This window comes from Bombina bombina, chromosome 7 (genome assembly GCF_027579735.1).
Source record: "Bombina bombina isolate aBomBom1 chromosome 7, aBomBom1.pri, whole genome shotgun sequence".
Lineage (NCBI taxonomy): Eukaryota > Metazoa > Chordata > Amphibia > Anura > Bombinatoridae > Bombina > Bombina bombina.
Window position 1 is genome coordinate 572,941,468 of NC_069505.1, and position 144,179 is coordinate 573,085,646.

Genomic DNA, 144,179 nt, shown 5'->3' on the forward strand with positions numbered 1-144,179 from the left:
CTTCCTAAGGTCAGTGAGATGGGTTCAACAGTTCTCATTTTACATTTTATGTCTTATAGAATGTAGTGTCTCAAGTTAGTGGATGTCTCGTAAGCCTTCATTAGCTAATGTGGCCTACAAGACTAGTAAGTCCTTTGAGTTAGACAAGTGAGATCAATAAAGGAAATGTGTTGAGGGAGGGAGCTCAGCGGGCAAGAGCCGCTCAAATGTGATGTGGGGGTACAGGGGGATAAGGGGGGGGATAAAGGGGGGGGAGGGAGCAGCAGTTAGAATGTGGAGAGTAGTGCTCATGGAGGTGCACTAATTACTGTGTGTTAATGGTGGGCCAAGCGTTTTAGAGGGCTAGAATATTAAAGATAGAAGGGAAAGGAAGAGAGAAGGAATGGGGGGTGTATGGTCCCTAAAGGGAGAGAGGGGGTCTTAGAATCGTGAGACGAGGAGAAGTGAAGATTAGTGGCAGTGTAAAATGTAAAGTATATCATATCATGTAGGGAAGTGCCGAGGAGATAGAAAAACGGTGAAGGGGTCTCTGTCTAAGATTAATAAGCAAAAAATGAATTGAATTAACTAGTGGGGGAAATAATAGTAAGTAAAATATAACAGTTTGTTGTCATAAATATGTAGGTGTCCCTGTAATAGAATTGTACCTTATACATTATACAGCAGATATAATATAAAACCTTACGGCTAGATTTAGAGTTTTGTCGGTAACGACCCGCGTAGCTAACGCTGGCTTTTTCTGGCCGCACCTTTTAAATAACTCTGGTATTAAGAGTCCACAGAATGGCTGCGTTAGGCTCCAAAAAAGGAGCGCAGAGCATATTTAACGCCACTGCAACTCTCGATACCAGAGTTGCTTACGGAAGCGGCCAGCTTCAAAAACGTGCTCGTGCACGATTCCCCCATAGAAAACAATGGGGCTGTTTGAGCTGAAAAAAAACCTAACACCTGCAAAAAAGCCGCGTTCAGCTCCTAACGCAGCCCCATTGTTTGCTATGGGGAAACACTTCCTACGTCTGCACCTAACACTCTAACATGTACCCCGTGTCTAAACACCCCTAACCTTACACTTATTAACCCCTAATCTGCCGCCCTCGCTATCGCTGACCCCTGCATATTATTATTTACCCCTAATCTGCCGCTCCGTAAACCGCCGCTACTTACATTATCCCTATGTACCCCTAATCTGCTGCCCTAACATCGCCGACCCCTATATTATATTTATTAACCCCTAATCTTCCCCCCACAACGTCGCCTCCACCTGCCTACACTTATTAACCCCTAATCTGCCGAGCGGACCGCACCGCTATTATAATAAAGTTATTAACCCCTAATCCGCCTCACTAACCCTATAATAAATAGTATTAACCCCTAATCTGCCCTCCCTAACATCGCCGACACCTAACTTCAAACATTAACCCCTAATCTGCCGACTGGAGCTCACCGCTATTCTAATAAATGTATTAACCCCTAAAGCTAAGTCTAACCCTAACACTAACACCCCCCTAAGTTAAATATAATTTAAATCTAACGAAATTAATTAACTCTTATTAAATAAATTATTCCTATTTAAAGCTAAATCCTTACCTGTAAAATAAATCGTAATATAACTACAATATAAATTATAATTATATTATAGCTATTTTAGGATTTATATTTATTTTACAGGTAACTTTGTATTTATTTTAACCAGGTACAATAGCTATTAAATAGTTAAGAACTATTTAATAGCTAAAATAGTTAAAATAATTACAAATTTACCTGTAAAATAAATCCTAACCTAAGTTACAATTAAACCTAACACTACACTATCAATAAATAAATAAAATACCTACAATTACCTACAATTAAACCTAACACTACACTATCAATAAATGAATTAAATACAATATCTACAAATAAATACAATTAAATAAACTAACTAAAGTACAAAAAATAAAAAAGAACTAAGTTACAAAAAATAAAAAAATATTTACAAACATCAGAAAAATATTACAACAATTTTAAACTAATTACACCTACTCTAAGCCCCCTAATAAAATAACAAAGCCCCCCCAAAATAAAAAAATGCCCTACCCTATTCTAAATTACAAAAGTTCAAAGCTCTTTTACCTTACCAGCCTGGAACAGGGCCCTTTGCGGGGCATGCCCCAAGAAATTCAGCTCTTTTGCCTGTAAAAAAACACATACAATACCCCCCCAACATTACAACCCAACACCCACATACCCCTAATCTAACCCAAACCCCCCTTAAATAAACCTAACACTAAGCCCCTGAAGATCTTCCTACCTTGTCTTCACCTCACCGGGTATCACACCGATCCGTCCTGGCTCCGATATCTTCATCCAACCCAAGAGGGGGCTAGACATCCATCATCCGACGGCTGAAGAAGTCCAGAAGAGGGTCCAAAGTGTTCATCCTATCCGGGAAGAAGAGTAGATCTGGACCGGCAACCATCTTCTTCCAAGCGGCATCTTCTATCTTCATCCGATGAGGACTGGCTCCATCGTGAAGACCTCCAGCGCGGACCCATCTTCTTCCGACGACGTCCAACTGAAGAATGACGGTTCCTTTAAGGGACGTCATCCAAGATAGCGTCCCTCGAATTCCGATTGGCTGATAGGATTCTATCAGCCAATCGGAATTAAGGTAGGAAATTTCTGATTGGCTAATGGAATCAGCCAATCAGAATCAAGTTCAATCCGATTGGCTGATCCGATCAGCCAATCAGATTGAGCTCGCATTATATTGGCTGATCGGAACAGCCAATAGAATGCAAGATCAATCTGATTGGCTGATCGGATCAGCCAATCGGATTGAACTTGATTCTGATTGTCTGATTCCATCAGCCAATCAGAATTTTCCTACCTTAATTCCGATTGGCTGATAGAATCCTATCAGCCAATCGGAATTCGAGGGACGCCATCTTGGATGACGTCCCTTAAAGGAACCGTCATTCTTCAGTTGGACGTCGTCGGAAGAAGATGGGTCCGCGGTGGAGGTCTTCAAGATGGAGCCGGTCCTCATCGGATGAAGATAGAAGATGCCGCTTGGAAGAAGATGTTTGCCGGTCCGGATCTACTCTTCTTCCCGGATAGGATGAAGACTTTGGAGCCTCTTCTGGACTTCTTCAGCCGTCGGATGATGGATGTCTAGCCCCCGCTTGGGCTTAGATGAAGATTTCGGAGCCTGGAACGATCGGTGATACCTGGCATGGTGAAGACAAGGTAGAAAGATCTTCAGGGGCTTAGTGTTAGGTTTATTTAAGGGGGGTTTGGGTTAGATTAGGGGTATGTGGGTGGTGGCTTGTAATGTTGGGGGGGTATTGTATGTTTTTTTTTCCAGGCAAAAGAGCTGAATTCTTTGGGACATGCCCCGCAAAGGGCCCTGTTCAGGGCTGGTAAGGTAAAAGAGCTTTGAACTTTAGTAATTTAGAATAGGGTAGGGCATTTTTTTTATTTTGGGGATCTTTGTTATTTTATTAGGGGGCTTAGAGTAGGTGTAATTAGTTTAAAATTGTTGTAATATTTTTCTGATGTTTGTAAATATTTTTTTATTTTTTGTAACTTAGTTCTTTTTTATTTTTTGTACTTTAGTTTATTTCATTGTATTTATTTGTAGATATTGTATTTAATTAATTTATTGATAGTGTAGTGTTTTCGTTTGGAAGGGCTCTTTTAGGTTTTTATTTTGGAATGAGGCTCTGAGAATCTTTTCTTTAAAGGAGTAGTAATGAAACCTCACTATCACATCTCTAGACAATCCAGAGGGTGAATTTCTTGGACGAAGGGCTCGATGTGCTCTGTCCATGATAGCCTCTTGTGGTTGTACAGAGCCAAGAAGCTCATTAAACAAGTTCATAAGAAATTTTGAAAGGGCAGATGTATCTATTTCTTCTGGGATACCCTGTATCCTAAGATTATTACGGCGTGACCTATCCTCCTGGTCCGCCATTTTAGATTCCAGTTCCGAGATGGTTTCGGCTAGTGTTTGGGTATACGCCAGTAGATTAGAGTGATCGAGATGTAGATCTTCCTGTTTCTTCTCCAGAGTATCTGTTCTGTCTCCTAGAGATGAGATATCTCGTTTCAACTCTGATACTGACATTTTAAGATCATGCTTAAGGGACACATGATGTGAGTCAATTTTTTCTGATAATTCCTTTATGGAGACAAGAATAGAGGCATATGTAGTGGGAGACCTTTCACTAGAGTGTGGCATAGCAATTTGGGTTCCTTTAGTAGATGCTAGTGACTCTCTGGAGTCCTCGTCTGAAATGTCCTGCTCATAGAGAGTTTTACTGGAAAAGTGGTCTGACAGGGTCCTTTTTGGAACCTCAGATTGTCTCTGTTTCTTTCTTTGGGTATTAGACATCTTAGGTAGATTTTGAGTTAGGAACACTGCTAGTGCTTCAGTATAAATAAGTTGTGAAAACCCCTATAGTGTTGAGCAGATGAAAATGAGCAACTCGGCACTCCCCAGCTGGTGTGTTTACAACTCCATTAAGCAAGAGGTAACAACATATAGGAGAAAGGGGTTATTGTGTGTAAAGAAGGTTTGTGACAGTGGCTAGGTGCTCACATGAATTTTTATAGAGCTGTCTCTCCCCGGGGAATTTGCTCCATTCTGGGCGGCTAGGGAAAAAGGTGCTAGGGATATGACCCGTGGGCAATAAGGGCCGACGGGAAAGGGAGGGGAGAGAGAGCAATAAAATATCACTCAGGCTGTGGAGCTTTAACTGTCTTTTCAATATCCACCTCACTGAGTATGTTTCCTCACTCAGGTTCTGTATATTGTATATGCTGATGTGTGACAGTATATAAGTAGAATAGGTCACTAGGCTCTTTGCTTTAATCCAGTAATGGCTGGCAATATTTTCTAGAGCCCTGTATGCTTCCCCAATGTGCAGAAGTAGCTTAGACAGCCCACACGTAGGTAGAAAGTTATGAGAGGCCCTCTGTTACTGAGGTTCAATACAGTGAACATATTAAGAAGTTTGGGCTTACTAAGCTATAAATCTTTATCTGCAGTTGGCCGAGAGTATCGTTATATATCCAAAGTTCTCTTAACATGTGGGTATACAATGTCTCTGCTCTGTGATTAGGAGCTCATAGTATTTATTATAGGCCAGGAAAGTAATAGGCCTTGGGGCCAGTGAGGTCGAGTGTGGCCGGAATGGTAACTGCTCACCTTAAATGAAGTGCCTCCATTGCCGGTCTCGTTCAGAACAGCTGTCTACAATTAACAGAGTGCGGTGTGTACCGCTGCAGAGGAGTTCAGGACAAGTACCCCGCCTGTGTAGAGATGTCTCCTGCCGGGTAAGTGGTATGGAGCAGTGTGCGTGTCGAGTAGCTGATGAGATGCCGACAGTGCAATGTCGCACTTTCAGTGTCCTCACCTCGCTCCGGTGGAATGCAGCCTCTAACTCCCTCATATTCAACAGTTCTCAGTCTCCAGTACGGTGTGAGGCAATACAGGCGGCCAAGAATCAGGTGCTAAGTGTACTTAGGCAAAGAGGAGCGATCCGATAGCTGGCGATCCAAGTTGGCACCAGAGACGATCCGACATGAAGCCGGAAGTAGTTTCCCGCTGCCAAGAGTTATTTTCTTATTTCTAGCCCACACAACTCCGTTAACAAATAATCTTATAAGTCCTGGTGTGAAAGTAAATGGGGGATGTAATAGGAGATAGTAAAAATTTGAAGAATAGAGGATATATATATATGATTGTTTACGCTTGGTCCACGGAGCTCTGTTAGAGTGCAGCGATCCTGTATCGTGGCTAGCTCCGCCCCCCCATAGATTACTTTTTAATATCGCCATTGGTCAATAATAGCATTACTGACCTGGGAATTTCACAGGTGGTAGTCTCAGACCATGCTCCGGTATGGATGACACTAGACACAGGTAGGGACAAACCAATTACTGCCACCTGGAGATTTCCAAGTCACCTTGCACATAACACAGCTTTCAAACAACATATACAGACAAACTTAAGGGAATAATCAGATCTGAATGAATCAAGCAGACAAAATGTAGATCTGTTTTGGCATGCTTCTAAAGCGGTCATGAGGGGAGAAATCACCTTTCGTGGAATATAATTGGCAAAAAAACAAACTTTCTGACCACATGGCAAATCAAGTACTTAAGGCATATAATGATTACTTAACACACCCTTCTAGACAAACCAGGGAAACAGATCACTCTCGTAAGAAAGAAAGGGATTCAGATCTACCCATAAATGATGAAAAACAGTTGGTGGCCACACAGGGGTAATACTATCATTTTGGAAACAAAACCAGAAAACTTTTAGCAAATATGACTAAATTACACTTCCCCAAATCCTAAATAACTGCCCTCAAATTAGGAAATAATAGGAGATTAAATACCAAAGACATCATAGAGGGATTCAGGAACTATTACCAAAAAATCTACCAAAGCCAAACCCCCAACTTACAGAAGCAAAGGAAATTTTGGGAACAAGTAGCTCTACCAAGAATAACTACAGATCAAAAAGAGCAATAAAATGCCCCTATATCGATAACTGAATTCCTAATAGCCTTAAAAAAATCTACCGGTGGGCAAAGCAGCGGGCCCCGATGGATTGCCTGCCGGATACTATAAACTTTTAGTCCCAGAAATAGCTCCGACTTTATCGGACCTCTTTAACTCATACTTAAAAACAGATGCTAGACCAGCTAACATATTCACAGATGCAAATATCTGTATTTTATCAAAGCCAGGTAGAGATCCCAAGGCTCCTGGTTCATACCGGCCAATTTCACTTTTAAACAGCGACTATAAATTACTAACTAAAGTCCTTGCAGACAGATTGGAAAAGGTACTACCAGCTATTATTCATGAGGACCAGAAAGGGTTTATCAAAAATAGGTCATCGGTAACAAACATCAGGAAGGCGCTACTGGTAATCTCCCATTACTGGCACAAAACAGGGGGCAGAGACTGGGGGGGGGGTCTGTCGGATGCCTGTCTCCTAGCGTTAAACACGGTGAAGGTGTTCAACAGAATTGATTGGCCACATATTTTCCACACACTAGATATATTTGGCTTGCAGGGAGACTTCCCTAACCTAATAGACAAACAATATCATCAGCCTAAAGTCTCATTACTAATAAACGGTCAGATCTCAACCTCATTTCCCTTGGCTAGAGGTACCCGTCAAAGATGCCCTCTGTCCTCTTTGCTCTTTGACATGGCAATCAAACCTTTAGCTCAGCATTTTGTCCTTTGAAAAATACAAAATAAATTTGATATTCCAATAAGTCAATATTTTGCATATTTCCAAATCCGGCATTATGTGAATCAAGTAATACATCAGGATGCCTTCTACTGGGGTACATCAGATTGGGACTTATTGTCATCCCTGTTTAAACAAGGTTCATGATCAATCTCCCCGATATATAAACTTTTAAAAGAAGCTAGAGCAGACAGCTTGTTAACACAGGTAGCTGGCAAATGGGTAAACGGAGAATGCTCGGAATTAACAGTGGAATCTATAACACAGAGTTTCGTCAGAGCAAGGACTGTTACCCTGTCGTCAGTCTTGAGAGAAACGCACAACAAATTAATTAATAGAGCATACATCACGCCAAACCAATTAACTAAATGGGCACTATCACCTAATTTAATGTGCAAGAAATGCAGAGACCCTTGTTCCTCACTAATACATCTCATGTGGGAATGTCTTACAATCCGAAAAGTTTGGGGAATGATTGGCTGTCAAGACACTTGTGTTACTAATGGATAGAGAAACAAAATTGAGGGGCAAATGGGGAGATAACGTGGAATTGAGTAGAATGGAGAATAATGTAGGGCTTTGAGGGCAGATGAATGTGGGACCACAATGCAGGGCATTTCTTCACTCTAATTGTTAAGTGGGGGACTGGGGAGATGAGACGCAATATATTTGAAGTTATTTTGTTATAATGGTTATGTTGTTATATATGTTTTATAATAAGGAAAACAGAAAAATGGAGGCTTTAATGTGATATCCTCTGCTTCCTTAATAAATAAAGTATTAAAAAAAAAGTGGTCTTTAATCAAAACGCATTCTACAGATTTTCAAAAGATTTGGGCCTAAGATGATCAAGATATTCAGGCCCATTTATCAAAGGGCTTGCGGACCTGATCCGACACTGCGGATCAGGTCCGCAAGACCTCGCTAAATGCGGAGAGCAATACGCTCTCCGCATTTAACATTGCACCAGCAGCTTACAAGAGCTGCTGGTGCAACGCCGCCCCCTGCTGACTCGCGGCCAATCGGCCGCCAGCAGGGAGCTGTCAATCAACCCGATCGTATTCGATCGGGTTGATGTCTGGCGATTCCTGTCCGCCTGTTCAGAGCAGGCGGACAGGGTTATGGAGCAGCGGTCTTTAGACCGCTGCTTCATAAGTTGTGTTTCTGGCGAGTCTGAAGACTCGCCAGAAACACGGCCCTTCAAGCTCCATACGGAGCTTGATAAGTGGGCCTGCAATTGTTTGTCCAATGAGTTTATTTCATCCTTTCCCAAATCTCAAAAGTTTAATTTGTATAACCAAGAATAAGTTCCAGGTTAAAGGGACATGAAACCCAAAATGTTTAATTCACGATTAAGATAGAGCCTGCAACATTAAACATCTTTCCCTTTACTTCTAGCTTAGTTCCCTTAATACATCTTGACTATTTTCTTTTTTGTTTATAAAATCAATAAAACATTTGAAGAGCAAGAGATTGAACCACACATTTAAGGAAAACATGATTAATTGCTTTAAAAACATATAATCAGCTGCAATTAAATTCTCAGACTTATATGTTTTTCGCAAGAAGTGAACCATGTTTTTACTACAATGTATATACACTCCATCTGTTAAGAGAAGGCTGTGTGACAGCCACCAGCAATCTTAGATGCTGTAAACGCCCAGAATGCCAAATTTAGCATTTCAATATAATTACTATAAAAGGGATATTAAACAGTGCTCCTTTAGTAAAACAAATATGCTAAATTAAACAAAAAGAAACAGTTTGTGTAAAAAACAGCAAACAAATTACTTGTTTTCACAATGAGCACTTAGAAAATATCAGTGTAGCCATGTCCCTCAGGGAAATGAGGGAGATGACATGTTAACCTAAGATGCATTCTGTCTTCTTTTGAGCATGAGCAAAACAGGATGTATCTTTCAATGCATAATACAAGCTAAAATGTAAAAAATTGAAAATAGAATCTAATTCTGTAGCAAAACATTTTCACGTATGTCCCTTTATTTTCTTGCAGCACTATATTTTTTCTAATAGTTAAGCCCTCTTTTACACAACAAACACACTGTGCCAAAAATATGCTGAGAAAATTATATATATGGATTCCAAGATATAACTAGTGCCTATAATCAATTCAAATACTTTACAAATGGGTCAATTTGTTTTTGAACAGACTACTATAAATGTAATATTCATTCAAAAGCATGTAAACATTGAAATCTTTAGTAGTTTTTTATATAAAAAGAAAAACACATTAAAGATCCAACCCCTTTAAAAAGTTAATTACCAACAAGGTTATGATCTGAAGGCAAGGTTAATGCCCCATTATATTTAACATTTATAAGGAAAAATGAACGAACCATGTGAATGTTTTGCTGTAAAAGTTTACAAACCAAACATGTTTTATCTCCTATTATGGTTTCTTTTTTTTTTTTTTTTTTGCACGAAAACTTTAGCAAAATTCAAACATAACAAAAGACATTTGTCTTCAATATTCTTAGAAAACTGACAAATAATACTGAAAATGTATTATTATTTTTCAACCAAATGCTAGCTTTCTTATGCAGCAGCATTTTGTATACACTTTATCCTATTAAAACATTCTTGAGCCAGATCAGATTCTACTGTAAAGTTTCTTCACTCCTGAATATGCATGCACAAATTTACACTTAAAAATTAATTATTTAAAATGTAAGTATTGAGTATAGATATTAGAACATCACTGTCAACTAAACTCATAACTGTTGATACATATAGAATCACCTGGAATTAAGTATCAAATTTTACTTACAGGTAAGGCATGGGTTTTTAATTTGTGAGTTATTTTTATTATAGACATTAGATACACACATTTAAAATAAAAAAGTGAATATGTTTATGAGAGCAAAACGAGGGGACATTTTCTCTTAAAGAACAGCTTTAAAAATCCTAAAACCCTGGGATGTTATGATTTTACAGCTCCAAATTTTTGGATTGTTGTACATTTATGTAAATTAAATTAAATATCTGGTTCTTATAAAATATGAAGTTGACTCAATATTTAGGCTTGTTTGATATAAATTTGACACCCTTGTTCTAAAATGAAGCAGTGACCAAATCAACAACATTAAACCCCACAGAAATGATCAAAACATGCAACCAACCCCCCCAACCAACGCAAACCATATATATGTCACTTAAATGCCATGAATTAAGCCATTTGATGGGAGCTTACCTGTACGTAGAATAAAATAAATGAGTACAAGTATCAAAGACATGAAGAGGACTGAAGGATGGGGTTGCATTCTTATAGATGGACAGCCAAGTATGAGCTGTATATGCACCAGATACCTTGCACCTCTCAGCAACTTCGCATGCCTCTCTCTGAACCCACAACCTTCTGCCCTCCCCCTTCTTTTCAACTATTAGCGCTTAATACGTCATGGAAAATGTGGTCAACATACCTAACTGACCATCAAAGAAATGACTTACGGTAACTGGAAATAAGTATGCACATTCTTGAAATGCAGATTTGAAGATAAAGCAGATTGTAATTAATTTACTTTGCAGATCAGAAAAATTTGATTTATCTCCACAGCGTATTTACACTTTCCAAAGCCTCTTCAAACAGAACCTGAATACCTACCTTCTCGAGACAGTATATGGTCAATCCTAACACAGATCACTCCTATTAAATACATGTGCGCTATGCTGCATCTAAATACATTTTTAAATGCTGTATCTAACTACCTTATTAATCTATTTATTTGACTAGGTTAATAACCCTATCCAGGAGCCATACAGGAGAAATTTAGTGTGCATTTGAAAAGCTGTGAAAAATACTAGAGACAGCATTGGCGCTATATGACACTGAAAGGAAGCCGTGTTGTTTTTTTTTAAAAAAAGCTTAAACTAGGTTTGCCAGCCTTTTATAGATGTTTTTCCATTGTAACACTATAAAGTTACCAGACAAGAAGCCTCATTTTTAGATCCAAATGTTTAATATTTAAAATGATAGTAAAGTCCAAATTAAACTTTCATGATTCAGATAGGGCGTGCAATTTTAAACAACTTTCTAATTAACTTTTATCATCAAATTTGCTTTATTCTCTTGGTATTCTTAGTTGAAAACTAAACCTAGGTAGGCTCATATGCCAATTTCTAAGCCCTTGAAGGCCGCCTCTCATCTGAATGCATTTGACAGTTTTTCACAGCTAGAGGGCGTTAGTTTATGTGTTTCATATAGATAACATTGTGCTCATTCATGTGAAGTTATTTAAGAGTCTGCACCAATTGCCTGAAGTGCAAGTCTGTCAAAAGATCTGAGATAAGGAGGCAGTCTGCAGAACCTTAGATACAAGGTAATTACAGAGGTAAAAAGTATATTTCTATAACAGTGCTAGTTAGGGAAAACTGTGAAATGGTAAATAGAGGGATTATCTATTTTTTAAACAATAACATTTTTGGTGTTTACTATCCCTTTAATAATTATTGTTCATAAATAATAAAGAACAAAAATCAGATAAGACCATTAGCTGTGCAGTCTCTCCAAGACATGGGGGCGAATTTATCAATGTCTGTCCGACATGATACACTGTAGCATTTAACATTGCACAAGCAGTTCACCAGAACTGCTTGTGCAATGCTGCCCCCTGCAGATTCGTGGCCAATAGGCTGCTAGCAGGGGGTGTCAATCAGCCCAATCGTATAAGATTGGGCGGATTGCAGACCGCAGCCTCAGAGGCGGCGGAACAGTTATGAAGCAGCTGTCTTAAGACCCCTGCTTCATAACTGTTGTTTCCATGAGCGGAAACAGGGGCATCAAGCTCCATTCGGAGCTTGATAATTCGGCCCCATGTAGTCACATTATATCAGGATATATACAGCTATACAAATAAATAAACTGTGAAATTTAGGGGTTAGCTATGCTTAAAGGGACAGTAAACACCACAAGATTATAATATAAAATGTTTACATAGAAACATAGAATTTGATGGTAGATAAGAACCAAAAAGGCCTATCAAGTCTACCCATATTACATTTTACTTTTTCCTAGGATAGCCTTATGCATGTCCCAGGCAAGACTGCAGAAAAACATAAATTATGCTTACCTGATCATTTTCTTTTCTTCTGTACGGGGAGAGTCCACAGCTGCATTCATTACTTTTGGGAAATAAGAACCTTGCCACCAGGAGGAGGCAAAGACACCCCAGCCAAAGGCTTAAATACCTCTCCCACTTCCCTCATCCCCCAGTCATTCTGCCGAGGAACAAGGAACAGTAGAAGAAACATCAGGGTGATAAGGTGCCAGAAGAATAAAAAACAGACGCCCCACAGAAAAAATATGGGTGGGGAGCTGAAGAAAAGAAAATGATCAGGTAAGCATAATTTATGTTTTTCTTCATAAATGAAAAGAGTCCACAGCTGCATTCATTACTTTTGGGAAAACAATACCCAAGCTATAGAGGACACTGAATGCTAAAATGGGAGGGTACAAAAGGTGGCCCCTTCTGAAGACACCAGGCCTGAAACCCCTACCCAGCAACAAATCCGCTTCATCCGAAGCCGAGAAAACCTTGAAAAAGTACACTGACCCACAGAAGTTCACAAGCCTTGCTAGAGACCGCAGAAATAGACTCAACTGAGCGAACACGCCTCCGGGAGACACCATCGCCCAGCAGTCGGTCCCCCAAAACACATCCCTTACGAGAGAAAGGGATCAACTACCGTAAACTCCCAAAAGGAAGAGAACAGATAAACCAGACAAGGATACCCAGAAAACCCTAATTAGGGTACAAGTGCCAAATAAAAAAAAGAAAAAACTCCAGAACCAAGTCAAGCGCATAGAGACCAGAAACCAGTCCTGAGAAACAAGGGGAGGCAACGGCCAGACCCCAAGAGTACAGAAACCACCAGATTAGGACCGGGATCCGAAAACTGAAGAAAACTGAAGACAAAGTCCTCAAGTCACAAGGAACTTAGAATATCAAGATATTCAGAAGCCAAAATACGTGCCACAAACCCAGATAGAAAAATACCTGCATCAAGCACATGCAATAGTCATACCAGGATGACTTGTAAACAAAAGAGCAGCTGAAGTAGATTTGATAAAAATACACCTCCCAGTAATGGGAATTAAACCTGAGTTGTCAAAAGACCTAACCTGTTGCTCTAACCATCATAACAGATGAGAGCACCAACACCACCTTCAAACTGCAAAACATCCACTGAGCAGTGAACACATCCCAGGCTATCCAAAGCTACTCGCGTAACTTGACCATGGAGAAGCACCGAAACCTCAAAAAGCCTCACTGTACCTCAAACCCCGAGGACTAATCCCAGCAGATTCTGCACCCAACACCGGACCTACCCAGCGACAGGCAGATCTGACAAGCAGGGGAACAAAAAGACCCCAATCTCCGACCCAGAGAAAGGGCAGAATGGAACGGACCTAGCCACCCCAATATAGTTCGGGTGCCAACCCAAATAGGTCCCCCAAGTAGGAACTTGCAAGAGAACCTCATAGAGATGAACGGAGAAATGCAGTAGATCGCCATAAGAAGGAGGATACTATAACAGTCAACACGGAGACTTCAATCTCCACAGATGGCACAGAACAACCCACTATAGGGTAAAATAACGATTTCAATCATCTGCCCACAAGACAGGGCAGCCAACCTTTCGAGAGAGGAAAGTCCACCTCCAAAAGGAGAACAAAACTACCCCCCCCCCCCTCAAGGGGGAGAACACAGAAAACAACAGCGCACAAGCCCCATACAGGAAGCCGTAGCCTGATGAACACAAAAGCTGAATGAAAATCATCCAGACACCACGAAACACAGAAGAACTCCCAATGAACGCACAGATCCTGGCCAAGCTGCAAGCAGCTCAACTAACTAGACCATAAGTCATAGCCAATGTTCCCTGGAAAAACTGGAAAGCACTGAACTAGCCACAGGATCATAAGGTTCCGGACATCAGGAAAGATCCAAGACAAAAACGATAGGCCCGAGCCCAGAAATGAGTGGAACCAACCACACCCCAGGGAACACAGACCTCACAGGGGAATAACCGGACTAATCCAGAAAAACAGAAAACAAGAGTCACTCGAAAATTCTCAACTCAAAGGAAGAGAACAGCCCTTGTCGGAGTCCAGCACTCCAAGAGGAGCTAGAGCACAACAGAGTCGCTACAAGACTCCAGAGCCCAAAAGGCGTGCAGAACACCACCAAGAAATCCAAGACCAAGGGAAAACACAGAGGACCAAGTCGTCCGAAAAGGGAGTAGAACAAGGCTAGAGCAAACCACGAGGCCACACCAGTGTCCCCCTAAACGTCTCCATAAACACCTCAGAGTACGTAACCAGAGAAACCCACCTAAGGAAAACGAATGCAAAGCATCCCAACCCCAGTAGAAAAAAACCCTAAGCAAAGCTTGGAGAAGGAGACAACACAGTCTATTGTCCCTGATAGGGAAAAAAAATAACTCGGAAAAGGCCACAAGCCCTCCCCGAAGGCGGCTTAACCCCTAAGGTTAACAAGTCCAGAAGTCCCTAAAGAAGAGAACGACAAAAGGAACAAGTCCAAAAAGCCTCTAAAAGGCAAGACCACCAGGAACCGGCAGCAAGGAGGCCCAAAATCCTACACACCTTCACCCACGCGGGAAGGAACACTCTAAGTCCCGACAGATATCGGAAACAACTGAGTGTGTTGCAGTGGAACTCCACCGAATCCCAGACGACCAGCTAAAAAGGCTAATGAGGACTGAACCAATCCTCCACGCCACACAAATCTTCAGGTCCTTTCAGAATGCTCAGCAGAACTTGTAATTTAAAAAAATAATACTAATAATAATGTAAAGCACTTGGCGCCTTAACCGGATCAGCCAGGCAGAACCGGCGCCTCAAGTCTGAAAGATCTGAACCCAAGCAGTACTAGCCTGCAACCAAGGGCCCGAGGCCTCATATATTCACCCCTAGAGGGAGAATAAATGGCAGATAAACATATGATAAAACACATCCTCTAGAACAAACTTCCGTAGAAGTAAACAGTGCGATCAAAAGGTTGCAAGTATTTATTCCAAATATATAAAATTCCCGAAGGAAAAATAAAACATGAGCTGTAATCAATAAACAATCATCCTGACCGGAGTAAAAAAAAGAAGGCAACCCGTAGGTTATCGCCCAATAAGAACAGACCCACCTGTAGGATAGCCCAACAGGGGCCCTGTTCTTCCAAGCTCAGAACTGGAAAAGGATACTCAACAAACAAGCCAATAAGAAGAATACTTTGTCCCCTTATATCTAATTCTGAAAGCTATTTGAAGAAGACTGAGAATCCTCAGATCCATTAAGGATGGGATCTTCCGACGCCAAAGCATGCCTCAATAGAACATGAAGGCGCGCCAGTCTATACCGAAAAGCACAGCTACCCCCGCTGGAACAAAAGACGACTCCGGCCCCGAAGGTAGACCCCCTGAAGTCTCAGGGACAGTCGTTCCCCCAGAGAGCTGAACAGGCCATCCCATGCCTGAGGACCCCCGGATAACGGAAAACAAACAATATCTGAAGCAACTTTCTGGAAGTTGCAGATTCACCTGCGCCAAAATTATGGACATGCGACAACGTGCCAAAACCCCCGGAGGGAACAAGCCACCTTCCCGAGAAGGATAAGCAAAGTCTGGGTTACCTGCATGCGTAGTAAGAGATGGTGGAAGGGAACTCGCCACTCGGAGGACAGAAGCCCCAGAGGCGGATGGCTCAGCGGCCCCTTGATTCCCCGATCCTGAGGAATTGAGCACTCTAATACAGCCTTCAGAACATAACTGATAGGCTTGTATCATTCGGGGCAATACGCATTCTGCGCAAGGAGTAGACTCTGAAGCAGAGACGTCCGTCTCCACAATATCAGACTCCTCCATAACTAGGATATGGAATACAAAAGAGTGGACTAAAAAAATCTAAACAGCACCTGAGACCCACAATGGCTGGGGCACTTACCACCTCCTATGAACCAGACACTAGCAGACCAGAATTTCTCTGTCGCCACACGGTCAGGAATGCGCAAATGGAGCCCAAAAAAACTTGACCACATTCGGTCACCAGGTGAACCGTATAGTCTAAAAAAGTGCACCTAACTGCAAGGTTGCGTCACTTTCCAAAAGCTGTTATGTTCCACAAGCCATGAGCAGAAATAACACTACACATAAGCAGGTTGAATCATATAACAAACATGGTTAAAAAAAACCCTGTTCAATAACCCCCCTCAGGAGATATTAACCCTTGATTCCAAGATACTAAAGGAGCTTCACTGAGACCCTGTGTTATAAGTTAATCCCGAGAGGTGGTAGCCCCTCGGAAAAAATATGTAATACAGTACATTTCATGAAGAAAGTAAAATAAAACGATCTTACCGGAATCTACGCCGTGGAACAGGAACACAGCCCTTCAAGTGTGACAGATAGTAGCATCACTTCTGCCATGGACTTGAGAGAAGAAAGCAGGCAACGAAATATGTCAACGCTGATTGCTTGTGGAGCTGTTAATATGAGTCGGGATGGTTTTGCAGAAAGACTCTCCCTGCATCTCCAGACTCTAACTTTCATCCATGCTTTCACTGAAAGGCTGACAGGACTACTTAAAACTCCAGTCCCATGCCGAAGAGTACTACCCTCCATAAGAAACTAATCTAAAACTTCTGACACGTCTCTGCCAACCTCCTGGGACAAAAGGCAAAGAATGACTGGGGGATGAGGTAAGTGGGAGGGCTACTTAAAGGGACATTATACACTCAAAAAAATATGGGGTATTCAAATACAGAATTTAAAAAAAATAAAGTTTGTAATTGACATGTTTTAGCATTTTTTCTGCTAAAGCTTCTAAAATTGATGATAAAGTGTCACTACATAAGAATACGTTCGTAGGACACACTAGCTACAAAGCAAGGAGTTTTTCCTCGCTCCCTAGCTAGTGTCCTTTTAGCCAGCCCCCATGCTGGAGCTGCTAATACATGTCAATTACAATCCCCTCCCTGACTGTTCAGCTGTGCAGGGGAATAGGGAATCTCACTCACTGGGCCCCGTGCCAAGCACCCTGTTCCCCCTTCTAATTCGTTACTTGCCTGACAGCTGTCCCCATCCATTTTCAGACTGAGCCCCGCAAGAGTAAAGTTCTGCAGGAGTGAGGACAGTGGGAGCGTTACATTGAATACCTTGGGGGACAAGTGGAGTGGGACATCAGGCATCACACACGGGCAGCACTCACAAGGCTTTACAGGCTGTTATTATGTGTTGCAGCATTGTGGGCTGTGCGTGATTATCAGTTACACAATAACCTGTAACAGCTGTGCAACCTTTTTGTTTTCTAGTGTCTGTGTTAATAAGATTATACAGGCTTATATATATTTACATAAGTATAGGCTACACTATTAGACAGTATGACACACAATCTGGGGTCTGTTCTCCAGGTCATGGATAATCAGTGATCGCATTGTCAAATTCCAGAAGCGCTATCATTACAAGCCTTTCCATGTTATTACTTTGTAGCAATGTACTAGCTGTTATTATGTGTTGTTAGAAAGCATGATCATACTCACGCTGTGCGGGAGTATGATCATGCTTTCTAACATAGCTGTAATGCCCATATTCAATGCTCATACTCACGCACAGCCCACAATGCTGCAACACATAACAGCTTGTACATTGCTACAAAGTAATAACACGGAATGGCTTGTAATTATTGCGCTTCTGGAAATAGCACATCCTGATGCAGTGGCTGCTGTCTGAGTTTACCTATCGGTCATATCGGTAAACTCACACAGCAGCCACTGCATCAGGATGTGCTATTTCCAGAAGCGCAATCATTACAAGCCATTCCGTGTTATTACTTTGTAGCAATGTACAAGCTGTTATGTGTTGCAGCATATTTTGTAACTCTCTGGCCAAAAACAAATCCTCCTTTCTAGAATGTGTTTTATCCTGACCATAACATATTGGGGGTTGGGTATTTTTTTATTATAATATTCACTCATACACATTCAGAAAGGGATAGGTTTGAAGGCCAAGTGTTTCTACGTCTTTCACTAGGTTGGGAGCACTCCTGCTTACAAATCCTTTTTTGTACTGTATTGGACTAACCCATATGGCCTGTTTTTTAAGACATTACTGGAAAAATATTGTCTGCATTATGGGATTATATTTATTATAATGCGTGTGGTGTAGACTGTCCGTTCTCCTATGGTCCCTAAACAGAAGCTGTGTGTTGACATTTCTGAATTGTGTAAGAATGCCCATATTCAATATTCATATTCATCTTCTGTTTAGGGACCATAGGAGAACGGACAGTCCTCAGATGCCACGCATAGAATCTACACCACACGCATTATAATAAATATAATATGACTGATAGGTAAACTCACACAGCAGCCACACAGGGCCCAGTGAGTGAGATTCCCTATTCCCCTGCACAGTTGAACAGTCAGGGAGGGGATTGTAATTGACATGTTTTAGCAGCTCCAGCATGGGGGCTGGCTATAAGGACGCTAGCTAGGGAGCGAGGAAAAACTCCTTGCTTTGTAGCTAGTGTGTCCTACGAACGTATTCTTATGTAGTGACACTTTATCATCAATTTTAGAAGATTTAGCAGAAAAATTGCTAAAACATGTCAATTACAAACTTTATTTTTTTTAATTCTTTATTTGAATACCCCATATTTTTTTGAGTGTATAATGTCCCTTTAAGCCTTTAGCTGGGGTGTCTTTGGCTCCTCTTGGTGGCCAGGTTCTGAATTCCCAAAAGTAATGAATGCAGCTGTGGACTCTTTCCATTTATGAAGAAAAATCTTGTTTTTACAAGGTGTTTTCTGTCCCTTAAATTAATTTTTATATATTTTGTTGTTGTTTTATAAATAAATAAATAAAAATGTATGGGACATAAAAGTCCAAATAAAACTTTCATGATTCAGATAGGGTATGCCATTTTAAACAACTTTCCAATTTATTTGCTTTGTTCTCTTGGTATTCTTTGTTGAGAGCTAAACCTAGGTATGCTCATATGCTAATTTCTAAGCCATTGAAGGCCGCCTCTAATCTCAGTGCATGTTGGGTTTTTTTTACAGCTAGACAGCAGTAGTTCATGTGTACCATTTAGATAACATTGTGCTCACTCCCATGGAGTTACCTAGGAATAATCACTGATTGGCTAAAATGCAAGTCTGACAAAAGAACTGAAATAAGAGGGCAGTCTGCAGAGGCTTAGATACAAGGTAATTACAGAAGCAAAAAGTATATTAATCTAACTGTGTTGGTTATGCAAAATTGGGGAATGTGTAATAAAGGGATTATCTTTTTAAACAAATAAAAATTTACAAGTAGACAGTCCCTTTAAGAGACTTCAACTTTCTAAGGCTCTACTGACAGCTAGCTGGTGATTGGTCACTACATACATACGTCTCCTGGCATTGGGTCACCAGATGTGTTTAGCTAGATCTGTTTGCTGCTTCGGGCTGACTTTAAAGGGATATTAAACAGTAAATAAATGCTAGATACAATTACAGTATGTATTCAAAGAATAACCTGAGAATATACTGATGTATTTTTTTTAAATGTTTGTTGCATAAATATTGAAGAAATTTGTAAATGTTTTGTTTTTATAAAGTAATGAAATCCACCATGTTGGAAACTAGGCTTCCCCTTATCTCTCTCTTCTGCTAAGGACAATTAGGGTCAGGTATAAAACAGGCAATAAAGTGTCCAACCATGGAATTGTGGAAACCATTACGGTGTGGAATATGATAGTCAGCCATTGTTTGCACAGTTCAATGCTGGGGCACTTAAAGGGCCATTATACACTCATTTTTTCTTTGCATAAATGTTTTGTAGATTATCTATTTATAAAGCCTATAAAGTTTTTTTTGTTTTTTTTAAATGTATAACTTTGCTTATTTTTAAATAACATTGCTCTGATTTTCAGACTCCTAACCAAGCCCCAAAGTTATATTTGAATACCGTCAGCTACCTACTCCAGCTTGCTCCTATTTGTGTAAAGAGTCTTTTCATATGCAAAAGAAGGGGAAGTGGGGGAGTGTCTTATTTCCCACTTGCAGTGGGCTTTCCAGCTACCTTTTCAAGAGCTAAACTGAAAGCTTCTAAGTACGTTTTTAAACCATTTTATACTGGATTGTTATATCAGTATCTGTGCATCTTATTCTTTATAGTAGTGTCTATTACATGCAATTATATGAAAATGAGTGTATACTGTCCAATTAATTACCTGTTATATCTTTCCCTAGTATGTGTCGGCAAAAGAGAGAGATAAAGGGGAAACCTAGGCTCCAACATGGCAGTCACCAGTATGTTATAGAAACTAACTGGAGTCAGAAATACCACAATTCTCAGAATTAAATTGCAGCAAAATGGGACAAAATAAATAATCAAAAGGATTTTGCAACTTTGTTTTTTTTACTACAACTAAAGAAACATTGTATATTACAATCTCATACTGTTTCATCTTTATTTGACTATGTGTTTTAATTATAGAATACACAAATCTATTAGTTCATTTTCTCTCTAATATGAAGTAGCCGGATGGAGACAGTGTAATACTTTGCAATTTTATAAGTTTCTGTTATTTATGTTACATAAGCTATCCAAAGCACAAATTAATTGCATAATTGAACCCCTTAACGACCAGCGCCGTACCCTGTGCCTCTCTCTGCCGAGATCTCGCTAAAAGTAGCAAGATTGCGCTATTTCTGCATGCCCCACGAGTTGCCTCTCTGCATCGGTGGTGCCAATCGTTGGTGGCGTGGGAGGGTAAGGAGGGAGGTGGGTGGCCCATCCCTGGAGGGGGCGGGACCGCTACGCTACAGAAAAAAACACCTCTCAGAACGGCAGGGAGAGGAAAGGAGGGAGAAGGGGATCATACAGTGTAGGTGGGATTAGAGGGTTGGAAAGCAATCTTGGAGGGGGAAATGAGGTGGAGGCAGCTACACTACAGAAAGAATGTGATTTTTTTTTTAAATAAATATAAATTGCCAAATTTTGGAAGACTGGGTACTGGTAGACAGTTGCCAGTACCTAAGATGGTGGTAACTAGTTAAAGGGGGAGGATTAGAAAGCTTTTTTTTCGAGGGATCAGGGAGTTGGGAAGGTAAGGAGGTAATCCTACACCAAGGACAATAATAAACAAAAAGGTGTAAAACTGCATACTAGCAGACTGTCTGCCAGTACTTAAGATGGGGGTAACCATTGGGGATTGGGGGAGGGAAGAGAGCTGTTGAGAGGGATCAGGGGGAGAGAAGTGTCAGGTGGGAGGCTGATCGCTACAGAAAAGCTAAAAGTAGTAAATTAGAAAGTTGCTTAAAATTGCATGCTCTATCTGAATCTCAAAAGAAAAAAAATTGAGTCCAGTGTTACTTTAAACCCTTCACTGCTGGGAATAATAAAAGTGTGGTGCGCAGCTGCATTTAGCGGCCTTCTAATTACCAAAAAGCAATGGCAAAGCCATATAAGTCTGCTATTTCTGAACAAAGGAGATCCCAGAGAAGCTTTTACAACCATTTGTGCCATGATTGCACAAGCTGTTTGTAAATAATTTCAGTGAGGAACCTAAAGTTTGTGAAAAAGTTAATGATTTTTTTTTTTTATTTGATCCCATTTGGCGGTGAAATGGTGGCATGAAATATACCAAAATGGGCCAAGAGCAATACTTTGCGTTGTCTACAAAAAAATATAGTTTTGATAGGTAAATAAAAAAAACAAAGGGGTCCATTTATTAATGTGCAGACGGACATGATCCAATATAGCGGATCATGTCCGCCGCACATCGATAAATGCCGACAGCATGCGCTGTCGGCATTTATCAATGCACCAGCAGTTCTTGTGAACTGCTGGTGCAATACCACCACCCCCTGCAGATTAGCGTCCAATCGGCCGCTAGCAGGGGGTGTATTTATTGTACTCTGGGTACAACATATGCAGAATATGGTCGCAGGAAGAAGCATTGAGCCCTTTTCAAAGCCGGATTTCTTCTCATGAAAATGCAACACACAAAGATCTGGATTTGCACAGATTTTGTTGACCTTTCAAACAAAGAAATCAGCTTCCAAAATACCCAAATGCCGCTGCTTGTGGCCATATTTGGAATTCATTGTGCACAGAATACAATAATGCACGTCTAGTAGTTGAAAAATAAATTCTATATAAATGTTTATGTGTAGTAAAAAAACATGCACTTTATTTTCATATGTAGTTTTCCCAGTTCCAATGTAATTTGCCTCAGAAAAATTGCGGTTTTCCATCTCCCCCACAGAAGCTGGAGTATATTTTGATCCTGAAACTTGGTCACAACATTCTACACCATGATTGTTTAATCTGTGCAGGAGATCATTTTAATCTGTCCCTATTTTTTGGCCACAGCACAGATAATAAGAAAATCATACTAAAAAGACTTTTCAAATGATATGTTCATGTTCTCAAAAAACAGTTATAAATCCTTTAAAAAGTCATGTATTGTGTATGTAGACCCTTTTCCTTCACTGTGTTCGACTGAGGCTACATACTTTTAATATATTTTAAAAAAAATATTTTCTTTTGCAAAAATTAGACCTAATTATTTGTTATCAACATGTCCGTTTTAGCAGGTAAAGTCCTTCTCAGAAAACACAAGCATTGGATAAATGAGCCAGTGAGACAATCTGAAAGGACAGCCTCGCAACCCAATCATTGTCAGTTTCCAGCTTGGAAGTTGCAATATGTAATCTTTATTTTGTGTGGATGTCTACAGTAAAATGGAACAGTGAGCAGAAGAATTTGAGGTTAGACTATAGGTCAATATTCATGTAAGTCCTTAAATCACGCTCCCAGTCCCTTTGCTTTGCCTCCTTCCTCCTCTCCTCCTTCCTACTGACAGTGGCAACTCGTTGTGTCCTCTTAGACTTGGTGTCTGGTCTTTCCACTGCTAGAGTGTCATTGGGGCTAAAGTGGGTCACTTTTGGCTTTTGGGTGGTCTGAAAACCAAGGCCCTTCTGGTCTCTTTTGAGGACAGTTTGGATTGGAAACTTTCTTCCTGTTCCTGTAGGTCCCAACCCTGATTCTTTGTCCCAGCCTTCTTTCAGCATCATCTTAAAGCCGACGTTGTTTTCTGGAATGGCATAATATGTAGGAGGAAGCCTCTTCTGATTGCTAAAGATATGAACGGTGGAACGCTCATGAGTCTCCACAGTGTCTTCTTGGTAATGAGTCCTACAAGTTTCGCAGTATTTCTTCTCTAGAGATGTTCTCCTAGAAATAAATACATATTACAAAATTAACTCCACAGTAATAGTTATTCACTGGTTCTCTCTAAGACCCTTATTTCTACTAGTCTGTACTACGTTCCTCTGTGTGCCTATAAAACACAATCTATAAGAGTATAATTTATATTCCCATTTCTATAATTTTAAAGTAGTATAATAATTGTTTATAGTAGATAATTTCCACTTATGCGCTCAAACGTCTTACTAAAAAACATATGTTTCTTTCTGTGAATTTCTTCAGCATGTATTTCTATAAAAACTGTATATAATAGCACGTATCCCTATCAACCTTAAAGTGAATGTAAATTTTGATGCTAAACTGCCCGGTTTTTAAAAATTTGATTAAAAACAGGGGCACTTTAATTCATCAATATTTTCATTTCACTCCTGTTGTGAAAATAAACTTACTTTTTAATCTTCACAGCAGCTCCAGCTTCCTCCACCCATTTCAAAGCCTCCTCCTGGGTCTAAAATGAGGTATCTGGCTTCCTCCAATCACAGCAGTGAATCAGACACTGAATCCCCCGGGGGGGAATCTGTGATTGGAGGATGACCTATCAATCATTTCTGACATCAGAAATGGCTTGTGAGACCGGAGGAAGCAGCAGCTGCTGTGAAGATTAAAAGGTAAGTTTTTTGTCACAACAGGAGTGAAATGTAAATTTTGATGAATTAAAGTGCCCCTGTTTTTAATCAAAGTTTTAAAAACCGGGCACTTAAACATCAAAATTTACATTCACTTTAAACTCATATTAAGGGCAATTAAGTAAAATTTTAAATCGAAAGTATAAATAGCACAAGCATTATTTTTTTCAAAGAATAACTGTGGTTAATAAAAGTTATGAATTTGTGTTTTCTAGATACAGTTATCTATATAAATATTTGCTACACTATGGCCTAGATGGTTTTATCATCTACCCTTACACACTTTACCCAACACATTTTTATATCTCATCTATATTCAATTCTTCTCACCAATGGTCTTTGAAAACCAGATTTTAACTGAGCGTGGTTAATTTTAATTATTTGGTCATATACAAGTGAGTATAGTCATAACTGGCTTACATATGTTACAGTATTGGGTGTTACTGGCAGCCACAGTATTTAAAACCACATTTCTGAATGTTACGGTCACCAAAGAGATTATATAACTGTCCTTGTATTGAAGAAAAAAAACATAATTTATGCTTACCTGATAAATTCCTTTCTTCTGTTGTGTGATCAGTCCACGGGTCATCATTACTTCTGGATATAACTCCTCCCCAACAGGAAATGCAAGAGGATTCACCCAGCAGAGCTGCATATAGCTCCTCCCCTCTACGTCAGTCCCAGTCATTCGACCAAGAAACAACGAGAAAGGAGTAACCAAGGGTGAAGTGGTGACTGGAGTATAATTTAAAAGATATTTACCTGCCTTAAAACAGGGCGGGCCGTGGACTGATCACACAACAGAAGAAAGGAATTTATCAGGTAAGCATAAATTATGTTTTCTTCTGTTATGTGTGATCAGTCCACGGGTCATCATTACTTCTGGGATACCAATACCAAAGCAAAAGTACACGGATGACGGGAGGGATAGGCAGGCTCATTATACAGAAGGAACCACTGCCTGAAGAACCTTTCTCCCAAAAATAGCCTCCGAAGAAGCAAAAGTGTCAAATTTGTAAAATTTGGAAAAAGTATGAAGCGAAGACCAAGTTGCAGCCTTGCAAATCTGTTCAACAGAGGCCTCATTCTTAAAGGCCCAAGTGGAAGCCACAGCTCTAGTGGAGTGAGCTGTAATTCTTTCAGGAGGCTGCTGTCCAGCAGTCTCATAAGCTAAACGTATTATGCTACGAAGCCAAAAAGAGAGAGAGGTAGCGGAAGCTTTTTGACCTCTCCTCTGTCCAGAATAAACGACAAACAGGGAAGAAGTTTGGCGAAAATCTTTAGTTGCCTGCAAGTAGAACTTGAGGGCACGAACTACATCTAGATTGTGTAGAAGACGTTCCTTCTTTGAAGAAGGATTTGGGCACAAGGATGGAACAACAATCTCTTGATTGATATTCCTGTTAGTGACTACCTTAGGTAAGAACCCAGGTTTAGTACGCAGAACCACCTTGTCTGAGTGAAAAATCAGATAAGGAGAATCACAATGTAAGGCTGATAACTCAGAGACTCTTCGAGCCGAGGAAATAGCCATTAAAAACAGAACTTTCCAAGATAACAATTTTATATCAATGGAATGAAGGGGTTCAAACGGAACACCCTGTAAAACGTTAAGAACTAAGTTTAAACTCCATGGCGGAGCAACCGCTTTAAACACAGGCTTGATCCTAGCTAAAGCCTGACAAAAGGACTGGACGTCTGGATTTTCTGACAGACGCCTGTGTAACAAGATGGACAGAGCTGAAATCTGTCCCTTTAATGAACTAGCTGATAAACCCTTTTCTAACCCTTCTTGTAGAAAAGACAATATCCTAGGGATCCTAACCTTACTCCAGGAGTAACGTTTGGATTCGCACCAGTATAGGTATTTACGCCATATTTTATGGTAAATCTTTCTGGTAACAGGCTTTCTAGCCTGTATCAGGGTATCAATAACTGACTCAGAAAAACCACGTTTTGATAAAATCAAGCGTTCAATTTCCAAGCAGTCAGCTTCAGAGAAGTTAGATTTTGATGTTTGAATGGACCCTGTATCAGAAGGTCCTGTCTTAGAGGTAGAGACCAAGGCGGACAGGATGACATGTCCACTAGATCTGCATACCAAGTCCTGCGTGGCCATGCAGGCGCTATTAGAATCACTGATGCTCTCTCCTGTTTGATTCTGGCAATCAATCGAGGAAGCATCGGGAAGGGTGGAAACACATAAGCCATCCCGAATTTCCAAGGTGCTGTCAAAGCATCTATCAGAACCGCTCCCGGATCCCTGGATCTGGACCCGTAGCGAGGAAGTTTGGCGTTCTGGCGAGACGCCATGAGATCTATCTCTGGTTTGCCCCAACGTCGAAGTATTTGGGCAAAGACCTCCGGATGAAGTTCCCACTCCCCCGGATGAAAAGTCTGGCGACTCAAGAAATCCGCCTCCCAGTTCTCCACTCCCGGGATGTGGATTGCTGACAGGTGGCAAGAGTGTGACTCTGCCCAGCGAATTATCTTTGATACTTCCACCATTGCTAGGGAGCTTCTTGTCCCTCCCTGATGGTTGATGTAAGCTACAGTCGTGATGTTGTCCGACTGAAACCTGATGAACCCCCGAGTTGTTAATTGGGGCCAAGCCAGAAGGGCATTGAGAACTGCTCTCAATTCCAGAATGTTTATTGGAAGGAGACTCTCCTCCTGATTCCATAGTCCCTGAGCCTTCAGAGAATTCCAGACAGCGCCCCAACCTAGTAGGCTGGCGTCTGTTGTTACGATTGTCCAGTCTGGCCTGCTGAATGGCATCCCCCTGGACAGGTGTGGCTGATGAAGCCACCATAGAAGAGAATTTCTGGTCTCTTGATTCAGATTCAGAGTAGGGGACAAATCTGAGTAATCCCCATTCCACTGACTTAGCATGCATAATTGCAGAGGTCTGAGGTGTAGGCGTGCAAAAGGTACTATGTCCATTGCCGCTACCATTAAGCCGATCACCTCCATACATTGAGCTACTGACGGGTGTTGAATGGAATGAAGGGCACGGCATGCATTTTGAAGCTTTGTTAACCTGTCCTCTGTCAGGTAAATCTTCATTTCTACAGAATCTATAAGAGTCCCCAAGAATGGAACTCTTGTGAGAGGAAAAAGAGAACTCTTCTTTTCGTTCACTTTCCATCCATGCGACCTTAGAAATGCCAGAACTAACTCTGTATGAGACTTGGCAGTTTGAAAGCTTGAAGCTTGTATTAGAATGTCGTCTAGGTATGGAGCTACCGAAATCCCTCGCGGCCTTAGTACCGCCAGAAGGGCACCCAGAACCTTTGTGAAGATTCTTGGAGCCGTAGCCAATCCGAATGGAAGAGCTACAAACTGGTAGTGCCTGTCTAAGAAGGCAAACCTTAGATACCGGTGATGATCCTTGTGGATCGGTATGTGAAGGTAAGCATCCTTTAAATCCACTGTGGTCATGTACTGACCCTCTTGGATCATGGGAAGGATTGTCCGAATAGTTTCCATTTTGAACGATGGAACTCTTAGGAATTTGTTTAGAATCTTTAAATCTAAGATTGGCCTGAAAGTTCCCTCTTTTTTGGGAACCACGAACAGGTTTGAGTAGAACCCTTGTCCTAGTTCCGACCGCGGAACCGGATGGATCACTCCCATTGTTAACAGATCTTGTACGCAGCGTAGAAACGCTTCTTTCTTTATCTGGTTTGTTGACAACCTTGACAGATGAAATCTCCCTCTTGGGGGAGATAATTTGAAGTCTAGAAGGTATCCCTGAGATATGATCTCTAGTGCCCAGGGATCCTGAACATCTCTTGCCCAGACCTGGGCGAAGAGAGAGAGTCTGCCCCCCACTAGATCCGGTCCCGGATCGGGGGCTCTCGGTTCATGCTGTCTTTGGGGCAGCAGCAGGTTTCCTGGCCTGCTTGCTCTTGTTCCAGGACTGGTTAGGCTTCCAGCCTTGCCTGTAACGAGCAACAGCTCCTTCCTGTTTTGGTGCAGTGGAGGTTGATGCTGCTCCTGTTTTGAAATTCCGAAAGGGACGAAAATTAGACTGTCTAGCCTTAGCTTTGGCCTTGTCCTGAGGTAGGGCGTGGCCCTTACCTCCCGTAATGTCAGCGATAATTTCTTTCAAACCGGGCCCGAATAAGGACTGCCCCTTGAAAGGTATATTAAGTAATTTGGACTTAGAAGTAACATCAGCTGACCAGGATTTTAGCCACAGCGCCCTGCGTGCCTGTATGGCGAATCCTGAGTTCTTAGCCGTAAGTTTGGTTAAATGTATTACGGCCTCCGAAATGAAAGAATTAGCTAGTTTAAGGACTCTAAGCCTGTCCGTAATGTCGTCTAGCGTAGAGGAACTAAGGTTCTCTTCAAGCGACTCAATCCAAAATGCTGCCGCAGCCGTAATCGGCGCGATACATGCAAGGGGTTGTAATATAAAACCTTGTTGAACAAACATTTTCTTAAGGTAACCCTCTAATTTCTTATCCATTGGATCTGAGAAAGCACAGCTATCCTCCACCGGGATAGTGGTACGCTTAGCTAAAGTAGAAACTGCTCCCTCCACCTTGGGGACCGTTTGCCATAAGTCCCGAGTGGTGGCGTCTATTGGAAACATCTTTCTAAATATAGGAGGGGGTGAGAACGGCACACCGGGTCTATCCCACTCCTTAGTAACAATTTCAGTTAGTCTCTTAGGTATAGGAAAAACGTCAGTACTCGCCGGTACCGCAAAGTATTTATCCAACCTACACAGCTTCTCTGGTATTGCAACGGTGTTACAATCGTTGAGAGCTGCTAAGACCTCCCCTAGTAGTACACGGAGGTTCTCCAATTTAAATTTAAAATTTGAAATATCTGAGTCCAATCTGTTTGGATCAGAACCGTCACCCACAGAATGAAGCTCTCCGTCCTCATGCTCTGCGAGCTGTGACGCAGTATCAGACATGGCCCTAGCATTGTCAGCGCACTCTGTTCTCACCCCAGAGTGATCACGCTTGCCTCTTAGTTCTGGTAATTTAGACAAAACTTCAGTCATAACAGTAGCCATATCTTGTAATGTTATCTGTAATGGCCGCCCAGATGTACTAGGCGCCAAAATATCACGCACCTCCCGGGCGGGAGATGCAGGTACTGCCGCGTGAGGCGAGTTAGTCGGCATAACTCTCCCCTCGCTGTTTGGTGAAATTTGTTCACATTGTACAGATTGACTTTTATTTAAAGTAGCATCAATACAGTTAGTACATAAATTTCTATTGGGCTCCACCTTGGCATTGGAACAAATGACACAGATATCTTCCTCTGAGTCAGACATGTTTAACACACTAGCAAAAAACTTACAACTTGGTTATAATCTTTTTTAGCAAAAAAAAAAAACGCACTGTGCCTCAAAGAGGTACTAACGATTAAATGACAGTTGAAATAATGAACTGAAAAACAGTTATAGCATCAAGCTTTAAAACAACACAACTTTTAGCAAAGGTTTGTTCCCATTAGTAAAAACAACACTAATTAAATTTGTACATAAGAAATAAAACAACGTTTTTATTCACAGTCACTATAAGGATTCTCACAGCTCTGCTGAGAGAATTTACCTCCCTTCAAAGAAGTTTGAAGACCCCTGAGATCTGTCAGAGATGAACCGGATCATGCAGGAAATATAAAAGTAACTGACTGGAATTTTTGATGCGTAGCAAAGAGCGCCAAAAACGGCCCCTCCCTCTCCCACACAGCAGTGAAGAGAAACGAAACTGTCACAATTAAAGCAAAAAACTGCCAAGTGGAAAATAATGCCCAAATATTTATTCACACAGTACCTCAGCAATGTAAACGATTCTACATTCCAGCAAAAACGTTTAACATGAGAATAGTTATTAAAAGGATTAGTGACCTTTAACAGAGTAGTTCCGGTGAAATACCATCCCCAGAATACTGAAGTGTATACATACATGTCATTTTAACGGTATGGCAGGCTTTTCTCATCAATTCCATTCAGAAAATAAAAACTGCCACATACCTCAATGCAGATTCATCTGCCCGCTGTCCCCTGATCTGAAGCCTTTACCTCCCTCAGATGGTCGAGAACAGCAATATGATCTTAACGACTCCGGTTAAAATCATAGTAAAAATCTCTGTCAGATTCTTCCTCAAACTCTGTCAGAGAAGTAATAACACGCTCCGGTGCTATTTTAAAATAACAAACTTTTGATTGAAGTCATAAAAACTAAGTATAATCACCATAGTCCTCTCACACATCCTATCTAGTCGTTGGGTGCAAGAGAATGACTGGGACTGACGTAGAGGGGAGGAGCTATATGCAGCTCTGCTGGGTGAATCCTCTTGCATTTCCTGTTGGGGAGGAGTTATATCCAGAAGTAATGATGACCCGTGGACTGATCACACATAACAGAAGAAATATTATGTATATTAAATAGCACGATGATGTTTGTGCACAACTGATATCAAGGGAGAGACTGCTTACTGACTGACATGGAAAACTCCCACAGTTAAGAGTTACTTTCTTTGATGCGCTGTAAAGAAGACACATTTAACTTTGGTTTTAAAGGGATGGCGTGTGATGAAACAGTAATATGGAAGCTGAAAATAGGATTGTACTGTCAACTAATAAATTACAATTTAAGTGATTTTGATCCGTGTGTTCTTTTTTGTTTTTTAATATCTGGGGACACCGTTTATGCTTTCACTGAGAAAAATACCGCACCTAAATTTGTCCAGCTTTTGTTAGTTCCTACTTTCTAGTGATTATTAGTAAAAACTGTAAATTTGTTATTTTTTTGTCATTTACAGAATTTTTTTAGTCTTCCTCAATCTTCTGATCATTTAAACACCAAGAGGCTTTCACCTTTCTGTGCGCTGCTCAGTACGACTACACAGCGATTCTTGTAAGAGCTGAACCACATCTTCATGTCCTGCTTCCTGAGCCAAGTCCAATGCGTCCCTTCCTTGGGTTTCACATACCCCAACCCAAGCTGCTCCACTCTTTAACAAGTATCCAACAACTTCCTTCCTACCCTCATATGCTGCACACATTATTGCTGTCCAATAGTAAATATCACGAAAATTAAGATCACATTTTTCTTTCTCGATTAAACGCTTTAAACCCTTTAGGTTTCCTTCTTGGGAGCATCTGAGCAACTGGTGGCCTATACGTTGATTTGCAGCTTCCTGGACTGGCAATGAGGTAGATGGGCTACTTTGAGAAGAAGCTGCACTAGGTTCTGTTCTTGATATAGATCTAACTGCTTTACGTTTTCGAGAAGGGTTAGAACACACTGATTGCTCTCGTACAGTCTCCAGAAGGCTCTCGTAAAACTTTCTAGCTTCCTGCCCTGTGGTTTCATTTTCAGGTAACTTAGAGCTTCTTTTTTTACTGTATTCTCCATTTTCCCAGAATTCAGATTTCTCCCGGGCTTTGGTAAATGTAATAAGCTGTGGGCGGTTCATCTTTAAGTTGTTAGAATACGGTCATCCTAAAAGAAAGAAAAAATAGAACTTTTATTGTTACCATTTTGAAGTATACAGCCCATATTTCGACTTATTCTCGCCCCTACCCTTTTATCTTTAGAATCAAATTATAAAATATTTATATATGCAAATTTTCATACAATGTATTGATGCCTACTCACCTGGACTTGCCACTTATTACAGAATGTGAAATTTCTTTCAAATCTAACCTAAAATTGTTCATAGTTAGGATTTGAAATGGCTGAGAGCTTCTTACAAGATATGTTATTTGCTTACCTAGATTCTTAGCTGCTGATAATTATCAAGTTTGGATGATTCAAGGCAAAGCATCTATTTGAATAAAGGGACACTCAAGTCAAAAGTAAACTTTCATGATTCAGATAGAGCAGTAATTTTAAGCAAACTTTCTAATTTACTCCTATTATCAATTTTTCTTCCTTCTCTTTGTATCTTTATTTGAAAAAGCAAGAATGTAAACTTAGGAGCCGGCCTATTTTAGGTTCAGCATCTGGGTAGAACTTGCTGATTGGTGGCTACATTTAGACACCAATCAGCAAGCATTATCAAGGTGCTGAACCAAAAATGGGCTTGCTCCTAAGCTTATATTCTTGCTTTTTCAAATAAAGATTCCAAGAGAGCAAAGAAAAATTGATAATAGGAGTAACTTAGAAAGTTGCTTAAAATTGCTGCTCTATCTGAATCATGAAAGTTTAATTTTGACTAAACTATTCCTTTAAACAACTTTCAAATTTCTTTCAATTAACAAAATGTGCACAGTCTTTTTATATTTACACTTTTTGATTTGGCAGCAGATCTCTGATTGCAAATGTTCATAGCTTTAGGATAGATCGTCAAACAGAATTAGGTTTTCCTGTATATCCTGTGTTTAATCACACACAGCTGCAGCTTTCAGGTGCCTTTATTCAGTGGTACAGCCTCTAGGTATAAATTACAACCCAAGAAATACAGCTGAGTGCAACAATGAGTGGTGACCAAACTACACATTTTAAGGGACAGCATAGTCAAAATTAAACTGTCATAATTCAGATAGGACATGCAATTTTAAATAACTTTCCAATTTAGTTTTAGCATCAAATTTGCGTTCTTTTTGTATTCTTTGTTGAAAGCTAAACCTAGGTAGGCTCATATGCTAATTTCTAAGCCCTTGAAGGCTGCCTCTTATCTCAGTGTATTTGGACAGTTTTTCACATTTAGACAGCACTAGTTCATGTGTGCATAAGAGAAACATTGTGCTCATTCCTTTGGAGTTACCTGAGTCAGCACTGTTTTTCTAAAATACAAGTCTGTCAAAAGAACTGAAATAAGGGGGCAGTCTGCTGAGGTTTAGATATAAGGTAATCACAGAGGTAAAAAGTGTATTTATATAACTGTGTTGGTTGTGCAAAACTAGGGAATACGTAATAAAGGGATTAACTATCTTTTTAAACAATAATAATTCTGAAGTAGACTGTCCCTTTACCTGCAAAACAGTTGCCCTCAAAGGCTTATAAATCTAATAAGAAACCTTTATTAGTATGTTTCGGAAAAAAACATAAAAAAATCTATATGTATGGTAGTCTTGTGTGTTTTACGCACATCTAGTTGTTAATAATATATTAGTTACAAAAGGCTCAAGACTACCAAATATCTTTTTGTTTTTTGTATTTTCTTTCTTTCTTTTTCATTTTTACTAAACATTTTGTTGTTTTTTTTATTGGACTATCCAGAATTTTATTCTTGGCTAAAATAGCTCAAAGCGCTAAAAAACTAAACAAAAAAAAACTGTGTTGTTTCTGTATACATAGGAAGAAAGACTGCTTGCCTTCTATTTCCTGGCTTTTAGAATTTCACTATCTGCATATGACTCTTCACTCTAACAGACTTCCTAAGAGGGCACAAGGACATTTAAAGGCTCATTTAAACGGACAGTAAACACATTAATGTTTTTATATAAAATGTTTAGTAATGCATAATGAAACAACTTTGCAATATATTTTCATTATTTATTATGCTTCCTTTTATATAATTTAGCTCTCAAAATATAGAGCAATTTCTAACTCTTAGACCTTGAAATGTACCCTTTTGACTCCTCAAGGCTATAACCCTGCTACATATATGTCCATAATTGGGGCTAACTGATAATTACAAAGTGTTTACTGTGCCTTTACAATAGTAATATGTAAAAACAGTAACATTTAATATATAGCCAAATTTATTTATGTAGATTACACTAATGCCAAAAATGGTTTACATCCCTCTAATGCTTTTATTCTTAATAAATAAGTTTAGAGACATACTGACAATACGTCATACTGATAATACGCTGTGGCCGACCATATTTCCAGCAATTTTTCAGTTCAGCTGGGAGCACAGATAGTATTTGAAAGAAACATTGAAACCGCTATGACACTATAGGTTGTCACAATTTATAGCCAAGGATATCATAGGGTTTTGGTATTGTGATAAAGTCTGAATTGTAGATTTGAATATATTTAAAGGTACATTAAACACTTTGAGATGGTAATATAAAATGATAAATTGTATATAATAAAACAACTCTGCAATATACTTTCATTATTTATTTTGTCCTCTTTCCCTGTAATTCCATTCTGAAATTGTGAGCTTTTCAGTTCGTTAGAAATGGAAGTGCAGAACACTATTAAATCCAGCACAACCATTGGCTGCACACTCTAGTGACCTATTTATAACTGACCCTAATTGGCCACAGCAGAGAAGGTAACACAAGTTACAACATGGCAGCTCCCAGTGTTTTATAGACACTAAAACTTTACACTTATTTTGTCACTTTTTAAACAACTAATGAAACTTTAAAAAATACATCTACATGTTAGTCATGGACTAATCATTTCTTTGAATGCATCATTCTATCTAGCATGTATTTAGTGTTTAATGTCCCTTTAAGGGTGCATTATAAAAGAAGGGTAGATTAAAAAAAAAAAAAAAGATAGCTTAAACAATAAGGGTCAAAAATCTCCATAGACTTAAATGGTGAATATATTACAGCCCAAAATGGAACGTACCAGCCTAATTATATAAATTGAGATAATATAAACATGTAAGTTTTAATTAAAAGTTCTTTAATTATCTTTTAAAAGCTCTTGTATTACGGGTTAAAATCTTGGGATACTCTATATGCTTCTAAATGAATAGTTTAGGGTAATCTTTTTATCTACTCAATATGTCGGAAATTTAAATGTGCGCCAATTGAGGAAGCCTATTGAAATGTTGCCATAACTGAAAAAAAAAAGTAGCAAAAGCTGCAATCGAAATATTGTGTTGTCATAAGGACAACAAAGGAATGCCATTGGTGTTATATTTCATCCATTGTAAAAGACTAGGGGTGTGCATGACTAATATTTTTAGAATCGACTAGTCGAAAGCACTCCCTCTTGCCAGAAAATAGGTATTAAATGCGAAATATTTTTAATGTAATTGTAAAATGTTCTTTTTTTAATTTATTTTTAAAACCTAGTCAACACAACAACCTCAATACGTGAACAAAAAACAAAATTTGCAAAGCGCATCCATACAAGTTTATATTTAACAAAAACATCAACTATTTGGCAATGTCCATATTAATTTCATTATATTAATTGTTCTTGTTAAGAAAAATTAGCATGTCCACATGCTCCGGGAGTAGACAATTACGTAGTCTGTTGACTATCATGTAGTTATTCAAAATATTTCCAAGCAGGACGTTTTGTTGAAGATGCCATTTTTTGCAAAATGTGTTTCGTCTGCTACGAGTACAAAATAACGTCATCATAACTGTTGCCAAGTGAGACAATCTGCAATCGGTAGTAGACTTAGGCTAAGGGCTGGTAGGCTGGCTACGGGCTGTTTTTGACTATCAAAATATAGCGAAATTAATATATCAGTAATCGACTAATGCCATACTAGTCAAACAATGAGAGACCGATCGACTAATCGATTAGTCGACTATTCTAACTTAGCCCTATAAAAGACATGATTATTACTATCAGAAATGTTGAACAGGAGATTTTCTGTCTCCAAATAATTTTATAATAACTAACTCAATTACAACAGGGGAAATCAAAACATTTTTCTTATATTGCTATAATACCAACAAGAATTGGTATGATTGATGAGCTGACTCTAAAAAGTTCTATTCTACCTATTATTCCATTACAAAAAAGCATAAAATATTAGTCTGCATCTATGAACTTGCATAATGCATAAACAGGGAAAACCCTAATACTATAATTTTCAGGTCTATGGGGCATAAGATAACATAGGCACAAAACCAACGTACAAAGAACATGACCTATTGGGAAAAAGAAGAGGAAATAAAAAAATAGAATAAAGAAAAGTAGGAAATTATTAAAATTGTTTGATCTCTGCTTTAGTTTCCATCTGGACCAATTAGATTAATTCCAAGACTATTTATTTCAGTTTGGATTGGCCAAATTTACACAGTCACTGTTCTACTATGTAATGATGCAACTCTCATTTGGAATCCTTGCCTCACTTACACAATGTGACTCCTATCATTTTGGCCAAGAGGACAGAAACATTTCCCATGTGTCATAGCTTTAGCATGTTTAGATATCTTTTGTTTGATCTGGAAATCTGCTGCATACATATACATGTCACACATATCTAGTACATTCATTATTTTCCCTAGTAATTCTGTTGTTTGTTTGTTATTTTCCTTTGGCTTATGTGGCATCTAACATAACAGGTACAGTGTCCTGCACAGAAATTGTTGCCAGATGAGTGGCTTCATGAAGTAGCAAGGGGGAGTGCTTTGCGATATCATAACTTTTGCTGTTTTTTGCTATGGGGGAACTCGAAGCTAGAACTGCATTCCAATTAACATTTTCTGACAAATAATGTATATTTACATGTATACCTCTGGGAAGCTTGAGGCAAGTAATTATTGGTCTTGTTTTAATTCTCATTGCCAGTTATATTCTATGTTTTGTTTTCTAACTGCTAATTCCAACAATTATATAGTAATAAGAAATATAAATAAAATGTTGAATGATATCTACATTTACTTCTTAAGTGACGTAAAGGTTAAATAAAAAGTGCTCTGCAAAGGAAGTGCATTTCATTTTTTCACTAGCCAGTCAGTTTATTTTGTAATAGGGTGGATAAAAATAAATGTATTTATTTTTTTATTTAAATCGGATTTTTTCGCCTTTAATTAACCATTCCCCAGTTTTGCATAACCAACACGGTTCTATGAATACACTTTATACCGCTGTGATTATCTTATATCTAAGGCACTGCAGACTGCCTCCTTATCTCAGTTCTTTTGTCAGACTTGCATTTTTGATAATCAGGGCACACATGAACTAACGCCCCATCTACCTGTGAAAAACTGTCAAATGCATTCAGATAAGAGGCGGCCTTAGAAATTAGTAAATGAGCCTACCTAGGTTTAGCTTTTAACAAAGAATACCACAAGAACAAAGCAAATATGATGATAAAAGTAAATTGCAAAGTTGTTTAAAACGGCATGCCCTATCTGAATCATGAAAGTTTAATTTTGACTAGACTGTCCCTTTAAGATATATTATAATCCAAATGTTATTCATCCTGAAAAAAGGATTCCTTCTTAAAGGGATCCTAAACCCACAATTTTAAGCAACTTTTTAATTTACTCCTATTATCAATTTTTCTTGTTCTCTTGCTATCTTTATTTGAAAAAGAAGGCATCTACGCTAAGGAGCCAGACGTTTTTTGGTTCAGACCCTTGAGAGCACTTATATATATATATATATACACACACACACACACGTCATGCGGTGTTAAGCCCATCGTACTGCATAAAGTATATATACACACACACGTCGCAGCTCCAGTGGTCTCAGCTGTAAAATGATAGTCAAGACTGCTGTTCCTGAGCTGCAGGCAATCTGTCCTCATATGGTAACAGCATGATCAGTGCTCCATTACCAAATGAGTGCAGATTGCCAAATCGTTACAATGACACGATCTGTGTCGCTGTCTTTAATGATCTTCAGTGCCGGTAGGAGGTGCAGGAGGGAGAGGGGTGGGTAGCACAGGGGCGGAGGGAGTGGCCCTATACTGCAGAAATAAAGTTTGGAAGGGAGGGAAAGGACGCTACACTACAAAAAAAAAATAAAAAAAAAATAGGGTGGGGTGGACCCTACAATCGCAACTAGGTGGGGGACTGCTACACTACAAAAAATTTTTTTTACTATCTATGGGTACTGGCAGACAGCTGACATCATTAGTAGGGGGAGGGTTACAGAGCTGTTTGGAAGGGATCAGGGAGAATCTTACACTGTATACACTGCAGAAAATAAATAAAATTAATTTATAAAAAAAAAAAGCCTTAAAACATAATACTGGTAGATGGTCTTCCAGTACCTAAGATGGTAGTGAGGAGTGTGGAAAGAGCTATTTGTGAGAGATCAGGGAGCTGGAGAGTAATCGTTACATTAGAATCACTGCCAGGAATTTCAGGAGTTGCATCTGCAATTAGCGTCCTTCTAATGACCAAAAAGCAATGTTCCCCTTCTGAACAAAGGGGACCTAAGATAAGCTTTAACATCAATATGTGTTATAACACAAGCAGTATGTAAATAGTTTCAGTGAGAAATGTGATGCATTTGGCGGAAAAACAGTGGCATGAAATATACCAGTATACCACATACCTACCTATATAGTTTTGATAGGTAGATAAAAAAAAATCTATATTTCTGTTTAAATGGAGTGATAGCAAAAATGCTAATAATTCTTCTGTTTTTTGGTCAAGTTTTTCTCTGGAATTCCCGGTAGTGAAGGGGGTTACGCTAAAGATTATTTTTCTTCCACTAAAGTACAGCTTAAAAGTTGATCAAATAAGAACGAGAACTCTATTAAACTGGAGATAGTTCACTACCCAAATTCATAATTTTCTATGTATTTTTGATAGTATATAACTAATCTGGAAATGTATTATTTTTTTAAAATGGAAAACATTATGTAAAAAACCATGATGTAAAACAATGTGAAAAAGAATAGTTGTAAGATAACATAATTAAACTGAACTTCCGATAAATAGGAATGACATTAAATGAACATAACTAAAAAAAAATTTATTGCAAAAAATGTTTTTTTGGTCAATGGATTCAATATAAAATAAATGTACAATAATAAAGAAAAGCATTTGTACTAAACATATATGCACTCAATATTTGATTTTGTAAATACATTTTACATGCATAACATTAATAAACTAATAAAAAAAATTAGTGAGATATCTGGCATCGGCTATGCTCACACAAGCTGTCAATGTCTGCTTGCACACTTGATGTAGATATACGGATTATTGCAGATAGATGTCGACCTGTCAGGAGTGATTTTGTTTTGAGATTTTTTATTCTTGAATAGAGCTTTTTGCAGCAATATGTACTGCCAAACAAGGATATAAATCGTAGGGCATGACGTGATAAGTTTGGATACATTTCTGGAGAAATATATTTGCTATAAAATGTTAGAAGGTCATGCTCTACAAAAGCCCTCTTTAAGTTACTGTCATTTTGGATCCCAATTAGTTCAAGTTGAAACTTATCATGAGCAGTAAAGGCATCAGTTGCAAATGGATCGGAAAACACTGAAAGATCCTCGGAGTGTGTTATAATATTTGCAAATCTGTGCTGAAATTCATCCTTCAGGTAGCCGATCAGTACAAAATACCTTTCATAATTCACAGTCTCAGCACGCCTTGTAGATAGCGTTGGAAAATAGACGACTTTCTTCATAACCAATTGTTTTTGTATTAGTTCTAACTTTTGAATAAAAGCTTGAACATGTTCATACAGTTTATTAACAAGCTGGTCTTGTTCTTGTAATTTCATGTTCAATTCTGCAAGATATTTGGTCATATCAACAAAGAATGCCAAGTCGTTCAACCATTCAAGGTCATCGATAAAGCTTACATCTTTTCCTTTGTTGGCCATGAAGGATTTTATTTCGCCAAGCAGTGACCAGAATTTGACTAGTGTGTCTGGTCTACTGAGCCAGGGAACTTGGCTGAAGTAAATCACATCATCATGATCTGATCCTATTTCAGTAAGAAAAGACTGGAATGGTGGGTGATGTTGCCCCTTGGACCTTATGAATTTGACAGTAGAGACAACTTTTTCCATCATGTTTTTCATCTCAAGGGTATTTGTACAAAGTTGCTCCTGGTGAATGATACAATGATGTACAAGGATTTCATTAGGCAATGATTCAAACATTAAATTCACAAATCCATTGAAATCACAAGTCATTTCATATGACCCATCAGTTACTATACCACTAAGTTTGTCCTCTGGAAGTTTAAATTTTCCCAAGACACCTTTTATGTCTTCAAAAATGTCTTGTCCTGTCCTCATGCTTTTCAATGGACAAATATCAAGCATTTCCTCAACAATTTCAAACGCTTTGCTGACTCCTCTTACAAAGATCACCAGACGAGCTGTATCACTTACATCTGTACTTTCATCTAGAGCTAAACTGTAAAATTCACACTCATGGAGTCTATTGACTAGAGAGGTTTGTATGTTACATGATAAGTCATCTACTCTTCTAGCAATAGTCTGGTGTGAAAGGCTGATTTTCTCAACCATTGATCTTTTTTCAGGGCAGGCCACAGATGCAAATATTCCCAAGCATTCTTTCACAAATTCCCCATCGGAAAACAGTTTGCCGCTCTTTGCTATTGCTTCGGCAATCAAAAAACTGATCTTAGTTGGTGAATCAGAGTCATCTTTCTCAGCTTTTACTGGACTTTTTATTAATTTTCCAACACTTTGTTTCAGCAAATTCACTCGATCAATTCTATCCTGACCCGTGAGACTGTCAAATGTGCTTGAGTGTTTTGTAGAATAATGTCTTTTTATATTATATTCCTTGAAAACAGCTAATGTCTCATTACATATCAGACACAAAACTACTCCTTTATCTGCAACTACAAAAAAATCATTTGTCCAAGAAGGTTTGAAGGCCCGACATTCAGCATCAACCTTTCTTTTTTTGGTTGTAATGACAACAGTTTCCATCTTTATATCATATGATTCAAAGCTCAAAAAAAAAATCTCAGTATTTTGCTATAATTAACCATTCAACAAAGCTGTCCAAATGGTCCCAGAGCAATTTACTGTATCCAGATGCGTCATTTACTGTATCCCGTCTTCTTTAGAAGATAGCGGCCTCTCCACATACCAGTTCTACCTCAAAAAGAAAAATGAAACATCAAGTGTAAGCATGAAGGTGATTTGGGCTGAACCAGAAGGTATGTGTCAAAACATGTGTGCTGAAACAGCACTAACTTTTATCATTGCAGATAAAGGTAAATGCATGAAAGACAACATTTAAATAACCATACAGACAAAAATAAACCAAACTCACAAACCAGCAACATTTTTTTAGGGGCCATGGGGAACTATGAGGAGTCTGGGAAAAGGAGGATGGGTATTAAGCAGAGATACATGTTTCTCAAAGCAGAGCCAGAAGTAAAATTTTTGTGTTTTACTATCCACTATTTTGGAATACAGTATATAAATCATTAAAGGGACATTAAACCCAAATTTTTTCTTTCACGGTTAAGATAGAGAATGCAATTTTAAATAAAACATTCAAATGTACTTCTATTATCCAATTTGCTTCATTCGTTAGATATTATTTGTTAAAGAAATAGCAATGTTTAGTCACCAATCAGCAGCTACTGAGCCTATCTAGATATGCTTTTTAGCAAAGGATATCAAGATAATGAAGCAAATTAGATAATAGAAGTCAATTATAAAACTGTTTAAAATTGCATTCTCAATCTGAATCATGAAAGAAAAAAATGTGGGTTTCATGTCCATTTAAAAGATGTCTTCTATCACAGACCAATGCTTTTTACTCATCCTAGTTTTGTGCAAGGAACTAACTCAAAAGCTGATTGGATTCAAGCCCCTTCACTACATTAAATTATGTATATTTATAAATGATGTTAGCAGGTAATATCAGTGATAATAATAGAATTTTTAGTTTTTAAAGTTGTGCGGTTTAGAAATTTTTGCAGTTGATAAAGGGACACAAAATTTAATTTTTCTTTTTTCATGATTCAGATAGAGCATGCCATTTTAAGCAACTTTCTAATTTACTCCTATTATAAATTTTTCTACATTCTCTTGCTATCTTTATTTGAAAAAGCAGGAATGTAGCATAGGAGTTGGCCCATTTTTGGTGCTGATTGGTGGCTCAATGTAGTTTAACACTAGTACAGTACCTGTAAAATAGTGACAATTATTGTAGTAAAATTTACTAGACTATGACCCTGAGACAGAGTGCACTGTAATGCTGTAAACCGACCAAATAACAAAATGGTGCCAGTCGCCTTTCTCGCAATTTCTAAAAAAAAGCAAAAAAACTTACATACTCAGATTGCACAAATATATATATATATATATGTCTCTACAGCATTTTTTATATGTATTTGTATAACTACAACCTCAACACCTGAAAAAGTTTGAACAGTATGGAAAAAAAAAACTAACAAAAAGAGTCACTTGAAAATTCAATTTATTCTGTACTATATTGAAAATACATTAACACATTGATGTTTACTTTCTGAATTGAATGTATTTTTGAAAATATACACTTCATTTCAAATCTGATGACTGCAACACACTCCAAAAAAGTTGGGACAGTCGACTGTTTACCACTGTGTAGCATCACCTTTTCTTTTAATAACACTTATTAAGCATTTGGGCACTGAAGACACCAGTTGGTTAAGTTTAGCAAGTAGAATTTCCCCCCATTCATCCATTATGCATGTCTTCAGCTGCACAACTGTACGGGGCCTTCATTGACTTATTGTGCACTTCATAATGTGCCACAAATTCTCAATCAGACAGGTCAGGACTGCAGCCAGACCATGCTAGCACCCACACTCTCTGCTACGCAAGCATGTGTTCGTAATCCAGGCAGAATGTGGTTTGGCGTTGTCCTGCTGGAAAATGCAGGGACGTCCCTGGAAAAGACAACACCTGGATGGCAGCATATGTTGCCCTAAAATGTATACATATCTTTCTGCATTAATGATGTCCTCACAGATTTACGATGAATGGTGTTGACTGAGAAAGGTTTACCAAAGTATTCCCGAGCCTATGCCAGGATATCCATTACAGACTCATGATGGTTTTTGAGACAGTGACGTCTAGGGCTGCAACTAACGATTATTTTCATAATCGATTAATCGGCCGATAATTTTTTTGATTAATCGACTAATCGGATAAAAGGAGAATCAATAATAGTTTCCTATGTTTTAAATAAAATCCAAATAATGAGTGTTACAAATATAAACTTCAGACTAAAACTTTACATTAACACAACCGTTTCTTCAATTTTTAAGCAGCAGAGCACAGTTTTATAATTAAACAAAAACAATCCACAAACTGTTTGAAAAGAGGTAGAACTAGAAAGTAAAACTATCACTGTTAATAACATTCTGTTATTCACTCTTTCAGAAACTTTGCATTGAAAAGCAAAAATCTCAACATGTCCACATGCTTCTGGCTAAGGCTGGTTCTCTGTTTGCAGCTATATTTCCTGCAGCAGAGAAAAGGCTGTTGAGGTGTATAAGTAGGGTTTTGCCAATTTCACCAAAGTGGGATATTTATCTTTGTTAGCTCTTCACCAAAGTGTTTTCTACCTTGGCAAGGGGCCTCTGAATAAAGTAACCCTTGACTTCATTCTAACATAAAAATATCTTGAATATCTATATGCAATGGTAAATAACCAGCTATAAGGTTAGGGGAAATATCTAGTCCGCTCTAAAAATAACGAATATATACTTTTAAAGGTTGAATCTGGTACATATTATCACAATGTATTAAAAAAATAAAAAACAAAATCAAAAGTGCTAAGGTCTGTATATCAATAACAGGACAAAGGCTTACACATTTATTTATACAGTACATATAATCAGCAATAGCAAGCAATACGCTAATAATTGTGCAAACAGATAATAGTGCACATCAGTTTAAATAACTCCCATCAATCTAGGGGCAAGGTGTAAATAACAAGCTCAGCACTATATCATGCAAAGCATAGTTCCAAATCACCAGATTTAATATAAACAATCCAAATGATGACTATTATATCTGGGTTGCACATAAGCCAGGGGTAGTTGTAAACGTAAACTGTCCTGAAAAAGTGAAAACCATAAAACACAATCATATATGGAGTTCATTGGAGTGAAGCATCTGGTGTTGTGCACAGACCAACTAATTGCAAACCGATTAATCGATTATGAGATTCGTTGACAACTATTTTCATAATCGATTATTATCGATTATGACGATTAGTTGTTGCAGCTCTAGTGACGTCTGAGTGATCAAAAATCATGTGCATTCAGAAGTGGTTTTCGGCCTTGCCCTTTACGCACCGATATTTGACCTTGATTCCTTGAATCGTTTAATTATATTCTGCACTGTAGATGGTGAAATGCCCAAAATCCTACTGATTTGTCTATGGGGAATGTTGTTCTCAAAGTATTGGATAATTCGCTGACGCATTTCTTGGCAGATTGGTGAGCCTCAACCCATCCTTGTTCATGAAGGACTAGGCCACGATTGCCTCACCTGTTTCACATCACCTTATTTCAACTTGTCACATCGCTATTAGTCTTAAATTCCCCCTGTCCCAACATTTTTAGAACATGTTGCAGTCATCAGATTTGAAATAAGTGTATATTTTCAAAAATACATTAAAGTGAAAGTCAATCCTAGCATTGTACAAATGCTAGGATTGACTATTGAAACAAATAAAGGGGACTTTCATTCATGAAGTATAAGATACTTCATGTAGAAAGCTCCTTAATTTGTTTTTAAAAGATGTAAGCTTTATCGATGACCTTAATTATAAGCTGCTTCGCGCCCATGAAGTATCTTATACTCTGTGAATGAAAGTGCCCTTTATTTGTTTCAATAGTCAATCCTAGCATTTGTACAATGCTAGGATTGACTTTCACTTTAAATTCACAAAGTAAAACATCAAATAATGTGTTAATAATGTGTTTTCAAACTTTTCAATATAGTACAGGGCGAGTTGAATTTTCAAATGACTTTTTTTGTTTGCTTTTTTGCATTTTCCATACTGTCCCAATTTTTTCGGAATTGAGGTTGTACATTAAACTGTTATCCAACGGACATTTGTGCGATAGATACAAATCTGAAAAATGTCCGTCGGATAACAGTCCAGCCACAGCCAAATGTGTCCGATTCTACTCATGCTCCACTCCGCATGGACCCATTAAAGCCCCACTCTAATGTCATGACGTATAGTGAATCTTTATTTAAAATATTACAAAAAGCACAATAATAAAACAATTAAATTAGCTTATATATTTTTTTCAAAAAAATATAACATTAATTTACATCTTATTTTTTATAATATATTAACTTATCATTATATTTATAGGAAAGGTAATAAGATATGTATGGGGAGGGAAATGTGTTAATAGCACATTGTGGGGGGTGGGACCCATGGTTAGGTTCCCAGAGACGGTTGCGACGCCCAAAGCACTGATTATAACAGAACACTCTGGAGCGTATCTGCCATCGGACGAATGTTCTTGTATAATGAGGCTTACCATCTGATAGTGAGTAGCTACGTGGGCCCGTGAATTAAGAGAAATAAACATCAGCCAATTGTGACTGTCTGTCATTTCTCCACTCTGAATAAAAGTCACTAGTTTACTAGTCAAGGAAATAGGTTACTAGCCCATTCCATACTAATTGAAATTTTCAGTATGTATATTGTTTTATATAAATAAATACAAACTATTATTTGCATTTTAGAACACAAAACTCAAACCAAAAAGACACAGGCAGAAAAGATTCTGATTTGCAAGCTGGGGGGGGGGGGAGTAATTTGTTATTATCTTTTTTTAAAATTATTAATTCAAAAGTTTGGATTTCCTAATAAATTTGGATTACGGAATTCTTCATTTGGGGATTTTTACAGATAGACGTTAAAGATATAGTCATAGACAAAGATAAGTGAGCACCCTGAAACATCTCTAAATAAAATCACTGCTTGTTAAAGGGACATTGTACACTAGATTTTTCTTTGCATAAATGTTTTGTAGATGATCCATTTATATAGCCCATCTGATAGTGTTTTTATAAAAATGACTCCTAGCCAAGCCCCACAGTGCCAGAAGTATACATGAGTGTATAGATTCCTGCAGGCTCCTGTTTATATTATCTGTCTTTTCATATGCAGGGAAGGGGGGATTGTCTGCTATTTTTGTTTACCCAGCCCCATTCAGTGGGTGTCCCAGCCTAACCTCATCAACAGTGCTAAACTATGAGCTTTTAAGTAAGTTTTTAAAAATAGTTTATACTGGATTTGTTTTAGATCAGTATCTGTGCATATTATTCTTTATAGTAGTGTCTATTACATGCAGTTATATGAAATTTGGTGTATACTATACCTTTAAATTAGGATATATATATATAGATATAACACACACAATGTTAAAACCAAAATGTACTACTAATAATAAAGCAGTAAAACAAAATGCCTACAAATGAAGAAGTGAGATGTCCTGGTTTTAAAGAAAAGCATAGCAACATAAGCTATTTATTTGTAATTTCCAACAACTGCAGAATCATGTCATTGTCCTATACACAGGGGGTTGCAATAGAGTATAACTTATATACGGTGAAGCTAGTAGAATGAATATAAAGGTGTGAGCTAGAAATAGCACAAAATGTCTTTACAAAATGTATGCATATTTAGTGGCTCCGCTTATGCTCGGTCATCAGACAGTCACATATGATGCCTACGTCGCATAGAAGCCATAAGACACACCGCTTATTGTGAGGTGACTTCCGTAGTCACATAAACCCTCAGTAATATTTACCTCAGCTCGCTGGTCGCTGCATACACACGACCACAAAATGGCGCCCGGCTTCAGGATGTAGGCGTGGTCAAAATGGCGGCGCAAAATACCAAGGAGGCGGTACGAAATCCGCAAGGCAGCCAATGAGTTGATAGAAAGGTAAAGAAATCTGAAGAGGCGCTATTTGATTGGCTGACTTGCGGTATCGGTTACCTAGCAACATTATGAAGATCAATAAAAAGTCTGTTTACGTGGATTTGTATGTATGTTCACAACATACTCCTTCCTTACAGGCATACATTACTCACATCTTTACAACTGTAACCTCTTTATAATATATAATCATTAAGTAATATTACCAGTTTAGAAGCAAGTGAAACAAAAGCTACTTACCAAAAGCTGTGTATTTTTTTAAAATTGTTTGCTAATTAAAAATATGCCCTTTTAAATGGACTGGTCCTGCAGAAACAGCAGACCTTCCTATGTTATCTTTTTTTGTACACAGAATATAATAATTAGGTATTTAAAATGCTAATTGAGGCTGGGGTATTCAATGAGTAAAACCAGCTATTTCAGATACACAAATATCTCTCTTTTTAAGATGTATCTCTTGTTTGAAAAGTTTTTCTACAGAGCATATATATAAACATTTATTTTTCCATTTTAAGTGCTGGGTTAAACAGACAAAATCGACCATTTCAAATATTAAAATAAAGCAAAGGATTATCTAAACAATTGAATACACTCCAGCTGGTAAAACTGATAATTGGAAACATATTAAAGGAGAGAAGATTTTAAAGTGCAATGCCCCTTTAATACACATTTGTATACCTGAACGTAAATTATAACTAGCTCCCAGGCTACAGAAACACAAAGAACCTTTTTTTCTTTATAGACGTGCACAGATTTTGATTAAAGTACACATTCCAACATTCCCTTTATGTATCGTTGACTTTAGTAGTTTTAAAAAAGAAGAATCATTAGAGATACACAGTATTATCCTGACTATTAGAAAACACAATAGATTTCATACCAGAAATTCAACCCCTTATCGTCAGACATCCAGCCATCTCGATAAGGGAAGGTAAATCTATTTAGAGGCTGACCCTAACTGTGTTCATTCACTTGCATGCATGCATGTGTGTATGTATATGTGTATATATATATATATATATATATATATATATATATATATATATATATATATATATATATATATATATGTGGGCTGTGGTTCAGATCAAACCAATGTGATGTGTAACAATAAACAATATATCAACTTTCAAATAAACATTAAAATCTCAGCACATGATGGTGTAAAAACATTCGTTCAAACTTCAATACAAAATTCAAAAAATAATGCAATAATCAAAGGCGTGTGAGATCCGTTACCGGACCAAGTGGAGGAGGGTCTGTGAAAGAACGTGACGTTGATGCAAGAAGTAGGTGTTTAACCCCAGAGAAATGTGAATCCACACTAGCGCTAGTGAAAAAAAATTCAAAAAGAAAAAAATATATAAAAAATATATATAAAAATAAAGAAATATAGAAAAATATATATATAGTTCAATGTAGATCAATCTTGAACAGATGAAAATAATGTGTATCTTCAAAAATAAATGAATAATCCCCTTGAAAAATAAAACAAAATTATCCGCAATCCAAAAGTGTAAAATTACGTAAAACAAATATAAATTTTGATGGGCAAAAGTCTTAATTGGCAGAGATTCTATATAGGTGCTCCTAAACACAGAGCCGCTTCAGCACCCTAGGTGCCAGATCCGGAGGTGGTAGTTACCAACTGGTAAGTTATATTGTTAGTGTCTATGATGGAAGTCCATATAGTATATATAGAAATGTTGTTCATAAAGTCAATATCACAAAAATGTAAAAATATAAAAAGATGAAAAGCCTGAAAGAGAAAAAAAAAGAAACAATAGTGCAACACTGTATATAAGGGACAATAGTGGTATAAGAATCAAGCTCACCAGTATGTCTGTCAACGCATTTCGGCCACGATTTGGCCTTTCTCAAGACTATACTGAATTTGTGTGGACTGGGAGCTTATAAAGCCTAGATGTGGGATTGTTTGTGGGCAAACAATCCCACATCTAGGCTTTATAAGCTCCCAGTCCACACAAATTCAGTATAGTCTTGAGAAAGGCCAAATCGTGGCCGAAACGCGTTGACAGACATACTGGTGAGCTTGATTCTTATACCACTATTGTCCCTTATATACAGTGTTGCACTATTGTTTCTTTTTTTTTCTCTTTCAGGCTTTTCATCTTTTTATATTTTTAAATTTTTGTGATATTGACTTTATGAACAACATTTCTATATATACTATATGGACTTCCATCATAGACACTAACAATATCACTTACCAGTTGGTAACTACCACCTCCGGATCTGGCACCTAGGGTGCTGAAGCGGCTCTGTGTTTAGGAGCACCTATATAGAATCTCTGCCAATTAAGACTTTTGCCCATCAAAATTTATATTTGTTTTACGTAATTTTACACTTTTGGATTGCGGATAATTTTGTTTTATTTTTCAAGGGGATTATTCATTTATTTTTGAAGATACACATTATTTTCATCTGTTCAATATTGATCTACATTGAACTATATATATATTTTTCTATATTTCTTTATTTTTATATATATATTTTATATATTTTTTTCTTTTTGAATTTTTTTTCACTAGCGCTAGTGTGGATTCACATTTCTCTGGGGTTAAACACCTACTTCTTGCATCAACGTCACGTTCTTTCACAGCCCCTCCTCCACTTGGTCCGGTAACGGATCTCACACGCCTTTGATTATTGCATTATTTTTTGAATTTTGTATTGAAGTTTGAACGAATGTTTTTACACCATCATGTGCTGAGATTTTAATGTTTATTTGAAAGTTGATATATTGTTTATTGTTACACATCACATTGGTTTGATCTGAACCACAGCCCACACATTTTTTTCATCCACTGACAATAGAACCATATCTAGAACGCCAAAGTCAGGTAACCGACTTATTAATCTATCCTAAACACACATAAGAACTTTGGAGATAGCTACATTCAAGGTTTTGTATAACTAAAGTAGCCAGGTACAAAACTCCTGGAATATTTCATGGATCCATGAACAGAATTTTACTGTATTTATATATGAACATTGTGTTTTAACATTTTATCTGTGATTTTAATTTGAATGTATATGGAATAAATTATTCGCCAGAATTTAGTTTCCAGCCTTTTAAGCTATTCAGCGCTTACTATCGCCCCCTATTCTGTTACCTACTATTTAGCCTGCTAGGAGGCTAATCTGTTAGTAAGCTTAAGGCCTTTTTATAAACTTTAGCGCTCGGTACACATACCTAAATATATATATATATATATATATATATATATAAACACACATTCACACACCTTGCACATATGTACACCCTTGCCCAGCTGCACACATTCTCTGAGGTAGGTATATAACTGAGAGAGACTGGATGACCCTGGGCCTGATCTGAAGTCTGATATATATGGCTGAGAAAAGCTTCAAGGTTATGTGTCTTGTCTTTTATACTATGGGTATATAACTGACAAGCGCTGCACAGATGGAGTGTGATCTAATATAATGTCCCAAGTCATTGGCTATTGAATCCACACTATTTATAATTATTCATACAAAGTGGGTCACTTTCATTCGTAAAAATATTTTTTTGTCTTTTGATTTTTCTCTTTGATGAAGAATTTGGCATCAGCTAATCGTTGCGTGCCCCCTTTGTTTCCAGCTAGTGGGGTACACAACGATTGACTGAAGCCGGATACGTCATCAAACACAAAATTAAAGTATGAGATGTGGGCAGAGGAACGGCGCAATGTTTACGATCACTAAATGGTAATTATTTTATGAATGAGGTGTCTTTAAATATTTTTATGACTTAGTTTCCCTCTTTTTATGAAGAATTATAGATCGTGTAGGATTCAATAGCCAAAGTTTACAATCACTTTAACTCTTTTTTTTTTCAGGAGATTAGAAGATATACGGTACATAATAACAATTGTAATTATAACTGTTCAGGTCAAACATCAACATTACATTAACAAAATAAATAAGGAACAAAGTGAAATAAAAAAAGTTAGTATGCAACTTTAGAATAAAGAATATAAGAGAGTAAAAATAGGTATGAATGTTCCCCATTTAAAAACTGCTTACATGGCTCACATCATATTACATATTGATTTGTTAGACTGACACACCAATCATCAATTCTGGTTAAATAAGTCTAGGTAAGCCCCCTCATTTTACCAAAAAATAGGGATAAAAGCTACCTCTATAATGAAAAATTAAATAGAAGCAGTATAATATGGTAGGATGAATTGGCCCTCTTTTTACACAGGCTGTATGATCAATGAGAATATCAAAGAAGCAGAGAAAGGCACAATGGTGTGATATTTTAACAACAAGGGGCAGATAATAAATGGAAAGTACTCAAAAGATATATAATAGTGATCAAACCTTTATTTAATCTTCCATCCATAGACAAACAGCATCAAAGATTAAAAACTCACCATTTAAGTGAGATAAAAATATATTTTTTAAATATCAGAGTGAAAACAGCTTTACACTGTTGAAATGCTCAACGCGTTTTAGCAATAATCATTGCCTTTTTTTAAGAGCAAGTATATGTTAAAAAAGAGCTACTATGATCCACATTTATTTATTTATTTATTTATAAAATATTTTACCAGGAAGGATACATTGAGATTTCTCTCGTTTTCAAGTATGTCCTGGGATTTTCAAGTATGTCCTGGGATCCAATCATTTTATCACATGAAGACATATCTACTGTATTTTGGTTGGTCAGCAACTGACTAGCTATCATTGGTTTGTCAACTTCAGCCAATAGATCATCCATAGTGCGGTCTAGACTAGGAGACAGGATGGTATTGGCTGATACTTTATGAGAAGTGATATAAAAGATCTATTATAGGGCTCAGTTTTTATTATGGCAGTAGAAAGGCTACATTGATCTTTCTGAGGACACTGGTGCGTCTGTGATATCTGTAGATTTTCAATATAAAATGTTTTACAAAAGGCTGTTTTAGAATTATTTTTTTAAAATCCAAAATAAGCAAATTTTGCTGCTTGTTAGTGCCAAAGCTGGTGTTAAACACTGTACAATCTCAGTATACTAGTTATTTATTTTTAAGTCCAAATAACACAGCAGCAAAATATATTTATTAGTGCTGTCATATGATTGTGTCCTTAAAGTGAATGTCAATTTTGATGCTAAAGTGCCCGGTTTTTAAAAATTCGATTAAAAACAGGGACAATTTAATTCATCAAAATTTACATTTCACTCCTGTTGTGAAAAAAAACGTACCTTTTAACCTTCACAGCAGCTCCAGCTTCCCCCGGTCATTGCAAGCCATTTCTGACGTCAGAAATGATGGATAGGTCATCCTCCAATCACGGCTTCCCCCCCGGGGGAATCAGTGTCTGATTCAACGCCGTGATTGGAGGAAGCTGGATTCCTCATTTTAGACCCAGGAAGAGGCTTTGCGACGGGTGGAAAAAATGTCCAATTTACTTCTATGATCAAATTTGCTTTGTTCCCATGATATTGTGTGGTGAAGAGATACCTAGGTAGCCACCTGGAGCACTACATGAGAGGAAATAGTGCTCTTGCAAAGGGATAACATTCTTACAAAACTGCTACCATATAGTGCTCCACAAATGGGCTCCTTATGCATACACCCCTGCTTTTTAACAAAAGATACCAAGAGAATTAGGGAAAAAAATGACAATAGAATTAGTTGTTTCTGAGTCATGAAAGAAAAATGGGTTAATTTACCTCAAGCTATGGGTATTTTGGGGTTTTCATCTGGTTAATATCTGGTAGCTTCATGTAGAACAGTTTCAATTATTTTAAGGAAATATGTTAGTTGCAACAGTATTTTTTTTTACTAATAAATGGTGCCATGTCTGGTTTACAAATTTTATTTTTTTAAAAAGTCACAATTATTTTTGTAAACAACATTTTGTAGAGTTTGTAAATAATTAAATATAAGTTTGGTTTTTGGAGCTAATTAAATAATATGCATAACTAGCCATTAATTGTAATTATGTTACATAAATGTTTATTTACTGCAGTAAGAATTTGTCTCTCATTGCTACCCGTAGTTTTAGGACTACATTTCCCAGCACAACTTGCGGCTATAGCGTTTCATTTGACTCCGCCTTTTCCTTTCCCGCATTGCGCCTGCGCAGTGACTATCAGACGCCGGGCCTCTTGTGTGTAATACGGTGGCGGTACTTGATCGGGGTGGGAAGGCCGCCATATTTTCAGAAACCGACCGGACTCATCAGGTCTGAGAACAGGGGCGCAAAGAGTTACCCGCGGCAACCCATATACACTATATTCATAACATTTTCCCTTTAGTGCCCTATCAGCTTTTCCTAATTGGCCTTTTGCTACTGCACCATAGGAGCCTCAATGTCTCATACTTTACACAGTGTAGTATTTATTTACCTGTGGTCAGCCTTGGTTACCATACTATAAATTGTTTATCTACCCATGAATGGCCCCTGTATCCTTGTGTAACCCTCAGTGACACCTCATGTTACCTTTCTACCTAGCACGTCAGTGTGTTTGGGTAAGAGGTTGTTTCCAGGGACGTTAGCAATGGGTTAAATTGTACTATGTTCTCTGTCCCGCCCCCCCCATCCCATAACTTTACTCTTTTTAACTACAATTTAATTGTTGCCCCCAACATATATTTATTTACCCCAGCTGTTTAAACCCTTTAGTGGAAAATGACAGCATGTAATTTTACCACTATGACCCTGCAACTTTGTGTCTAACACACCACAAAGGGGTTAAAATACTGCTGGCCCCAAGCAGAAACTGCCAGTGAGACAATCAGCCAATTTTAATATTCCTTAGTGAAATCTGATCAGATAGATATAAACCCAAATAGTGCACTATAGTGATATTTTCCACTCCTGTATACACACACATTAGTATATATATATCTTAAAGGGGATGTGTGTACATTTTATGAGTCACACTGAGTTTTATTTTAGTAGCCAGTCAGGGCATTATATTCTTATAGGTACATTTATACAGTCATTTTAAATTTGGTCTGTCCCCCCCCCCTTTTTCTCCAACTCTAAATATTTCTAATGCTATTTTGAAGGATATATATATATTCTCCTTTTAAATTCTGTTGGTACATGTCTTATCTGGGTGCCAAAGTCTCTTATTGACACTTACATTCCTAACCCTTATAACTTTGGACCCTTGGTACCAGAAAACAACTTCCTTTTTTTTTCTCTCCAAGTATGACAGCTATTTTGTTTACATCACAGATAGGAAGATGAGCAGCTCGGAGGAAGTATCATGGATCAGCTGGTTTTGCGGCTTGAGGGGCAACGAGTTCTTCTGTGAGGTGAGCAGCATGTCCTTGGAGGTGTTCGCCACCAACTTTTTAAATATGAGACAAAAATGTCATCCTGACAGTGTCTACCTCTTTCCTGTGTTATTTCTAATGTTCAGTGTTTAAAGACACGGCCAACTGACCCAGGTACTCATAATGCTGATTTCAAGTGTATTAAAGGGACACTAAACCCCCAAAAATGTCTTTCATAATTCAGGCAGAGAATACAATTTTAAACAACATTCCAATTTACTTCTATTATCTAATTTGCTTCATTATTTAGATATTCTTTGTGGAAGAAACAGCAATGCACATGGGTGAGCCAATCGCACAAAGCATCTATGTGCAGCAACCAATAAGCAGTTACTGAGCCTATCTAGATATGCTTTTCAGCAAAGGATATCAAGAGAATGAAGCAAATTAGATAGTAGAAGTAAATTAGAAAGTTGTTTAAAACTGCATGCTCTTTCTAAATCATGAAAGACAAAATGTGGGTTTCATGTCCCTTTAAACTTAATAACTGCAGTGTATAATGGAAAGGATCCCTTAGGGTTGCTTGTTCAGTTATTGTTCTCAGTACACTTAGGTGTAACAATTCTGTTTGTTGTTGAGAAACTTATATGAAGTAAATAGCTCATTGAGCAAGTCCTTTTAACCGTTTCCTGACAGGCTGAATTTGTCTACATCGGAACAAAGTTTAAATGTAAAGAAATTTAAATTACACGATCGTGCATGCAATCGCGAGTTTTCAATGATGGGATTGGGTCAGGGGGGAGTGCCTATGACGCTAGGCACTCATTCCAGGCTGCGATCCCATTGAGGAAGCGCCGTTGACTTCAGTACAGCCAAATCGCTAGAACATTCCATGCCGTCTTAACAGCGATAAACCCCATCGCAGTTAGGATGGCATGGAATGTCCTAATGGCGGGAAGAGTTTAGTAAACCGTTGCCGCTACACCGTATATGTACCATGCGGGCAGAGTGGCCCTTCAACTTGAGGTGTTTTGCTGCACTTTTCACATGTCAAGTTTTAACCAAATACTTTAGCAATTACAAGTCTTTGGTAAAAAATGAACTTTGTAAAACTTAGCTTTTGTTATGTTTAGAAAGAGCCAAACATTAGAGGAGACTTTTTTTTTTTTTTTTGAGAGACATTTGAAGATCTGCTAAACAGACATGAAACGTTTCATTTTGTGTCCTAATATCTGGAGTGCCCATGTTTTTTTTATAAAATAAGTTAAATAAAAGCCAAATTTTACTAAACATAATATTTTCTACCTGCACATCATTTTAGCAATAGAGATCATACAATCTCTGTTGTAGGTCTGTTTTGTACCAGTAGAAAGTTATAAAAATACTTCACTCATTCCCACCTGATGGTAGAAATACTATGCTCCTCTTTCACTTTTTGTGCCTGTGCACGTGTTTTTACTTTTACTCTCAAGTGCTGGTATGTTGTTCCGTCTCACCAACTTTCTAGTGTCAGTGCCGGTAGATGTGTAGCAATTTCTGTAATTTGTCATGCCAGTAAACGCTTTGCTCTGACAGTACTCCATCTTGTTCTGATAGAAGCGTTATTTACCGACTATAATTACCTTCCAGTACGTTTAGAGCTTGGCTATTCTTGGGTATAGTATAATTCAATGCCCCACCTGCTCTTGTGCTATATTTCACATCTAGGTAAATGTTAAGGTTTTAAAAATTACTCTTTCTAAATCATGTCCGTTTGATTGTGTCCTTTTCTGCTATATTTTACACCAGGGCTCGACAAACCTGGGAGCCACTGGCTACTAGAATTTTACTCCTGGCTCCTACATTTTTGGGTTATTATATATATATATATATATATATATATATATATATATATATATATATATATATATATATATATATATATATATATATATTCGTCCAATGTACTGTGTCACCCTCCTAGGGACATCTACCTGGGTGCAGAGATGAAATAAATACTCCTTGCAGAACAAATGCACTCACAGGACTTTTTAAAGGTGAAAAACAAAGCTTTCTGTAATGTAACGTTTTCAGGGATTTCTGCAGCATGAAGGGGAAGAAATCCCTTAAACCGTTACATTACAGAAAACTTTGTTTTTATATATATATACATACACACACACCATTTTTTTAAGACCGATACTCTTTAAAAAATACTCGCCGATACCAATTACCGATACTTTTTTAATGTCATGTGACAGTGTCCCAAGCACAATACAGACTAATGATTTAAGATAGCTTCTTTATAATTATGAAGAACTGTAACTCAAAAGATATATTATTAAATAATAAAACAGTTTTATTTGCTTGTTGTCACAAAGTTGTAAAAACTCGAAGAAATTTCACAGAACACGTTTATAAATAAAAATATTACATTCAAATATATTCATAACAACAATAAATAACAAATGTAATATCACAACCAACCAAAAGTGCAATGCAGTAAAAAAATATACCAGTGCACTGTTTAAACATAGGGAACAACACTACGGGCTAGATTACATTTGACTGGTAAGCTTTACCAATGCTCATTGCATGTGCAACTCCATTAAAGTCTATTGCGTTGGAAATGTGAACAGAGCATTGGTAAAGCTTACATATCAAATGTAATCTAAATCTAGTTCTATTATTGTAAGATGTGTGTTCATATGATTTAACTTAATTTTTTCTATGAACACTCTTCCTGCAATTATATAAGCTAAGGATGTTCCTCAGAGTACAGTATGTTCTGAGCATAATTGTGCAAGCGAAGAACTAGCAGTATAACAGGCAATCTAGCAATTATAATATTTTTTGAAAAGTTAGTAGCAAGTTCTTTTTAAGGAACAGAAGCATCTCGGTATGTTCAGCTATACGTCTGTTTCTGCTATCAGTAATGTTTAATGCTAAGCTGAACAGTCTCACTTTCAGCACTACTGCATGGGGCAGAAAGATCATTTTGGACCATTTTAGCCAGAGCTGGAAATCTCAGTTTATTAACTACCCAGTACTTCAGGGGTTTGTCTGAACAAGGTACAGTGATCTCTCTTACAATAATACAATACAACAGCAATTTGTATTGGAAGAACAGAAGATAACCATTTTTAGTGGAGTCTCCACTACAGCTTAAAATGAAATGGGAACATGCAGTTTGAAAAATCTCCACAAGATAGAGTATGGGTAGGAAGTGCAGGTATCGGTGCATTTGCATGAGTGTAAGTACTCATGCAAATACTTGGTATCGGTACCGATACTAGTATCGGTGCAACCCTAATATACACACACACACCCCCACCACTGGCTGGCTCCTGAATTTTAAACAGATTTGTCGACCCCTGTTTTTTACACTCTTCATTAGGGGATGCTTCCTTTTTAATGTCCCTGTACACAAAATGTTAAATCTTCTGAAAGTAAATGTTCAAATGTCTTTACATTGTTTATTATGGAGTTGAGGTGCAATTCTATTTTTATTTGTTACTACTATTCTGGGAAAAGATGTCAGTCTTTTAGATATACCAAACATTCTTCGCATCTCCTTACTCACATCAGCGTAGCGAAGACCATTTAAAGTGAATGTAAATTTTGATGCTAAAGTGCCCGGTTTTTAAAAATTTGATTAAAAACAGGGGCACTTTAATTCATAAAAATTTACATTTCACTTGTTGTGAAGAAATACTTACATTTTAAACTTGATAGCTGCTCCAGCTTCCCCCGGTCGTCCCAAGCCATTTCTGACATCAGAAATGATGGCTCGGTCATCCTCCAATCATGGTTCCCCCCGGGGGAATCGGTGTCTGATTCAACGCTGTGATTGGAGGAAGCCGGATTCCTCATTTTAGAACCAGGAAGAGGCTTTGCGACTGGCGGAGGAAGCTGGAGCGGCTGTCAAGATTAAAAGCTAAGTATTTTTTTACAACATGAGTGAAATGTAAATTTTGATGAATTAAAGTGCCCCTGTTTTTAATCAAATTTTAAAAACCGGGCACTTCAGCATCAAAATTTACATTCACTTTAATTGCTTTGTACTGATTTACCAATTAGGTGGCATAAAAACTGCACTTTCCCACATTTGTGCCTGTGTGAGCAGTTCTTTACATTCACCAAACATGCTGTACTGCTTTAAAAGGACCGTAAACTCTAAATTAAACTTTTATGATTCAGACAGAGCGTGCAATTTTGTTTTGCTTCTGTTATCTAATGTGCTTCATTCTCTTGGTATCTTTTGTTGAAAACCATACCTAGCTAGACTCAGGAGCTGAAATGCCTTACTGGGACTTAGCTGCTTAAAGGGGGTTGCACATATGTGTCATGTCATTGGTTTACCCAGTGTGGTCAGATAGCTCCCAGTAGCATATTGCTGCTCCTTTAACAAAGGATACCAAGAGAATGAAGCAACTATAACCAAAGCACTTTGAAAAGTTGTTTACAGTTGTAAGTTCTATCTGAATCATGAGACAACTTTTGGGTTCCATGTCCCTTTAACTTTTTGTCGGGTTCCCTTTCTTTGCTTGTCAGGCGTATAGGTCAATAGATGTCCTTTATCTTGCTTCCCCCTAGTCTTTTATACGTGTGAACATATTGTAATCTGTCACTTCCTTGTGCATAGCTCTGCTTTGCCTATAGAAATATAAAGGGCAACTTTGGCTCCGGGTAAATATACCTATCGAATTAGGACTCGCTTAAATGATTCCGATGGGTTTTGTTGTTCCTTCTCTTGCTGATGTCTGTACTTCATAATAAAAATACCAGTGCTTGCAAGCTTGTCCGTAGATGCGTCATGTATTGTAATGCTGTTGGAGGTACCATGTTAAGCAATAACTTTTTTGTAATGTTTGAGCTACTGTATGACTGCATGGGACTTGACAAACCCAGGTGCCACGTTGCTAGTGGCACCTAGGAAATGGTCCTTCCTGATTAAGTGTGTTTGCCCTGCTGTTTGGAAGGAGAGAGGTGCAGAGCTGACAGCTGCACCTCTCCCCAACCCTTCTCATCAGGTGTGCTTCAGACCTAATTGTATGTCACTTCTTCACTTATGGTTGGCAGCTGGCCTCCCCTTTTACTGAGAATGTTGTCCCTATAGACTTGCTATACTATTTGTCTTTTACTGGTAAATGTACCACCAACCTTGCCCTAGTCTTATGTTGGTTTTGTGTTGCATTCTTCCCTTTAACGTCTACTTTACCAGGCTTTATCTACTATGTTCAGCACTCTGACCCCATATGTTGTGCCAGCTGGTGCATTCTTCTTTGCCAGCAGTAACACATTAAACATACTTTTTTTGTTTTTTTGTTTTTAATAAACTTTACAAAGTCGCATAAACTTACCATGCATACAGTAGTTATCTACACTATTTTGGGTGTTAGTCTGATGAAACGCATCAGGCCAGCGGTATGTTGGCTACTACCATGTTATACTAACAATGTTGTCACTTGCTGCTGAATAAACTTCAAGTATTTTGCTTACCCGGAAGTGGAGTTTTGTTTCTGTTGCTAACTTGTCTAACATTATACAATCCAGACCCATATGCCCGTAAAGTGCCAGGCTTTGCCTTTATCTCTAGGGTGGGCTTGCAACATCTCCCTTTTTGTACTCTTCATCATACCATGTCTATTTAACCAGGCTGACAATCTAAACTATACCTCAGTTAAATTCTGCTCAAATGATGTCTGTTACAGCTCATCTATACTGGTTCACATTTTTTTTTTTTCTTTAAATGTAGGTTGATGAAGATTACATCCAAGACAAATTTAACTTGACAGGACTCAACGAACAGGTCCCTCATTACCGACAGGCTCTGGACATGATTTTGGACTTAGAACCAGGTATGAGCGACGTGTATAATTCGCCTGCCTTATCTTTGTCCTCTATACCAGTGTTTCTCAACCGCGATCCTCAAGTGTCCCCTACAGGTCAGATTTTCATTATAGCTGAACTAGAGCACAGGGGAAATTAGCTGGTTAAGTGAGAGCAGGTTAGTAGTAACCATGGTTACTGATCAGCTGATTATTTCACCTATGCTCTGCTTCAGCTATAATAAAAACCTGGCCTGTTGGGGGTACTTGAGGACCGATGTTGAGAAATGCTGCCCTTTCTACCTATATTGTCTTACTCTGTTTTTCAAGATCGACCTGCTGGAGTATAAAAGTGCTGCGTTAGTAAAAAAAAAAAAAAAAAGTTGTGGTGGAGTCACAGATGAGATATTGTATGGGAAACCGTATCTAAAACTGAAGAACAAAATGCAAGAGAATGGGATCATATAGAACCTATAATTTAGTAAGGTTGGGATATGAGTGGCCTTTGTGAAGATTCTTGTAGTAAATGTGATGCATCACTGTGTTCCGGCAATATACAGTTTATGGTACAAATAATACATATACTGGGTGAGGACAATCTTTTACTTGAGGAAAAGTGTGTAGGCAAGGAACAAGCTTGTGTGGTAGAGCCAATGATGTGTATAAGATACTGCTAAGAGGGAATGTTGTTAGTCAGGTTTTTGAAAATAAGGTGTTTCTCCATGTTCAATACTCCTCTGCCCACCTCCACCTCCTACTACAACTTCTCTCTCAGCTCAAGATTTTGCCAGCTACTTCAATAACAAAATAGACTCCATCAGAAATGAAATCGGCTATCAACATACTACCAGTCTGAAACCCCCTCAAAACCTCACTATCATCCAAAACCCACATAGCCATAAATGTATCTTTTACCCCTGTTACAGAGGATGAAGTTTCAGCACTTATACCGTCCTCTCACCTCACTACCTATCCCCTCGACCCCATCCCCTCACAGCTACTCCCCTCTCCTTTTCTACCCTAACCCATATACTCACACACATCTTCAACCTCTCCCTCAGCACTGGTATATTTCCCTCCTCTCTTAAACACGCACTGGTCACACCTATCTTTAAAAAACCTTCTCTCGACCCAACCTCCCCATCCAACTACCACCTTATTTACCTATTCCCTCTTGCCTCAAATCTTCTCGAAAAGCTAGTATATGTACGTCGATCCCATTTCCTACATTAAACTACCTCCTTGACCCATTGCAATCTGGCAACGACCTACTTACAGCAAAATCCAAAGGCCACTTCTCTCTGCTTATCCTCCCTGATCTGTCTGCAGCCCTTGATACTGTCGACCACCCTCTTTTGCTCCAAACCCTCCAATCCTTCGGCATTTGCGACACAGCTCTCTCATGTTTCTCTTCCTATCTGTCTAACCGTACCTTTAGTGCAGCCTTCTCTGGGGCATCCTCTGCCCCGTTACCACTTTCTGTTGGGGCACCGCAAGGCTCTGTCCTTGGTCCCCTTTTCTCAATTTACACATCTTTAGGTTCCTTAATAAAGTCCCATGGGTTTCAATACCATTTGTATGCCGATGACACCCAGACCTATCTTCTTCCTTGCAAACCCTTGTCACTGTCTTTCTCATATCTCATCTTGGATGTCCTCTCACTACCTTAAGCTAAATCTCTCCAAAACTGAGCTCCTTATTTCCCCCCCCCCTTCTTCAAAAATCTCCACCCCCAACTTCTCTGTTTAACTCTATTGTTACCCCTTCCCCACATGCTCAATGTCTTGGAGTAACACTTGGCTCAGATCTTTCTTTCACTCCTCACATTCAGTCCTTGGCTAAAGTCTGCCGCTTTCACCTTTAAAAACATCTCTAAAATTAGACATTTCCTTACACAAGATTTTAATCCACTCTGTCATCCTTTCCCGCCTCAATTACTGCAACTCCATCCTCTCTGGTCTCCCTAGCTGCCGCCTAGCTCCTTTTACAATCCATAATGAATGCCTCTGCCAGGCTCATCTTCCTTACACGTTGCTCTTCATCTGCTGCACCTCTCTGCCAATCCCTTCACTGGCTTCCTCTTGCCTCCAGGCTTAAATACTAAATTCTCACTCTGAAATGCAAAGTCTTAACTGCACTGCTCCCCCCCCTATATCTCAGACCTTGTCTCCAGATACTCCCCCTCATGTCCTTTTCGCTCTACTCATGATCTCCTACTCTCCTCCTCTCTTGTTACCTCCTCACATTCCCGTTTACAAGACTTCTTTAGACTGGCTCCCATCTTGTGGAACTCTCTGCCTTGCTCCACAAGACTCTCCCCTAGTTTTGAAAGCTTAAAGCGCTCCCTAAAGACTCTACTGTTCAGGGATGCATACAACCTACACTTACCTTTCCTTACTCCACTGTTGTCCCCTCGAACCCCTTAGCCTATGAGCCCAGCTGTTTGTAGATCACCCGCAAGATCGCCAATTACAACAGTGCAACTCTTGGCAGGGACCTCTACCCATATGACCCCCTATAAATGTTACCTTGTATACCGCCTATGTTTATAGCACTGCGGAATCAGTTGGCGCTCTGCAAATACCTGATGATATTATTATTATTATTATTATTATTATTATTATTATTATTATTATGTAAATGGGACAAGCAGAATGTTAGTGTGAACACAGGTGGGGGTAAACTGGTTTCAGTACTACATTTCAACACGTCCATAATGTTGCAGATGCGCTGTCACTGGGGATCTAGCGATGAGGTACATAATGTTGCCCGCATATCAGTGTCATGGGTGACCTTGCTTTTGTAGAAGCAAACTCCAGTTAGAGGTATGATACCCACAATTTCTTTCATGATTCCGTCAGAGCATGAGATTTTTAAACAACTTTCTAATTTACTTCTATTATCATTTATTTTTTTCTTTTGGTATCTTTTGTTGAAAATCAGGGACATATGCTTAGGAGCCGACCCATTTCTAGAGCACTATATGGCAGCAGTTTTGTAGGAATGTTATGTATTTGCAAGATCACTATTTCCTGCCATGTAGTGCTTCAGGTACCTACCTAGGTATCCAACACAGAATATCATGGGAACAAAGCAAATTTTATAATAAAAGTAAATTGGAATTATTTTTTTTTTTTTTAAATGTTATGCTCTGTCTGAATTACAAAAGAAAATGTTTGGGTTTCATATCAGTTTAACCCTTTGGATGCTTTGCACTGTAGCAGCCTTCTTTGGTATCCACCTCTTAAAGGAACACAAACATTTTCAAATAGTGTAAAAACTTTACATTTTACTTGGTAGTGTGTACACAAGTGGAGCAATATATGGTAATATATTACCAGATACCAAAGAAGAAAGTTATTTTTTTATAATAAAAGGGACATTAAAGGGACATTAAACACTAAATACATGCTAGATAGAATGATGCATTCAAACAAAAGATTAGTCCATGACTAACATGTAGATGTAATTTTTATAGTTTCATTAGTTGTTTAAAAAGTGACAAAATAAGTGTAAAGTTTTAGTGTCTATAAAACACTGGGAGCTGCCATGTTGTAACTTAGGTTACCTTCTCTGCTGTGGCCAATTAGGGACAGTTATACATAGGTCACTAGAGTGTGCAGCCAATGGTTGTGCTGGATTTAACAGTGTTCTGCACTTCCATTTCTAAGAGGAACTGAAAAGCTCACAATTTCAGAATGGAATTACAGACAAAGAGGACAAAGTAAATAATAAAAGTATATTGCAGAGCTGTTTTATATATACAATTTATCATTTTATATTACCATCTCAAAGTGTTTAATGTCCCTTTAAACTCCTTCACGTAATATAACATGTTTGTATAATAATGAAAATATATTGCAAAGGGTATTTATCTTCACCTCTTTTCCTCTCATTTAATTCTGAATATTGAAGACTTCCAATTCCTTTTAGAAGTGAGAGTGCAGAATCCAGACGTAACCATATTCCACACAGATATTGGTTGCTCACTCAAAGGAAACCTAGGTGACAACATGGCAGTGTCCATTGCTTTAATATTTAACTTTTTAAAATAGCTCTGTATATTATATCATTATCAGGCTAACCCTTGATTTGACTAAATCATTTTTTCTTTCATGTAATTAGCAAGAGTCCATGAGCTAGTGACGTATGGGATATACATTCCTACCAGGAGGGGCAAAGTTTCCCAAACCTCAAAATGCCTACAAATACACCCCTCACCACACCCACAAATCAGTTTTACAAACTTTGCCTCCTATGGAGGTGGTGAAGTAAGTTTGTGCTAGATTCTACGTTGATATGCGCTCCGCAACAGGTTGGAGCCCGGTTTTCCTCTCAGCGTGCAGTGAATGTCAGAGGGATGTGAGGAGAGTATTGCCTATTTGAATGCAATGATCTCCTTCTACGGGGTCTATTTCATAGGTTCTCTGTTATCGGTCGTAGAGATTCATCTCTTACCTCCCTTTTCAGATCGACGATATACTCTTATATATATACCATTACCTCTGCTGATTTTCGTTTCAGTACTGGTTTGGCTTTCTACAAACATGTAGATGAGTGTCCTGGGGTAAGTAAGTCTTATTTTCTGTGACACTCTTAGCTATGGTTGGGCACTTTTTTAATAAAGTTCTAAATATATGTATTCAAACATTTATTTGCCTTGACTCAGGATGTTCAACATTTCCTTATTTTCAGACAGTCAGTTTCATATTTGGGATAATGCATTTGAATCAATCATTTTTCTTACCTTAAAATTTTTTTCCCTGTGGGCTGTTAGGCTCGCGGGGGCTGAAAATGCTTCATTTTATTGCGTCATTCTTGGCGCAGACTTTTTTGGCGCAAAAAATCTTTTCTGTTTCCGGCGTCATACGTGTCGCCGGAAGTTGCGTCATTTTTGACGTTCTTTTGCGCCAAAAATGTCGGCGTTCCGGACGTGGCGTCATTTTTGGCGCCAAAAGCATTTAGGCGCCAAATAATGTGGGCGTCTTATTTAGCGCTAAAAAAATATGGGCGTCGCTTTTGTCTCCACATTATTTAAGTCTCATTTCTCCTGTTAAGTGTAGTCAGTCCACGGGTCATCCATTACTTATGGGATTATATCTCCTCCCTAACAGGAAGTGCAAGAGGATCACCCAAGCAGAGCTGCTATATAGCTCCTCCCCTCTACGTCATACCCAGTCATTCTCTTGCACCTAACTAATAGATAGGACGTGTGAGAGGACTGTGGTTGTTAAACTTAGTTTTTATTTCTTCAATCAAAAGTTTGTTATTTTAAACAGCACCGGAGTGTGTTGTTTTTTCTCAGGCAGCATTAGAAGAAGAATCTACCTGAGTTTGTGTATGATCTTAGCGGTCGTAACTAAGATCCACTTGCTGTTCTCGGCCATTCTGAGGAGTGAGGTAACTTCAGAACAGGGGACAGCAGGCAGGGTTCACCTGCAAGGAGGTATGTTGCAGTATATTATTTTCTAAGGAATGGAATTGACTGAGAAAATACTGCTAATACCGATGTAATGTAAGTGCAGCCTTAAATGCAGTAGTAGGGACTGGTATCAGGCTGATATGTATGTATGTTTACACTGAGGTATTTCTGGGGAATGGAACTTCACTAAGAAAATACTGTATACATTTAAGTTATATTTGAGCCTCCACTGCAGTGAAAGCGACTAGCAGCAGGCTTATTAATAACATTTCATAATTTTATTTTTAAAACGTTTACTGGCATGTTAATCGTTTTTTTCTGAGGTACTTGGTGATAAAACTTTATGGGCATGATTTTTACCACATGGCTGTCGTTTGTTTCTGAATAAAATCAGTTTACTGAGCTTCCCCACTGTTGTATTATGAGTGGGAGGGGCCTATTTTAGCGCTTTATTGCGCAGTAAAAATTCAGTCACAGTCTTCCTATTTCTTCCTCCATGATCCAGGACGTCTCTACAGAGCCCAGGGGTCTCCAAAACTAGTTTTGAGGGAGGTAATCACTCACAGCAGACCTGTGAGAGTGTTTTGACTGTGATAAAAACGTTTATATTAAATTGTTATCCGTTTTTGGGTACTAAGGGGTTAATCATCCATTTGCTGGTGGGTGCAATCCTTTGCTAACTTAATGTATTTACTGTAAAAATTTGGTTGCTATAACTAATTTGTTTCATTGTTATTTCAACTGTGACAGTTTTTTGTGCTTCTTAAAGGCACAGTAACGTTTTTTATATTGCTTGTAAATTTATTTGAAAAATATTTTCCAAGCTTGCTAGTCTCATTGCTAGTTTGTTTAAACATGTCTGACACAGATGAATCTCTTTGTTCAATATGTTTAAAGGCCAATGTGGAGCCCAATAGAAATTTGTGTACTAATTGCATTGATGCTACTTTAAATAAAAGCCAATCTGTACATGTAAAGAAAATTTCACCAGACAACGAGGGGGAAGTTATGCTGACTAACTCTCCTCACGTGTCAGTACCTTCGCCTCCCGCTCAGGAGGTGCGTGATATTGTGGCGCCAAGTACATCAGGGCGGCCCTTACAAATCACTTTGCAAGACATGGCTAATGTTATGACTGAAGTACTATCTAAATTGCCAGAATTTAGGGGTAAACGCGATCACTCTGGGGTAAGAACAGAGTGCGTTGATAATAATAGAGCCATGTCTGATTCTGCGTCACAATTTGCAGAACATGAGGACGGAGAGCTTCATTCTGTGGGTGACGGATCTGATCCAAGTAAACTGGACTCAGACATTTCAAATTTTAAATTTAAGCTTGAGAACCTCCGTGTATTACTAGGGGAGGTATTAGCGGCTCTGAATGATTGTAACACGGTTGCAATTCCAGAGAAATTATGTAGGCTGGATAGATACTATGCGGTACCGGTGTGTACTGACGTTTTTCCTATACCTAAGAGGCTTACAGAGATTATTACCAAGGAGTGGGATAGGCCCGGTGTGCCCTTTCCCCCCCCTCCTATATTTAGAAAAATGTTTCCAATAGACGCCACCACACGGGACTTATGGCAGACGGTCCCTAAGGTGGAGGGAGCAGTTTCTACTCTGGCTAAGCGCACCACTATCCCGGTGGAGGATAGCTGTGCTTTTTCAGATCCAATGGATAAAAAGTTAGAGGGTTACCTTAAGAAAATGTTTGTTCAACAAGGTTTTATATTACAACCCCTTGCATGCATTGCGCCTGTCACGGCTGCGGCGGCGTTCTGGTTTGAGTCTCTGGAAGAGACCATTAGCTCAGCTCCATTGGATGAGATTATAGACAAGCTTAAAGTCCTTTAGCTAGCTAATTCATTTATTTCTGATGCCGTAGTACACTTAACTAAGCTTACGGCTAAGAACTCCGGATTCGCCATTCAAGCGCGTAGAGCGCTGTGGCTTAAATCCTGGTCAGCCGATGTGACTTCTAAATCTAAATTGCTTAACATACCTTTCAAAGGGCAGACATTATTCGGGCCCGGTTTGAAAGAAATTATCGCTGACATTACTGGAGGTAAGGGCCATGCCCTGCCTCAAGACAGGGCCAAACCAAGGGCTAAACAGTCTAATTTTCGTGCCTTTCGTAACTTCAAGGCAGGAGCAGCATCAACTTCCTCCGCTCCAAGACAGGAAGGAACTGTGTCTCGCTACAGACAGGGCTGGAAACCTAACCAGTCCTGGAACAAGGGCAAGCAGGCCAGAAAACCTGCTGCTGCCCCTAAGACAGCATGAAGTGAGGGCCCCCAATCCGGAAACGGATCTAGTGGGGGGCAGACTTTCTCTCTTCGCCCAGGCTTGGGCAAGAGATGTCCAGGATCCCTGGGCGTTAGAGATCATATCTCAGGGATATCTTCTGGACTTCAAAGCTTCTCCTCCAAAAGGGAGATTTCATCTTTCAAGGTTGTCAGCAAACCAGATAAAGAAAGAGGCGTTTCTACGCTGTGTACAAGACCTTTTACTAATGGGAGTGATCCACCCAGTTCCGCGGTCGGAACACGGACAAGGGTTTTACTCAAATCTGTTTGTGGTTCCCAAAAAAGAGGGAACCTTCAGACCAATCTTGGACTTAAAGATCCTAAACAAATTCCTAAGAGTTCCATCGTTCAAAATGGAAACTATTCGGACCATCTTACCTATGATCCAAGAGGGTCAGTACATGACCACAGTGGATTTAAAGGATGCCTACCTTCACATACCAATTCACAAGGATCATTACCGGTATCTAAGGTTTGCCTTCCTAAACAGGCATTACCAGTTTGTAGCTCTTCCCTTCGGGTTAGCTACAGCTCCAAGAATCTTTACAAAGGTTCTGGGCTCTCTTCTGGCGGTACTAAGACCGCGAGGAATAGCGGTAGCTCCGTACCTAGACGACATTCTGATACAAGCGTCAAGTTTCCAAACTGCCAAGTCTCATACAGAGTTAGTTCTGGCATTTCTAAGGTCGCATGGGTGGAAGGTGAACGTAGAAAAGAGTTCTCTATTGCCACTCACAAGAGTTCCCTTCTTGGGGACTCTTATAGATTCTGTAGAAATGAAAATTTACCTGACAGAGGACAGGTTATCAAAACTTCTAAATGCTTGCCGTGTCCTTCATTCCATTCAACACCCGTCAGTGGCTCAATGCATGGAGGTAATCGGCTTAATGGTAGCGGCAATGGACATTGTACCTTTTGCACGCCTGCATCTCAGACCGCTGCAATTGTGCATGCTAAGTCAGTGGAATGGGGATTACTCAGATTTGTCCCCTATGCTAAATCTGGATCAAGAGACAAGAGATTCTCTTCTATGGTGGCTTTCTCGGCCACATCTGTCCAGGGGGATGCCCTTCAGCAGGCCAGATTGGACGATTGTAACAACAGACGCCAGCCTGCTAGGTTGGGGCGCTGTCTGGAATTCCCTGAAGGCTCAGGGATCATGGACTCAGGAGGAAAGACTCCTTCCAATAAACATTCTGGAATTAAGACCAGTTTTCAATGCCCTTCTGGCTTGGCCTCAGTTAGCAACTCTGAGGTTCATCAGGTTTCAGTCGGACAACATCACGACTGTGGCTTACATCAACCATCAGGGAGGGACAAGGAGTTCCCTAGCGATAATGGAAGTCTCAAAGATAATTCGCTGGGCAGAGTCTCACTCTTGCCACCTGTCAGCGATCCACATCCCAGGCGTGGAGAACTGGGAGGCGGATTTCCTAAGTCGCCAGACTTTTCATCCGGGGGAGTGGGAACTTCATCCCGAGGTGTTTGCCCAACTGCTTCAGCATTGGGGCAAACCAGATCTGGATCTCATGGCGTCTCGCCAGAACGCCAAGCTTCCTTGTTACGGATCCAGGTCCAGGGACCCGGGAGCGGTACTGATAGATGCTCTGACAGCACCTTGGGTTTTCAACATGGCTTATGTGTTTCCACCCTTCCCGATGCTTCCTCGATTGATTGCCAGGATCAAACAGGAGAGAGCATCGATAATTCTAATAGCGCCTGCGTGGCCACGCAGGACCTGGTATGCAGATCTAGTGGACATGTCGTCCTGTCCACCTTGGTCTCTGCCTCTGAGACAGGACCTTCTGATTCAGGGTCCTTTCAAACATCCAAATCTAATTTCTCTGAGGCTGACTGCATGAAGATTGAACGCTTGATTCTATCAAAGCGGGGATTCTCGGAGTCAGTGATTGATACCTTTAATACAGGCTAGGAAACCTGTTACCAGGAAAATTTACCATAAAATATGGCGTAAATACTTACATTGGTGCGAATCCAAGAGTTACTCATGGAGTAAGGTTAGGATTCCTAGGATATTGTCTTTTCTACAAGAAGGTTTAGAAAAGGGTTTATCTGCTAGTTCGTTAAAGGGACAGATCTCAGCTCTGTCTATCCTTTTACACAAACGTCTGTCAGAAGTTCCAGACGTTCAGGCTTTTTGTCAGGCTTTGGCTAGGATTAAGCCTGTGTTTAAGACTGTTGCTCCGCCGTGGAGCTTAAACTTAGTTCTTAACGTTCTGCAAGGTGTTCCGTTTGAACCCCTTCATTCCATTGATATCAAGCTGTTATCTTGGAAAGTTCTGTTTTTAATGGCTATTTCCTCGGCTCGAAGAGTCTCTGAGTTATCGGCCTTACATTGTGATTCTCCTTATCTGATTTTTCATTCAGACAAGGTAGTTCTGCGTACTAAACCTGGGTTCTTACCTAAGGTAGTCACTAACAGGAATATCAAGAGATTGTTGTTCCATCATTGTGCCCTAACCCTTCTTCAAAGAAGGAACGACTTCTGCACAATCTAGACGTCGTCCCTGCCCTGAAATTTTATTTGCAGGCAACTAAGGATTTTCGTCAAACTTCTTCCCTGTTTGTCGTTTATTCTGGACAAAGGAGAGGTCAAAAAGCTTCGGCTACCTCTCTCTCTTTTTGGCTTCGTAGCATAATACGTTTAGCATATGAGACTGCTGGACAGCAGCCTCCTGAAAGGATTACAGCTCACTCTACTAGAGCTGTGGCTTCCACTTGGGCCTTTAAGAATGAGGCCTCTGTTGAACAGATTTGCAAGGCTGCAACTTGGTCTTCACTTCATACTTTTTCAAAATTTTACAAATTTGACACTTTTGCTTCTTCGGAGGCTGTTTTTGGGAGAAAGGTTCTACAGGCAGTGGTTCCTTCTGTGTAAAGATCCTGCCTTTCCCTCCCGTCATCCGTGTACTTTTAGCTTTGGTATTGGTATCCCATAAGTAATGGATGACCCGTGGACTGACTACACTTAACAGGAGAAAACATAATTTATGCTTACCTGATAAATTCCTTTCTCCTGTAGTGTAGTCAGTCCACGGCCCGCCCTGTTGTTTACGGCAGGTCTAAAATTTTTCATCTTAAACTCCAGTCACCACTGCACCCTATAGTTTCTCCTTTCTCGTTTGGTTTCGGTCGAATGACTGGGTATGACGTAGAGGGGAGGAGCTATATAGCAGCTCTACTTGGGTGATCCTCTTGCACTTCCTGTTAGGGAGGCGATATAATCCCATAAGTAATGGATGACCCGTGGACTGACTACACTGCAGGAGAAAGGAATTTATCAGGTAAGCATAAATTATGTTTTTTCTTTTGCTTCTGGTTGCTAGAAGCTTGTTCCTTGGCATTTTTTCCCATTCCTGAAACTGTCATTTAAGGAATTTGATCAATTTTGCTTTATATGTTGTTTTTTCTCTTACATATTGCAAGATGTCTCGCGTTGCATCTGAGTCAGAAGATACTTCAGGAAAATCGCTGTCTGGTGCTGGAACTACCAAAGCTAAGTGTATCTGCTGTAAACTTTTGGTAGCTGTTCCTCCAGCTGTTGCTTGTATTAATTGTCATGACAAACTTGTTAATGCAGATATTTCCTTTAGTAATGTACCATTACCTGTTGCAGTTCCATCAACATCTAATGTTCAGAGTGTACCTGATAACATAAGAGATTTTGTTTCTGAATCCATCAAGAAGGCTATGTCTGTTATTCCTCCTTCTAGTAAACATAAAAAATCTTTTAAAACTTCTCTTTATACAGATGAATTTTTAAATGAACATCATTCTGATTCTAATGACTCTTCTGGTTCAGAGGATTCTGTCTCAGAGGTTGATGCTGATAAATCTTCATATTTATTTAAAATGGAATTTATTCGTTCTTTACTTAAAGAAGTACTAATTGCTTTAGAAATTGAGGATTCTGGTCCTCTTGATACTAAATCTAAACATTTAGATAAGGTCTTTAAATCTCCTGTGGTTATTCCAGAAGTTTTTCTTGTTCCTGGTGCTATTTCTGAAGTAATTTCCAGAGAATGGAATAATTTGGGTAATTCATTTACTCCTTCTAAACGTTTTAAGCAATTATATCCTGTGCCGTCTGACAGATTAGAATTTTGGGACAAAATCCCTAAAGTTGATGGGGCTATTTCTACCCTTGCTAAACGTACTACTATTCCTACGTCAGATGGTACTTCGTTTAAGGATCCTTTAGATAGGAAAATTTAATCCTTTCTAAGAAAAGCTTATCTGTGTTCAGGTAATCTTCTTAGACCTGCTATATCATTGGCTGATGTTGCTGCAGCTTCAACTTTTTGGTTGGAAACTTTAGCGCAACAAGTAACAGATCATGATTCTCATAATATTATTATTCTTCTTCAACATGCTAATAATTTTATCTGTGATGCCATTTTTGATATCAGAGTTTATGTCAGGTTTATGTCTCTAGCTATTTTAGCTAGAAGAGCTTTATGGCTTAAAACTTGGAATGCTGATATGTCTTCTAAATCGACTATACTTTCCATTTCTTTCCAGGGTAACAAATTATTTGGTTCTCAGTTGGATTCTATTATCTCAACTGTTACTGGTGGGAAAGGAACTTTTTTACCACAGGATAAAAAAATCTAAGGGTAAAAACAGGGCTAATAATCGTTTTCGTTCCTTTCATTTCAACAAAGAACAAAAGCCTGATCCTTCATCCTCAGGAGCAGTTTCAGTTTGGAAACCATCTCCAGTCTGGAATAAATCCAAGCCTTCTAGAAAAGCAAAGCCGGCTTCTAAGTCCACATGAAGGTGCGGCCCTCATTCCAGCTCAGCTGGTAGGGGGCAGGTTACGTTTTTTCAAAGAAATTTGGATCAATTCTGTTCACAATCTTTGGATTCAGAACATTGTTTCAAAAGGGTACAGAATTGGTTTCAAGATAAGACCTCCTGCAAAGAGATTTTTTCTTTCCCGTGTCCCAGTAAATCCAGTGAAAGCTCAAGCATTTCTGAAATGTGTTTCAGATCTAGAGTTGGCTGGAGTAATTATGCCAGTTCCAGTTCTGGAACAGGGGCTGGGGTTTTATTCGAATCTCTTCATTGTACCAAAGAAGGAGAATTCCTTCAGACTAGTTCTGGATCTAAAAATATTGAATCGTTATGTAAGGATACCAACGTTCAAAATGGTAACTGTAAGGACTATCTTGCCTTTTGTTCAGCAAGGGCATTATATGTCCACAAATAGATTTACAGGATGCATATCTGCATATTCCGATTCATCCAGATCATTATCAGTTCCTGAGATTCTCTTTCCTGGACAAGCATTACCAGTTTGTGGCTCTGCCGTTTGGCCTAGCTACAGCTCCAAGAATTTTTACAAAGGTTCTCAATGCCCTTCTGTCTGTAATCAGAGAACAGGGTATTGTGGTATTTCCTTATTTGGACGATATGTTGGTACTTGCTCAGTCTTCACATTTAGCAGAATCTCATATGAATCGACTTGTGTTGTTTCTTAAAGATCATGGTTGGAGGATCAATTCACTAAAAAGTTCTTTGATTCCTCAGACAAGGGTAACCTTTCTGGGTTTCCAGATAGATTCAGTGTCCATGACTCTGTCTTTGACGGACAAGAGACGTTTAAAATTGATTTCAGCTTGTCGAAACCTTCAGTCACAATCATTCCCTTCAGTAGCCTTATGCATGGAAATTCTAGGTCTTATGACTGCTGCATCGGGCGCGATCCCCTTTGCTCGTTTTCACATGCAACCTCTTCAGCTCTGTATGTTGAATCAATGGTGCAGGGATTACACAAAGATATCTCAATATCTTTAAAACCGATTGTACGACACTCTCTAACGTGGTGGACAGATCACCATCTTTTAATTCAGGGGGCTTCTTTTGTTCTTCCGACCTGGACTGTAATTTCAACAGATGCAAGTCTTACAGGTTGGGGAGCTGTGTGGGGATCTCTGACGGCACAAGGAGTTTGGGAATCTCAGGAGGTGAGATTACCGATCAATATTTTGGAACTCCGTGCAATTTTTAGAGCTCTTCAGTCTTGGCCTCTTCTGAAGAGAGAATCGTTCATTTGTTTTCAGACAGACAATGTCACAACTGTGGCATACATCAATCATCAAGGAGGGACTCACAGTCCTCTGGCTATGAAAGAAGTATCTCGAATTCTGGTTTGGGCGGAATCCAGCTCCTGTCTAATCTCTGCGGTTCATATCCCAGGTATAGACAATTGGGAAGCGGATTATCTCAGTCGCCAAACGTTGCATCCGGGCGAATGGTCTCTTCACCCAGAGATATTTCTTCAGATTGTTCAAATGTGGGAACTTCCAGAAATAGATCTGATGGCGTCTCATCTAAACAAGAAACTTCCCAGGTATCTGTCCAGATCCCGGGATCCTCAGGCGGAGGCAGTGGATGCATTATCACTTCCTTGGAAGTATCATCCTGCCTATATCTTTCCGCCTCTAGTTCTTCTTCCAAGAGTAATCTCCAAGATTCTGAAGGAATGCTCGTTTGTTCTGCTGGTAGCTCCGGCATGGCCTCACAGGTTTTGGTATGCGGATCTTGTCCGGATGGCCTTTTGCCGTTAAGACCAGACCTTCTGTCGCAAGGTCCTTTTTTCCATCAGGATCTCAAATCCTTAAATTTAAAGGTATGGAGATTGAACGCTTGATTCTTGGTCAAAGAGGTTTCTCTGACTCTGTGATTAATACTATGTTACAGGCTCGTAAATCTGTATCTAGAGAGATATATTATAGAGTCTGGAAGACTTATATTTCTTGGTGTCTTTCTCATAATTTTTCTTGGCATTCTTTTAGAGTTTCGATACTTTTACAGTTTCTTCAGGATGGTTTAGATAAAGGTTTGTCCGCAAGTTCTTTGAAAGGACAAATCTCTGCTCTTTCTGTTCTTTTTCACAGAAAGATTGCTAATCTTCCTGATATTCATTTTTTTGTACAAGCTTTGGTTCGTATAAAACCTGTCATTAAGTCAATTTCTCCTCGGAGTTTGAATTTGGTTCTGGGGCTCTTCAAGCTCCTCCTTTTTGAACCCATGCATTCATTGGACATTAAATTACTTTCTTGGAAAGTTTTGTTCCTTTTGGCGATCTTTTCTGCCAGAAGAGTCTCTGAATTATCTGCTCTTTCTTGTGAGTCTCCTTTTCTGATTTTTTCATCAGGATAAGGCGGTGTTGCGAACTTCTTTTGGATTTTTACCTAAGGTTGTGAATTCCAACAACATTAGTAGAGAAATTGTGGTTCCCTCATTATGTCCTAATCCTAAGAATTCTAAGGAGAAATCGTTGCATTCTTTGGATGTTGTTAGAGCTTTGAAATATTATGTTGAAGCTACTAAGTCTTTCCGAAAGACTTCTAGTCTATTTGTTATCTTTTCCGGTTCTAGAAAAGGCCAGAAAGCTTCTGCCATTTCTTTAGCATCTTGGTTGAAATCTTTAATTCATCATGCCTATGTCGAGTCGGGTAAAACTCCGCCTCAAAGGATTACAGCTCATTCTACTAGGTCAGTTTCTACTTCCTGGGCGTTTAGGAATGAAGCTTCGGTTGATCAGATTTGCAAAGCAGCAACTTGGTCCTCTTTGCATACTTTTACTAAATTCTACCATTTTGATGTATTTTCTTCTTCTGAAGCAGTTTTTGTACTTCAGGCAGCGGTTTCAGTTTGAATCTTCTGTTTATGTTTTTCCTTAAACTTTATTTTGGGTGTGGATTATTTTCAGCAGGAATTGGCTGTCTTTATTTTATCCCTCCCTCTCTAGTGACTCTTGCGTGGAAAGATCCACATCTTGGGTATTCATTATCCCATACGTCACTAGCTCATGGACTCTTGCTAATTACATGAAAGAAAACATAATTTATGTAAGAACTTACCTGATAAATTCATTTCTTTCATATTAGCAAGAGTCCATGAGGCCCACCCTTTTTTGTGGTGGTTATGATTTTTTTGTATAAAGCACAATTATTCCAATTCCTTATTTTATATGCTTTCGCACTTTTTTCTTATACTTCTTGGCTATTCGTTAAACTGATTTGTGGGTGTGGTGAGGGGTGTATTTGTAGGCATTTTGAGGTTTGGGAAACTTTGCCCCTCCTGGTAGGAATGTATATCCCATACGTCACTAGCTCATGGACTCTTGCTAATATGAAAGAAATGAATTTATCAGGTAAGTTCTTACATAAATTATGTTATTTAGGATTAAGTGTTTTAATTTTCCTTTAAAATCTGCTTAGGCGCATTGGAAATTAGTGAAAAGATCTATAAAGAGATGGGTCAAGAAAGGAATTTTGCACACCCATTCCATTGGTTATTATATAGTAATAGAATTTCTTTCATGTAATTAGCAAGAGTCCATGAGCTAGTGACGTATGGGATATACATTCCTACCAGGAGGGGCAAAGTTTCCCAAACCTTAAAATGCCTATAAATACACCCCTCACCACACCCACAATTCAGTTTTACAAACTTTGCCTCCGATGGAGGTGGTGAAGTAAGTTTGTGCTAGATTCTACGTTGATATGAGCTCCGCAGCAGGTTGGAGCCCGGTTTTCCTCTCAGCGTGCAGTGAATGTCAGAGGGATGTGAGGAGAGTATTGCCTATTTGAATGCAGTGATCTCCTTCTACGGGGTCTATTTCATAGGTTCTCTGTTATCGGTCGTAGAGATTCATCTCTTACCTCCCTTTTCAGATCGACGATATACTCTTATATATACCATTACCTCTGCTGATTCTCGTTTCAGTACTGGTTTGGCTTTCTACAAACATGTAGATGAGTGTCCCGGGGTAAGTAAATCTTATTTTCTGTGACACTCTAAGCTATGGTTGGGCACTTTGTTTATAAAGTTCTAAATATATGTATTCAAACATTTATTTGCCTTGACTCAGAATGTTCAAGTTTCCTTATTTTTCAGACAGTCAGTTTCATATTTGGGATAATGCATTTGAATTATTCATTTTTTCTTACCTTCAATTTGATTCTTTTTTCCCTGTGGGCTGTTAGGCTCGCGGGGGCTGAAAATGCTTCATTTTATTGCGTCATTCTTGGCGCGGACTTTTTTGGCGCAAAAAATTCTTTTCCGTTTCCGGCGTCATACGTGTCGCCGGAAGTTGCGTCATTTTTTGATGTTATTTTGCGCCAAAAATGTCGGCGTTCCGGATGTGGCGTCATTTTTGGCGCCAAAAGCATTTAGGCGCCAAATAATGTGGGCGTCTTATTTGGCGCTAAAAAATAAGGGCGTCGCTTTTGTCTCCACATTATTTAAGTCTTATTTTTTCTTTGCTTCTGGTTGCTAGAAGCTTGTTCTTTGGCATTTTTTCCCATTCCTGAAACTGTCATTTAAGTTTGCAAGATGTCTCACGTTGCATCTGAGTCAGAAGATACTACAGGAAAATCGCTGTCTAGTGCTGGAGCTACCAAGCTAAGTGTATCTGCTATATTTTTTGGTATCTGTTTCTCCAGCTGTTGTTTGTATTGCATGTCATGACAAACTTATTAATGCAGATAAAATTTCCTTTAGTACTGTTACATTACCTGTTGCTGTTCCGTCAACATCTAATTTTCAGAGTGTTCCTGATAAACATAAGAGATTTTATTTTTTAAATCCATTAAGAAGGCTATGTCTGTTATTTCTCCTTCTAGTTTACATAAAAGTCTTTTAAAACTTCTCTTTTTTCAGATGAATTTTTAAATGAACATCATCATTCTGATACTGATAATGGTTCTTCTGGTTCAGAGGTTTCTGTCTCAGAGGTTGATGCTGATAAATCTTTGTATTTGTTCAAGATGGAATTTATTCGTTCTTTATTTAAAGAAGTATTAATTGCATTAGAAATAGAGGATTCTGGTCCTCTTGATACTAAATCTAAACGTTTGAATAAGGTTTTTAAATCTCCTGTAGTTATTCCAGAAGTGTTTAATCTCCCTGATGCTATTTCTGAAGTAATTTCCAGGGAATGGAATAATTTGGGTAATTCTTTTACTCCTTCTAAACGTTTAAGCAATTATATCCTGTGCCATCTGACAGATTAGAGTTTTTTTGGGGACAAAATCCCTAAGGTTATGGGGCTGTCTCTACTCCTGCTAAATGTGCTACTATTCCTACGGCAGATAGTACTTCATTTAAGGATCCTTTAGATAGGAAAATTGAATCCTTTCTAAGAAAAGCTTACTTATGTTCAGGTAATCTTCTTAGACCTGCTATATTTTTAGCGGATGTTGCTGCAGCCTCAACTTTTTGGTTAGAAGCTTTAGCGCAACAAGTAACAGATCATAATTTTATAGCATTATTATTATTCTATAACATGCTAATAATTTTATTGGTGATACCATCTTTTGATATCATTAGAGTTGATGTCAGGTATATGTCTCTAGCTATTTTAGCTAGAAAAGCTTTATGGATTAAACTTGGAATGCTGATATGTCTTCTAAGTCAACTTTTCTTTCCAGGGTAATAAATTATTATCTCAACTGTTTCTGGAAGGAAGGGAACTTTTTTACCAAAGGATAAAAAATCTAAGGTAAATTTAGGTCTAATAATCATTTTCGTTCCTTTCCTCATAAGGAACAAAAGCCTGATCCTTCATCCTCAGGAAAGGTATCAGTTTGGAAACTATTTCCAGTTTGGAGTATATCCAAGCCTTATAGAAAACCTATAGCCAGCTCCTAAGTACCCATGAAGGTGCGGACCTTATTCCAGCTCAGCTGGTATGGGGCAGATTACATTTTCTTCAAAGTTATTTGGATCAATTCCGTTCTCAATCTCTGGTTTCAGAACATTGTTTCAGAAAGGTACAGAATTGGCTTCAGTTAAGGCCTCCTGCTAAGAGATTTTTTTCTTTCCCGTGTCCCAGTTAACACAGCAAAGGCTCAGCATTTCTGAAATGTGTTTCAGATCTAGAGTTGGCTGGAGTAATTATGCCAGTTCCAGTTCTGGAACAGGGGCTGGGGTTTTATTTTATCTCTTCATTGTACCAAAGAAGGTCAATTCCTTCAGACCAGTTCCGGATCTATCAATATTGAATCGTTATGTAAAGATACCAACATTCAAGATGGTTACTGTAGGACTATCCTGCCTTCTGTTTAGCAAGGGCATTATTTGTCTACAATAGATTTACAGGATGTGTATCTGCATATTCCGATTCATCCAGATCACTTTTAGTGTCTGAGATTCTCTTTTTAGACAAGCATTACCAGTTTTGTGGCTCTACCGTTTGGCCTAGCCTCAGTTCCAAGAATTTTTTGGTTCTCGGTGCCCTGCTTTCTGTAATCAGAGAACAGGGTTTTGGTATTTCCTTATTGGACGATATCTGGGTACTTGCTCAGTCTTCTCATTTTCGAAGAATCTCATACGAATCGACTTGTGTTGTTTCTTCAAGTTCATGGTTGGAGGATCAATTTACCAATCAGTTCATTGATTCCTCAGACAAGGGTAACCTTTTTAGGTTTCTAGATAGATTCAGTGTCTATGACTCTGTCCTTGTCAGACAAGAGAAGTTTAACATTGATATCAGCTTGTCAAAACCTTCAGTCACAATCATTCCCTTTGGTAGCCTTATGCATGGAAATTTTAGGTCTTAGGACTGCCGCATCAGATGCGATCTCCTTTGCTCATTTTCACATGCGACCTCTTCAGCTCTGTATGCTGAACCAATGGTGCAGGGATTACTCAAAGATATCTCAATTAATATCTTTAAACCGATTATACGACACTCTCTGACTTGGTGGACAGATCACCATCGTTTAGTTCAGGGGGCTTCTTGTTCTTCCGACCTGGACTATAATCTTAACAGATACAAGTCTTACAGGTTGGGGAGCTGTGTGGGGGTATCTGACGGCACAAGGGGTTTGGGAATCTCAGGAGGTGAGATTTCCGATCAATATTTTGGAACTCCGTGCAATTTTCAGAGCTCTTCAGTTTTGGCCTCTTCTGAAGAGAGAGTTGTTCATTTGTTTTCAGATAAACAATGTCACAACTGTTGCATACATCAATCGTCAAGGAGGGACTCACAGTCCTCTGGCTATGAAAGAAGTATCTCGAATTTTGGTTTGGGCGGAATCCAGCTCCTGTCTAATCTCTGCGGTTCATATCCCAGGTATGGACAATTGGAAAGCGGATTATCTCAGTCGCCAAACGTTGCACCTGGGCGAATGGTCTTCACCCAGAGGTATTTCCTCAGATTGTTCAAATGTGGGAACTTCCAGAAATAGATCTGATGGCTTCTCATCTAAACAAGAAACTTCCCTGGTATCTGTCCGGATCCCGGGATCCTCGGGCGGAGGCAGTGGATGCATTATCTCTTCCTTACAAGTGTCATCCTGCCTATATCTTTCCGCCTCTAGTTCTTCTTCCAAGGGTATTCTCCAATGTTCTAAGGAATGCTCGTTTGTCCTGCTGGTAGCTCCAGCATGGCCTCACAGGTTTTGGTATGCGGATCTTGTCCGGATGGCCTCTTGCCGGCTGTGGACTCTTCCGTTAAGACCAGTCTTTCTGTCTCAAGGTTCTTTTTTCCATCAGGATCTCAAAACCTTAGTTTTAAGGTGTGGAGTTTGAACGCTTGATTGTTGGTCAAAGAGGTTTCTCTGACTCTGTGATTGATACTATGTGACAGGTTCGTAAATCTGTATCTAGAGAGATATATTATAGAGTCTGGAAGACTTATATTTCTTCAGGATGGTTTAGATAAAGGTTTGTCCGCAAGTTTCTTGTAAGACAAATCTCTGCTCTTTCTGTTCTTTTTCACAGAAGGATTGCTAATCTTCCTGATATTCATTGTTTTGTACAACCTTTGGTTCGTATAAAACTTGTCATTAAGTCAATTTCTCCTCCTTGGAGTTTGAATTTGGTTCTGGGGGCTCTTCAAGCTCCTCCTTTTGAACCCATGCATTCTTTGGTCGTTATATAACTTTCTTGGAAAGTTTTGTTTCTTTTGGCCATCTCTTCTGCCAGAAGAGTCTCTGAATTATCTACTATTTTTTGTGAGTCTCCTTTTCTGATTTTGCATCAGGATAAGGCGGTGCTGCGAACTTCTTTTGAATTTTTTACCTAAGGTTGTGAATTCTAACAACATTAGTAGAGAAATTGTGGTTCCTTCATTATGTCCTAATCCTATGAATTCTAAGGAGAAATTATTGCATTCTTTGGATGCTGTTAGAGCTTTGTAATAGTATGTTGAAGCTACTAAGTCTTTCCGAAAGACTTCTAGTCTATTTGTCATCTTTTCCGGTTCTAGAAAAGACCAGAAAGCTTCTGCCATTTCTTTGGCATCTTGGTTGAAATCTTTATTTCATCATGCCTATGTTGAGTCGGGTAACACTCCGCCTCAAAGGATTACAGCTCATTCTACTAGGTCAGTTTCTACTTCCTGGGCGTTTAAGAATGAAGCTTCGGTTGATCAGATTTGCAAAACAGCAACTTGGTCCTCTTTGCATACTTTTACTAAATTCTACCATTTTGATGTGTTTTCTTCTTCTGAAGCAGTTTTTGGTAGAAACGTACTTCAGGCAGTGGTTTCAGTTTGAATCTTCTGCTTATGTTTTTTCATTAAATTTTATTCTGGGTGTGGATTATTTTCAGCAGGAATTGGCTGTCTTTATTTTATCCCTCCCTCTCTAGTGACTCTTGTGTGGAAAGATCCACATCTTGGGTAATCATTATCCCATACGTCACTAGCTCATGGACTCTTGCTAATTACATGAAAGAAAACATAATTTATGTAAGAACTTACCTGATAAATTAATTTCTTTCATATTAGCAAGAGTCCATGAGGCCCGCCCTTTTTTGTGGTGGTTTTGATTTTTTTGTATAAAGCACAATTATTCCAATTCCTTATTTTATATGCTTTCGCACTTTTTTCTTATCACCCCACTTCTTGGCTATTCGTTAAACTGAATTGTGGGTGTGGTGAGGGGTGTATTTATAGGCATTTTAAGGTTTGGGAAACTTTGCCCCTCCTGGTAGGAATGTATATCCCATACGTCACTAGCTCATGGACTCTTGCTAATATGAAAGAAATGAATTTATCAGGTAAGTTCTTACATAAATTATGTTATAAAACATAAAAACATGACCTGCATATGTTGTTCTGCAGAGGAAATGACCCACTCTCTGCATTTGCAACTTCCTGTTGTCCCTTCCTGTGTGATTTGTGTTTATTAGGGTTGCACCAATGTCATTTTTTTTAAAGACCAAGTACAAGTACCGATACTTTTTTTTTTCAAATACTCAGATACCAATTACTGATACTTTATTTATGTCATGACAGTTTACCAAGCACAATACAGACTAATGATTTAAGATTCTTCTTTATAATTATGAACTGTATCTCAAGACATTTTGAAATAATAAAACAGTTTTATGTGCTGGTTGTCACAAAGTTCACAACATGTTTAAAAATAAAAAATATTACAATAAAATATATTAATAACAACAATAAATAACAGCTGCATCAGCTGGGGCTGGAAAACTACAATTTAAAGGGGCGATTACTGGATGCAATTGGGTTGTAGGGTGCCTATATAATTTATCAATCTGACATTTGTGCTTAATACAAAGTAATTTAATTCTGAAAATAATATTGGGGAAGGAGTATCCCAGTAATAACCTTTGAGAAAAATGGGGCATTTGTATTCCACTGACTCAACGGAAAATAGAGCTGCTCTTCATATTTTTCCAGGGCTGCTTTTTATTCCCAGTCCATCCCTGGATGGACAGGCAATCTAGCAATTAGAATAATTTCTTTTACAAGATATGACGAGTCCACGGATTTCATGGGATATCGCCTCCTGGTCAGCAGGAGGAGGCAAAGAGCTCCACAGCAGAGCTGCATATATAGCTCCTCCCTTCCCTCCCACACCAGTCATTCTCTTTGCCTGTGTTAGTAATAGGAAGAGGTAAAGTGAGGTGTTAGTTTAGATTCTTCAATCAAGAGTTTTTTATTTTCAAACGGTACCGATGTGTGCTGTTTTTATTACAGAGCAGCTTCTGAATAGTCTTATAGACTATGGGAACTGGGGGATTTCTGTATCCACTGTGCCTCCCATATTTGTGCTGCATTTTCTGTCTATGGTCTGGGGAGCTTGTAACCATGACCCTGCTATTTCACAGGACCTTATTAGGAAGATTGGTCCTCTTGATACTGTGAAGTTATCGTGCTGTACCTTCAGCACAGAGGTAAGTGCAGTTTTTATTCTGGGACATACTTATACTCAGACTAACTGTACTGACTTAATATACTGGGAGAGATCTCCTTTTATGCTTTCCCCAGACATTAGGGCAGTTTGCATAATCTAATAGCACTGGGGTGTGTATACATAGTGATATATTTTATGTTGGCCAGATATTCTAAGGGTGCAGACCGGATTAACTTGGAGATACTGGATATTGTTTATAAGGGGTATATGCTATTACCAGACACTCTAGTACACATAAGGGATCTAGAAGAGCTGGGAAGTGCTTGTGTATACTGTCATTACGGGCGGGCTGACGCTGGGGATGTATGTGTAATTTTATTGTCACGGTTCTTGGCGGACTTTTGAGTTTGACGGCTACGCCCACGAAGGTCCGCTTGTGGGAATTTACAAGCGACTTAGGTGTTCAGTGTGTCAGTGTTTTTCTTTAATCAGGAGGCAGGTAGGAGCCGCAGTTTGCAAAAGTAAATCGGTAAACCTTATAAGCAAATGTGAAATTGCCATATTGTGCAAATGTGAAATTGTCCTCTGTCTTAATCAGTAGAACACTTATAACATTGTGCAGAGAGAGTCACTCTGCCTTGGTTTTAAACTTTATCCCGGATTGCCAGTGTTGCAGTTAAATCCTTTATACAATATTTTATTATTAAAGTGTCTGTTTTAAAGACGCAGTACAACAGATTCTTTCTGTGATTTGAACAAGTTGGTATTTTGTTTAAGTTATCATTATGGATGACCTCGAACAAACTACCTGTCCTATGTGTTTGGATGCCATTGTGGAACCCCCTGTTACCCTATGTGTCTCTTATATAGAAAGAGCCTTACAATGTAAAGAGAAAATATTTACTAATAAAGATATGTCTGGAGAATGTTCTCAGACCAATGAGTTTCAGGGTATGCCGCTACTTTCTCCCCAAGCGTCACAGCCTTTAACGCCCACGCAAACGACGCCATGTTCCTCAACGGCGTCTACTTCTTTCACTTTGCAGGATATGGCTGCGGTTATGTCATCCACTCTCACAGAAGTCTTATTTAAGTTGCCAGTGTTACAGGGCAAACGCAGCAGGACAGAGACCCATGTGGTCCCTGAAACTTCTGACGCCTTGATGGCTATCTCCGATGTACCCTCCCAGGGATAGGGAACTTCATGTCCTTCAGATTTAAGCTTGAACACCTCTGCCTGTTACTTCGGGAGGTTTTAGCGACTCTGGATGACTGTGACACTCTAGTGGTACCACCAGAGAAATTGTGTAAGATGGACAAATACTTAGAGGTTCTTGCTTATTCTGATGTGTTTCCGGTTCCTAAGAGAATTTCGGAAATTATTACGCGGGAATGGGAAAGACCGGGTATCCCGTTCTCACCTTCTCCTAATTTTAAGAAAATGTATCCTATAGCTGACACTGTTCGGGATTCTTGGCAAACAGTCCCTAAGGTGGAGAGAGCTAAATCTACCCTGGCTAAGCGTACAACTATTCCTATTGAGGACAGTTGTGCTTTCAAAGATCCTATGGATAAAAAATGGGAGGGTCTTCTAAAAAAGCTATTTATTCACCAGGGGTTTCTATTACAACCAGTTACAACTGCGGCTGCCTTTTGGTTTGACGCCTTAGAGGAGTCTCTTAAGACTGAGACTCCTTTTAGAGTAATTCTAGATAGAATTAAGGCCCTTAAGCTGGCTAATTCTTTTATTACAGATGCCGCCTTTTCAGATCGCAAAGTTGGCGGCTAAGAATGCAGCATTTGCCATTTTAGCGCATAGAGCTTTATGGTTAAAATCTTGGTCTGCTGATGTATCCTCTAAATCAAAGCTTTTGGCTATTCCTTTCAAAGGAAAGACCCTATTCGGGCCTGACTTAAAAGAAATCATTTCTGACATTACGGGAGGTAAGGGTCATCTCATACCTCAGGATAAAGCAGCTAAACAAAGGGGTAAACTGAATAATTTTCGTTCCTTTCGGAATTTCAAGGGAGTCCCCTCTTCTTCTTCTTCTGCTAAACAGGAAGGGAACTTTGCACAAGCCAAGTCCATCTTGAGACCCAACCAGGCTTGGAACAAGGGTAAACATCCAAAGAACCTATGACTAAGTGCCAACAGGTACGAAACGCGTAAGGAGTTCTTGTATTTTGTCCTTCTGATTTTGGAATGTTATTTTAACTGGTTTCAATAAATAATGTGGATTATTATTAATAAATTATTGTGGTATTCTTAAACAACCCAAGAAGCCGGCTGCTGCTCCCAAGACAGCATGAGGGGGCGGCCCCGATCCGGGACCGGATCTAGTAGGGGGCAGACTTTCTCTCTTTGTCCAGGCTTGGGTAAGAGACGTTCAGGATACCTGGACACTGGAAATCGTGTCCAAAGGGTATCGACTGGAATTCAAAAATTCTCTGCCAAGGGGGAGGTTTCTTCTTTCACGATTGTCTGTAGACCAGATAAAGAGAGGCCTTCTTACATTGTGTAAAAGACCTCTCTACTATGGGAGTAATTCGTCCCGTTCCAATACAGGGGCATTGGTTTTACTCAAATCTTTTCATGGTTCCCAAAAAAGAGGGAATGTTCCCACCCATTTTAGACCTCAAGAGTCTAAACAAATTTCTCAAAGTTCCATCCTTCAAGATGGAGACTATTCGGACAATTCTTCCATTGATCCAGGAGGGTCAATATATGACTACCATGGACTTAAAGTATGCATATCTTCATATTCCTATCCACAAGGATCATCACCAGCTTCTAAGGTTTGCCTTCCTGGACAAACATTTTCAGTGCCGGGTTGGCCACGGCACCCAGGATCATCACAAAGGTTCTAGGGTCTTTGCTAGCGGTTCTCAGACCGCGGGGCATTGCAGTGGCGCCTTATCTGGACGATATTCTAATCCAGGCGTCGTCTTACCATCTGACAGTCTCATACCGACATGGTTCTGTCCTTTCTAAGGACTCATGGGTGGAAGGTGAATCTAGAAAAGAGTTCACTAATTCCACAGACAAGGGTTCCCTTTCTAGGAACTCTGATAGATTCCGTATCCATGAAAATTTTCTTGACGGAAGTCAGAAAGTTAAAGATTCTGAATACATGCCAAACCCTTCAGTCCAATCCTCGGCCTTCAGTGGCTCAGTGCAAGGAGGTAATTGGTTTAATGGTGGCGGCAATGGACATCATTCAGTTTGCTCGGTTTCATCTCAGACCTCTACAACTGAGCATGCTCAGACAGTGGAATGGAGATTATGCAGATTTGTCTCCTCAGATAGATCTGGATCAGGAGACAAGGGACGTGTTTCCGCAGACCTTCATGGGTGATAGTGAGAACGGACGCCAGTCTACTAGGATGGGGTGCAGTCTGGAATTCTCTGAAGGCTCAGGGTGTGTGGACTCGGTCGGAGTCTCTACTTCCCATCAGTATTCTGGAATTGAGAGCAATATTCAATGCGCTTCAAGCTTGGCCTCAGTTGGCGTCGGCCAAATTTATCCGATTTCAGTCGGACAACATCACGACTGTGGCTTACATCAATCATCAGGGAGGAACAAGGAGTTCCTTAGCGATGACAGAAGTATCCAAGATAATTTGGTGGGCGGAGGCTCACTCTTATCTGTCAGCAATCTACATCCCAGGAGTGGACAACTGGGAGGCGGATTTTTTGAGCAGACAAACGTTTCATACGGGGTAATGGGAACTCCATCCAGAGGTCTTTTCCACCCTGATTCTCAGGTGGGGCAGACCGGAATTAGATCTGATGGCGTCTCGTCAGGATGCCAAGCTCCCGAGATACGGATCTAGGTCCAGGGACCCTCAGGCCGAACTGATGGATGCCTTGGCAGTGCCTTGTTCGCTCAACCTAGCTTATGTTTCCACCGTTTGCTCTCCTTCCCCGGGTGATTGCACGGATCAAACAGGAGAGGGCTTCAGTGATTCTAATCACTCTGGCGTGGCCTCGCAAGACTTGGTATGCCGATCTGGTGGACATGTCCTCTCTGCCGCCGTGGAAGCTTCCATTGAGGCAGGACCTTCTCATTCAGGGGCCCTTCCATCATCCAAATCTAATTTCTCTGCAGCTGACTGCTTGGAGATTGAAGCTTGATTTTATCTAAGCGAGGGTTCTTTGATTCGGTCATTGATACCTTGATCCAGGCACGGAAGCCTGTTACTAGAAAGATTTACCATAAGATATGGCGTAAATATCTTTATTGGTGCGAATCCAAGGGCTACTCATGGAGTAAGATTAGGATTCCTAGGATTTTGTCCTTTCTCCAAGAAGGATTGGAGAAAGGGTTATCAGCAAGTTCCTTAAAGGGACAGATTTCTGCTTTATCTATCTTGCTACACAAACGTCTGGCAGATATTCAATCTTTTTGTCAGGCTCTGACTAGAATCAAGCCTGTGTTTAGACCAATTGCTCCTCTTTGGAGTTTGAATTTAGTTCTTAATGTTCTTCAAGGAGTTCCATTTGAACCTATGCATTCCATAGATATTAAGTTATTATCTTGGAAAGTTTTATTTTTGGTTGCTATTTCTTCTGCTCGCAGAGTTTCTGAGATTTCAGCTTTACAATGGGATTCTCCTTATCTTATTTTCCATTCTGATAAGGTGGTGTTACGTACCAAACCTGGTTTCTTTCCTAAGGTTGTCTCTAATAAGAATATTAATCAGGAAATTGTTCCTTCCTTGTCCCAATTCTTCTAATAATGAGTGTCTGTTACATAACTTGGACGTGGTCCGTGCTCTGAAGTTTTATTTGCAGGCGACTAAAGAGTTTCGTCTTCATTGTTTGTTCTTTCTGGAAGACGTAGGGGTCAGAAAGCTGCGGCGACCTCTTTCCTTTTGGCTGAGGAGTATCATCCGTGTTGTATATCAGACTGCTGGACAGCAGCCTCCAGAACGTATTATGGCTCACTCTACTAGGGCTGTGGCTTCCTCATGGACATTAAAAAATGATGCTTCTGTTGAACAGATTTGCAAGGCTGCAACTTGGTTGTCTCTTCACACTTTTTCCAAATTTTAAAAATTTTATACTTTTGCCTTGTCCGAGGCTGTTTTTTGGAGAAAGGTTCTTCAAGCAGTGGTGCCTTCCGTTTAGGTTCCTGTGTTGTCCCTCCCTTTCATCCGTGTCCTATAGCTTCCCATAAGAAAGGATGAAATCAGTGGACTTATCATATCTTGTAAAAGAAAAGGAAATTTTATGCTTACCTGATAATTTTTTTCTTTTACGATATGACAAGTCCACGGCCCACCCTGTCTTTTTTTTTTCTAGGACAGGTATTTATTTTTGTTAAACTTCAGTCACCTCTGCTCCTTGGCTTTTCCTTTCTCTTCCTAACTTTGGTCGAATGACTGGAGTGGGAGGGAAGGGAGGAGTTATATATGCAGCTCTGCTTTGCCTCCTCCTGCTGACCAGGAGGCAATATCCCATAAGTAAGGATGAAATCCGTGGACTCGTCATATCGTAAAAGAAATACATTTATCGGGTAAGCATAAATTTCCTTTTTTCAAAAGTTAGTGGCAAGTTCTTAAGTTCCTTTATCAGTAAGGACGATTGACGCTAAACTGAACAGTCTTTCACTTTCACACTACTGCATGGGTCAGAAAGATATATATTTCTCCAACATAGGTGTGTCCGGTCCACGGCGTCATCCTTACTTGTGGGATATTCTCTTCCCCAACAGGAAATGGCAAAGAGCCCAGCAAAGCTGGTCACATGATCCCTCCTAGGCTCCGCCTACCCCAGTCATTCTCTTTGCCGTTGCACAGGCAACATCTCCACGGAGATGGCTAAGAGTTTTTTTAGTGTTTAAATGTAGGTTTATTCTTCAATCAAGAGTTTGTTATTTTAAAATAGTGCTGGTATGTACTATTTACTCTGAAGCAGAAAAGAGATGAAGATTTCTGTTTGTAAGAGGAAAATGATTTTAGCAACCGTTACTAAAATCGATGGCTGTTTCCACACAGGACTGTTGAGATGAATTAACTTCAGTTGGGGGAAACAGTGAGCAGACTTTTGCTGCTTGAGGTATGACACATTTCTAACAAGACTTGGTAATGCTGGAAGCTGTCATTTTCCCTATGGGAACCGGTAAGCCATTTTCTTAGTTTAGTATAAGAATAAAGGGCTTCACAAGGGCTTTAAAGACTGGTAGACATTTTTCTGGGCTAAAACGATTACATTATAAGTATATTTAATGGATGTTAACTATAAATAGTTCTTTTAATCTTGGGGATGTATTAAAAAAACGGCAGGCACTGTATTGGACACCTTTTTCACTGGGGGCCTTTTCTAGTCATAGGCAGAGCCTCATTTTCGCGCCACTAATGCGCAGTTGTTTTTGGAAAGCAAGGCATGCAGATGCATGTGTGAGGAGCTAAGAACCACTGAAAAAGCTTATAGAAGGCGTCATTTGGTATCGTATTCCCCTCTGGGCTTGGTTGGGTCTCAGCAAAGCTGATACCAGGGACTGTATAGGGGTTAAATGTAAAAACGGCTCCGGTTCCGTTATTTTAAGAGTTAAAGCTTTCAAATTTGGTGTGCAATACTTTTAAGGCTTTAAGACACTGGTGAAATTTTGGTGAATTTTGAACAATTCCTTCATACTTTTTCGCATATTCAGTAATAAAGTGTGTTCAGTTTAAAATTTAAAGTGACAGTAACGGTTTTATTTTAAAACGTTTTTTGTGCTTTGTTATCAAGTTTATGCCTGTTAACATGTCTGAACCATCAGATAGACGATGTTCTGTATGTTTGGAAGCCAAGGTTCCTCCCCATTTAAATATATGTGATGAATGTGACTTAGTGTCCAGACAAAGTAGGGACAATGATGCCACTGATAATGATGTTGCCCAAAATGATTCCTCAAGCGAGGGGAGTAAGCATGGTACTGCATCATCCCCTTCTGTGTCTACACCAGTCTTGCCCACACAAGAGGCCCCTAGTACATCTAGTGCGCCAATCCTTCTTACTATGCAACAATTAACGGCTGTAATGGATAATTCTATTAAAAACATTTTGTCCAAAATGCCTACTTATCAGAGAAAGCGCGATTGCTCTGTTTTAGATACTGAAGAGCATGAGGACGCTGATGATAATGGTTCTGACGTACCCTCACGCCAATCTGAAGGGGCCAGCAGGGAGGTTTTGTCTGAGGGAGAAATTTCAGATTCAGGAAAAATTTCTCAACAAGCTGAACCTGTTATTATTTTTAAATTTAAATTGGAACATCTCCGCGCTCTGCTTAAGGAGGTGTTATCTACTCTGGATGATTGTGACAATTTGGTCATTCCAGAGAAATTATGTAAGATGGACAAGTTCCTAGAGGTCCCGGTGCCCCCCGATGCTTTTCCTATACCCAAGCGGGTGGCGGACATTGTAAATAAGGAATGGGAAAGGCCCGGCATACCTTTTGTTCCTCCCCCTATATTTAAAAAGTTATTTCCTATGGTCGACCCCAGAAAGGACTTATGGCAGACAGTCCCCAAGGTCGAGGGGGCGGTTTCTACTCTAAACAAATGCACTACTATCCCTATAGAAGATAGTTGTGCTTTCAAAGATCCTATGGATAAAAAATTAGAGGGTTTGCTTAAAAAGATGTTTGTTCAGCAAGGTTTCCTTCTACAACCAATTTCATGCATTGTTCCTGTCACTACAGCAGCGTGTTTCTGGTTAGAAGAACTAGAAAAGTCGCTCAATAAAGACTCTTCATATGAGGAGGTTATGGACAGAGTTCAAGCACTTAAGTTGGCTAACTCTTTTATCTTAGACGCCACTTTGCAATTAGCTAGATTAGCGGCGAAAAATTCAGGTTTTGCAATTGTGGCGCGCAGAGCGCTTTGGCTAAAGTCTTGGTCAGCGGATGTGTCCTCCAAGAACAAATTGCTTAAAATCCCTTTCAAAGGTAAAACGCTATTTGGCCCTGACTTGAAAGAGATTATTTCAGACATCACTGGGGGAAAGGGCCACGCCCTTCCTCAGGATAGGTCTTTTAAGGCTAAAAATAAGCCAAATTTTCGTCCCTTTCGCAGAAACGGACCAGCCTCAAATTCTACACCCTCTAAGCAAGAGGGTAATAGTTCTCAAACCAAACCAGCCTGGAGACCAATGCAAGGCTGGAACAAGGGTAAGCAGGCCAAGAAACCTGCCACTGCTACTAAAACAGCATGAAGTGTTGGCCACCGATCCGGGACCGGATCTGGTGGGGGGCAGACTCTCTCTCTTTGCTCAGGCTTGGGCAAGAGATGTTCAGGATCCTTGGGCGCTAGAAATAGTTTCTCAAGGTTATCTCCTGGAATTCAAGGAACTACCCCCAAGGGGAAGGTTCCACAGGTCTCAATTGTCTTCAGACCAAATAAAAAGACAGGCATTCTTACATTGTGTAGAAGACCTGTTAAGAATGGGAGTGATTCATCCTGTTCCATTAGGAGAACAAGGGATGGGGTTTTACTCCAATCTGTTCATAGTTCCCAAAAAAGAGGGAACATTCAGACCAATTTTAGATCTCAAGATTCTAAACAAATTTCTCAGGGTTCTATCGTTCAAAATGGAAACCATTCGAACAATTCTTCCTACCATCCAGGAAGGTCAATTCATGACCACGGTGGATTTAAAGGATGCGTATCTACATATTCCTATCCACAAGGAACATCATCGGTTCCTAAGGTTTGCCTTTCTGGACAAGCATTACCAGTTTGTGGCACTTCCATTCGGATTAGCCACTGCTCCAAGGATTTTCACAAAGGTACTAGGGTCCCTTCTAGCGGTGCTAAGACCAAGGGGCATTGCAGTAGTACCTTACTTGGACGACATACTGATTCAAGCGTCGTCTCTGTCAAAAGCAAAGGCTCATACGGACATTGTCCTAGCCTTTCTCAGATCTCACGGGTGGAAGGTGAACATAGAAAAAAGTTCTCTGTCCCCGTCAACAAGAGTTCCCTTCTTGGGAACAATAATAGACTCCTTAGAAATGAAGATTTTTCTGACAGAGGCCAGAAAATCAAAACTTCTAAGCTCTTGTCAAGTACTTCATTCTGTTCTTCTTCCTTCCATAGCGCAGTGCATGGAAGTAATAGGTTTGATGGTTGCGGCAATGGACATAGTTCCTTTTGCACAAATTCATCTAAGACCATTACAACTGTGCATGCTCAGACAGTGGAATGGGGATTATACAGACTTGTCTCCGACGATCCAAGTAGATCAGGGAACCAGAGATTCACTCCGTTGGTGGCTGACCCTGAACAACCTGTCACAGGGAATGAGCTTCCGCAGACCAGAGTGGGTCATTGTCACGACCGACGCCAGTCTGGTGGGCTGGGGCGCGGTCTGGGAACCCCTGAAAGCACAGGGTCTATGGTTTCGGGAAGAATCTCTTCTCCCGATAAACATTCTGGAACTGAGAGCGATATTCAATGCTCTCAAAGCTTGGCCTCAACTAGCAAAGGCCAAATTCATAAGGTTTCAATCAGACAACATGACGACTGTTGCATATATCAACCATCAGGGGGGAACAAGGAGTTCCCTGGCGATGGAAGAAGTGAACAAAATAATTCAATGGGCGGAGAATCACTCCTGCCACTTGTCTGCAATCCACATCCCAGGAGTGGAAAATTGGGAAGCGGATTTTCTGAGTCGTCAGACTTTCCATCCGGGGGAGTGGGAACTCCATCCGGAAATCTTTGCCCAAATAACTCAATTATGGGGCATTCCAGACATGGATCTGATGGCGTCTCGTCAGAACTTCAAGGTTCCTTGCTACGGGTCCAGATCCAGGGATCCCAAGGCGACTCTAGTAGATGCACTAGTAGCACCTTGGACCTTCAACCTAGCCTATGTATTCCCACCGTTTCCTCTCATTCCCAGGCTGGTAGCCAGGATCAATCAGGAGAGGGCTTCGGTGAACTTGATAGCTCCTGCGTGGCCACGCAGGACTTGGTATGCAGACCTGGTGAATATGTCATCGGCTCCACCATGGAAGCTACCTTTGAGACAGGACCTTCTTGTTCAAGGTCCATTCGAACATCCGAATCTGGCTTCACTCCAACTGACTGCTTGGAGATTGAACGCTTGATTTTATCAAAGCGTGGTTTTTCAGATTCTGTCATTGATACTCTTATTCAGGCTAGAAAGCCTGTAACTAGGAAAATTTACCATAAAATATGGAAAAAATATATCTGTTGGTGTGAATCTAAAGGATTCCCATGGAACACGATAAAAATTCCTAAGATTCTATCCTTTCTACAAGAGGGTTTGGAGAAAGGATTATCTGCAAGTTCTTTGAAGGGACAGATTTCTGCTTTATCTGTCTTACTTCACAAAAAGCTGGCGGCTGTGCCAGATGTTCAAGCTTTTGTTCAGGCTCTGGTTAGAATCAAGCCTGTTTACAAACCTTTGACTCCTCCTTGGAGTCTCAATTTAGTTCTTTCAGTTCTTCAAGGGGTTCCGTTTGAACCCTTACATTCCGTAGATATTAAGTTACTATCTTGGAAAGTTTTGTTTTTGGTTGCAATTTCTTCTGCTAGAAGAGTTTCAGAGTTATCTGCTCTGCAGTGTTCTCCTCCTTATCTGGTGTTCCATGCAGATAGGGTGGTTTTGCGTACTAAACCTGGTTTTCTTCCGAAAGTTGTTTCTAACAAAAATATTAACCAGGAGATAGTTGTGCCTTCTTTGTGTCCGAATCCAGTTTCAAAGAAGGAACGTTTGTTACACAATTTGGATGTAGTTCGTGCTCTAAAATTCTATTTAGAGGCTACAAAGGATTTCAGACAAACATCATCTTTGTTTGTTGTTTATTCCGGTAAAAGGAGAGGTCAAAAAGCAACTTCTACCTCTCTCTCTTTTTGGCTTAAAAGCATCATCCGATTGGCTTATGAGACTGCCGGACGGCAGCCTCCTGAAAGAATCACAGCTCACTCCACTAGGGCTGTGGCTTCCACATGGGCCTTCAAGAACGAGGCTTCTGTTGACCAGATATGTAAGGCAGCGACTTGGTCTTCACTGCACACTTTTGCCAAATTTTACAAATTTGATACTTTTGCTTCTTCGGAGGCTATTTTTGGGAGAAAGTTTTTGCAAGCCGTGGTGCCTTCCATTTAGGTGACCTGATTTGCTCCCTCCCTTCATCCGTGTCCTAAAGCTTTGGTATTGGTTCCCACAAGTAAGGATGACGCCGTGGACCGGACACACCTATGTTGGAGAAAACAGAATTTATGCTTACCTGATAAATTACTTTCTCCAAAGGTGTGTCCGGTCCACGGCCCGCCCTGGTTTTTTTAATCAGGTCTGATGAATTATTTTCTCTAACTACAGTCACCACGGTATCATATGATTTCTCCTATGCATATTCCTCCTTTACGTCGGTCGAATGACTGGGGTAGGCGGAGCCTAGGAGGGATCATGTGACCAGCTTTGCTGGGCTCTTTGCCATTTCCTGTTGGGGAAGAGAATATCCCACAAGTAAGGATGACGCCGTGGACCGGAAACACAGTTGGAGAAAGTAATTTATCAGGTAAGCATAAATTCTGTTTTTTGGGCCATTAAATCTGTTTATTAACTTCCCAGTACCCAGGTAGGCTTCCAGCTGTAAAGTAGCAGCTTTTGGAGCACGGCTCTGACGTACAATAATACAAATAAGAGCAATTTCTATTGGCAGAACAGAAGTGAACAATTTTTAGTTAAGTCTCCACTCCAGCTTAAAATGAAATGGGAACATGCAGTATGAAAAACGCCACAAGATGGTGTATGGGTAGGAATTGGAGGTATCGGTGCATTTGTACAAGTACTCATGCAAATACTTGAAATCGGCACTGATACTAGTATCGGTATCGGTGCAACCCTAATGTTTACTATTGAGGTTCCAGATGGTGTTGTTATATATACTGTATAATATATATATATATATCTCCCTTTAAAACCTGAAAATGGTGGAAGGGTTATGAAATTATGCTGATACCCTTCCTAAAGGGCCACTAAACTCAAAATTAAACTTTTGTGGTTCAGATAACATATACTTCCTCTATCAAAACATGCACGTTCTTTTTATATGCACACTTTGAGCTACACCTCCTACTGAGCATGTGCAAGAGTTCCGTGTATGCATTTTGTGATTGACTGATGGCTCTCACATGATACGGGGAGGAGGGAAAATTGGATGAACTTGAAATTTTGATAGAAAATGTTGTACTGCTTATTTCAAATGTAAACAAAGTGCTGTTGCATTGTCTTGTGCATTTGTCAGTTATTCAATTCCACTTTTTAGCGATCCTCTAAGTTTATATGGGTGTATAGTACTATCCTAGGGGGCAATGAGTACCCCCTCACCTTTGTCCACATCTTGTTTTAAATTCCCTAACCCACAATTATCGTTACTATTCTCTTGCAGATGAAGAGTTGGAGGATAACCCTAATCAGAGCGACCTCATTGAGCAGGCAGCAGAAATGTTATACGGACTGATCCACGCACGCTATATTCTGACCAACAGAGGCATTGCACAGATGGTGAGACTGCACTAAGCGTGGTTTATTGCTTTTGTATTGAAGGGATAAAAAGGTTAAAATGCAGTTTATTTCAATTTGAAAGTAAGCATTTTTGCAGTATACTTCCATTAGCAAAAACGTTATTACTGTTTTTCTACAGCATACGCACATATGCTGTAAGGGGCCCATGGATCTGTAATCAAACGGCACACCTTAGAGAGCTGGCAGTGATGTGAATTGCTTCTGAAGACTTAATTTGTGTCCTACAACTCACTGCTTACTTTCTGAGAAGGTGTGTGGTATTGAATACTATTGCATAGGCCCTCACAGTACGTGCACACATTCACAGGTGTCATTTCAAGCTACTTTGAGTATGGCTTGTTGATGTGTAGTTTTTGACCTTTTTTGTATATTCCTAAACTCATCTACCTTAAAGATCTAAAGGGTTAGATCCCTTTGTGCATTATATATGAATTAAAAGAAGCGTCTAATATTTTTTACATTTTCTGATTCATGCAAGTTTAATTTTGACTTTTTTATTTTTTTCTAATTTAAAAAAACAAACAAACTTTTTTGGTATAAAAGCTTCTTTTTGTCTTTATCAACCAGTGAGCAAGCTGCCTTTAGGGGGCAACTTCTGCATAAACACACTCTTTCTTAGTTAGCCTCGGTATAATTTAAAATCGCTTTATCGAAACATGTTAAATAGTTTTGGATAAAAATGTTCTTGTATGTGCCTAATTGTTTTGTGTGCTTTAACACAAATTATGATAGCACCCCACTTATCAGTTTTATGAGCCACCTGTTGCTAAATGAAGTGGTTCCCGATAACATGGTGTAGTTTTCCGTTTGTTCACATATTTAGCATTTGAAGTGAAATGAAGTAGCGTTAAATTGTAAGATGTTCTGTTTACAGAAAGTGATGATAATCCCACCTTTTTGTTTTGTGATATTGAAACCATACAATTAATATATATATATATATATATATATATATATATATATATATTTTTTTTTTTAAACATGTTAAACTATTAAAACTGTTAGGAAGTGCTTGGGTTTATGTCCATTCTACAAAAAATAAACTACTTTGTTAGTCACTTTTAATTTCTATTTGTCCTAATCACCTACTAAATGGTTAAACCAGTAGGCACATAGTGACCAGCATGCTCTTATGTTATCCCCAATAAAATATACTTCTAGATAAGCCAATCAGAGGGACCTTCTACAGGCACTGACACCCCATGTATCCTTTTGTTGGCATAACACAGTAGCAAGGATGTGCTATAGGGTTAAACATGGGATATAAGTGGATTCATAAAAAAAAGCTTATTTAAGCAGTACAGTTTGTATTGTTACTTTTTGGAAAGGAGATTTTAGTCACAATTTCTGTCACATTTTTATGTAGTAATGTTCTATTGCTTAGTTTAAATGTTCATTTTTCTATTAGTGTGTCTTGCTTTACTATGTGCTTAAAGGGGTTAAAAAAAATAAATTATGAAAAGGATTGCGGGTCCTGAGCAGGACCTGTGAGCCAATCAGGAGCTTCATTTGCATGTGGACACCAGTCTTTGGGGCCTACTCAGCAGCTACAGTGTGATAAGAGGAGTTTAGCTACTAAACCCCCCAGCATGATAAACCAAAAATTTCAATTACATTTTGTTTCATCATCTTTTCTTAATGGCCCAGGGAAGCCTTTTTTTTTCTTATTTTGCTATCTTAGCAATGACTTTCGGACTATTACTTGACTGTTACTTGACCTGTCAAATCTGCATCTTGAAGTGTTCTCTTCACAGTTGAAAGTGAGACTCTTACTTTGACCAGTGTTAAGCTGTGCTTGAGCCGCATATCACGCAAGGTGTTGATTCTCAGAAACTTGTTATCTGACTCTGGACAGGAAGAAGTCTGACAGACCCAAAGCCACAACAAAGTATCCTCCATTTTCTAAGTGCCTTTTGATGGTGTAGGAAACTACTCGCTTTCACCTTGGCTTTTTTTGCAATTTCTCTGAAGGAAATGCAGACACACTTTAGGGTTATAAACATCTACATACATTATTTTTCAGTTTTTGGTATCCTAAACCTACTACTTTATCCTCTGGCAGTTTACCGCTTACCTTTGTAACATCACATTATTTACTGGGCTTGAAGTGTATAAATTTCAACAAAAACTGAAAAAAATGTAAATGTTCTAAAACTGTTGACTGGTAGTGTCTGTGTGTTTTAAGGAACATAACTTAAGGCTGGTGTCCACTGAGAGGTTGATTTTAGCTCCTGCCTCTTGGTTTATATAGCTTTTCTATAGCTGGTACTGCAGTATCAATATTTTCAGTATAGGTTTGTCAGTATATGGCCGGATTATAATACAATATATTTAGTAATTATTCTTTAAAATAAAACCCCAATAAAATGCATATACGAAACAATAAAATTAATGTAAATTCCTAAATACTTTATATTAGTTAAAATTTATAGACACATTGAAATATATTTGTAGAAAGCTAGACCTGAATCAATTCTATACACGTTTAAACTATTATAATATGCTATGCAAAGATCATAAACGTTGCCTTATTCACAATAGTCTCTCAAATCAGAGTTGCATTTAAAATACCACAATGAGATACCAGAATCTGAGTCACTAACATTCAGGCAGTACAATCCGCTATATAGCCACAATTTATCTTATATCATTCCAATTTAAAACATCAGAAATTGTATATATATTATTTGTGCAAGCAACCAATTCCAATGCCAAATTATCTAAGCTGAAATAAATCCTTAATTACTTACAATTAAGACCAATTCTAATAAAAATATATATATATTTGCAAAGATAAATTACTTAGCACTAAGGATTAGTTTTAAAATACACAGGCTATGAAATACAAGTTTTAAAATACAAATATGCTCTTTAAATCTATTAACTGCAGTTTAGTTATAGTTACTAAATACCTTTTGATTTCAATATTATATATATATCAATCGCGTATACTTCACCCAAAATGACCAAATCAATAGTTCAGCTTCAAAACTTGTTTCACCTCATATGAAAATAAGGATATTTGCAATGTGGATAAGAAAAGGTAGCACAATTTGCTTAAAGTAACTGTATTCCAACGCAGCCAATTATTCAGTTACTAGTCCTCCAGCAAAAGTCAGCCCCTTTTCTCCTTTTGCATTCAGCTTATATTAATATCTTATATATTATATATCTTAATTTCTTATATATTATATATCTTAATCATTGATGAAACAATATGGGAGGCCCTTCGGAGCTGAACATCTCATTGGTCACCTCTGAGGTGCCTCTCTGAGCTGTAATTCCGTCTCTGATCTATAGGTGGCAGCAGACACCCAGAAATGCATATCAAACATTGTTAACAATTTAATACATTCTTATAAAGTGATTATTTATCATACTATAACTTTTTGCATTAATAAAACTCTTTTCAGTATCTATATTTCATTTAGCATAACAAAAAATGTACCAAACATTATTTTATCAATTTCTATGTTAAAATAGAAAATATCCACATATGTCTGTTTATGACTACTATTCATGGAACATCTTTTCTGAAAAACAAGGGACAGATATTATTTTGAAATTAGTCTATCATTTATACATTTATTATATAGATACTTATTTAGAGATCTCATCTCCACATCAGTTCCTCCTGTAGTTTTCACTAGATTTCTGGAAAACAGAGAAAAATGTGTTTATCTTGAATTCAATGGGTCAGTATTTTATATATACTAATGTAGTTATTCATTTAATTTATTACAATTTGAATTGCATTTCCCCAGATCCCTATGTAGACATGTAATACAGTATTTAAAAAATATATATTATGGCTAAATGTTTTAGAGCCAGAAGAAAGGGTCAGTGACAATCTGATAGGGATTTAGCTTCACACCATAGCAGGAAGTGTTTCTTTTGAAGTGGCCTTTCTAAGATTACTTTGAAAACCATTCCTTTGAGGAATGGGATACAGGCCTATGATTCATCCTGTGTAATCAAAAGAAGTGTGGGCTAAATTACACACTGTGACATTTTGGAGTTTTACCAATTAAATGAAATATTTGGTGTACACAGCCATATTATTAATACTCAGATACCTTGACAGGTTGTGATTTCAACAGGCAAAATAGATGATTGGAAACACATTAAAGTGGAGAATTATTTTACAGTATAATGTCCCTTTAAAAGGACAGTGCAGTGTAATTTCTCACTTTTAATGTGTTCCCAATGACCTGTTTTACCTATTTGAGTAAATTAAATTGTTTACAAATGGCTCCTTCACCTTTTTATTTTCTCATTTGAAATAGCAGATTTAGCTTGTTGTATCCCACCTATACTGATCATTTCTGTACTTTTAAGATCTGGTTACAAAAAAAATGTAAGCAAGAAGGTTTATTTAAATTTCATATCTAGATTAAAAAGTAACTTATACCGCATCTTCATTACAACTGATAAAATAAACTCCATTTAAAATATCATTCCAGATCTGTTTTTATAAGGAGGAAGGGTTTACCATTACTTAAATATTAGCTAGAATTTTAGGCAGGTGGTCAGTAGAAGCAGCTATGTGGTGTGCCCATTAAATAGGTCCTAAGGAGAAGACTGATACGTAAATTAATAAGGAATTCTAAGTTTATAAAAATTAATTTGTTGAATTTTTAACAGTAACAGATAATTTGTTTAGTCATATTAGTTCATATTATTGTCAAATTTGCTTACATATCTGAGGCTGCTAACCTGGAAAGACTGATATTTGCAGATATTCCCATTATATTGTAGAGGTGAACACTGTTGAGATTACACACTATGTTTCTTTCTTTGCAGCTGGAGAAATATCAGCAGGGAGATTTTGGCTACTGTCCACGCGTTTACTGTGAGAATCAGCCAATGCTGCCTATTGGTAAGAGCCTTTGAGCCTTTTGTGTGCCTCCCTGTCCTTAGTCTGTTGTGGTGGATTCTCTGTTTCTTCAATTTTTCTGTTTTTCTATATTTGTCTTCCCCGTTGGAACTACAGCTCAATAATCCCTGCGCACCAGTCTGACCCCTGCTTAATAATAATTATTTTCCACCCTAACCTCACGTTTATATTTTAAAGTGCTTCTAATGTTGCATACACCTTTATCTCTTAAATCAACCTTCCCCCATCACCTAGGTCTCTCTGATATTCCTGGTGAAGCTATGGTTAAACTCTATTGCCCAAAATGTATGGACGTTTACACACCTAAGTCCTCACGCCACCACCACACAGACGGAGCATACTTTGGTACTGGATTCCCTCACATGTTGTTCATGGTTCACCCTGAGTATCGGCCCAAGAGACCAGCCAATCAGTTTGTTCCTAGGTGAGTAGCAATGTTCACTGCATAAAATTATGGGATGAATGAAAGGTGCATGGATAATTAAATAAATTGGAAGCATAGAGGTGTATCTTGGTGATGAAGTGAACTTGTATAGTATGGAGAGAAAGCATGTAGAACATAGGTTACTATGATGGGAGTGGAGGAGATTAGATTAATGTGCAAGGTGTGATAGAGGGATGTTAATAAACGATGAACAAGTCAGGGGTGGTTATTATGGAGAGAGGGTGGAGAACAAAATACATTTAGATGGTTATGATTAGGGGACGATGCTAGATGGATGTCAAGGACGTGACAGGGAGACGGCAGTGGAGAGCAGTGATTTGCTGATGGTGGGAGAAGAGATTGTCATAGGAGAGTTGAAGGTGGTCTTGATTTTGAGCCCTGGTGGAAAACTGGAAGATTCCTTTGGGGGTGGTAAAATTGTGAGGATAGACAGTTGACAGTTATGGTGAAATGTGTGTTAGGGTAGGTAAGACTGAGGCATCCAATACGGGTGGGTGGGGGGGGGGTGAGCAGATTGTGTCCTGGTTGGAAACGGTGTAATAGGAAAGACTGTAAAATGACAGCAATCGGTCAGAACATATTGAGGAAAGACAGGCAGCAACTGTGATGGGAAGGGCATGATGTTAGAGGAGGAGATTAAGTTGACCATGATGGGGGTGTGTGATTTTGGAAGACATCAGACAATTGGTAGGGAGTGAAATTGGAAGGTAGATAATGTGGCAATGATAGAGAGTGTGAAATGTGGAAGATACAGCTGCAATTATTGAGATGGCATGATAAGGGGGCATACAGAGGGGCCATTATGGAGAGGATGTTTTGCTAGAGAAAAGATTGATATGAGAGAGACAAGGTAGCCATGATGTTTATAGTGTAATAAGCCAGAGAGAGAGGCAGCCATGGGTAAGGGGAACATGGTAATGTCGTGTGTGCAAATAGAGACCTTGAGAAGAAGTGTTGTGATAGGTATAGCAGACCATAATGGTAGGGGGTGGGGCAAGAATGATGGGAAAGGTACGCAAGTGATTATATATCTGTTCTTACAAGTGTTTCTTTTCTCCCTAAGGTTATACGGTTTCAAGATTCACCCCATGGCATACCAGCTTCAGCTACAAGCAGCAAGCAATTTCAAAAGTCCAGTAAAAACCTTGCGCTGAAACCCAATCTGGGTCTGCTGATGGAATGTCATCCCCCAGAGACCTTTACAAACTCCGTACCTTGTTAGAGTGCAAGTACACTATATCAGTGTAAAATTTCCCCAAGCCCCCCTTCTTTTGGTTTTATTCCCATTATAGTGTACTTTTACAGCTGTGGTTAAATAAAATTATATCGAGTTGTTGGCTGTGTGGTTCTTACAAGGGGAATTTTAATTGGTTAGTCTTTTTAAAGAGGTGCAAATGGGATTGACTATGTCATGACTTTACCACGGCAATGAGTTGATCTTATAAAAAATGGTGGTATTTCCAACCGTGTACGAGCCTGGGGCATATTATAGCTCTTATATATGTGGATATTTAAATGGACATGAAAATGTTTTCATAATTCGGAGATAACTTTCCAGTTTACTTTGATTATAAAACTTGCTTTTGTTCTCTTGGTATCTTTTATTTAGATTTGAAATCATTTTTTATTAAACATTTTAACATTACAAATTGCATTTCGTTCTACAGTAAGTTTAGCCAAAGCAGCCTGTTTGAACAATGTTCGGATCAAAGTGAGTGTTCACTATTTCACAGATGCAACCCCTCAAGCATATATAGACCATTGGTAAGTTCTGCAAGAACATCCAAACCTGGACTTACGTTAGATCTTGCTCATTGGCTGGTCTTCTCAAACTTCCTTGACAAAGGTTCATCCAGAGTAGCGAGAACATGAAGAAAGTTCAACATAGAATTCAACAAGGCACAAAACCAATAAAAATAACTATTAATAGAAACAACAAATTGTCATGACCTGTATCATTTTCCATCTAAAAAAGTTTTATTACACTTAGTTGAAATATGAAGATGTATTAATATTAAACCTCAGGACTTAAGGATTATGACCACCAAATAGGAGTTAAAACATAAGTTGAATTATCAGATTCCCCACTCACTGTTAATTGAGTTTGCAACCTGTCTTTATGGAGTAACCAGTAGTACCACACCTTGCAGAAAGAGTCTGTGGTATTCTGGATATGTGCTGCTGTTTCGTACATAGAATATATATATTCAATTTTGTTTGATTTCCCCGCATGAAGGGACTTCAGACTTCCAGTACTTCGCTATATTTATTCTCACAGTGGTACAGATAATTCTTATGAAGGTATTTATATGGGAGTCAAACATAGTAAACCTTTCATTCAGTAAGGCCTGTGAAATGTTAAGTGAGATATGTTCATCTAATATAATACTCAACAGTTTGAAAGTGTCTCTCCATATTTTATGGACATTGGGACAATCCCACCACAAATGTAAGTTGGTTTCCACTGTGTTGCAGCCTCTAGAGCAATTTCTAGTACCCCCTTTTATTATATGTACTGTTTTCATAGGAGGGAGGTACCACCTAAACAAGGTTTTGATACAATTCTTTCATATCCGCAAGGGTTGTTTAGCTCTGTCAGTAGTAGATTGTATGGCAACATATATATTTGAAATCATATGTTTGGGTCTGATTTGTTGGATACGTATTTGTTCAAGTCTGCTCAGCGCAAATGATCCCATGTTTGCAATGAATTTACGAATTGCAATAATTTTTAAGTAGAGGAACCAATGTACCGGTAGAGGGTCTATTTTTTTTGTTTAAGTTGGTTGTAGGTCATGGGGGTGTTGTGAATAAGTATGTCTGCCCCCCTGTACAGTCCTTTATTTTCCCATTTTTGTATTAGGGGTCTATAGTCCTTATGTATTAAGTATTTCAGTGGAGTTAACAAGGATTGGATAGGCATGAGGGCCGTCTTTCCAGTAAAAGATTTCCATTGTTGTATGAAAAGTTTAGTAATTGAGAAGCGTATGTCATGTCCTACCAGTCCCTCAACTTTATTCCACAGTACGTCTTCTGGAGAACCAAGATCTTCCATATAGGCTTTTAAAGTAGGCCATATCACATCTTTGTTTTTCCTACCAAACATGGTAATTTGGGCAATTCTAGAGGCTTGGTAATATGACGAGTTAGTGTGAAATGGGATTCTAGCATTTTTTTTGCCTCTAAGAAAGCCATGGAGTACTGATTGGATTGAATCTAAATCCTGTTTTGGAACTTTAATTGGTAGTGCTCTAAATAAATATAGAATTCTTGTCAGAATGTTCATTTTAATAATGGAGAGCTTTCCATACCAAGATAATTTGAGTTTCTGCCATCTGAGAATATCTGATCTAATTGTTTTATATAAGGGAAAGAAATTTGTTTGATAGAGCTGTGGAGTTAACTTTATTCTCAGATATTGGATGCCAACTTTTGCCCATTTAATATCAAAATTAACCTCAATGAGTTTGATAGTGTGTTTTGGCATGGCTATTGGGAGGGCTTCACATGTATCTAAGTTTATTTTATAGCTTGAGATTGAAGAAAAAATATTTATGATGTCATATACGTTGGGTAAAGAAATCAGTGGCCTAGTAATAAGTAAGTAGGATATCATCCGCAAATAATGTTATTTTGTGGTTAAAGTGAAGGTCAATTTTCATGTGAAAGTGCCCGGTTTTTAAAAAAATACTATTAAAAACAAGGGCACTTTCATTCATGAAAATTGACATTTCAGCCGTTTTCTTTAAATATTACCTTTTCTTCTTAAAGTTGCTCCAGTGCTTTACTAGCCCGTCGCAAGTCTCTTCATACGTCAGCAATGACGATTCAGACATCCTCCAATCACGGCTTCCCCCCTGGGGTAATCATTGCCTGAGTGAATGCTGTGATTGGAGGAAGCCGGTTTCGTCATTTCTGGATAAGTAAACCAGGAAGAAGCAGGCGGGGCATTGTTTCAGAACGGTGATCTGGAGTTTCACAAGAACAAGGTAAGTATTTTTTAAAATACGGTGCTATGTCAATTTTCATGAATGAAAGTGACCCTGTTTTTAATAGTTTTTTTTTTTAGAAACCGGGGACTTTCACATGAAAATTGACCTTCACTTTAATTGACCCAATTTGCACACCTGTAATGTCTGGTGAATTTCTGATTGAAGTCGCCAGGGGCTCTATGCAGATAGCAAAGAGTAGGGGGGAAAGTAAATAAAATAAAAAAGTGCTGTCCAGAGTTCTGAACAAAAAAAGCTTAGATGCCTTTTTCAATTAAAGATAGAAAGAGAACGAAGAAAAATTGATATTAGGAGTAAATTAGAAAGTTGCTTAATATTGCATGCTCTATTTGAATCACGAAATGAAAAAATTGGGTTCCTTTAAAACTAGTACTAAAATCAATTCCACAGGTGAAAGTGGATATGAAAAAGAAACCAAATGGAGTTCTCTCACCTAAGCATCTTCTGTTGAAAATGCATACCATAGATATCATCCTGTGTGAAGGAGAAGAGAGGCATACGACCCGAGGTATTAATTTATAGATCAAGGGTCTTATTGATAAAGCAAAACAGACATAGACCCTCAAGACTTAAATTTCTTCCTAGTAATCCTTGTCCAGCTCGCTTTTAGTTTTGATTTTCTCAGTATCGACTTGTTAGTGCTGGTGTTGTCTTGTGAAGATAAAGGCAGCTCCGGTACATCCAGGCCCAGAGCTTTGCAGACAGTTGGAATCTTCTCCACTTCTCTTTAAGTGATGGTTCTGCTATCTTTTATTATTTGTAGAGCAGAAGGAAAGTTCCCATCTATAGACAATTTGGTTTTTCCTTAAGAGGGAGGTGAGAGGTCGGAGAGAACTTCGACGCTGCAGTGTCTTATGACAGGTCTTGAAAGAACAATTATATTTCCTTGAAATGTAAACGTGGGGTTTGAGCGAGCAGCTTTTATAACAGTTTAATAATAACATCCCTTGGGGGTAAATCGTCTTTAGGACGCGGTCTGAGAGCCCTATGAGCCCGTTCTATTTGAAATTCAGCACCTTCAGTTTCCCCTGTGATGGCGGCAAAAAGTTGTTTGAGGTAAGTGGGAAGTTCTTTTGCCCCTATAGCTTCAGGAATTCCTTTAAGGCGAATGTTTACCCTTCTTGTCCGGTTCTCTAAATCCTCCATTTTCTCCTCTAAGTCAGATATTATTTGTTGTTGGGAGGAGAGAGACTGATACTAAAGAAAGGTCATCAGAGATAGTTTTTTGATTGTTTTCCATTGTCTCTCTACTCGGCTTCCCATTTCAGCTATGTCATCCCTTTATGTCTTTTAAACTGGCTGTCACAGAAGAATGTAGATTTTCAATCTTGTTCCAGAGCTTCTCAAAGTTCAGTGAGATATCTTGTTTTGACTTTTGATAGAGGGACCAATGGCACTACTAAGTTAAACAAACGTTCCCATATAAGTGATTATCAAAGAATTTGTTGACATAATCTGGGGAGGTGCTTGTACGAAGTATATGCTAGAGACTCGTCGGTAAAGAACTGAAAAAAGAGTACAAATATAGCACTCATAACGTGATCATATTGTATTAGAATAAATATGGTGGTATAAGGCAGGAGGAATACATAAAACGTAACGTTTATTAAATTAGCTAAAAGGAAAAAAGAATTACACACTTTTAAAATATGCATATGCTTGTATAGAAAATTAATTATGAAAGAGTATGGAATCCGTGGCTTTAAATATTCTCTGTGAGTAAGGTTGCCTGGGATTCTTGTTTGACTGTAATTATTGAGGTATAGATATCCTACAATGGCTATAAATACGCTGGAGTGCCAAATTATTGGCAGATAATCTTTCCAGAGATACCAGATATATCTATTAATACCATTGGCTATAATAGTGTCTACCAGATTGTAGTTCAGAAGATACAACTATATAATTGAGGGGTGGTCAGTATTGTACCTCTTGTATAGAGATGCCCAAATGTGGACAAATAACCTTACTGAAAATGTCATATATACCCATTAATACCTTTTACTGAAATAGTGCTCACCTCATTGTGATTCAAAAGAGATCATTGCTTATACCTTTGCCTTGGGTTCCATTATTAAATTATTGACCATATAAATATCTTATTTTAGGTGAAATAGAGGGGTCGGAATATTATTATCGGTTATTTGTAGAGCGTCAACAGATTCCGCAACGCTATAAACAAATGCGGAGTACAACAAAACAATTATAGGGATCAAATGGGTAGAGGGCCCTGCCAAGAGTTGCACTGTTGTAGTCAGCGCTTAAGAAGGTGATCTACAAACAGCTGGACTCTTAGGCTTACATGCTAAGGGGGTTCAGGGGATAGCAATGGAGGAGAGCAACTGGTATAATAAAAGGTTAGCGTAGGTTGTATGCATCCCTGAACAGTAGAGTCTTTAGGGAGCACCTGAAGCTTTTAAAACTAGAAGAGAGTCTTGTGGAGTGAGGCAGAGAGTTCCACAAGATGGAAGCCAGTCTGGAGAAGTCCTGTAAACAGGAGTGTGATAAGGTGACAAGAGGGGAGGAGAGTAGGAGGTCGTGAGCAGAGCGAAGGGGACGGGAGGGAGAGTATCTTGAGACAAGGTCTGAGATATAGGGGGGAGCAGTGCAGTTGAGGGCTTTGTATGTCAGAATGAGAATTTTGTGTTTGATCCTAGAGGCAAGAGGAAGCCAGTAAAGGGATTGGCAGAGAGGTGCAGCAGATGAAGAGTGACGTGTAAGGAAGATAAGTCTGGCAGAGGCATTCATTATGGATTGTAAAGGAGCTAGGCGGCAGGTGAGGAGACCAGAGAGGACAGAGTTGCAGTAATCGAGGCGGGAAAGAATGAGAGTGTGGATTAAAATCTTAGTTGTGTCTTGTTTAAGGAAGTGTCTAATTTTAGAGATGTTTTTAAGGTGGAAGCGGCAGGCTTTAGCCAATGACTGAATGTGAGGAGTGAAAGAAAGATCTGAGTCAAATGTGACCTCGAGACATCGGGCATGCGGGGTAGGGGTAATGATGGAGTTGTCGACAGTTATAGAGAGATTGGGGGTGGAGAGTTTATAAGAAGGGGGGAAAATAAGGAGCTCAGTTTTGGAGAGATTTAGCTTGAGGTAGTGAGAGGACATCCAGTAAGTAAACCAGGAAGAAGCAGGCGGGGCATTGTTTCAGAACGGTGATCTGGCGTTTCACAAGAACAAGGTAAGTATTTTTAAAATACGGTGCTATGTCATTTTTCATGAATGAAAGTGACCCTGTTTTTAATAGTTTTTTTTTAGAAACCGGGCACTTTCACATGAAAATTGACCTTCACTTTAATTGACCCAATTTGCACACCTGTAATGTCTGGTGAATTTCTGATTGAAGTCGCCAGGGGCTCTATGCAGATAGCAAAGAGTAGGGGGGAAAGTGGGCAGCCTTGCCTCGTGTTATGTTACGGAAAAAAATATGTTGTCCCTCATTTGGAGCGTAAATGTTACATAAGAGAATATCTGTTCCCTGTATCTGGCCCTGAACTAAAATATATCTATCCTCTTTGTCTGAAATTGTCTCTCTGTGCGTAAATTGTAACGAGGAATGGATTAGTATGGAGACTCCCCCCCCCCCCCAATTGATGTGGTAGTATTGTGGGAAATCTTTGCTCCAGTATTTTGGGATGATCTAACTAGTAAAATTAGTTTCTTGTAAGTATATGATATTTGCACGCAAGTGTTTATATTGATTGAGGGCAGTGCGTCCCTTTATATCTGAGTGAAAACCTCTCACATGTGTTCGTAATGGTCATAATTCCCAATGGAGTATTTATTAAAATATGTAGTATATTGAGTAGGTTTCACGTTAAGTGTGTGTGAGAGTATGGTATCTATAAATCCTACCTGAACTCTTAAGCAACAGTCCTGGAATCCAAATGGAAACATCTTGTTTACAAGTATATGTTCGTTAACTATATATGTAAGTGGTACTTCAAGGGACACTGAACCCAAAATTTTTCTTTCGTGATTCAGATAGAGCATGCCATTTTAAGCAGCTTTCTAATTTACTCCTATTACATTTTCTTCATTCTCTTGGTATCTTTATTTGAAAAGCAAGAATGTAAGTTTAGATGCCGGCCCATTTTTGGTGAACAACCTGGGTTGTTCTTGCTGATTGGTGGATAAATTCACCCACCAATAAACAAGTGCTGTCCGTGGTGCTGAACCAAAAATTGGCCGGCTCCTTAGCTTAGATGCCTTCTTTGTCAAATAAAGATTGCAAGAGAACGAAGAAAAATGTATATTAGGAGTAAATTAGAAAGTTGCTTAAAGGGATAGTCTACACCAGAATTGTTATTGTTTTAAAAGATAGATAATCCCTTTTTTACCCATTCCCTAGTTTTGCATAACCAACACAGTTATATTTATATATTTTTTACCTCTGTGATTATCTTGTATCTAAGCCTCTGCAGACTGCCCCTTATTTCAGTTCTTTTGACAGACTTGCAGTTTAGCCAATCAGTGATGGCTCCCAGGCAACTTCACGTGCACGAGCACAGTGTTATCTATATGAAAAACATGAACTAACACCCTCTAGTGGTGAAAAACCTGTTAAAATGCATTGTTAAGAGGCGGCCTTCAAGGTCTAAGAAATTTAGCATATGAACCTCCTAGGTTAAGCTTTCAACTAAGAATACCAAGAGAACAAAGAAAAATTGGTGATAAAAGTAAATTGGAAAATTGTTTAAAATTACATGCCCTATCTGAATCATGAAAGTTTTTTTTGGACTAGACTGTCCCTTTAAAATTGCATGCTCTATCTGAATCACCAAACAACAGATTGGGGTTCAGTGTCCCTTTCATGACTTAAAAGAACAAAAATAACTTTACACAATAAAAAAAAAACAATGTGATACAGCTTAGCTGTAGACTTGACTATTTTATTGCATGGCAGTAGTAAATAAAAAAAAATATCCATAGCATAAGGCACCTCAAGTTAATAATACACATAACTATAGTTCATATCTGTCCGATGGAAGGGCATAAATGAGATGAATTGAGCTTAAAGGGACACTCAACCCAATTGTTTTCTTTTGTGATTCAGATAGAGCATGACCTTTTAATCAACTTTTTAATTTAATCCTATTACATTTTCTTCATTCTCTTGGTATCTTTATTTGAAATGCAAGAATGTAAGTTTAGATGCTGGCTCATTTTTGGTGAACAACCTGGGTTGTCCTTGCTGATTGGTGGATACATTCATCCACCAATAAAAAAGTGCTGTCCAGAGGTCTGAACAAAAACGCTTAGATGCCTTCTTTTTCAAATAAAGATAGCAAGAGAACGAAGAAAATTTGATATTAGGAGTAAATTAGAAAGTTGCTTAATATTGCATGCTCTATTTGAATCACGAAATGAAAAAATTTGGTTCAGTGTCCCTTTAAAACTAGTACTAAGGGCGGAGCCTGACTGTGCTCAGTGATGGCGGTGTAATCGCTGAGCTCCAGGAGCTAAGAATATAAAACAGTGATTTTAAGCTGTCTGAACAGTTGCCCTGAGACGGAAAACCTCAGCTTATAAGTCGGAGATATAGCCCTTGCTGATGGAGAGCTGATAAGCTGCAGAGAACAACTAGTACCTCAAACACAGAGACGGACATATGAGGCCTAACTAAGTGCTCTCACACGGAGCCACGTCCGGTTCTGCAGAGACGGAGATGCAGGCATGCCTCTGATAGGACTTAGCCGTTAACCCAGGCCACTGGACATCACAATAAGAGGTGAGCACCCCCGGAGGGTAGTGGACACTAACCGGTTAGCCTAGGGTTTGAAGCGCAAAATAAAGGTGACATGCAACCTGGCGGCAAATGGCGGTCTGAGGCAGCCACTTTTTTACACAAACGTCTATCATAAAACAACAACAATAAAGCAAGTCATAAGCAAGAAGGGAACATGAAGAGGCAGAAAACTGCAATAGTAACTCACAGCGAACAGCAGGCTAGAGAATTTGAGTTGAATCTATTGTAAGAAAATACGTGTGTGATACATGCTTTGGAGGGCTCCAGTGTCAAGCACGGCCCACATATATAACTATGGGGACATAAAATAAAGCAATAACTAAGTGAGGCTCCGGTACAGAAATTAAAAGAAAGGAAGATTTGAGCCGAAATAACTAAGATAGGCCACGTGTACCACTTCTACATTGTAAGGCTCTAACTTCTGTAATATTCCACACATGCAGCTATTGAGATACAAAACAGAGCGACGCAACATTAGAGCTATTGCTTACTAAGTATTAGAGGGAACTGCTCTATACAACATACCACAGTACCACTTTTCAAGGTCAATTACACAGATACCACTACAAGTGGAAGGCAGCAAGACATCTACCAAAATCTTTAATTATACGAGATGGCGGCTAAAAAACTGACAAAAGCAGACAAAGTTTCTAAGTCGCAGAATATCAACCCATATTTCAGACCCACCAAACTTAATAAACCTACAAATGATACTATAAGAGATGAAGATGGTGACTCTGAGCTGGAAACAGGCACTGTGGGGGCTGAGGGAGACCAAACACCGGCAACAAGGGCAGATTTGCGCCTACTAGTCTCAAAACAGGACATAGCAGCTAACTTTGAACATCTGTGGGAAAAGATAGACTCTATGCATACTTCTGTTACCGATAGTCTCACTGATATTAAGTCTGACATTAATGAATTAGGAGGCAGAATTGAAACTCTGGAAGAACAAAGGGAGGCTATATCAGAAGATCTCTCCTCAGTAACTGAGGCAGTCAACTCCCAACAACAATCTATCAATGAGCTTCAAGACAAAATCGAAGATCTTGAAAATAGGGGCAGGCGAAATAATATTAAAATGAAAGGCATACCAGAAACGGTCCTGAACAAAGAACTCCACATATACCTGCAACAGCTGTTCAGAGCCATTACTGGCGACAAAGATGATTCTACATATAACATTGAAAGAGCCCACAGAGCTCTCAGAGCAAGACCGAAAGATGATGCCCCACCGAGAGATGTCATTGTGAAGATGGTGATCTTTCAAGAAAAGGAGAAAATTATGTCTGCATCCCGACAAAATTCAACTTTTAAGTTTCAAGGTACAATTGTCCAATTCTTTCAGGACTTGAGCGTCAGAACCTTACAGAGAAGATTCCAGCTACGACCACTCACAGCTATGTTAAGGAGGCACCAGATCCAATACCGCTGGGGGTTCCCGTTCGCTTTACACATTATCAGAGATTGCAAAACCTTAACTGTAAAAGACGAAGAAGAAATTCCAAATATCTGTGGGCTGTTGGGCCTGGATCCTCCATCGATTCCAGCGAACATACCAGCTAAACAACACAAAAACCTTCAACTTTCACAACAAGACGCTCTACAATCAAAATGGCAGTCTTCTAATAAGAAAAGACTGAAAAACAGATGACTCTTGCTGATAGACTTTAGGGTACCACCTTGAAACTAGGGACACATACTGAACTTTGAGGTTCACCTCAGAATTGTATAAACCGATTTCCATAGCACTAATGGCTAAGATTGGGTAAAGTATGATTCACACTGTTTCACCAACTACATTAGAGTTTACTGTTCACAATTTCTAACTGTTGAATTCACTGTTTAAAATACTAGTTATATTTCTAGATGCCGCTCCTTCAAGACGAGTCATCATGAGATTTGTTGTCTCTTTATCTAAGAGAGACTTGGTTAATGTATTTCTTTTTTTCTACTTATTATGCATATTGTTTTTTTCTTTTATTGTCTTTTTTTTTCTATCAATACTGTGTTATGGTCACATATTACATTGAGGTGTGTGAGAGCGAGGCCTGGGTGGAATGGGGGGAATACTACAGGACACCAAATAAGGGTAAGATTCTCTCATATCCCGGGAGATGTAAACACATGGCGTGCAAACACTACTAATGCCTAAAATACACTTAGTTTCTCACAATGTGAGAGGATTAAATTCAGACATTAAGCGCAGGGTAGCTATGGCTCACTACCTTAGACTGCACGCTAACGTTCTTTTCCTGCAGGAGACTCATTTAACACATACAAATATTCCTAAGTACTGGTCTCGAGCGTTCCCGCTCCACTACCACGCCACCACAGAAACAAAAAAAAGAGGAGTATCCATACTCATTCACTCTTCCTTAAACTTTAGACACGAATCCACTCTAGCAGACCCAGAGGGCAGATATCTAATTGTAAAGGGACAGCTGGATGATTCCGATATTATCTTTTGCAATATATATGCCCCTAACGACAATCAGCACACGATCTTTAAGGACATTTCCCACTTACTAACAGACTGGTCGCAACATAAAGTAGTGTTGGCTGGGGATTTCAACATCCATATGAAAACTATTACTTCCGACAAAAACCTAAAGTTAAACAATAAACAACTCCGACACAACAGGATTATTAAATCAATTCAAGACACCCTTACACCTCATACTCTTACAGACACTTGGAAGTTCCTGTACGGGGAGACTAATGACACCACATTTTATTCAGCCGCTCACAAGTCATATACAAGAATTGACTACATATTAGTTAGCCAGATTTTACTCCCACTAGTGCTATCATCAGAAATTCATCCATGCACCTGGTCTGATCACTCCCCAATTTCAATCAAACTTAATGGGGTTATTGACCCTAAAAGATCTAGAACGTGGACCTTTGACCAGTCCTTGCTTAGAGACAAACACACTAGCTAATATAAGCAAGCTGCTAAGCGAATTTTGGAGGTTTAATAGCGATTCTACTAACAACCCGATACACACATGGGCAGCACACAAAGCGTTCCTTAGAGGTCTGCTAATCCAGTTTAAATCTCGCTCTTTGAACCATAAAAACACCTTAATAATTCAGCTTCAGAATGATATAAAACAGCTAGAAATACAACACAAACGAACCCAGAGCAAATCTATTCTAAAAGAACTGAACAAGAAAAAAGATAATCTAAATAGCATTCTAAACTCTATTGCAGCCAGAGCGATACTGAAGTTAAAGACGCAATACTATGTGTTCGCTAACAAGCCGGATAAATTTCTTGCACACAAAATACGCTAACGTTGTAGAGCTTCTGCTATACCAAACATAATTAATTCACAGGGAGTGTCTGTGTCTCACCCCCAGGAGATTGTTGATACTTTCGCAGAATTTTATGGGAAATTATATGATGGTAAAAAAGTTAGTCACACACCACAAATTGAGTCAGAAACCATAGACTTTCTTGCCGGTGCTAACCTAAACAAAATTTCAGAAGATGATAGAAAGTTACTAAACTCACAAGTTTCCCCTCAGGAGGTATCATTAGCCATCAAAGACCTTAAAAAAAGGTAAAGCCCCTGGTCCAGACGGATTTGCTGGAGAATATTATAAACTATTTAGCCCTATACTGCTCCCCCATTTAACTAACTTATGCAATCACATTCTAGAGGGCCATCCAATTCCACCTGAACTTTTAATGGCGAAAATAGTGGTGATTCCCAAACCAGGTAGAAACTCAAAGTACTGTTCGAACTATCGCCCCATCTCACTTATTAATCAGGATCTCAAAATATTTACGAAAATTCTAGCTAATCGTCTTAAAGCAATACTGCCCAACCTGATCCACCCCGATCAGGTGGGTTTCATAAAGGATAGGGAAGCCCCAGACAATATCAGACGTATAATAGACTCCATTCACTACTTGTTTGTCACCAAAACGCCTTCTCTGCTCCTATCATTGGACGCGGAGAAGGCGTTTGATAGAATAGATTGGAAATACCTACTACAGGTGCTCCGAACCATGGGATTCAACGGCCCTTTTGTAACAGCGATTGAAAGGATATACTCGAACCCCACAGCACAAGTCACAGCCACAGGTTACAAATCCAAAATCTTCCCCATCCTCAACGGAACTAGGCAGGGATGTCCTTTATCACCCCTCCTATTTGCCCTTTGCATAGAACCTCTAGCAGCCCAGATTAGGAATTCCCCAGACATTTCAGGTTTTAAAATAAAATCCACTGAATACAAACTGACATTGTTCGATGATGACATTTTATTAACAATTACCAAACCTCTGATCTCATTGCCTAACTTATACCAACTCTTGGACAAATTCTCATTGATCTCGGGTTACAAAATTAATCTAGAGAAGTGTGAAGCCCTACCTGTCACACTACCAACCCACACGCAAAAACTAATTGAACTAAACTTCACCATGAAATGGGCTAATCGTACTATTAAATACCTAGGTGTTCACTTAACAACCCAATTCAGCCAACTATACAAAGCCTACTACACACCACTGTTCAAAGAGATCCGTCAAGATCTCCAGAAATGGGCACATTACTCCTTTTCCTGGTATGGCCGTAAAGCAGCGGTCAAGATGAATATCTTACCACGCCTGCTCTACCTCTTCAGAACACTTCCAATCAAAATCCCAACCCCAGAGCTAGCTCAGATTCAATCAGAGTTGATTAGATTTATTAGAGGGAAAAAATCTCCTAGAATTCCAGCCACTTGTTTAACGAGACATAGAACATTGGGGGGAGTAGGAGTCCCCAATCTTGTCGACTATTATAAGGCGGCAAGATTAGCTCAAACAACCTTACTAGATAACCCCAATATTGATACTATATGGCCAACTCTTGAAGCTTATATGGGGGGCTGGAATTACCCAGCAGACGTCCTGTGGGGGAAGGAGACACAGACACTCACCACACAACAGATCAGACCTCCTACCCTAGACTCAACCTTTATATCCTGGAACAAAGTAGCTAAGGTGACCAGACTAAGACCCACATATTCTAAAAACACACCAATTAAATATCTACTGCCGCAAGAATCTTACCTGACAATACAGGGAATGCAGAATTATTAGGCAAATTAGTATTTTGACCACATCATCCTCTTTATGCATGTTGTCTTACTCCAAGCTGTATAGGCTCGAAAGCCTACTACCAATTAAGCATATTAGGTGATGTGCAGCTCTGTAATGAGAAGGGGTGTGGTCTAATGACATCAACACCCTATATCAGGTGTGCATAATTATTAGGCAACTTCCTTTCCTTTGGCAAAATGGGTCAAAAGAAGGACTTGACAGGCTCAGAAAAGTAAAAAAATAGTGAGATATCTTGCAGAGGGATGCAGCACTCTTAAAATTGCAAAGCTTCTGAAGCGTGATCATCGAACAATCAAGCGTTTCATTCAAAATAGTCAACAGGGTCGCAAGAAGCGTGTGGAAAAACCAAGGCGCAAAATAACTGCCCATGAACTGAGAAAAGTCAAGCGTGCAGCTGCCAAGATGCCACTTGCCACCAGTTTGGCCATATTTCAGAGCTACAACATCACTGGAGTGCCCAAAAGCACAAGGTGTGCAATACTCAGAGACATGGCCAAGGTAAGAAAGGCTGAAAGACGACCACCACTGAACAAGACACACAAGCTGAAACGTCAAGACTGGGCCAAGAATTATCTCAAGACTGATTTTTCTAAGGTTTTATGGACTGATGAAATGAGAGTGAGTCTTGATGGGCCAGATGGATGGGCCCGTGGCTGGATTGGTAAAGGGCAGAGAGCTCCAGTCCGACTCAGACGCCATCAAGGTGGAGGTGGAGTACTGGTTTGGGCTGGTATCATCAAAGATGAGCTTGTGGGGCCTTTTCGGGTTGAGGATGGAGTCAAGCTCAACTCCCAGTCCTACTGCCAGTTTCTGGAAGACACCTTCTTCAAGCAGTGGTACAGGAAGAAGTCTGCATCCTTCAAGAAAAACATGATTTTCATGCAGGACAATGCTCCATCACACGCGTCCAAGTACTCCACAGCGTGGCTGGCAAGAAAGGGTATAAAAGAAGAAAATCTAATGACATGGCCTCCTTGTTCACCTGATCTGAACCCCATTGAGAACCTGTGGTCCATCATCAAATGTGAGATTTACAAGGAGGGAAAACAGTACACCTCTCTGAACAGTGTCTGGGAGGCTGTGGTTGCTGCTGCACGCAATGTTGATGGTGAACAGATCAAAACACTGACAGAATCCATGGATGGCAGGCTTTTGAGTGTCCTTGCAAAGAAAGGTGGCTATATTGGTCACTGATTTGTTTTTGTTTTGTTTGTGAATGTCAGAAATGTATATTTGTGAATGTTGAGATGTTATATTGGTTTCACTGGTAAAAATAAATAATTGAAATGGGTATATATTTGTTTTTTGTTAAGTTGCCTAATAATTATGCACAGTAATAGTCACCTGCACACACAGATATCCCCCTAAAATAGCTATAACTAAAAACAAACTAAAAACTACTTCCAAAACTATTCAGCTTTGATATTAATGAGTTTTTTGGGTTCATTGAGAACATGGTTGTTGTTCAATAATAAAATTAATCCTCAAAAATACAACTTGCCTAATAATTCTGCACTCCCTGTAGACAAATGGCGTAATAAGGGGCTCTACAGAGTGGCTGACTTTCTAAGTGGAACGGCAATTCTAACATTTACCCAGATACAGGAGAAAATCACTCATTTAATACTAAACTGGTTTTTGTACTTGCAAATAATATCGGCCCTTAGGAAATTCCAACAACACTATACAATCCAGAATACCACAATGCTGGAGATTATATGTAAAGCACCGCACAGACCAAAATACACCATCTCAAAGCTGTACTCTTCTATACAATCTGCACAGACACAGACAAAATCCCAATTAATATTAAACTGGGAAAGAGATCTGGGAATAGAGAAAGACTTACAGGAGTGGGTTGACATATTTAGTGAAACAGACAAAGGACTATTGAGCGCAGACCAAAGGGAAAATGCACTTAAGACGGCCTATAGATGGTACTTGACTCCAATACAGACAGCACATATGTCCCCTACGGGAACCAGACTATGCTATAGAGGATGCAATATGTTAGGAACCTACTCACACTTATGGTGGGAATGTGACAAAATCAAACATATTTGGGACAACCTCTCTTTACTAATTAGTAATACTTTAAATGAAAAGATTCAACTTACGCAATCACAGGCACTCCTACATGTCCGACTACCTAATCTTAACAGATCAATTAACACATTTATCAAGATCTTGTGCACGGTTACCAGATCTTGCATAGCTAAATATTGGAAAACTGGTGCACTAACATGGCAAGAGGTTTTAAACAAAATTAACGCAACGTATTCTATGTATGATGCAGCATCTTGGATTTTGGATAATAAAGAAGCAGTAGACAAAATATGGTTTTATTGGATTCTACAAGGGAAGCCTCAAATCACTCACATCCCCACACAGGACCTTGATCCTCTGTCCAGTGCCTAGTCTCTACACCCACGCCACTCATAATACCATGATGTGTACACTTTTATCTGAACTGTCATAAAGATACTAACATTATTAATAATTGACTCACACAATTGATTATTGATATTTTATGTATTTCTTTTATCCTTTTATTTACGTTTTTCTGTTACCTTGTTTTTGAGTTTGAAGATATTTTATTATCATAATGTACGAATGTAAATGTACAACAAATACTGTTCAATAAAAAAATTTCAACATAAAACTAGTACTAAAATCAATTCCACAGGTGAAAGTGGATATGAAAAAGAAACCAAATGGAGTTCTCTCACCTAAGCATTTTCTGTTGAAAATGCATACCTTAGATATCATCCTGTGTGAAGGAGAAGAGAGGCATACGACCCGAGGTATTAATTTATAGATCAAGGGTCTTATTGATAAAGCAAAACAGACATAGACCCTCAAGACTTAAATTTCTTTCTAGTAATCCTTGTCCAGCTCGCTTTTAGATTTGATTTTCTCGGTATCGACTTGTTGGTGCTGGTGTCGTCTTGTGAAGATGAAGGCAGCTCCGGTACATCCAGGCCCAGAGCTTTGCAGACAGTTGGAATCTTCTCCACTTCTCTTTAAGGTCTTGAGAGAACTGAATTATATTTCCTTGAAATGTAAACCTGGGGTTTGAGCGAGCAGCTTTTAGAACAGTTTAATAATAACATCCCTTGGGGGTAAATCGTCTTTAGGACGCGGTCTGAGAGCCCTATGAGCCCGTTCTATTTGAAATTCAGCACCTTCAGTTTCCCCTGTGATGGCGGCAAAAAGTTGTTTGAGGTAAGTGGGAAGTTCTTTTGCCCCTATAGCTTCAGGAATTCCTTTAAGGCGAATGTTTACCCTTCTTGTCCGGTTCTCTAAATCCTCCATTTTCTCCTCTAAGTCAGATATTATTTGTTGTTGGGAGGAGAGAGACTGTGATACTAAAGAAAGGTCATCAGAGATAGTTTCTTGATTGTTTTCCATTGTCTCTCTACTCGGCTTCCCATTTCAGCTATGTCATCCCTTTATGTCTTTTAAACTGGCTGTCACAGAAGAATGTAGATTTTCAATCTTGTTCCAGAGCTTCTCAAAGTTCAGTGAGATATCTTGTTTTGACTTTTGATAGAGGGACCAATGGCACTACTAAGTTAAACAAACGTTCCCATATAAGTGATTATCAAAGAATTTGTTGACATAATCTGGGGAGGTGCTTGTACGAAGTATATGCTAGAGACTCGTCGGTAAAGAACTGAAAAAAGAGTACAAATATAGCACTCATAACGTGATCATATTGTATTAGAATAAATATGGTGGTATAAGGCAGGAGGAATACATAAAACGTAACGTTTATTAAATTAGCTAAAAGGAAAAAAGAATTACACACTTTTAAAATATGCATATGCTTGTATAGAAAATTAATTATGAAAGAGTATGGAATCCGTGGCTTTAAATATTCTCTGTGAGTAAGGTTGCCTGGGATTCTTGTTTGACTGTAATTATTGAGGTATAGATATCCTACAATGGCTATAAATACGCTGGAGTGCCAAATTATCGGCAGATAATCTTTCCAGGGATACCAGATATATCTATTAATACCATTGGCTATAATAGTGTCTACCAGATTGTAGTTCAGAAGATACAACTATATAATTGAGGGGGGGGGGGTCAGTATTGTACCTCTTGTATAGAGATGCCCAAATGTGGACAAATAACCTTACTGAAAATGTCATATATACCTATTAATACCTTTTACTGAAATAGTGCTCACCTCATTGTGATTCAAAAGAGATCATTGCTTATACCTTTGCCTTGGGTTCCATTATTAAATTATTGACCATATAAATATCTTATTTTAGGTGAAATAGAGGGGTCGGAATATTATTATTATCGGTTATTTGTAGAGCGTCAACAGATTCTGCAGCGCTATAAACAAATGCGGAGTACAACAAAACAATTATAGGGATCAAATGGGTAGAGGGCCCTGCCAAGAGTTGCACTGTTGTAGTCAGCTCTTAAGAAGGTGATCTACAAACAGCTGGACTCTTAGGCTTACATGCTAAGGGGGTTCAGGGGATAGCAATGGAGGAGAGCAACTGGTATAAAGAAAGGTTAGCGTAGGTTGTATGCATCCCTGAACAGTAGAGTCTTTAGGGAGCACCTGAAGCTTTTAAAACTAGAAGAGAGTCTTGTGGAGCGAGGCAGAGAGTTCCACAAGATGGAAGCCAGTCTGGAGAAGTCCTGTAAACGGGAGTGTGATAAGGTGACAAGAGGGGAGGAGAGTAGGAGGTCGTGAGCAGAGCGAAGGGGACGGGAGGGAGAGTATCTTGAGACAAGGTCTGAGATATAGGGGGGAGCAGTGCAGTTGAGGGCTTTGTATGTCAGAATGAGAATTTTGTGTTTGATCCTAGAGGCAAGAGGAAGCCAGTGAAGGTATTGGCAGAGAGGTGCAGCAGATGAAGAGTGACGTGTAAGGAAGATGAGTTTGGCAGAGGCATTCATTATGGATTGTAAAGGAGCTAGGCGGCAGGTGAGGAGACCAGAGAGGACAGAGTTGCAGTAATCGAGGAGGGAAAGAATGAGAGAGTGGATTAAAATCTTAGTTGTGTCTTGTTTAAGAAAGTGTCTAATTTTAGAGATGTTTTTAAGGTGGAAGCGGCAGGCTTTAGCCAATGACTGAATGTGAGGAGTGAAAGAAAGATCTGAGTCAAATGTGACCCTGAGACATCGGGCATGCGGGGTAGGGGTAACGATGGAGTTGTCGACAGTTATAGAGAGATTGGGGGTGGAGAGTTTATAAGAAGGGGGGAAAATAAGGAGCTCAGTTTTGGAGAGATTTAGCTTGAGGTAGTGAGAGGACATCCAGTTAGTGACACGGGTTAGCAAGGAAGGAGATAGGTCTGGTGCAGAGAAGTAGATTTGGGTGTCATCGGCATACAAATGATATTGTTAACCGTGGGACTTTATTAGGAAACCTAGTGATGACGTGTAGATTGAGAAGAGAAGGGGGCAGAGCCTTGTGGTACTCCGACAGAAAGTGGTAACGGGGCAGAGGAGGCCCCAGAGAAGACTACACTAAAGGTACGGTTTGACAGGTAGGAAGAGAGCCACGAGAGGGCTGTGTCACAGATGCCGAAGGATTGGAGGGTTTGGAGCAAAAGAGGAAGGTCAATAGTGTCAAAGGATAAGCAGAGAGAAGTGGCCTTTTGATTTGGCTGTAAGTAGGTCATTGGTAACCTTAACAATTGCTGTCTCTGTGGAGTGATGGGGATGAAATCCAGATTGCAATGGGTCAAGGAGGGAGTTTATTGGGATAGGCGTGCATACGCTAGTTTTTCGAGAAGCTTTGATGCAAGAGGGAGGAGGGAAATAGGGCGGTAGTTGGATGGGGAGGTAGGATCAAGGGAAGTTTTTTTTTAGGATAGGTGTGACCAGCGCATGTTTCAGCGATGAGGGAAATATACCGGTGCTGAGGGAGAGGTTGAAAGTGTGTGTGAGTATAGGGGTAAGGGTGGCAGAGAGGGAGGGGAGTAGCTGTGAGGGGATAGGGCCAAGGGGACAGGTAGTGAGGTGAGAGCGCAGTATAAGTGTCGAAACCTCTTCCTCAGTAACAGGGGAGAATGAGTTTAAGGTTATGTGGGTTGTTGTTGATTGAGAGCATTTAAGGGGGTGAGATAATGAAATTATGTTGAGAGCTGATTTCATTTCTGATGGAGTCGATTTTGTTATTGAAGTGGTTGGCAAAGTCTTGAGCTGACAGAGAAGTTGTATTAGAAGGTGGGGGAGGGCGGAGAAGAGTATTGAAAGTGAAAAAGAAACGTTTTGGGTTTGAAGAAAGATTAGAGAAAAGAGTAGAGAAGTAGTGTTGCTTATGGAAATTAAGGGCAGAGTAGTAGGAGTTCAAGATAGATTTGTAATGTTGAAAATCAGCTGAACTCCTAGATTTTCTCCAGTGCCGCTCAGCAGTACGGGAACATCTGGGTAGGTATCGTGTCAGAGGAGAATGCCAGGGCTGAGGATGAGTGTTTGATTTCCGAGCTATGGTAAGAGGGGCGAGATTGTCAAGGACGGATGTAAGGGTGGAATTATAGTGGCAGATAGATTGGTCAGGGCAGGAAAAGGAGGAGAAGGATGAGAGGAGAGGTTTGAGGGAATTAGAAAGCTGTTGTTGATCTAATGACATAATGCTTCTGTGAAGTTTGGTGTGAGGAGCAGAAGGAGGGAGAGTTGTAGGAAGGGATGATATGTTGCAAGTAAGGAGATGGTGGTCAGAAAGAGGAAAGGGGGAGTTTGTGAAGTTTGAGAGAGTGCATCGATAGCTAAAGATCAGGTCAAGGGAGTGACCATCTTTGTAAGTGGGAGAATCAGTCCATTGTGACAAACCGAAAGAGGAAGTGAGTTGCAGAAGTTGTTTTGCAGAGGAGGCAGTGGGATTGTCAAGAGGGATGTTGAAGTCACCAAGAATGAGGGCAGGGGTGTCTGAGGAAAGAAAATAAGGTAGCCAGGCAGCCAGGTGATCTAGAAATTGAGTTGAGGAGCCAGGAGGACGGTATATGACTGCAACACGTATAGAAAGAGGAGAGAATAAGCAAATCATGTGGGTTTCGAATGAGGAAAATGTGAGGGAAGAAATGAGATGTATTTGTTGAAAAGTGCAGCGAGAGGAAAGTATAATACCTACACCACCTCCTTGTCTATTACCAGACCTAGGAGTGTGGCTGAAGTGGAGACCCCCATGTGACAGAGCATCAGTGGATGCTGTGTCTAGGGGAGAGAGCCAGGTTTCTGTTAGGGCCAGAAGGTTGAGGGAGTGGGAGATAAAGAGGTCATGTATAGAAGTGAGTTTGTTGCAAACAGAACGAGAGTTCCAGAGTGCACAAGTGAAAGGGGTAGTGGCTTTTGATGCAAGAGGAATGTGAGGAAGGTTGTCAGAGTTTTGTTTTTTGAGTCTGTGGGATGGTATACATGGATGTGCACGGCTAGGCAGTTGTTGGGGACCAGGATTAGGGGAGATGTCACCAGCAGTTAGTAAAAGCAAGAGGGAGTAAGGTATATAAAACATAATATTACAAAAGTACCTGCCTTGTGTCTTGCCCCTTGCCCAATCCTTGTTGAATTCTTGTATAATTCTATTGCTAATGCCTCACTTATAAAATGTTCACTTTGAAAATGTGAACATATGTTGTTATAGCAATGCACATCCCAAACTAGTGTGAAATATATGCAGGGAGGGCAGTCAGCTGAGTCCACTAAATTTAGTTGATTACTAATCAAAGACAATTGGAAAGGCCAATTGGAAAGTTAGATTCTGGTCTGGTCAGGGTGAGATGTTAAAGGGACACTGAACCCAAAATCTTTCTTTTGTGATTCAGATGTGATTCATGCAATTTTAAGCAACTTTCTAATTTACTCCTTTTATCAATGTTTCTTTGTTCTCTTGCTATCTTTATATAAAAAGAAGGCATCTAAGCTTTTTTCTTGATTCAGCACTCTGAACAGCAGTTTTTGATTGGTGGATGAATTTATCCACCAATCAGCAAGGACAGCCTAGGTTGTTCACCAAAAATGGGCCGGCATCTAAACTTACATTCTTGCATTTCAAATAAAGATACCAAGCGAATAAGGCACATTTGATAATAGGAGTAAATTACAAAGTTGTTTAAAATTTCATGCTCTTTCTGAATCACAAAAGAAAAAATTTGGGTTCAGTGTCCCTTTAAGTAAACGGACAATAAAATTTGGGGGAGGTTAAAACTATGGAATAAGACAGCTATACATTTTAGAATAATAGCAAGTATTGATAAGGATTGAACATCACATGGCAAGTAACTGAACATTAGAAATAAGACGCGTTTCGCCGGGTGGCTGTATCAAAGGGCAATCTTGCAAGCTTCTCGTCAAATTTTTATACCCTTAGCTGTAATCGGATTGGCTGATTAAGCGACCTATCATAATGCATTTGGGGGATTGATCATGAATTCTGTCAATCAAATGACGATATGCGCATTGGACAGATTTGGAGTTTGTTCACTCCCCAAAGTTTAACGTGATTTAATAGAAATAAATAATAATAATTATTTATAATAGGTGCTTAATCAGCCAACTCAATTACAGCTAAGGGTATAAAAGTTTGACAAGAAGATTACAAGATTGCCCTTTGATACAGCCACCCGGCGAAACGCGTCAGTGGCGTTCTTGTCCCCCTTCTCCCCCTTTTTCTTTTTTTAAACGCGCTATGCTTGTATTTTTGCACTATAAACGATACAAAACGGTATTAATATGTATCCTTGAATATTTAGGAAGACATCACCATTTATATGGGGCATCCCATACTGACATCTGCTCTTTATTTAATGTACCTCTTACCTTCTTACCTTTTCCCCATGATAACAGTATTCTAAGGTATAGATAGCGGTATTTAAAAGGTACAGTTTTCTGGTATTTCCAGACTAATAATCTGTTAAAGTAATTAAAAGGTATAAGATTGGTCTCTTTTGAGCCCTCATTTATCCAGACCTTTCATAATAGCGGTATTAACAGCTATAACTGGTATTAATAGGTATATCTGGTATTTCCAGAACAATTATTTGCAACCACAGTAATTAAAAGGTAAAGACATTGGTCTCGTCAGAGTTACTATCTGCCCTGGACAACCACTACAACTGTATTAATAGGTATATCCAGTATTTCTAGAAAGGTTATTTACCTATTACGGTATTACAAGGTATAGGCATCAGTCTCTTCCTAGTCATCTATTCAGGTTGATTATTATAACGGTATTAATAGGTATATCTGGTATTTCCAAATAGGTTATTTACTGACCTCGGTAATTAAAAGGTATAGACATTGGTCTTTTTTGAGCCATTACTTGCTGAGCCCAATTAAAGCGATCGGTATTAATAGGTATATCTGGTATTCCCAGAAAATTTGCCAATAATTTGACACCTATATACTGTGTGCCACAGTACCAATTATTCATAGTCCTACAGTTGTCTTCTCTTAACACAATCTGGTAAATATAACCACTATTAAAGGTATTAATATGTACATCTGGTATTCCCAGAAAGTTAATCTGTTTATAATCACGAAAGTAAAAATTTGGGTTCAGTGTCCCTTTAAGTTTCCGAATTGTACAGCTCTAACACCCCACACAATTCCTATGGCTGTATCTATATCCACCTTTGTTTTGGTAGAATGCAAGACTTTAACACTCATTATCTGCTGGAACATGCCTAGCAGCAAATAAGCTGCTGTGAAGTCAGTTGAAATACAATGCCTGTGTTTCTGATGCTAAACACTGATGGGGGTGTGGATCAGACTACTCCAGACAGCATGGCGTTGTATTAAAATACTTGCCAGCAATTTTTAAAAAAAATTTTATGCACACTATTTTTTACTTAAAGGGACACTGAACCCAATTTTTTTCCTTTCATGATTCAGATAGAGCATGCTATTTTAAGCAACTTTCTAATTTACTTCTATTATCATTTTTTCTTCCTTCTCTTGCTATCTTTATTTGAAAAAGAAGGCATCTAAGCTAAGAAGCCAGCAAATTTTTGGTTCAGGACCATGGACAGAACTTGTTTATTGGTGCTGTCCAATCAGCAAGGACAACCCAGGTTGTTCACCAAAAATGGGCCGGCATCTAAACTTACATTCTTGCTTTTCAAATAAAGATACCAAATGAATAAAGAAAATTTGATAATAGGAGTAAATTAGAAAGTTGCTTAAAATTGCTGCTCTATCTGAATCACAAAAGAAAAAAATTGGGTTCAGTGTCCCTTTAAATAGCCCTTTTAGGATATGCACATATAAACATATTTTATGGCACTTTAAGGAGAAGTAATGCACTACTGTGAGTTAGCTGAACATATATGGAGAACAAATGTCATCTAGCTCCCAGTAGTGTGATGCTTCTAAGCCTACCTAGGTATGATTTTCAACAAATGATACCAAGAGAGTGAAGCAAATTAGACATTTGGAAAGTTGTTTAAAATGACTTGTTCTATCTGAATCATGATAGTTTAATATTGACTTTACTGTCCCTTTAAATGTTCCTTTAACCCTTTGAGTGCTAACTATATAAATTGTCCCAGTCAGGTGCTGATGACCGGTCAGAGCCGTCGCTAGCACTCACCCACCTTGAGGGCAATCTGGGGGTTCTTACCTACTCTCACTCTGGCAATCTGGCCTGAATAGTGAGAGGCATCGCCAGGGCTTTATGATTCACGTGGTGACGTCACTCACAATTTTATTTAAAATTAACAATGGACAATATAGGGAAATGGGGGCATGCTACTTAGAAGTCTATATCTTAGGCATCTAAGCAGCAACAGACCCCTAAGACCCACCGTTGGAAAGGTAATCGTCTAACCTTTCCAACGGTATAAGTCTTGGGGATCTGGAAAAAAAGCAAAAAATAAATATATTTTAAAAAAGTTAATAAAAAAGGGTTAAGGGAGAACTGTCCAACCTAAAATATTGGGGCTCACTTTGTCCTCTTCCATGTTTTCTCTATCCACGCTACTTTCTACTTCATCCCTGTTGCAATACAACACCTCTTCTGACCCTCTTCTGTAGGTGCCACAATTTTTGTTCTTTTGACTTATTACTATTAAAGGGACATGATGCCCAAATGTTGACGCACTTGAAAGTGATGCAGCATAGCTGTAAAAAGCTGACTAGAAAATATCACCTGAACATCTCTATGTAAAAAAGGAAGATATTTACCTCAAAATTTCCTCAGTAGCTACATCCCATTTTAAGCAGCCAATCAGGATGCTAGTTACAGGACTTGCAAGGGAGCACAGTCCTGTTATTTCTCTACTCAGTTTAAAGGGACATTATACACCAGATTTTTCTTTGAATTAATGTTTTGTAGATGACCCATTTATATAGCCCATAGTTTTTTGTAAAAATGTATAATTTTGTTTATTTTTAAATAACATTGTGCTGATTTTCAGACTCCTAACTTTAGAAGAATACTGATGTATACAGATTCCTGCTTGCTCCTGTTTGTGTAGAGTCTTTTCATATGCAGGGGGAGGGGGAGTGTCTACTTTCACCGGGTGTCCCAGTCAACCTAATCAAAAGTGCTAAACTGGAAGCTTTTAAGTAAGTTTTTAAAATGTTTTATACTGGATTTTTATAATAGTATATGTGCATATAATGATTTATAGTACTGTCTATTACATGCAGTTATATGAAAATTGGTGTATACTGTCCCTTTAAGGAGGTTTACAGTAAAATCTTATAAAATCACAGTAAAGCAAAGCATGGCCTCACCACTGCAGATTTCCTTTTTTTATTCTCAACTTGCAGCTGGACAGTAGCTGAAGGATAACTTAGTTATGTGCATTCAGACCGAATGCGGTTGTAAGCAGCGGCTTGTGCCCCTCGGATATTTTCAGAGCCGGATTGATTCCTGTAAAATATCCTTACACTAAGATCTCTGCTGATCTTAGTGTGGGGATCCCCACTCTAAGATCTTACGGGTGGGGATCTTTTACAAGAATCAATTTGACTATGAAAATATCCAAAAGGCATGAGCCACTGCTTACTTCCGCATTCTGATCCTCATAAAAGATCCGAATGCAGATCCCTAATATCTTAAAGGGACAAGAAAACCCAATTTCTTTCCTATGGCATGGAGAGTCCACAACGTCCTTCCAATTACTAGTGGGATATTCAACTCCTGGCCAGCAGGAGGAGACAAAGAGCACCCCAGCAAAGCTGGTAAGTGTAACTTCCCTTGCCCATAATCATTCTCTTTTTCAATGGAGGATGTGTGAAGTTGGTGTCTAAAGATATTTAATCCTTTTATGGGTACTTTTCCCTGTAAGCAAGTATTGGGGTCTAGCTGTGCCCACGTCAATCTCTTTAGTAAGAGTAGTGGTGGCTTTTAGTAGTTAGAAGGCAGTGAGGTAGTCTTTGCTTTACTTCTAACAAGTTTGCTACCCCTTTGCAGAAAACCAGGGTTGGTTACTCTGTTCTTTCTTTTACTACAGGTCCATGACAGGGAGTGCAGTGCCTGTCACACCTTAGTATCTGCTATTTGTCCTGCAGCTGGATCCACAGGTAAGTGACTTTTCCTTCTAGGTACTGAAGAGCAGCACTTTAGAGTTAGAGTTAACCCTCTTTTTTGGGACATAGTTATCCTTTATCTGGTTAAGGGTACAGTTTATGGGCAGCTTTACTGGCACTTATCTGTCAAGAGGTTAATCCCTCTTGTCGTTAAATTTTAATGTCTGTTCATTTTGAGACATATTGCGGCAGAGCAGATATGGGGGCATGACAGTGTCTCTGTTTTTACCAGGGACAGGTAATTTGCAGCCTCCATTGCAGGAAAATTTTATTAAAGAGCCGGACTTTATGGTGTGTGAGGACCGTGTATTAGGGAAATACTTACACTCCTCACACTTTATATTCCCTGGATGGCCGTTTTTACGCATGGCTGTGACATAGTATGTGCTTATTTATTAATACACGTGTATGTCAGGTCATATGCCCTCTTTTTCCTAGGACCGCCATCGTCGCATCATTTTTGTGCACTTAAAGGGACAGTCTACACCAGAATTTTTATTGTTTTAAAAGATAGATAATCCCTTTATTACCCATTTCCCAGTCTTGCATAACCAACACAGTTAGAATAATATACTTTTAACCTCTGTGATTATCTTGTATCTAAGCCTCTGCAAACTGCCCCTTTATTCAGTTCTTTTGACAGACTTGCAGTCTAGCCAATCAGTGCCTGCTCCCAGATTACTTCACGTGCACGAGCACAGTGTTATCTATATGAAATATGTGAACTAACACCCTCTAGTGGTGAAAAACTGTTAAAATGCAATCTGAAAGAGGTGGGCTTCAAGGTCTAAGAAATTAGCATATGAACCTCCTAGATTTAGCTTTCAACTAAGAATACCAAGAGAACAAAGCAAAATTGGTGATAAAAGTAAATTGGAAAATTGTTTAAAATTACATTCCCTATCTGAATCATGAAAGTTTATTTTAACCTAGACTGTCCCTTTAAGTTATTATTATTATTATTATTCTTTATTTATAAAGCGCCAACAGATTCCACAGTGCTGCCCATGGGTACAAGGATAACAGTACAGTGGAGAAACAATACGATGACACAAAATTTTTACAGACAAATACAGGGGGAATTGAGGGCCCTATTCCCGTGGGAACTTACAATCAGATGGGTAGGAGGATTGGAAACAGGAGGTGGGGACTGCAGAGGTGAGAATGATATTAGTTAGGAGATAGAGGGCAACAGTTAGTTAATTGAAGTTAGTTTTTTAATAAGTCCGGTGATAAGCTTCCCTGAACAGAAAGGTCTTTAGGGAACGTTTAAAGGAGGAGAGGTTAGGGCAAGTCTGACATCTCGAGGAAGTGCGTTCCAGAGGGTTGGTGCCGCACGAGAGAAGTCCTGTAGTCTAGAATGAGAGGAGGTGATGGTAGAGGACGCAAGAAGCAGGTCGTTGTTGGATTTTAGGGGCGGGCAGGAGTATATTTGTTGATGAGTTAGGACAGGTAGGGTGGGGCAGCATTGGTGAGGGCTTTGTAGGTCAGGGTGAGAATTTTGAATTTAACTCTGTTGTGAATGGGGAGCCAGTGAAGGGACTCACAGAGAGGCGCAGCAGAAACAGAGCGTCGAGAGAGGTGGACTAGCCTGGCAGATGCATTTAGGACGGATTGGAGGGGAGAGAGGCGGGAGAGAGGGAGGCCAGTTAGTAAGTTGTTACAGTAGTCAAGTCGGGAAATTACCAGGGAGTGGATGAGCTGTTTGGTAGTTTCAGCACTCAGAAACAGGCGAATTTTGGAGATATTGCGTAGGTGGTTGCGGCAGGATGAAGAGAGCAGTTGGATGTGGGGAATGAAGGACAGATTTGAGTCAAGCGTGACTCAGAGGCAGCGGACTTGGGGTGATGGGGAGATAGTGGTGCCGCCAACAGTGATAGAAAAATTAGAGACTGGAGTGGAGCTAGAGGGGGGAATTAGAAGTAGTTAAGATAATAAGCTTAAACTGTTACTACCTTCCCTCTGCTGATTGCAGCAGTGAGACTGCTTCGCGGGCTTGGGGGTAGTTGGGCAGATTGACTCTCCATGTGATTGGAGCCTGCATCTTGTCAGGTGCTTATCTATATATTCGCCATTGTGCGCTGTTCCTTTAGTGCCGCTATGCTTATTTCTCTAGGATGCGATCAACAGTTGATGCCTGACAGTAGGATTTAGAATCTCTTACATAGAGATTGTAAGGGGGTTTTCTACGTTAGAGCAGTTAGGACTGTGTTTCTTTCATGTAATTAGCAAGAGTCCATGAGCTAGTGACGTATGGGATATACATTCCTACCAGGAGGGGCAAAGTTTCCCAAACCTTAAAATGCCTATAAATACACCCCTCACCACACCCACAATTCAGTTTTACAAACTTTGCCTCCTATGGAGGTGGTGAAGTAAGTTTGTTCTAGATTCTATGTTGATATGCGCTCCGCAGCAGGTTGGAGCCCGGTTTTCCTCTCAGCGTGCAGTGAATGTCAGAGGGATGTGAGGAGAGTATTGCCTATTTGAATGCAATGATCTCCTTCTACGGGGTCTATTTCATAGGTTCTCTGTTATCGGTCGTAGAGATTCATCTCTTACCTCCCTTTTCAGATCGACGATATACTCTTATATATATACCATTACCTCTGCTGATTTTCGTTTCAGTACTGGTTTGGCTTTCTACAACATGTAGATGAGTGTCCTGGGGTAAGTAAGTAAGCTTATTTTCTGTGACACTCTAAGCTATGGTTAGGCACTTTTTTATAAAGTTCTAAATATATGTATTCAAACATTTATTTGCCTTGACTCAGGATGTTCAACATTCCTTATTTTCAGACAGTCAGTTTCATACTTGGGATAATGCATTTGAATCAATCATTTTTTCTTACCTTAAAAAATTTGACTTTTTTCCTGTGGGCTGTTAGGCTCGCGGGGGCTGAAAATGCTTCATTTTATTGCGTCATTCTTGGCGCAGACTTTTTTGGCGCAAATTTTTTTTTATGTTTCCGGCGTCATACGTGTCGCCGGAAGTTGCGTAATTTTTTGACGTTTTTTTGCGTCAAAAGTGTCGGCGTTCCGGATGTGGTGTCATTTTTGGCGCCAAAAGCATTTAGGCGCCAAATAATGTGGGCGTCTTTTTTGGCGCTAAAAAATATGGGCGTCATTTTTGTCTCCACATTATTTAAGTCTCATTATTTATTGCTTCTGGTTGCTAGAAGCTTGTTCACTGGCATATTTTCCCATTCCTAAAACTGTCATTTAAGGAATTTGATCAATTTTGCTTTATATGTTGTTTTTTCTATTACATATTGCAAGATGTTCCACGTTGCAACTGAGTCAGAAGATACTTCAGGAAAATCGCTGCCCGGTGCTGGAGCTACCAAGCTAAGTGTATCTACTATAAACTTTTGGTATCTGTTTCTCCAGCTGTTGTTTGTATTGCATGTCATGACAAACTTATTAATGCAGATAAAATTTCCTTTAGTACTGTTACATTACCTGTTGCTGTTCCGTCAACATCTAATTTTCAGAGTGTTCCTGATAACATAAGAGATTTTATTTTTTAAATCCATTAAGAAGGCTATGTCTGTTATTTCTCCTTCTAGTATACATAAAAGTCTTTTAAAACTTATCTTTTTTCAGATGAATTTTTAAATGAACATCATCATTCTGATACTGATAATGGTTCTTCTGGTTCAGAGGTTTCTGTCTCAGAGGTTGATGCTGATAAATCTTTGTATTTGTTCAAGATGGAATGTATTCGTTCTTTACTTAAGAAGTATTAATTGCATTAGAAATAGAGGATTCTGGTCCTCTTGATACTAAATCTAAACGTTTAAATAAGGTTTTTAAATCTCCTGTAGTTATTCCAGAAGTGTTTTCTCTCCCTGATGCTATTTCTGAAGTAATTTCCAGGGAATGGAATAATTTGGGTAATTCATTTACTCCTTCTAAAACGTTTAAGCAATTATATCCTGTGCCATCTGACAGATTAGAGTTTTTTTGGGACAAAATCCCTAAGGTTATTGGGGCTGTCTCTACTCCTGCTAAACGTACTACTATTCCTTCGGCAGATAGTACTTCATTTAAGGATCCTTTAGATAGGAAAATTGAATCCTTTCTAAGAAAAGCTTACTTATGTTCAGGTAATCTTCTTAGACCTGCTATATTTTTAGCGGATGTTGCTGCAGCTTCAACTTTTTGGTTAGAAGCTTTAGCGCAACAAGTAACAGATCATAATTTTATAGCATTATTATTATTCTATAACATGCTAATAATTTTATTTGTGATACCATCTTTTGATATCATTAGAGTTGATGTCAGGTATATGTCTCTAGCTATTTTAGCTAGAAAAGCTTTATGGCTTAAAACTTGGAATGCTGATATGTCTTCTAAGTCAACTTTGCTTTCCCTTTCTTTCCAGGGTAATAAATTATTCGGTTCTCAGTTGGATTCTATTATCTCAACTGTTACTGGAGGGAAGGGAACTTTTTTACCAAAGGATAAAAAATCTAAGGTAAATGTAGTTCTAATAATCGTTTTCGTTCCTTTCCTCACAACAAGGAACAAAAAAGCCTGATCCTTCATCCTCAGGAGCGGTATCAGTTTGGAAACCATTTCCAGTTTGGAATATATCCAAGCCTTATAGAAACCTAAAGCCAGCTCCTAAGTACCCATGAAGGTGCGGCCCTCATTCCAGCTCAGCTGGTATGGGGCAGATTACGTTTTCTTCAAGAAATTTGGATCAATTTCGTTCACAATCTCTGGTTTCAGAACATTGTTTCAGAAAGGTACAGAATTGGCTTCAAGTTAAGGCCTCCTGCAAAGAGATTTTTTTCTTTCCCGTGTCCCAGTAAACACAGCAAAGGCTCAGCATTTCTGAAATGTGTTTCAGATCTAGAGTTGGCTGGAGTAATTATGCCAGTTCCAGTTCTGGAACAGGGGCTGGGGTTTTATTCTATCTCTTCATTGTACCAAAGAAGGTCAATTCCTTCAGACCAGTTCCGGATCTATCAATATTGAATCGTTATGTAAGGATACCAACATTCAAGATGGTAACTGTAGGACTATCCTGCCTTTTGTTTAGCAAGGGCATTATATGTCTACAATAGATTTACAGGATGCATATCTGCATATTCCGATTCATCCAGATCACTTTTAGTTTCTGAGATTCTCTTTTTAGACAAGCATTACCAGTTTTGTGGCTCTACCGTTTGGCCTAGCATCAGCTCCAAGAATTTTTTCAAAGGTTCTATGTGCCCTTCTGTCTGTAATCAGAAAACAGGGTTTTGGTATTTCCTTATTTGGACGATATCTTGGTACTTGCTCAGTCTTCACATTTTCGCAGAATCTCATACGAATCGACTTGTGTTGTTTTTTCAAGATCATGGTTGGAGGATCAATTTACCAAAAAGTTCATTGATTCCTCAGACAAGGGTAACCTTTTTAGGTTTCCAGATAGATTCAGTGTCTATGACTCTGTCCTTGTCAGACAAGAGAAGTTTAACATTGATATCAGCTTGTCAAAACCTTCAGTCACAATCATTCCCTTTGGTAGCCTTATGCATGGAAATTTTAGGTCTTAGGACTGCTGCATCGGATGCGATCTCCTTTGCTCGTTTTCACATGCGACCTCTTCAGCTCTGTATGATGAACCAATGGTGCAGGGATTACACAAAGATATCTCAATTAATATCTTTAAACCGATTATACGACACTCTCTGACGTGGTGGAAAGATCACCATCGTTTAGTTCAGGGGGCTTCTTTGTTCTTCCGACCTGGACTATAATCTCAACAGATGCAAGTCTTACAGGTTGGGGAGCTGTGTGGGGGTCTCTGACGGCACAAGGGGTTTGGGAATCTCAGGAGGTGAGATTACCGATCAATATTTGGAACTCCGTGCAATTTTCAGAGCTCTTCAGTCTTGGCCTCTTCTGAAGAGAGAGTTGTTCATTTGTTTTCAGATAGACAATGTCACAACTGTGGCATACATCAATCATCAAGGAGGGACTCACAGTCCTCTGGCTATGAAAGAAGTATCTCGAATTTTGGTTTGGGCGGAATCCAGCTCCTGTCTAATCTCTGCGGTTCATATCCCAGGTATAGACAATTGGGAAGCGGATTATCTCAGTCGCCAAACGTTGCATCCGGGCGAATGGTCTCTTCACCCAGAGGTATTTCTTCAGATTGTTCAAATGTGGGAACTCCCAGAAATAGATCTGATGGCTTCTCATCTAAACAAGAAACTTCCCTGGTATCTGTCCAGATCCCGGGATCCTCGGGCGGAGGCAGTGGATGCATTATCACTTCCTTGGAAGTATCATCCTGCCTATATCTTTCCGCCTCTAGTTCTTCTTCCAAAAGTATTCTCCAAGATTCTACAGGAATGCTCGTTTGTCCTGCTGGTAGCTCCAGCATGGCCTCACAGGTTTTGGTATGCGGATCTTGTCCGGATGGCCTCTTGCCAGCTGTGGACTCTTCCGTTAAGACCAGACTTTCTGTCGCAAGGTCCTTTCTTCCATCAGGATCTCAAATCCTTAAATTTTAAGGTATGGAGTTTGAACGCTTGATTCTTGGTCAAAGAGGTTTCTCTGACTCTGTGATTAATACTATGTGACAGGCTCGTAAATCTGTATCTAGAGAGATATATTATAGAGTCTGGAAGACTTATATTTCTTAGTGTCTTTCTCATCATTTTTCTTGGCATTCTTTTTGAATACCGAGAATTTTACAGTTTCTTCAGGATGGTTTAGATAACGGTTTGTCCGCAAGTTCCTTGAATGGACAAATCTCTGCTCTTTCTGTTCTTTTTCACAGAAAGTTTGCTAATCTTCCTGATATTCATTGTTTTGTACAAGCTTTGGTTCGTATAAAACCTGTTATTAAGTCAATTTCTCCTCCTTGGAGTTTGAATTTGGTTCTGGGGGTTCTTCAAGCTCCTCCTTTTGAACCCATGTATTCTTTGGTCATTAAATTACTTTCTTGGAAAGTTTTGTTTTTTTTTGGCCATCTCTTCTACCAGAAGAGTCTCTGAATTATCTGCTCTTTCTTGTGAGTCTCCTTTTCTGATTTTTCATCAGGATAAGGCGGTGCTGCAAACTTCTTTTGAATTTTTTACCTAAGGTTGTGAATTCTAACAACATTAGTAGAGAAATTGTGGTTCCTTCATTGTGTCCTAATCCTATGAATTCTAAGGAGAAATCATTGCATTCTTGGATGCTGTTAGAGCTTTGTATTATTATGTTGAAGCTACTAAGTCTTTCCGAAAGACTTCTAGTTTATTTGTCATCTTTTCCGGTTCTAGAAAAGGCCAGAAAGCTTCTGCCATTTCTTTGGCATCTTGGTTGAAATCTTTATTTCATCATGCCTATGTCGAGTCGGGTAAAATTCCGCCTCGAAGGATTACAGCTCATTCTACTAGGTCAGTTTCTACTTCCTGGGCGTTTAGGAATGAAGCTTCGGTTGATCAGATTTGCAAAGCAGCAACTTGGTCCTCTTTGCATACTTTTATTAAATTCTACCATTTTGATGTGTTTTCTTCTTCTGAAGCAGTTTTTGGTAGAAAAGTACTTCAGGCAGCGGTTTCAGTTTGAATCTTCTGTTTATGTTTTTCATTAAACTTTATTTTGGGTGTGGATTATTTTCAGCAGGAATTGGCTGTCTTTATTTTATCCCTCCCTCTCTAGTGACTCTTGCGTGGAAAGATCCACATCTTGGGTAGTCATTATCCCATACGTCACTAGCTCATGGACTCTTGCTAATATGAAAGAAATGAATTTATCAGGTAAGTTCTTACATAAATTATGTTTTTCCCCTGCCTTCTTTCTTTACATGCGCCTCATCTGTTTGTAGGGATCCCCAGACTACAGATATCTTTGTCTTTACTGTTTGAATGGGGACTGAGTCTGTTACAAACATAAGGGCACAACTTGTATTCAATTGACCCTACTAAACGCAGTGTTAAAGGGCCACTAAACCCAAAATCTTTCTTTCATGATTCAGATAGAGAATAGAAATTTAAACAACATTACAATTTATAGAGATAAATTAAAAAAGTGGATTGGTGCGCGCTAAGGATGGTATTGCTAAACACTTACTCTAAAGATACAATCTCTGCTTGTATCAGACACAAGGAAATGACCAATAATGAAGCCTAAGCCTCAAGATAGAGAAAGTGCGCTATCAAGCTAAAAGTATACACACCACATTAAAAGATATTTAAATTTATTAAATGAAATAGACAAATTACATAAAAACATATATAGAAGTTAGCGGTAGGGACGTCTCCCTTGGATAAAAAATCAGTAGTCCGTGCAAATATTTGCAAATAGCAGCTAACAATTAATAGGATGTAAATAAATGTTAAAAAACAATCATAATCTTAAATGTATGGCATAACACTGATAATAATCATAAAAGCAAGGATTATTAATAAAAACAAGCACCAAGTCCAGAAATATAATCTCAGTGCAGATGGCCGTGTGCAAATGAGCATCAATATTGTAGCATTACGGCTAGAATTCGTAACAAATTGGTGCCACAAACAGATACAATGTACTGTACCGTGAGTCAAGAGGGTACTTGGAGGGTGTTACCGAGGAAAGGAAATCTTGCGGTCAAAGCTTGGACCTCGGCTGTAGTGACTGCCGTTCCTGGAAAATAGAAGTGTACAGACCTCTGCACATGTGAGTCGGCGTCTGACGTCACAAACTTCCGCTCTTCTCAGGTAATGGATTGTCGTTCCAGCAGCGTGAGAAAGAAAACAGCTGATTGCTGTGTGCTGATGAAAACTTGCTGCAAGAGCAGATTTAACTGCTGTAGATGTATCCGTTGTTCCAATAGACTGGTAGGGCACAAGTTATCCCTTACCTTGGGATATACAAAGATACTGGTAACCCGGGTTAAAGTTGCAGTACAAGCTGTACTGAGATATCTCTTAGTGTTTCAAAGATACAATGTCACAGTGTCACATATGCAAGCGACGCGTTTCGCCCTCCCTTGGGCTTTATCAAGATGCATGTGACAGGTAACTGAGAGCCTTTTAAAGTGATCCATTCATTTGTAATTGGTTAATGCATTCAGTTGTAAAGGTAACACCCTCCAGGTGGTTAAGGTGGTATCTTCATTACTTCTCCCTTTGAGATCTCTTTCCTTTAGTTACTAGGTAGCACCCTCTATGCAATTAAGGTGGTATATCCTTGGTGCATCATTATGGATTTTATGTGCTTGTTGATAACAAATTATATATTAAAAACATTAAATATAAAAAAGCTGTCTGTGCATTACATAAACAATAACGACTGTATTGTAACAAAAAACCATACTGGTTTTGTGAGTTGCTCATTCTAAATATAATTAAAGCTAAGAGAAATGTTCTTATATATTATTAGGCACTCCCTTGAGCGAACATATATGCTATAAAAATATATTTACATTATGTCAAGAAGATATCTTATAAATAAGTGAATGAATATATAGATGAAAGTAAATTAACAATATAAAAAATGTGAACCTATCAAAATAATTGAAAGTATGTAAAGTGCCTGTGCATGTGAATAAAAAGTGCTACTGAACAGATTTATTCAAATAAAAATGGGGAAAGGTCCAATTCTGAGTTGAGGCCTTTTGGAAATAAAGTGTCGTATTTATAAATCAATTCAGCTTCTTGTATTAAGAGTGATTTTTCTGTGTTACCTCCTCTCCAATGTCCTTTGACTTTTTTTATCCCCCAGAAATTGAGTGCTTTCGTGTCCCTGTGATGTTTTTCTTTAAAATGTTTATAAAGTGCAGTGTCATCCCTACCTTTTTCTATACACAATAAGTGTTCCCTAATTCTGTCCTTTAGGGATCTAGTGGTTTCACCAAAATAAAAAAGATTACATGTACATTTTAATGCATAAATAATATTTTTATGATTGCACCTAATTAGATCTTTAATTCGAAAATTAATTTCTGAGCTGTTTATTTTTAAAGTCTTCAATTTGGAACTGTGTTGACAGGCCTTACACGTATAACATGGAAAAAAACCTGCTGGTATTTTACCCTCTAAGTCTTTCTGAGTTGGATTTTTATTCCTTTTCAGTTCACTGGGAGCTAGCTGCATTTTAAAATTATTCGCTCTTCGAAAAATAAAAGTTGGTTTATCTGCCAGGTGTTTCCCAATTATGTTATCTTCTTTGTTACGAATTCTAGCCGTAATGCTACAATATTGATGCTCATTTGCACACGGCCATCTGCACTGAGATTATATTTCTGGACTTGGTGCTTGTTTTTATTAATAATCCTTGCTTTTATGATTATTATCAGTGTTATGCCATACATTTAAGATTATGATTGTTTTTTAACATTTATTTACATCCTATTAATTGTTAGCTGCTATTTGCAAATATTTGCACGGACTACTGATTTTTTATCCAAGGGAGACGTCCCTACCGCTAACTTCTATATATGTTTTTATGTAATTGGTCTATTTCATTTAATAAATTTAAATATCTTTTAATGTGGTGTGTATACTTTTAGCTTGATAGCGCACTTTCTCTATCTTGAGGCTTAGGCTTCATTATTGAACATTACAATTTACTTCCATTATTTTTTTGCTTCATTTTTTAAATATCCTTAGTTGAAGAAAAAGCAATGCACATGGTGAGCCAATCACACAATGCTTCTATGTGCAGCAACCAATCAGCAGCTAGTGAGCATATCTAGATATGCTTTTCATCAAAGAATATCAAGAGAATAAAACAAATTAGATAATATAAGTAAATTAGAAAGATGTTTAAAATTGCATTCTCTTTCTAAATCATAAAAGAAAAAATGTGGGTGGCATGTTCCTTTAATTATGGCTGTTGTAATTTTGAATACATTATGACTCAGCTCCTTTATTTCAAGACGTTTTTTACTTGCTGAGGCGTTCCCTTAGTATTTACTGCCATCTAATGGTAGTCATCTGTAAACACAAGCTCATTTTTATATTATCATGTATAAGATGTCTCCCTGATCTGAGAAGTACATATATTTCTATTTTATTTTTAAGGGTTTCTAAACGGATCAATTCATAATTTATTGCCCTGTTTTAAAATTAAGGGCTTCTTTTATGCATATGGAGGATATATTTGCTAAATGTCTTGTTCCATGATTGCGTAATGATAAACTTTGCTGCCTTCAATATTTCCCCCCCCCCCCCCATTTAGACATTATTTTGTTAATGTTATAATTCTATAATTATAATAATGTTAGACATTTATTTATTTTGTTCAAGTTAACCTATGTGGTGAATGGACATTATATATTTTTTCCCTATTTCCTTCGGTTAACCCTAAGAAGTCCTCTAAACTTAATAGAGTTTAAGATTCTCCAACGTCTGAGGATGTTTTTCCTGTTCCAGACAAGATGTCTGACATTTTTGCACAGGAATGGGATAAACCTGGGGTTCTGTTTTCCCCTTTCCCTGTTTTTAAAAAGATGTTTCCTGTTGCTGACTCCATTCGGGCCTCATGGCGCAATGCCTAAAGTAGAGGGAGCTATCTCTACTCTAGCTAAAAGAACTACCATTCCTATAGAGGATAGTTGTTCTTTTAGGGCTTACTTAAAAAAGATGTCAATCCATCAAGGATTACAGTGGCAACCTGCGGCAAGTACGGTTGTGGGAGCAGAGTCTTATTAGTGTGATGCCTTGTATGATCTGATTTCAGAAGAGACTACGGTAGAGGAGATCCAAGACAGGATCAAAGCTCTTAAACTGGCTAATAACTTTATCTGTGATGCAATCATGCAGGTAATTAGACTGGGAGCTAAGATGTCTAGCTTCACTGTTATAGCTCACAGAGCTCTGTGGTAAAATCTTGGTCGGCTGATGTTTCTTCAAAGGCCAAGCTTTTGGCTTTAACTTATAAGGGTAAGAATTTATTTGGGCCCAGTCTGGAGGAAATTATTTCAGAAGAAAAATCTCATACAGATATGTTGTCTTTTCTACATTCCCACGGGTGGAAGGTGAGTCTGGAAAAGAGTTCTCTAGTTCCAACTACATGAGTGTGTTTCCTAGGGACAATCATAGATTCTCTGTCCATGAAGATTTCCCTGACGGATTTCAGAAAATCCAAACCTCTTGCCTTTTCCTCCAGTCTACTTTTCATCCATCAGTGGCTCAATGCATGGAGGTGATTGGTCTGATGGTGGCTCCATGGACATTATTCCTTTTCCTCAGTTCCATCTGCGACCACTGTAACTTTGCATGCTCCATCAATGGAATGGAGACCATTCAGATTCATTGCAGAGGATAAATCTGGACCCCATCAAGAGACTCTCATGGTGGATTTCAGAGGAAAATCAGTCTAGGGGCACTTGCTTCATGAGACCTTCCTGAGTGATTGTGACTATGGACGCCAGCCTGTCAGACTGGGGAGATGTTTTGGGTTCTCTAAAAGCCCAGGGTCTCGGGAAGAGTCTTCTCATCCCATAAACATCTTGGAGTTGAAAGCAATCTTCAATGCCTTGACAGCTTGGCCTCAATTATCTTTAGTCCGGTTTATCAGATTCCAGTCGGACAACATCACCTCAGTTGCTTACATCAACCACCAGGGAGGAATTCAGAGTTCCTTGGCCATGAAGGAGGTGATTCGCATTCTGCAGTGGGTGAAAGCTCACGATTGTCTCCTATCTGCATCCACATTCCAGGAGTGGACAATTGGGAAGCAGTTTTTCGGAGCAGACAGATTTCATCCCTGGGAGTGGGATCTCCATCCAGAAGTGTTCTCCAGGTTAACCATCAGGTGGGGGTTGCTGAGTTGGATCTGATGGCGTCTTGTCAAAACGCCAAGCTTCCAAAGTATGGTTCAAGGTCAAGAGATCCTCAGACCGCCCTAATAGATGCTCTGGCGGTTCCTTGGGATTTAAGGCTAGCATACCGGTTTCCTCCGTTTGCTCTCTTTCCACAAGTCATTGCTCGTATCAAGCAGGAGAGAGTGTCTGTGATTATAATAGCTCCTGCCTGGCCTCGCAGGATCTGGTTTGTGGATCTAGTCAAGAGGTCTTCTCTTCCACCTTGGAGGTTACCTCTGAGGAAGGACCTTCTAATTTAGGGTCCATTCCTCCATCCAAATCTAAGTTCTCTGAAGCTGACTGCTTGGAGATTGAATGCCTAGTCCTGTCTAGACACGGTTTTTCAGAGGCAGTCATTGATACTATGCTTCAGGCTTGTAAATCTGTTAATCGTAAGATTTACCATAAGATATGGCATAAATACCTTTTCTGGTGTGAAGCTAAAGGTTTTACTTTGAGTCGGTGAGGATTCCACAAATGTTATCTTTTCTTCAGGATGGCCTAGAGAAAGTTTTGTCAGTCAGTACTCTGAAGGGTCAGATTTCTGCTCTGTCTATCCTTTTGCACAAACATCTGGCAGATTTACCAGATGTTCATGCTTTTGTTCAGGACCTGGTCAGAATCAGGCCTGTGTTAAAACCTGTTGCTCCTCCTTGGAGCCTTAACCTAATTCTTAAAGTTTTGCAGCAGGCTCGGTTTGAGCCGATGCATGTTGTTGATATAAAATTGTTATCTTGCAAGGTTTTGTTTCTCCTTGCTATTTCTTCCGCTCACAGAGTTTCTGAGCTTTCAGCTCTGCAGTGTGATTCCCCGCACCTTATTTTTCATGCAGTTAAGGCGGTCCTTCGTACTAAATTGGGGGTTTTCCCTAAGGTGGTGTCGGATCGAAACATTAATCAGGAAATTGTTGTTCCTTCTTTTTGTCCTAATACTTCTTCTCATAAGGAACGTCTTTTGCATAACTTGAATGTTGTACGGGCTCTAAAATTTTACTTACAAGCTACTAAGGATCTTATGCCCTTTTTGTAATTTTCTCTGGAAAGCGTAAGGGTCAGAAGGCCACTTCTACTACTCTTTCCCTCGGGTTAAGAAGTATGATTCATTTTGCTTATAAGACTGCTGGACAGCAGCCTCCTGAGAGAATTGCGGCTCATTCCACTAGGGCTGTCTCCGCATCTTGGACTTTCAGAAATGAAGCTTCTGTGGAACAGATTTGCAAGGCGGCTACATGGTCCTCTTGTTCCAACATGTTCCTGCATACTTTTTCCAAATTCTACAAATTTGATACTTTTGCCTCTGCTAAGACCGCTTTTGGGGGAAAGGTTCTTCAAGCGGTGGTGCCTTCTGTTTAGGTCCTCCTGCCTTGTTCTCCCTCCCTGTTCATTCTGTGTCCTCTAGCTTGGGTATTGGTTCCCACTAGTATCTGGAAAGATGTTGTGGACTCTCCATGCCATAGGAAAGGAAACAAAATGTATGCTTACCTGATACATTTCTTTCTTTCCGGGCATGGAGAATCCATGACCCCACCCTCTTTTTTATTTATAATTCAGCAGTTTTTTTGAGTAAACCCCAGGCACCTTTTTCACCCTTGTGTTTCTACTTTTTCCATTTTCCTTCGGCTGAATGGCTGGGGATTATGGGTAAGGGAAGTTACACTTAACAGCTTTGCTGGGGTGCTCTTTGCCTCCTCCTGCTGGCCTAGTAAATGTAATGATGCTGTGGACTCTCCATGCCCGGAAAGAAAGGCATTTATCAGGTAAGCATACATTTTGTTTTTAATTTTGAATCAGGTCATACAATTTTTAGCAACTGTCAAGTTTACTTCTATTATCTAATTTGCTTCATTCTTTTGTTATCCTTTGTTGATGAAGCAGCAATGCCTCACTGGATGCAAGTTAACAGATTGAGTGAGCTAATAGGATGATGCATATATATACAGCCACCAATCAGCAGCTCGTGAGCATACCTAGGTATTCTATTCAACAAATAATACCAAGGGAACAAAGCAAATTAGATAATAGAAGTACATTGGTAAGTTGATTAAAGTTACATTCTCTATCTGAATCCTGACAAAATTGTTTTGTGTCATTTTAACTGAGCATTTACTCTTGTGAGATAAAGAAAATGTGAGGTAAAATATCTTCCTTTTTACATAGAGATGCTCAGGTGATATTTTCTTGTCAGTTTTTACAGTTATGCTGCATCAATTTCAAGTGATTTAGCATATGAGTATTATGTCCCTTTACGTTTTAAAATAAAATGACAGTGTAATCTACTGCACTATATTAGCACGGTAAGTTCCCTTACAGTAGGTGCATAAAAATGTTTGTTGAATATGCGTGTAGTTGGTGCAATAACTTGGCTCTTTAGAAATGTGCTTAAAGGGGCAGTCTAGTCCAAAACAAACTTTCATGATTTAGATAAAGAATGTAATTTTAAACAATTTTCCAATTTACTTTTATCACCAATTTTGCTTTGTTCTCTTGGTATTCTTAGTTGAAAGCTAAGCCTAGGAGGTTCATATGCTAATTTCTAAGCCCTTGAAGGCCGCCTCTTCTCTCAGGGCATTTTGACAGTTTTCACCACTAGAGGGTGTTAGTTCATGTGTGTCATATAGATAACACTGTGCTCACACACATGCAGTTCCAGTGAGCCAGCTCTAATTGGCTAAAATGGATGTCTGTCAAAAGAACTGAAATAAGGGAGCAGTGTGCAGAGGCTTAGATACAAGGTAATCACAGAGGTAAAAAAGTGTATTTATATAACTGTGCTGGTTATGCAAAACTAGGGAATGGGTGATAAAGGGATTATCTATCTTTTTAAACAATACAAATTCTGATGTAGACTGTCCCTTTAAGTAAGTAGAATTTATTAAATATGTTCACCAGAGTGAGCAGAACAAAGTGTGGTCTTTTAAGTTATAACGTTTGGACGCATATACCCTGAAGATGTTTTACAGTGTGAATAGTTATTTTTTTATTTTTATTGAGGGAAACAAAAACAGACATACAGTTCGCTCGTGTGACAGGTAATTTGAATATAACATAACATCTTTCTGGTTACAGAATGCCCGATACATTATTAAAGGAGCAAACCTAATACTTCCCTTATTTTGTTTTTCCTCCTTCATCTAAATGAAACTTTCTACACTGGGGAATTTAAGAAGGTTAGGTCACTTATGGGCCTATACCATTCGGTCGCCCTCCTATGTCACTAGGACCACGAGTAAGTCCAAGAATTTAAAAAACTAAGGGGAGGGCAATTAAATCTAATGGATCAGTATTCACTATATTGGGGCTCGGAGAACAAACCACAGCTCTCCAAACTGGGCAGAGACTACGTAACTCTGCCAAAGCAAACAGAGAATGGAAAAGGGACAAATAACATGGAGCTATACTGAGGGAAGCTACGCCTTCCCATTCACACAGTAAACAAGGCTTTCACAGTTATACTCACTGGGTATTTTTGAGCATTAAAGGACTATTCTATAATTAGGGCCATTCT

The 144,179-nt window shown here is 39.1% G+C and overlaps 2 protein-coding genes across 3 annotated transcripts; one reads left to right on the forward strand and one right to left on the reverse strand.

Annotated features, from left to right (window-relative positions):
- Positions 1 to 22,968: 22,968 nt before the first annotated feature.
- Positions 22,969 to 46,609, reverse strand: GPANK1 (G-patch domain and ankyrin repeats 1). Of its 2 annotated transcripts, XM_053721972.1 has the most exons (3): positions 46,543 to 46,609; positions 31,018 to 31,645; positions 22,969 to 23,511 (listed from the first exon to the last, which is right to left on the reverse strand). In XM_053721972.1, the coding sequence occupies exons 2-3, from the start codon at positions 31,617 to 31,619 to the stop codon at positions 23,052 to 23,054; spliced, it is 1,062 nt and encodes a 353-aa protein (XP_053577947.1). In that variant the 5' UTR covers positions 31,620 to 31,645; positions 46,543 to 46,609; the 3' UTR covers positions 22,969 to 23,051. The 2 variants fall into 2 exon arrangements, with proteins under 2 accessions (XP_053577947.1, XP_053577946.1); XM_053721971.1 differs by lacking the exons at positions 22,969 to 23,511; positions 31,018 to 31,645 and adding an exon at positions 38,714 to 40,852 and having other exon boundaries at positions 46,543 to 46,585.
- A 6,144-nt stretch (positions 46,610 to 52,753) lies between these two features.
- CSNK2B (casein kinase 2 beta) lies at positions 52,754 to 101,839 on the forward strand. The gene is made up of 7 exons (XM_053721973.1): positions 52,754 to 52,881; positions 53,884 to 53,963; positions 59,662 to 59,764; positions 95,028 to 95,143; positions 99,968 to 100,043; positions 100,296 to 100,485; positions 101,570 to 101,839. Exons 2-7 carry the CDS (start codon positions 53,892 to 53,894, stop codon positions 101,658 to 101,660), a joined length of 648 nt encoding a protein of 215 aa, XP_053577948.1. The 5' UTR covers positions 52,754 to 52,881; positions 53,884 to 53,891; the 3' UTR covers positions 101,661 to 101,839.
- Positions 101,840 to 144,179: the final 42,340 nt, after the last annotated feature.

Coding starts and splice junctions, on each gene's coding strand:
- GPANK1 (XM_053721971.1), bottom strand. CDS start 40,684: ATGGAAACTGTTGTCATTACAACCAAAAAAAGAAAGGTTGATGCTGAA.
- CSNK2B (XM_053721973.1), top strand. CDS start 53,892: ATGAGCAGCTCGGAGGAAGTATCATGGATCAGCTGGTTTTGCGGCTTG. Junction 100,044..100,295: donor TCAGCCAATGCTGCCTATTG/GTAAGAGCCTTT, acceptor CCCATCACCTAG/GTCTCTCTGATATTCCTGGT. Junction 100,486..101,569: donor GCCAATCAGTTTGTTCCTAG/GTGAGTAGCAAT, acceptor TTTCTCCCTAAG/GTTATACGGTTTCAAGATTC.